This window comes from Salmo salar, chromosome 16 (genome assembly GCF_965601325.2).
Source record: "Salmo salar chromosome 16, fSalSal1, whole genome shotgun sequence".
Taxonomy (NCBI): Eukaryota; Metazoa; Chordata; class Actinopteri; order Salmoniformes; family Salmonidae; genus Salmo; species Salmo salar.
The window spans coordinates 8,087,128-8,231,306 of record NC_138306.1 but is presented as its reverse complement, the minus strand read 5'-3'; the positions used below and the strand labels follow the sequence as shown (position 1 = coordinate 8,231,306).

Sequence of the window (144,179 nt, the reverse complement as noted above, 5' to 3'; positions counted from 1 at the left end):
TATCTATTCTACCCTGCCTTTCTAAGGTCTTCAAAAGCCAAGTCAACAGATTACCGACCATTTCAAATCCCACCGCACCTTCTCCGCTATGCAATCTGGTTTCAGAGCTGGTCATGGGTGCACCTCAGCCACGCTCAACGTCCTAAACGATATCGTAACCGCCATCGATAAGAAAAAATACTGTGCTGCCGTATTCATTGACCTGGCCAAGGCATTCGATTCTGTCAATCACCAAATGATTGCCTCGCCTGGTTCACCAACTACTTCTCTGATAGAGTTCAATGTGTCAAATCGGATGGCCTGTTGTCCGGGCCTCTGGTAGTCTCTATGGGGGTGCCACAGGGTTCAATTCTTGGGCCAACTCTTGCCCTTCTTGGACACTGTGTTAACAACCCTCCAGACGAGCTTCAATGCCATACAACTCTCCTTCCGTGGCCTCCAACTGCTCTTAAATACAAGTAAAACTAAATGCATGCTCTTCAACCGATCGCTGTCTGCACCTGCCCGCCCGTCCAGCATCACTACTCTGGACGGTTCTGACTTAGAATATGTGGACAACTACAAATACCTAGGTGTCTGGTTAGACTGTAAACTCTCCTTCCAGACTTACATCAAACATCTCCAATCCAAAGTTAAATCTGGAATTGGCTTCCTATTTCGCAACAAAGCATCCTTCACTCATGCTGCCAAACATACCCTCGTAAAAATGACCATCCTACTGGTCCTCGACTTCGGCGATGTCATTTTCAAAATAGCCTCCAATACCCTACTCAATAAACTAGATGCAGTCTATCACAGTGCCATCTGTTTTGTCACCAAAGCCCCATATACTACCCACCACTGCGACCTGTACGCTCTCGTTGGCTGGCCCTCGCTTCATACTCATCGCCAAACCCACTGGCTCCAGGTCATCTACAAGATCCTGCTAGGTAAAGTCCCCCCTTATCTCCGCTCACTTGTCACCATAGCAGCACCCACTCTGGTCACCCCCAAAGCCAATTCATCCTTTGGCCGTCTCTCCTTCCAGTTCTCTGCTGCCGATGACTGAAACGAACTACAAAAATCTCTGAAACGGGAAACACTTATCTCCCTCACTAGCTTTAAGCACCAGCGGTCAGAGCAGCTCACAGATCACTGCACCTGTACATAGCCCATCTATAATTTAGCCCAAACAACTACCTCTTCCCCTACTGCATTTATTTATTTTGCTCCTTTGCACCCCATTATTTCTATTTCTACTTTGCACTTTCTTCCACTACAAATCTACCATTCCAGTGTTTTACTTACTATATTGTATTTACTTTGCCACCATGGCCTTTTTTGCCTTTACCTCTCTTATCTCACCTCATTTGCTCACATTGTATATAGCCTTATTTTTCTACTGTATTATTGACTGTATGTTTGTTTTACTCCATGTGTAACTCTGTGTTGTTGTATGTGTCGAACTGCTTTGCTTTATCTTGGCCAGGTCGCAATTGTAAATGAGAACTTGTTCTCAACTTGCCTACCTGGTTAAAGAAAGGTGAAAAAAATAAATAATAATATATATATATATATTTATAATATAATATATATATAATGTGTATATATATATACTGCTCAAAAAAATAAAGGGAACACTTAAACAACACAATGTAACTCCAAGTCAATCACACTTCTGTGAAATCAAACTGTCCACTTAGGAAGCAACACTGATTGACAATAAATTTCACATGCTGTTGTGCAAATGGAATAGACAACAGGTGGAAATTATAGGCAATAAGCAAGACACCCCCAATAAAGGAGTGGTTCTGCAGGTGGAGACCACAAACCACTTCTCAGTTCCTATGCTTCCTGGCTGATGTTTTGGTCACTTTTGAATGCTGGCGGTGCTTTCACTCTAGTGGTAGCATGAGACGGAGTCTACAACCCACACAAGTGGCTCAGGTAGTGCAGCTCATCCAGGATGGCACATCAATGCGAGCTGTGGCAAGAAGGTTTGCTGTGTCTGTCAGCGTAGTGTCCAGAGAATGGAGGCGCTACCAGGAGACAGGCCAGTACATCAGGAGACGTGGAGGAGGCCGTAGGAGGGCAACAACCCAGCAGCAGGACCGCTACCTCCGCCTTTGTGCAAGGAGGAGCAGGAGGAGCACTGCCAAAGCCCTGCAAAATGACCTCCAGCAGGCCACAAATGTGCATGTGTCTGCTCAAACGGTCAGAAACAGACTCCATGAGGGTGGTATGAGGGCCCGACGTCCACAGGTGGGGGTTGTGCTTACAGCCCAACACCGTGCAGGACGTCTGGCATTTGCCAGAGAACACCAAGATTGGCAAATTCGCCACTGGCGCCCTGTGCTCTTCACAGATGTAAGCAGGTTCACACTGAGCATGTGACAGTCATGACAGAGTCTGGAGACGCCGTGGAGAACGTTCTGCTGCCTGCAACATCCTCCAGCATGACCGGTTTGGCGGTGGGTCAGTCATGGTGTGGGGTGGCATTTCTTTGGGGGACCGCACAGCCCTCCATGTGCTCGCCAGAGGTAGCCTGACTGCCATTAGGTACCGAGATGAGATCCTCAGACCCCTTGTGAGACCATATGCTGGTGCGGTTGGCCCTGGGTTCCTCCTAATGCAAGACAATGCTAGACCTCATGTGGCTGGAGTGTGTCAGCAGTTCCAGCAAGAGGAAGGCATTGATGCTATGGACTGGCCCACCCATTCCCCAGACCTGAATCCAATTGAGCACATCTGGGACATCATGTCTCGCTCCATCCACCAACGTCACGTTGCACCACAGACTGTCCAGGAGTTGGCGGATGCTTTAGTCCAGGTCTGGGAGGAGATCCCTCAGGAGACCATCCGCAACCTCATCAGGAGCATGCCCAGGCGTTGTAGGGAGGTCATACAGACACGTGGAGGCCACACACACTACTGAGCCTCATTTTGACTTGTTTTAAGGACATTACATCAAAGTTGGATCAGCCTGTAGTGTGGTTTTCCACTTTAATTTTGAGTGTGACTCCAAATCCAGACCTCCATTGGTTGATCATTTGGATTTCCATTGATTATTTTTGTGTGATTTTGTTGTCAGCACATTCAACTATGTAAAGAAAAATTGTATTTAATAAGATAATTTCTTTCATTCAGATCTAGGATGTGTTGTTTAAGTGTTCCCTTTATTTTTTTGAGCAGTGTATATTATTTTTTTTAAAACAACATTCTAACACCAATGTTTGCGCTCTACTCAAAGCTGCGTCCGTTTCTGACATGCTGTGTGGCAACATCTCTGAAACATGAGTCTGCAATGTAGCTTCAGATTTAGTCCTAATCTGCAGACTACTGTGTATGTACTATATATATGTCACAGCTGTCTTCAGGAAGGGACCAAAATGCAGCAGAGTTAGTGTTCAGCATCATTTAATTCAAAAAAAGATCACTGGAACACTACAAACCAAGAAAATACCGACAGCTCAACAGTACTGACAGCATAACACACTGAACAGAAACAATTACCCACAACCCCAAAGAAAAACACACACTCCTATATAGGCCTCCCAATCAAAGGCAACTCAACACACCTGCCTTCAATTGGGAGTCCTAATCACCAACAACCATTCATACACACACAAAACCCCTGCCACATCCTGACCAAAACTAATCCAATTGCTCCCTCTGCTGGTCAGGATGTGACAGTACCCCCCCCCCCCCCTCAAGGTGCAGACCCCGTAATGCACCTTACAAAAAGAAAACACAACAAAAAATCCCCAATACCCCAACAAAACCAATAAACAATAACCCCTAAACAATAAGGGAGGGAAGGGAGGGTGGCTGCCGTCAACGACGGCACTGTGCTACACCCTCCCTCCCCAACCCACCTATCCTGGAGGTGGCTCAGGTGCAGGATGTGGACCTCGCTCAACCTTCGGCGTCGCCCACTTCGGTGGCGCCGATAGCTGCGCCGGGCCACTCGGGCTGGGCCGGAGGACAGGCGGGCCACTCGGGCTGGGCCGGAGGACAGGCGGGCCACTCGGGCTGGGCCGGAGGACAGGCGGGCCACTCGGGCTGGGCCGGAGGACAGGCGGGCCACTCGGGCTGGGCCGGAGGACAGGCGGGCCACTCGGGCTGGGCCGGAGGACAGGCGGGCCACTCTGGCAGACCCGGAGGACAGGCGGGCCACTCTGGCAGACCCGGAGGACAGGCGGGCCACTCTGGCAGACCCGGGCAGTCGGGCCACTCTTGACTGGCGGGCAGCTCTGGTGACTCTTGACTGGCGAGGCTGGGCTGACGCACTAGACGCCTGATGCGTGGGGCTGGTACTGGACGTGCCAGCCTGGAGACACACACCTCCACGCTAGTGCGCACAGCGGGAAACACCGGACCGTAGAGGCGCACAGGCGGTCTGGAGCGCAGGGTTGGCATCACCCCTTCAGGCTCGATGCCTACTTCGCCCTGGCACATGCGGGGCGCTGGTATTGTGCCTACCGGCCTGAAAATCCCAGGCCTCACCACAGCCCCAAAGCACGGGACCTGTCCAGTCTGCCCTACAAGGGTACGGGGAGCTGGCCTGGGGCTCCAATCTCGCCCCGCCAAATAGCCTTTGTGCCCCCCCCTAAAAAATTATTGGGTCTGCCTCCCGGGTTTACTAAACTCTTCCATAGCCCTGGAAATGCTCCTCCTTAACTCTGCCCATGTCCATCCTTCCTCCTCGTTCCTCTGCTGCTTGGTCCTGGTTTGGTGGGTAATTCTGTCACAGCTGTCTTCAGAAAGGGACCAAAATGCAGCAGAGTTAGTGTTCAGCATCATTTAATTCAAAAAAAGATCACTGGAACACTACAAACCAAGAAAATACCGACAGCTCAACAGTACTGACAGCATAACACACTGAACAGAAACAATTACCCACAACCCCAAAGAAAAACACACACTCCTATATAGGACTCCCAATCAAAGGCAACTCAACACACCTGCCTTCAATTGGGAGTCCTAATCACCAACAACCATTCACACACACAAAACCCCTGCCACATCCTGACCAAAACTAATCCAATTGCTCCCTCTGCTGGTCAGGATGTGACAATATATATATATATATATATATATATATTAGTAAAATAAACAAACTTGAACTGAATCATTATTTTAGAATTTCACATTTATTTATCTTGATTATTAACAGCTGAGTAAAAGGGCCACTTCGACATCTGAAGTAAACAACAAGCATTAAGAAAATACATGTTTTCTTAGATACAATATGCAGCATCTAAGATAAAACTCCTTGTCATTCTCAATTTTATTTTACCACAGCAAAGACCAGTCTTGATAGTTTGTCAATTTTTTTAATTTTTATTTAATTATATATATATATATATATATATATATATATATATATATATATATATATATATATACACACACACACACATCCTAACAATTAGAATAGAGGAGTTCTGTTTCTTAATTCTGACCATCATCTGTGTATTAACCGTGTCATTTGCTGAACGTTTTGGGACTTTGCTCCATGTGTTCCGGTGTTGGCTATGCTCGCATTAAGGTAGTGATATCCGAGCATAATGACCAGAATGAAAACGCCTGCAGATATTTGGGCTCATTTTTCTCCCATTGCTTTTAATTAATTTTCAGAAGACCCACGGAGCCCAAGCTGAGAGTGGAAAGGAAACTATAAGGGATTTTTGCATAGTAGACAAATAACATGTAAACTTTTTGGGGGAGGAAAGTTAAACAGTTCACGTCACAATGAAATGTCAACACAGTTACTGCAAACAGAATGATTTTTGTCTTGGTTAATGTTTTAGACATACGGTGAATGCAGTTTATTAACAAATGTGTTGTTACTAGTGCATTTTGTCCCTTTTCTTACCCACTCCGAAGCCACCACTCATCTGGAAAGCGTTGTCCCGGAAACACACAAGCTCCTTTTTAGACCGGGCAGAGGTCACTATTTGGGGAGAAGGTGCTTTATTTTCTGCAGAAAAAGAGAAAGAAAAATACAATTCTAACAGAACTACATAATATATTGGCATATCACATATCAATATTTCTCAGGATAAAGTATTTTTGCCTTGATGCTCCTTGACTGAAGAGAAATATATTGAAACATATCACATTCACTACGTGAACAAATGTATGTGGACACCTGCTCATTGAACATCTCATTCCAAAATCATGGGTATCAATATGGAGTTGGTGCTATTACAGCCTCCACTTTTCTGGGAAGGCTTGCCACTAGATGTTGGAACATTGCTGCACAGACTTGCTTCCATTCAGCCACAAGAGCATTTGTGAGGTCGGGTACTGATGTTGGGTGATTAGGCCTGGCTCGCAGTCGGCGTTACAATTCGTCCCAAAGGTGATTGATGGGGTTGAGATCAGGGCTCTGTGCAGGCCAGTCAAGTTCTTCCACACCGATCTTGACAAACCATTTCTATACGGACCTCACTTTGTGCACAGGGGCATTGTCATGTTGAAACAGAAAAGGGCCTTTCCCAAACTGTTGCCACAAAGTTGGAATCACAGAATCGTATAGAATGTCATTGTATGCTGTAGCGTTAAGATTTCCCTTCACTGGAACTAAGGGGCCTTGCCCGAACCATGAAGAACCACCCCAGACTATTATTCCTCCTCCACCAAACTTTACAGTTGGCACTATGCTTTGGGGCAGGTAGCATTCTCCTGGCATCCGCCAAACCCAGATTCTTAATTCAGACTGCCAGATGGTGAAGTGTAATTTATCACTCCAGAGAACGTGTTTCCACTGCTCCAGAGTCCAATGGCGGCGAGTTTTACCCCTCCAGCCTTTTACCCCTCCAGCCAACGCTTGACGTTGCGCTTGGTGATCTTAAACTTGTGTGTGGCTGCTCGGCCATGGAAACCCATCTCATGATGAACAGTTTTTGTGCTAATATTGCTTCCAGAGGCAGTTTGGAACTCGGTAGGGAGTGTCGCAACTGAGGAAAGATGATTTTTACGAGCTACATGCTTCAGCAATCAGTGGTCCAGTTCTGTGAGCTTGTGTGGCCTACCACTTCATGGCTGAGCCAATGTTGCTCCTAGACGTTTCCACTTCACAATAACAGCACTTACAGTTGACCGGGGCAGCTCTAGGAGGGCCGAAATTTGACAAACTGACTTGTTGGAAAGGTTTGATCCTATGACAGTGCCACGATGTTAGTCACTGAGCTCGTCAGTAAAGTCATTCTACTGCCAATGTTTGGAGATTGCAAGGCTGTGTGCTCAATTTTATACACTTGTCAGCAATGGGTGTGGCTGAAATAGCTGAATCTACTAATTTGAAGGGGTGTCCACATACTTTTGTGTATATATACATTTATACATTACTATAAGACAGGAAGGTCAGTCAATCTGGAAAATGTCAAGAACTTTGGACGTTTCTTCAAGTGCAGTTTCAAAAACCATTAAGCATTATGATGAAACTGGCTCTCATGAGGACCGCCACAGGAAAGGAAGACCCAGAGTTGCCTTTGCTACAGAGGATAAGTTCATTAGAGTTACCAGCCTCAGAAATTGCACCCTAAATAAATGCTTCACAGAGTTCATGTAAAAGACACATCTCAACATCAACTGTTCAGAGGAGACTGAGTGAATCAGGCCTTCATGGTCGAATTGCTGCAAAGAAACCACTACTAAAGGACATCAATAAGAAGAAGAGACTTGCTAGGGCCAAGAAACATGAGAAATTGACATTAGACTGGTGGAAAATATGTTCTTTGGTCTGATGAGTCCAAATTAGAGATTTTTGGTTCCAACCGCCGTGTCTTTGTGAGACGCAGAGTAGGTGACCGGATGATCTCTGCATGTGTGGTTCCTACTATGAAGCATGGAGGAGGAGGTGTGATGTGTGGGGGTGCTTTTCTGGTGACGACGGTCTGTGATTTATTTAGGATTTAAGGCACACATAACCAGCATGGCTACCACAGCATTCTGTATTCTGCAGCATTCTGGTTTGCTCTTAGAGGGACTATCATTTGTTTTTCAATAGGACAGTGACCTAACACACCTCCAGGCTGTGTAAGGGCAATTTGACCAAGGAGGAGAGTGATGGAGTGTTGCATCAGATGACCTGGTCTCTACAATCACCCAACCTCATGTCACATTCTGACCAGTAAAGGGGTTATTTGTTATTGTAGTTTGGTCAGGACGTGGCAGGGGGGTATTTGTTTTATGTGGTTCGGGGTTTGTTAGTATATGTGTTTATGTAGAGGTGTGTTTGGTTAGAGTATTCCGGGGTTTTTGGGTTATGTTCTATATTTCGTATTTCTATGCTCTGTCTATGTTGTGTATTTCTTTGTTGGCCTGGTATGGCTCTCAATCAGGAACAGCTGTACATCGTTGTTGCTGATTGAGAGTCATACTTAGGTAGCCTGTTTTCACCTGTCCCTTTGTGGGAAGTTGTTGTTGCATAGCTGTGTGTATAGCCTGCAATCCTGTTCGTTCGATCGTTTTCTTGTTTTTGTTTGTTCAGTGTTAAATAAAGTCACTATGAGCACTCAACCCGCTGCGCCTTGGTCCACTACGTACGACGACCGTTACACCTCAACCCAATTGAGATGGTTTGAGATGAGTTGGACCGCAGAGTGAAGGAAAAGCAGTTAACAAGTGTTCAGCATATGTGGGAACTCCTTCAAGACTGTTGGAAAATCATTCCAGGTGAAGCTGGTTGAGAGAATGCCAAGAGTGTGCAAAGCTGTCATCAAGGCAAAGGGTGGCTAATTTGAAGAATCTCAAATATAAAAAATATTTTGATTTCTTTAACATGTTTTTGGTTACTACATGTTACATATGTGTTATTTCATAGTTTATATGTCTTCACTATTATTCTACAATGTAGAAAATAGTACAAATAAAGAAAAAACATTGAATGAGTAGTAGGTGTCCAAACTTTTGACTGGTACTGAATAAACAGTGCCTTCGGAAAGTATTCAGACCCCTTGACTTCTTCCCCATTTTGTCACGTTACCGCCTCATTCTAAAATGGATTAAAACAATTATAAATCCTCAGCAATCTACACACAATAAGCAATAATGACTTCAATGGTTTTTCTAAATGTTTTCAAATTTTGTTAAAATCTAAAAACGGATATCTTTTATACATAAGTATTCAGACCCTTTGCTATGCGACTCAAAATTGAGCTCAGTTGCTTCATGTTTCCTTTGATCATCCTTGAGATGTTAATACAACTTGATTGGAGTCCACCTGTGGTTAATAAAATTGATTGAACATGATTTGAAAAGCACACACCTGCCTATATAAGGCAGTGTATGTCAGAGCAAAAACCAAGCCATGAGGTCGAAGGAATTGGCGCTCCGAGACAGGATTGTGTCGAGGCACAGATCTGGGGAAGGATACCAAAAAATGTCTGCAGCATTGAAGGTCCCCAAGAACACAGTGGCCTCCATCATTCTGAGAAATCGGGGGAGAAGGGCCTTTTTCAGGGAGGTCACCAAGAATCCGATGGTCACGATGACAGAGCTCTAGAGTTCCTCTGTGGAGATGGGAGAACCTTCCCGAAGGACAACCATATTTGCAGCACTCCACCAATCAGACATTTATGGTAGAGTTTCCAGACGGAAGCCTCTGCTCAGTAAAAGGCAAATGACAGCCCGCTTGGAGTTTGCCAAGAGGCACCTAAAGACTCTCAGACCATGAACAACAAGATTCTCTGGTCTGATGAAACCAAGACTGAACTCTTTGGCCTGAATGCCAAGCGTCACTTCTGGAGTAAACCTGACACCATCCCTACAGTGAAGCATGTTTGTGGCAGCATCATGCAGTGGGGATGTTTTTCAGCTGCAGGGACTGGGAGACTAGTCAGGATTGAGGGAAAGATGAACGGAGCGTAGTACAGAGAGATCCTTGTTGAAAACCTGCTCCAGAGTGCTCAGGACCTCAGACTGGGGTGAAGGTTCACCTTCCAACAGGACAACGACCCAACGCACAGGCAAGACAACGCAGGAGTGGCTTCGTGACTAGTCTTTGAATGTCCTTGTGTTATTCAGCCAAAGCCCGGACTTGAACCCGATCAAAATTCTCTGGAGAGACCTGAAAATAGCTGTGAAACTACGCTCCCCATCCAACCTGACAGAGCTTGAGGGGATCTGGAGAGAATGGGAGATACTCCCAAAATACAGGTGTGCCAAGCTTGTAGCATCTTAACCAAGAAGACTCAAGGCTGTAATCGCTGCCAAAGGATACTTATGTAAATGTGATATTTCATTATTTTTTTTATACATTTGCACAACTTTCTATTATCCTGTTTTTGCTTTGTCATTATGGGGTATTGTGTGTAGATTGATGAGGGGGGAAAACTATTTAATCAATTTTAGAATAAGTCTGTAACCTACTTTCTGTATGCACTGTCTATAATATACAGTATATCAACTACTTTGTATATCCTACCACACAAATTAAATGTATGGACAGCAGCTCATGTACAGTACAATCCACTAAACTTCACTCTTTCTGAGTGTTCTCCCCTGGGTAACAGTCAGCTGTAGTCTATTGCATTTCCCCTGGGGATCAGCACTAAGCTCTCCAAACACAAGGACAAAGGGAGTGTGTCTGTGGGCATGACGTGTTCCACGTGTACCTGCCTCAGGGCCACAGCTCAACAGACGAGCCCCTCATAGGGAGCTCAACAGGAGGTGACGACGGGTGGTGGGGGGGGGGGGGGGGGGGGCTGGAGCACAGCACACATTACAGGTACTTACCAGCTCAAAATACCTACACGGCTACTGTCCCTTATAGAGTATCATGAAGTAGGCGTTGGTATAGGGGATCTGTATGTCTAGTCAATTAATGACTGACCATTTTATGATTAATTGTTGAGAAAATATATCTCCCTCACCAACGAGTTTATCTTTACACATTTGTTGTCGACGTCTCGGTCAGAGACTCTTTTAAGACTCCCTTTTTATAATTAAACCATGCTAAATATAAGAGTATCTGTGAGAGTACCACAGAGTATATATAAGAGTACCACAGCTTATTTCCATCTCAATGGTTTGATTTTATTTAAAGATATTCTCAGGTACTTTTGTATACGTTTTAGCGAGTAATTCTGAAACTAGTGCTCACGAGCCAAAAGTGGTCCCCGAAAATTGCATACTACATCACATACAGCATGTGCAGATATGTGCACCACATCATTGCTCTTTCTCTCTCTCTCGCTCTGCTGTGTGTGCATGATGTGCCTCTTGCTAGATGTTACTCAAATGCCGAGGGCCTGAAGCTCATTGGTTGAACTCAAATTGTTAGGGGGCTGGACCACGAAGGGGAAAATGTAAGGAAAATGGCGCAGCACAGATTCCAGAAAAACTGTCGCTTTCAAACAGGGGATTTTGTGCCTAATTTAGGTAAGGCAGTATTTCTTCTCATAGATGATGCATGTTTATACAACGGGTGGATCTAATCCTGAATGCTGATTGGTTAAAACTGCATTCCAGCTGGTGTCTATTCCACATGTTACCAATGTTAAAATGCCTATTTACTCTGTTCCATCTGACTGCGCAATCCACTGTCTCATCAGCCCAGCCAGGCACTTTATAAACTTGATCTCCACTACAAAAAGCATCTAGACATTATCTCATATTCTTTTAGACTAACATTTAGTTTTCAACAGGGGAGATTTGTATAAACTTTGCTGTCTGTCTCTCCGACATTTGCAACATTGTTTCAATATTCAAATTCGATCTCCAGCTATCCCATTGTAATGTATGTGTCGGGATGAGACAGACATACTGGCAGGCAGCGTTTCTTACCCAGTCGAATCAGCTGGCATCAATTGAAAAAAGGTCAAACGAAACGAAGCGCAGCTAGTTTGCAGTCTTTCCAGCTTCAGTTTGAAGTGATTGTGTTAGCAGTGTTGTTGGACAACTCCTCTGAATAACAGTGTCCTGACGAGTGAGCACATTTTCAATGCCAGGCGAAATCACACCTCATTTGCTCATCATTATGGACGTATCCAAATAAATTTCACTAGAAAACAGCTTAAACAAATGTAAATGCAGCTACTTTGCTGTTTTTCTGGCTAGCTAGTAAGCAAGGGATAAGAACGTTGCCAGCCAGTATGGCAATGGAACATTTAAAGCGAACGACTGGGTTCCGTCCATAGATACAGAACAAAAGGACTGAACGACTGGGTCGTGTCTCTAGCTACCGAACCGATAGAATGAACGACCAGTCGGCATGGGTAGCAATCCTAGATTTGTGTCAAGTTCTATATCTAGTGGAAGGATGAAACAGTATGAATAAATTCATCAAAATAATTTTTTTAATGAAAATATATCAATCATTATTTGAATATGTTGGTAAACCGTTGTATAAAAGTGATAATGCCCTTGAAGCCGGGATTTGGAAGATATATTGGCAATGTTTGCTGGCCCTCGACTTCGTCTCGAGCCTAACACCCGTGCCAATATATCCTCCAAACAAAATATTATCTGGCATTATCACTTAAATTAACTACACATTGACACATCCAGCCCAAAGCGGGAGGTTTAAAAAATACTTAGTAGTCGCCAAAGTTCCCAGAGCATGTCTTTAATGTACCATTGTAACACAATCAACCACAGGGATTATTTTGTGTTTGTTTGGAGAACCTATTGAGAAATTGTGTGTAGAAATGTCTGTTAATAAAATATATTTGTATTTATTTGTTTGTTCCAAATCAAAAACAGAGGCCAAAACAAATCTTGTCTTTATTGACACACATGTTGGTCATTTAGTTGCTATTTTCAACAGTCATGCTATTAAAAAGTAAGGAAATAAATAAATGGCCACACATTCCATCGACCACTGTGACCAAACAAATAGTTTTCAGTCGTTTTACTCCCATTTAGCTTTGAATGGGAACAACATTTAGGCAGTAGATACGCAACTTAAGTGGTTTCCTCTTCACAAGTAGTGAAAATATTTTGTGGGGCTGAAATTTCACTTTATGGCAACACCCCAGCGAGCAGTGGGTATCGCATTGCAATAGGTTATTAAGTATTGACATAAACTTTACTGTCATGGCAAAGTAAGTGAACCCCTGACTTTAAAACTTGACTTTGATGTAGTCTACACTCCTTCAGAGGAAAAGGAAATATTTCAATTTTGTTGATGCTTCAAACTGGCAGACTACCCCTGATTTCTACGTATTTTCAACAGAGAGCTTTCAGTCTATGGGACTACTGCTTTCCTTAGTAGGTGAGGTGCCAAGAGCTGCTACAATTTGTTCATGAAATAACTTTTTGATTATGTGCTAATTAAATGCAGTTTATCTAATTGGATTTTGAAAGATTTGCCCGGCTTACACATACATAATTAAATTTACTCTAGACAATTTGATAAGTGTTGTTTGATTAGAGAGAGAGAGCCTTTCTCTTACTTCCCCACCCGATCCTAGTCCTACAGCGATGTGTCTTTAGTATGCAGCGAGTCGCTGCCATCGTGGATATCATTTCTAAATCATCATCAGAATCTAATTTCATTTCATTAGGAAGGAACACTTGGCTTCTTTTTAGATTCCTGCAGCCTGTTTAATCTGGTCATCTGCTTGTGGCCTCCCTGTCAGTAGCATCTTTGTCACTCAAACTCCTGAGCTAAAGCCTGTTTGACAGAAGGCCCAGTCATTCTTCTCTGAAATGTTTTTTTCTGCCCATTTCCTGTCGAGGAGCAATGCTCAGCGCTCTGTCCCCTTCCCGACCCCACTCCGAGCTTCCAGATCGACCCGGGGCATTAAGATGGGCACGTTATCCCCACTCTGCACACACACACACCGCAAAGCAACAGATGCATACATACAACGCATGCAGACGCACATACAACCAATACTCACACAACGCATGCACAATGCACAAACACTCAGAGCCATAAAACACACACACACAGAAAACACACAGACATACCTCTTATATTATCATAACCTACTATTCATCAGGTTTATTACAGTAGTTTGTTTGGAACGTGTGCTGTCCAGGCCTCTCATTTTACCCTAAGCTACAGTGATTGAGGTGAGATAAGAAGAAGAAGTGCTTATTGGCAATTGGTTTTCATTATACAGGGCTTGTGTCTTGCTAGATAAGTCCAATGCACACGTGTGCCTGCACACACACACACACACACACACACACACACACACACACACACACACACACACACACACACACACACACACACACACACACACACACACACACACACACACACACACACACACACACACACACACACACACACACACACACACCTCGGTTAGTATTTGATCTCAATAATTGAATCGGTCACCATGTTTTTTACTCTTACTTTTCAGTGACTTAGTTTTCTGTCTTTAGTGACATTTGAATGGAATAAGTTGCAAATTGAATGTGCAATAAGACAAATATTCCGGCTAACTAAAAATAAGGACTGGACAAGAAAAATCTTAAGTTTGTTTGAGAGGACAAATATTTCTAAATTACGCTACAGCTGTATATAAACCTTCAGAATCTATTTACAAATTAACAAATGTGAATTACGTATGAAACAGTGCTAAACACAGAGCATGTGTAACGTGATGTACAGTGGTGCGTTTTATATAACCAACAACTAGTAAAACAAGACATGGCATTTTGGAAGGTAATAGCTGGGCTGAATAGCTGGTTTGTGGTTAATTGCATTTCAAATAAAAAAATTAACTGAAATTCCAATTCCAATTCAAAAATCTTACTCAGTAAAATGCATTAAGGAAAATTGGAATTGGAAGTTCAGTTTATTCCCTGAATTGAAATGGAACGGACCCCAACTTTACCTGAAGTAAATACTTAAAAACTCACTTGGTTGCCCCATGGCCCATGGTGTTTCTCTGAGCTTGATTGTGTTCTTTGTGAGGCGGGGTGGTTGAAGTTTCGCTGGCTAACGACCCAGGGGCCTGGCCTGGACCCTCTCTGTACCCTGCTACAGCCTGTAAAGACACGCATGCGTGCACGTGCGCACGCACACACACGCTGTTCAAATAAGGTCAAACATGATATTTCTCACGCAACTGGCTCCAACATTTTCAACAACTAACTATGCTCTCATGTTCTCAAGGCAGAAAGGCAGTGTGTAATTGAAGAAAGGGAAAAGGGGGTGATTATATTTAGCTAGTGATCATAATTCCAACTGCCTCATATTTTGCACAGGGAGACCTGCAAATTTCAACTTCAAAGAGCTGAGAAGCATCAATATAATTCTGTGCTCTACCCAAACCACACTGCACTGACACTGGTATTTCTACAAATGAAATAAAGAAATTGCCGTGAGTCGATCAAATTGAAAGTGTCGTTACACTGGAACAAGAAAAAAGGCCTTAAACTTACTCAGCGTACTCAGCGAAAGTCAATCAGTCGTAGGAGGAAAGTAGAGAGTCAAAATAAAGGGGCTTAATTCACCACAAGCTGCACTCGGCCTCTGTTCAGTATGTCTGGGTCAGACTCTGGGAGGAAATGTTCCCTGCAGACAAACAAAGGTTTCAATACTCTCCAATAACGTGGTAGTTTCTCTCCTTCACTTCAACACAAATTACCTTGGATATATCACAGCATAAACATCAGATCACTGGCATTCTTGGCTCTCAAGTAACTGCTATCTTAATCCCAAATGTGTCTTATTTAATCTTTTATACCCCCCGCATCCATTGCGTTTGTTACTGGTCCTTCGACCAGTATGGTTTTTGCGAAAATGATGGATATTTTCAACAAATACATATGTACTGTTCAGAATGTCAAGCATCCCCACTTCTGTAACCCAACTACATAACTGTCTGTATACTTTCCTAAATTAGGCTATTATTTATGTGTAAAGAAGTATTTACATTTTTTAGACTGTCCTTGGGACATTACTTGCTAGAACAATTAGATTCTAGAACATTACCTCAGCTTTTATAATGGGCCAAAGAAGTAATACCCATGCAATATCCATTTCATTCCCATCACCTGCATATAACCTACACTAATAGAATCTTACCTACTCAACTTTATTGTAATTCTTCTGTATGTTGGATACGAGTTGCAGCTATTTACAATGTCATGTATGAATCAGGTCCAGAGAACCTAACCTCTCAGGGTGTCTGCTGTCAGAGTGCAAAGCCTGGGTGTGGAGCCACTGGTAAGTGCGTTCTTGGTCCAACCGCGTATGGTCCACTCTCCCTGATGCTTCATGGTTCAACTGCTTTTGGTCCACTCTGCCTGTTCCCCCTGGGGCTAGTTCTGCCTGGCGAGCTGCACTTAACAGTAAATCTAAAATAAACGTCAAGCAAGATTATTTTTGTTCATCTCTCTCTCTTTCATTTAAACATCCCTGATGACAAGTTACAAGACAATTGTGAGGCATAATTGACATAGGAAAGAGCGAGGTTGTATTAACAAATGCACACCAACACCAGGCCTATGTCACCCTATTCCCTATATAGTGCACTACTTTTGACCAGAACCGTATGGGTAATACATTGCATAGGGTGACATTTGGGACCGGCCCAAGGACAAATAAATAAATGGAGCCTGGATTATGTCAACGTTTGACAAGTCGGCCGCTAGGTTTTCCCCCTGAGCTGGAGGAGAGAGAGATCAGTGCTTAGCTAAAGCTTACATCGTTTATGTTGGGGCTTAAAGAAGCTATTTGTTTGGAGGGCTCTGGGGGCATTACTATAATACACTTTCAGTTGTAGAATGACGCAACAGCCAGGAGAGTTTGGGGTTCCCTTGAGGGTTTGTATGTGTGTGTGTTTGCGTATGTGTGCGTTCTTGTGAAATTAAATTAATTTGAGCAAAGTATCAAACAGAAAAAGTCGACAAATCCGAGAGGTAGGTCGATGATTTACGAATAACAATGAAAATCCCATAATAAGGGCCATAATTCAAAGTAAACATTTACACCCTGTCCACGGCCTGCCGACACACTGCCGACAGTAATGCGGCCTAAGATGGGCGTGAATTGATAATTCATTTTGACAGCTTGGTGCTGGATCTAAAGACGCATTTATTTAACTCATTTTCATGCTTTTCACCCAGCAGTAAAAGGGGAGAAAAGGTTTATAGTTTACAGTTGTCATGGGTTAATTGAGAACCCAATAAAAACGTCCAGTGATGGATGCTTCCCCCGAGGCGGTAAGGCCAGGAAATGGTCATTCACACTTCCTAGTGCAGAAAGTGAAAGTGGCACATGTTTTAGCTAAACGTAAACTATATGTTTTACATACGTTTTAATACCGCCTTGTCCGACTGTTTATATATAAATATATATTTTAGTAATGCCTTAAAACTCAAGGAAAGGGCATTACAACAATACAGAATAAATGTGATCAGACCAACACACCCAGAAGTGTGTCTATGGCATGATGTTGTTAGGACCAGGACGCACGATGGCCCAAAGGGAAGTAGGGAGGTTAGTGTTAAATTACAGTCCAGACATATAGCTTGCCCTCCTTCCACCTTACCCTCGCCCCATCCCACTTTCATCCCCAGCTTCACCCCAGCCCTGTAGCACTCATTCCACCTTCCCCTCTTCCTCACCCTCAGACCCCTGTCCAGTACTCCTTCCACCTTCCCATCTTCCTCACCCCCTGCCCAGACATACTATCACTCCTTCCATCTTCCCCTCGCTCCTCTTCTTCACCCTCTTCCTCACCCCCACCCTCACACCCATTCAGCCCCCTGTCCTGCTGCCCTCCTACCTTCCCCTCACCCCCATGTTACTAACCCCCTGTCCTGTTCCCCTGCTCCAGGACATCAGGAAGCCTAGAGGAGTTACGCCTGTTAAGTGGGGCTCTTAAGCACATTATCCAATCTCCAGGTCTTTCTATCGAGGCAGGGGGCAGGACGGAGGCAGGAGGGATTCCTGGCTGTCATGATATCAGAGAGAGAATCAGCTCAGGGTGGTGCAGGGGGGGCCTGGGACAATCTGGATGGGTGGGGGGGTCATGGCCTGCAGCTACCAGGTCGTAAAGGAGAGGAACGTCGTAGGCGCAAGTTACCCCCCTCACCCGCAACTCACGGGGCAAAAACATCAAGGTCATGCACAGTGTATGTAGGGAATAACAAGGTAGTTAGATGCACGTAAGTAAGTTATGGCGTAAATAACTAAATGTTGTGATGTGATTAATACAAGTGTTGTTTGATTTGGATAGTTACTTACATTCAACTCGTGCAAAGCTACAGCTCTGAATAACTTGGAACAGTCAACGTTGTGAGTAATTGTATGAGAAAGCATCATTGGTATTCTGAGGCTTGCCGAGGGGGATAAAGATAAATCAATACTAAAGAATACTTGCAACATTAGAGGATCAATAAATCTTTTCAAATCAGACAGCTAAACTAGCCTCATAGGATCTTCATAGATTTCACCAGAACCTAATATGAGCGTCTCTCTCCCTCCCCCTCTCTCACTCCCTCTCTCTCCAGCATGGCCTCCTGCCCTGCCCTGCGGTGGAAATGCCCCTGTGGGGAGTCCACCGCCAAACTTAAAGAGGAGAGGAGAAGTAGGGAGGGAGGGAGGGAGGGAGAGGTCAGCTTTTATCATAGGGGCCTGTCTCCTACTTTCCTTCGCCCAGGGGTCAAGCCTTCACCTCCAGAGAGCAAACCACACACGGTCACCCAGCGGTCAACAGGCAGGCGACGCGGGCCACAGACACACACAGGCCACAGACACTATCATAATACTTCTTTATGAACGAACGGGAGGAGGCTGGGCTGGCCGGCACCAGGCCTGCTCCAATTCACGCAGATCAAAGTCTCTCTACATAATACACAGGAAAGCCATGGTATGACTTTCTTTGATATGAAGATATTTAGTGCGTGCTTTATGTTCATGCTATAATTCAAACAATTTATTCAAATGGTGTACTGTACTGACTCGCCATTAGCTACATGCTTGCACTATTTCCATTCAAAGTATAACTTCGCAAATGTAGTATTTTACGCTTGTCATTTTTACATATTTTCCCAATATGATCCTATTTTGGATTTAACATTTCAACTAAAAAAATGCTTTACCATTTCCTACCAAATAAAATCAGGATGTTATATCCTTCCATATAACAACAGCATTTTCCCCCTCGTCCATGTTGTTAGTTCCCAGCAGTTCTGGGTAAGTCAAGCATGTAGGAGCCGTTTACGTATTGTGTTGTTTACATATTCAGAATGATATGTGATTCGTGAAACTAAAACACTGATGCTTGTCACTTAAGTCTATGTTATTAATCCATATCAAACCATATAAAATCTACAATGAAAACAGAGAGTGAAAACAAATAGGCCGCTTCTTCCACATAATTGTTAAATTTGAGAGCATGACATGAGAACTTAAATCACTGAGGTAACAGTCAGGTACACACCCAATAATGTTAAATATGACATCTTTACTGCATCATTTCTGTATATTTTGAAGCGCAGATTAATTATTTCCAGATTCCTTCCCCGTGATGCTAAATTCTCTATCAAGTGTGTCAAAACTTTGGATAGGCACCAAGCCTAATGCACACTTCCAGTCCATCCAAACAACCATATTTCAGCATCTTTCCCAGTATTTTCCCTCCTCCCTGGTCTTGACTATTCATCAAAACGGCCCTTGCTTTGCAGAGCGTGGACTTAGTGTGTGTCTGAAATGGCACCCTGCTCCCTACAAAGTGCACCATTTTTTACCAGGAACCTAAAGGACATAGGGTGCCATTATAAAGGCAGCCTTGGACTTGTCACCCCCCCCCCCCCTCCCCCTCCTGCTCACCCCCTCTCCTCCCTCCCCACCATCATTGGGTTTCTGATCTTACAGAGGGGAACCCTGTTAAAAGCGTAACCCAAACCCGCTGGGATTCTGGATTGAAGCGGCTCCCGCTGCCTTTTTACAGGCAGGTTGGCATTTATTGTCATGAATCTTACCCTGGAGGCAGCCCTGCAGAGTGGTCACTAGCTGGCACAGCCACAAAGTCAGAAAATCTGATTTTAAACCTAACCCTAAGCTTAACCTTAACTTGAACCACACTGCTAACCATAATGCCTAAGCCTAACCTTAAAATTAAGACCAAAAAGCGAAATTTTTGATTTACATACATTTTTACAATATAGCCAATTTCGAATTTGCAGCTGGCCCATCTAGTGGAAATCGCTCAGTTCTGCCTCGAGAGCAAGACAAATTACAATACATGTCAACCTGCTTTTTGCAGAGGTCTGGGCTAGACTGCTGGGTGGGTGGCTGGTGTGGAGGCTTGCTGGCAGGCCGGGGTCTGGTTCTAGGTCTGGGGGGATTCTGGGTCTCTCTCCATCGGCGGGCTGGCTTTGGCTGGGCTGCCTCCCCTCTCCTCTGCTTCCCCTGGTGCTGACCTGTGAAAGGCACCCCCTCGGATCCATCCCCATCCCCAGCTAGCGCCACAGGCTCAGTCAGCCAGCCCAGCCAGCGCTCCCCGGCAGGGGCTAACGTTTCAGGCTTCGAGTCAAGCCCCTTCTGGAGGTGATTAGCCCCAAACCCATGACAGATTCTTTCCTAGATATCCGACGCGGCGTGTTTATTTTATCCGGTCTCTTTGTGTGGATGTGCTGGACATTAGTAACCCACTTGAAATGGGTATCGGCTTACATACCCGGAGAGAGGGTAGCAGGGCAGGGAAGCAGCCGCAAAGAGTTTTCATGAAAAGAGGAGAAAATATTTCCCCTCTCTCTTTTTGGACCTATCTGTATTGTTAGTCTATTGGACTGGTGGGGGAGTCTATTGAGTCTAGTCCCCCCCCCCCCCACTAGTTTCTCTGTTTCTTCTACCAGCACCTTTCAATCTCAACCCACCTACCTCAACCTCCCAACCCAGACTAGCCACCCCCCACAACTTAGATACCCCTCCACCAGCTCCTTACTAACCAACCAACCCAAACCAGGAGACTACTACCCCCCACAACCCTATTCATATAAGACAAGAGGCCTGCAGTTTGTTCAGTCTGGAACCCCTCAGTGGCCTACCTCCCCAGCACTTAACTCAATTTCACACTTCAGGTCATCAACAAAGCCCTGCTGAAACACAATCATCTTGTTTATCATTTGTAATCCAAAACAACATCATGTCCCACTATTTACCAAGTTCATGTGCCTTTAATTTCGTTGTCGGCCCATAATCTCTAATTGTTTCTATTTATTGCACACCGCAGTGGTACTTACTTCCTCCAGATAGTAGTAAGTCAGAGTTGTGGACTTGAGTCATTTGACTTGGACTCAAGTCACAAATCTGATGACTTGAGACTCGATTTAGGAAGAAAAAAAACTTCAGACTTGACTTGGAGCCTCAAGACTTTGACTTGAGACTTGTTGACTTGAAATGATCTGGCCATTTCATAGCAGAGTGACCATTCAGGACACACAGAGAGCCTAACACACTGCATGTTCTACTGGGGCAGATGACAGTTGACACAGACCCATGTTGCACACACAGAGAGAGAGAGCGATCGAGAGCGAGCGAGCGAGAGATGACTTCATCTAGAGCTTTGGTACTGTGGAGTCATGCTCTAACAATCCTGATCAAAGAGCAGCCTCTGTCTGTCTAGTCTACATGAACATGGCAGGACTACTGACCGCTGTTCTGGACCAGACCTGGGGGTGAGGTCACGTATCACTGCATGTAGCCACGGTAATTGACACACGGTAATGGAAACCGTCTCATGGACGACGGCTCGGAAAGAGCGTCTGGTTGGTTGGAAGGGAAAGCCACAAGTTGGTTTGATTAATGCTGTTTCTTGTAAGGCATCTCAGGCTGGGCCCAATAGGAGGTGACGGGGCTAGACCTCTTACCTCCGCTGTCTGTTACGGCTGATTAACATACACAGGGAGGAAAGGCTCAATGCTGCTAGTGTGGCAATATAGTTAAAAAAATAAAGAGATGAGATGGAGTGACAGAGAGGAGAAAGGAGAGCCTAGACAAGGTGGGTTCTTTGGGGTTTTGTTTCAGTTATAGTTGCTTAAGTCAGTTGAATATCTGTAAATAGTAAATAAGGTCAAAAAAAATTACCAGGGTTCAAATAATATTTGTTTTCTATCAAACGTGTTTGATTTCTGCACTCACCCAGTACTCTGCCGCTGCATCTTGGACTTCATCTCTGAGCCCGTCAGTGAACCCCCTGGGGTGACAATGACACATGCTCAATCTATCTAAAACATCAGCACTACAACACTCACACATTGACAGTGACAAACAGCGTTTGTCCCATGAGGGTACAGCATACACGACAGAGTTGGGTTCAATGTCCAAATTTTACAGAAATGTACAGGAAATAAACTCTGGAAAAAAAGAAACATCCCTTTTTCAGGACCCTGTCTTTCAAAGATAATTCGTAAACATCCAAAAATCTTCACAGATATTCATTGTAAAGAGTTTAAACACTCTTTCCCATGCTTGTTCAATGAACCATAAACAATTAATGAACATGCACATGTGGAACGGTCGTTAATACATTAACAGCTGACAGACGGTAGGCAATTAAGGTCACAGTTATGAAAACTTAGGACACGAAAGAGGCCTTTCTACTGACTCTGAAAGACACCAAAAGAAAGATGCCCAGGGTCCCTGCTCATCTGCATGAACGTGCCTTAGACATGCTGCAAGGAGGCACGAGGACTGCAAATGTGGCCAGGGCTATAAATTGCAATGTCCGTACTGTGAGACGCCTAAGACAGCGCTGCAGGGAGACAGGATGGACAGCTGATTGTCCTCGCAGTGGCAGACCACGTGTAACAACACCTGCACAGGATCGGTACATCCGAACATCACACCTGCAGGACAGGTGCAGGATGGCAACAACAACTGCCGGAGTTACACAAGGAACGCACAATCCCTCCATCAGTGCTCAGACTGTCCGCAATAGGCTGAGAGGCTGGACTGAGGGCTTGTAGGCCTGTTGTAAGGCAGGTTCTCACCAGACACCACCGTCGCTGGACCAGACAGGACTGGCAAAAAGTGCTCTTCACTGACGAGTTGCGGTTTTGTCTCACCAGGGGTGATGGTCGGATTCGCGTTTATTGTCGAAGGAATGATCGTTACACCGAGGCCTGTACTCTGGAGCGGGATCGATTTGGAGGTGGAGGACCCGTCATGGTCTGGGGCGGTGTGTCACAGCATCATCGGACTGAGTTTGTTGTCATTGCAGGCAATCTCAATGCTGTGCGTTACAGGGAAGACATCCTCCTCCCTCATGTGGTACCCTTCCTGCAGGCTCATCCTGACATGACCTTCCAGCATGACAATGCCACCAGCCATACTGCTTGTTCTGTGCATGATTTCCTGCAAGACAGGAATGTCAGTGTTCTACCATGGCTAGCGAAGAGCACGGATCTCATTCCCATTGAGCACGTCTGGGACCTGTTGGATCGGAGGGTGACGGCTAGGGCCATTCCCCAAGAAATGTCCAGGAATTGCAGGTGCCTTGGTGGAAGAGTGGGGTAACATCTCACGGCAAGAACTGGCAAATCTGGTGCAGTCCATGAGGAGGAGATGCACTGCAGTACTTAATGCAGCTGGTGGCCACACCAGGTACTGACTGTTACTTTTGATTTTGACCCCCCTTTTGTTCAGGGACACATTATTCCATTTCTGTTAATCATATGTCTGTGCAACTTGTTTAGTTTATGTCTGTTGTTGAATCTTGTTATGTTCATGCAAATATTTACGCATGTTAGGTTTTCTGAAAATAAATGCAGTTGACAGTGAGAGGACGTTTCTTTTTTTGCTGAGTTTATGTCCCTCCTTTGTGATTCTACTTATCACTCCCTACTTACCAGAATCTTCTCTGATCTCTCAGAAAGACCACTGGGCCCTGACACAGAGGCGGGAGATTTAGTCCTGAAATAAATCAATCAACACCTCATCAACTGTGATCTTATGTGGAAACAATAGCATTTATGAAAGCACTGTGATTGACGATTGTTGCATCAATGTTGGCTCTGTGAGAACTACCTAAAATGAAACTTGTCGGCCATGCTGGCTCAGTTTCCTACCTGCTAATGCTGTCAGAGAAAACGGTATGCATCCACAGAAGCACAGGAGGGCTTGCCTGCTGGGTGGCTTCTGGTAGGTGTAGAGGGCGCGGAAATACAGTAAACACAGTCAGAAGACAGAAGGTTGTGATCATGTAGCGTATTTAACAAGTGTTTAACAGGTGTTCTAAATGTTTTGCAACGCCAACAGGAGCTGTGCGAACACCTAGAACACTACCCTCCAAAAGTTTGGTATTCTAAATAATTTAGTCTAAATGTGGAAAGCCATTATACATTATTGCACATTGAAATTCAGCATTTCTAAAATCCCCCATTTTCATTCCCTAAAGACCCTAATGTCAAAATCACATCTTAAGTAGCTTAATGACATTTTAAAAACCTCTCCCTCCTCTCTGTAGAAGTGGTAAATTGTTTAAATAGTTTATCCACCCCTTTGATGTGCACGTTAGCTAGCGTTAAAGTCAGCCTGGAGGTGGCGGCAGCTGCAACGTATCTGCTAGCGGAGTGGCTAGCTACCGTAATGTAAAGTCCTGCCTGCAAGACTCGTCCAAAGTAAAGAGCCAGGGAGAGGTAATGAAGGAAAGAAAAAAGGGCCTCGGCCCAGATGAAAAATGACATCTGCTGATGCAAAGGAAGTTTGAGGCCTCCTAAAAGTAATTGTGTTTTTCAAGGTAATAAATTAGAGGATTAATCAGTGAGAGTTGTGGCGGGTCCTGGAGGACTAGAAGACGAGGGAGAAAAGGAGGGAGGGGGGTTTTCTATGATCTTTCCCGGGCGGTGCTGTGTGTTACCTTTGGTGCAGGCAGCTGGTCTGGGAATGAAGGAGAGTGAAGGAGAGTTTTGGGAGGCGAGTCGTCAGATAAAGGGGTGATCATCCAGTCTCTCTCTAGGGTCGTCCGTTTACAACCCAGAGGAGAGGAAATTGAATCATCTTTAGTGTGAAACAACAACGACAATAACAGACAGGACTACAGTACAAAGCATTGATGTTTTTCAATTCCCTCCACGGGTTTGTTGGTGAAGTGCTCCGTGAGGTGAGGTCAGGTTGACATGGGGTTGAAGTTCAGATCAGTCAGCCCAGAGAGATTCAGTCAATAACGTTTGGACCTACTGCCTACCTCATCAAAGACAAATTCATCCACATCCACCTCTTCGAAGGCCTCGTGATCCCCTGGGTGGAAGCACTGAGCCTGGGCCAGAGCAGCAGCTAGCCTCTTCCTCAGAGCGAAGCCCCTCCAAACTGCCTGGAGGAATGAAGGTACCAGAGGAAGAGCCATGAATCACGGACAAAGCTAAATATTGTGTGTTATCCCATTAGGAAAATAAAACATGTTAACCTCTGTTTAATTGCAGAGTGATCTGTTGTTTGAACTCTGTGTGACTTTGGTGCTAGGAGACAAATGGAATGCCAGCGACGGTTCTAAATCCTCACAATTCCCAAAGCGATGCTTTCACAAAGTGAGCGGTACTAGAATCTGGAATCCTCAGCGCTCCCACTACTGCAAAACTCTGGAATCTGATGAATCATTTTATCCCCCCAACTCCAGGCTCCTCAAGGGCCCATCAAGTACAGAGAGAGAGAGGAGGCGAAGAGGGTAGAGCAAGACGAGAGGGGATGTTTCAGAAGAAATCTACTAATTCTCTCACAGGATAACCTAAGTAAGCCTTAATATCGCACAAGGCCTGGAAATTAACATTAGCATTGCATACAATCTATGTTTATTATTAATAAAAAAAATAACATTCTCCACGAAACATGTTACTGGACATCTATGACAAAAGAGAAATTGCATTTCTATAAAAGCTGATCAACTGAAAAAACGGTATATATTTGTGGGATCGATCAAAGCAAGACAATGATTTCTGAGTAGATAGTCTTGTATTTCCATAGACACTGTTGAAAAACCTGTCAGCGAGCCCAGTCTAATAGTTCTGTTGAAGTGTTCTAAGAAGTCACTCGCAGCCCAGTTTCCTGTGACCCTGGCTTACCTGGATGGCAGTCGCAGCGTAACCTGGCTCCAGACGGCTCTGCACTGACCCAGTATGGCTGGGTCCTACGTCAACTCTTCCTCCTTCTCCACCTCGGCACTCTTCTGGAGCTGGACACAGCTGGATCTTCTGACGTCACCAATTTCTCAATAAATATGTGAGTTCCACATGACACCCTATTCCCTAAATAGTGTGCTACTTTTGACCAGACATTAATGGGCTCTGGTCTAAAGTAATGCAATACATAGGGAATAGGGTGCCATTTTGGACGCAGCCCATTAATCTATTTCTGTTTAAGATTCACCTGCAGAGAGACTAGAGAAATCCAGCCTGTCTATAACAAGCTCATATCAAAGATACATTCTCTACTGGCTGAGATGAGATAGAGTGAATACGATGTTTAACATCAATCAAATGGGGGAAGTTCCAATGACAAATGCTCATTGGCAGAAACAAATAAAGTCGAGGAACAACAAAATAATTTGAAAAAGAACTATGAAAGAATTCAACAGCAACAACAAATCATAAATCACTTCAATTTTTAATGTCCAGCTTGCTTTGAGGATTGGGGGTGGCTTGAGGACTTCTGGGCTTGGCGAGAGTCATTTTTTATTTTTCCTCAGCGGAGGTAGAAATGGTATTGCTAGTGTTGTTCACACTGTTAGGGGCTGGATTCAAATCTTTCCTAGTGGACACACTCCTTGGACTGCTTTTGGACCTGAGTGCTGGTGGCTGAGCCTGCTTCTCACCAGTCTTGTCCTCCCTATTGTCATTGGCTGGGCTGATGATGGCAAGGGGAACCACATGTGGTCTTGTTTTCAGGTTGCGCCCTGTCTGTAACACTCGCGACACCACCATGTCTCACAATATCCTCCACGTAAGACTTTTCAGCAGGGGGCCCGCTAACCCTTGTCACCTTGTTTGTCAGTGACGATGGTGTCTACGTATTCGTGAGCATATCTGTGCTCCTCAGCCAGCTGCAGAGCTTCATCATGGTGCTGGAGGGAGAGCCTTTGAGCATCCAGTGGAGAGAGCGCACCTCTGCAAACATATACACATGTTCATGTGAAGATCACAAAAGTAGATTGTGTTTTTTTTATGTTGTTCTCAGTTGTGTAACATACATTCTGTCCTCTCTCATATATTACGCCTACTGCAGTACATAAGCAATGGCTAACATAGATACATAATTCATGAATACCTTCAAGAATAACAGTATTTGATTACCTAATAGAGTATATGCATTGAGAAAGTGTCTGACTTCTGGGCTATAAGGGACTTGCCTCCACAGAGGGTGTGTTGGGGTCAGTTCTGTAATCCCATATAATGTCTCTTTCATAGAGGGGATTACGTTGGTACAAAGCCACCTCAATGGAAACTTAATAAGTCTATTAGCAACGCTTGGTTCCGCTCCCCCCCCCCCCTATCAATCTGAGACACTTACTGCAGCCAGAGCAACTGGGGTACGCCACACAACACAGTCTGTCCACATTGCCCTAAGACCTAGGTAGTACAGGGCTGCGCTGGAATCAAGCCTGGCCTTCATAATGCCACTGCTATTCAATTAGATTGAGGGGGGAACCAAAAGAAGGGGACCTAACAGATAGTGACCCCTCGATCTAACCCTCCTCATACCAGTTCACTGCAGGATCAAAGGGAAATTGAGGCCTATTAAAAGGTAAGGAAAACAATGTGCATAGTCAAAGGGGGAAATATATAGGTATAGCAAGTTCCATTTAGGGTTGGATAAATAATGGGTTAACTAATTTAATTCTGTTATTAAACAATTAACGTCATATTGTCTTGGCAGGGTGAAATAGGACCTGTGGAGAGCAGTTACATGAGGGGAACAGTGTGCCAAGGCAAATACGTGCTGCCCTGGGACTACTAGTACTGCAGCCCAAGCACATGATGGAACTGAAATTATCCATTTTAATGGAAATATACTGGGATTCTTTCACAAAGGTACTTCGACCCCATTTACACAATGTGAAATGAGGATGGTAATGTACCATTGCAGCAATATATTTGCGTTTAATAAATATGTCAATATATTGGATGGAAACATATAGAGAAAGTAAGGACATTTTACACAAAATACCTTTCATTTCTATCCAGAGTGTTGTAAAACTTTACACAGCATGGTAAATCCCAGGATCTCTACACCACCTTACCAGCTTTACTAGACAGGCCTGAGCCACAGCCTCTCTAGACCTTGTCTCGGCCTGAGTAGAGACTTGTGCCAGAGGTTAACTAGTCGTGGTGGTCCCTGCCCTACTCCCAGAAAGGCTCATTGTCCACCGCCCGGGGGGGAGTGCAGGGAGCATGGGCAGGGGTGAAGGGAGGGGAGCACTGTGGTCCCCCCCAAGCCATGGGAGTCCTTGGTCTGACCCATACCAGTAGACACCACTGCGTTTCATCTTTTGTGAAACATAATTATGGTGAGGTCAGGAAGGTAAGGGCTGACCGCTGGTCTATGTTGGTGTTCTCTCTGTCTAGGGGTGTCCGTCCGCAAAGGCTAGTGTTTTTAAATAATTTACAAAAACAGATGAACATTGTCTTTATTTTTTAAATGTATTTATTTTTTATTTTTAGGGGGTAGATCAGCTTTAATATTGCAGATAGATTGTAGCTTCCATCAATGTAATTGTCTGCATAATTTCCAATCCCCCATATATTTTGTTGTAAATATATATATATATATATGCACACACAGACACACACACACACACACACACACACAGACACAGTGCCTTCAGGAAGTATTCATACCCCTTGACTTTTTCCACATTTTGTTACAGCCTTATTCTAAAATGGATTAAATACAAAAAATCCTCATCAATCTAAACACAATACCACATAATGACAAAGCAAAAACAGGTTTTTAGTAAAACAGAAATAAAACAAGTATTCAGACCCTTTGCTAGGAGACTCAAAATTGAGCTCAGGTGCATCCTGTTTCCATTGATCATCCTTGAAATGTTTCTACAACTTGATTGGAGTCCACCTGTGGTAATTGCAATTGATTGGACATGATTTGGAAAGGCACACACCTATCTATATAAGGTCCCACAATTGACAGTAGATGTCAGAGCAAAAACCAAGCCATGAGGTCGAAAGAATTGTCCGTGGAGCTCCGAGACAGGATTGTGTCAAGGCACAGAACTGGGCAAGGGTACCAAAACATTTCTGCAGCATTGAAGGTCCCCAAGAACACAGTGGCCTCCATCATTCTTAAAAGGAAGAAGTTTGGAACCACCAAGACTCTTCCTAGAGCTGGCCGACCAGCCAAACTGAGCAATCGGGGTAGAAATGCCTTGGTCAGAGCAGGGGCGAAAATCTGATATCAACTTTGGAGGGGACAATTACATGACATTTTCTCAAGAGCAATTCCTGAGGGGGACACCAAAAGTAGTGCTGTAACACATAGCCTACATTGTAATATGGTAAATGTATATTGAGGAACCAAAGAAATAAGGTGTTTTCCGTACTCCTAACTACCGGTACCCAAAACTACACAACTAATGACAACAGCAATACCATTGCCTTTAACAAATCTTAGTTCAGTCACCAGTTTAAGTTGAGAGTGGGGGTATCCATGGCATTTTCCAATTATGTTCCTATTTTACAAGTCAAAAAAATTGAGAACCTTTCATAATGTTGCCAAACAAAGACTCAACAAACTTACCTGAGACTCCCTGTCTCTGCCAGTCTGTCCCTGCATATCTGTCCCCAACTCTGCTGTCTGTGTGCCATCTATTGCCTGCTCTGCCTAATGACATCATTGTGAAACATTTCCATTTCCATTAGAATTTCATTTCTTTCTTATGAACATTTTATCAACTAGTCTTTGAGATATTAGGCTACTAGGGTTCTTACTATGCGTTTTGGTGTATTGAAAAATACTCTAATGTCCGTCTTTTATTTTTCTGCCATTTTTCTACCTGGCTGGCTGGCTGGCTACACACACAGTGTGTAGGTTATTTCCAGTAGGATATGGGCTTCTATCATCTTCAATCATTCTATTTGGGCTTCGATCTAAAAGGTAGCTAGCAAATGTGAAACGGATTAAAATGACAAGAGTTGACAGCTGTATGAGTTCACCATTTACACAACATTTGCTGCAACCTTTTGTAATTTTAATAGTTTGTTTCATATTGGCTGGCTTCCAACAATAGCTGAATTTGCAAAGCTAGAGAGCACCAATTCAGTTTCAGTGGTGTTTGCTATAATCTTTGCTACCCGGGTTAAATAAAGGTGAAATAAAATAAATAAATAAAAGTTCACTTGTGACAATTTAGCTTTTGCAACGAGACCATTGAATATATTTTTAAGACAATGGTAGAAGAGAGTGTAGTTCTGTTCAGTTTGGATTTCAGTTTATTGCTAACCTTATCACAGGGACTTTGAAGCACTAACTTACATCTTCTGCATGCTGATTCCATCTTTGACGATGCCACATAAATGGAATAGGTACTAGCTAGCTTAATAGTTAATATTTGCGCGCTAGCTCTGCATATTCAGCTAGTGTGTGTGCGCGATTGACTGGATTAACCTCACGTCAGTTACGTGCATTGAGTGCCTTTCAGACAGTAGATACGACCTCTGTTACCTAGCAAGCTAAGGAACTGGCAGTGGATCAAACCATTGTGAGGCAAAGGGTGGGGGGGGTTGCAATCTTTTGAAACTTAATAACACGCTATTAAGTGTCTATAATCAGCACAATTGATTTCATTGCATATTATTAATATTATTTAAATTACATAGTTATGTTTCAGTGATATATTGGGGGGGACAAATCATATTTTTCCCAAGATGGGGGGGTCGTGTCCCCCCCATCCCCCCCGGGATTTCCGCCCCTGAGTCAGAGAGGTGACCAAGAACCCGATGGTCACTGACAAAGCTCCAGAGTTCCTCTGTGGAGATGGGAGAACCTTCCAGAAGGACAACCATCTCTGCAGTACTTCACCATTCAGGCCTTTATGTTAGTGTGGCCAGACGGAAACCACACGACAGCCCGCTTGAAATTTGCCAAAAGGCACCTAAAGACTCTCAGACCTTGAGAAACAAGATTCTCTGGTCTGATGAAACCAAGTCTGAACTCTTTGGCCTGAATGCCAAGTGTCAATTCTTGTGTAAACCTGGCACCATTCCTACGGGGAAGCATGGTGGTGACAGCATTATGCTGTGGAGATGTGTTTCAGTGATAGGAAGACTAGTCAGGATTGAGACAAAGATTAACGGAGCAAACTAAAGAGTGATCATTGATGAAAACCTACTCCAGAGCGCTCAGAACCTCCTGGGGCGAAGATTCACCTTCAACAGGACAACGACCCTAAGCACACAGCCAAGACAACGCAGGAGTGGCTTCGGGACAAGTCTCTGAATGTCCTTGAGTGGCCCAGCCAGATCCCGGACTTGAACCCGATCAAACATATCTGGAGAGACCTGAAAATAGCTGTGCAGCCATGCTCCCCATCCAACCTGACATAGCTTGAGAGGATCTGCAGAGAAGAATGGGAGAAACACCCCAAATACAGGTGTGCCAAGCTTGTAGCGTCATACCCAAGAAGACTAGAGGCTGTAATTGGTGCCAAAGGTGCTTCTATAAAGTACTGAGTAAAGGGTCTGAACATTTATGTAAATGTACATTTCTAAAATCCTGGTTTTGCTTTGTCATTATGGGGTATTGTGTGTTGATTGATGAGGAAAAAAACTATTTAATTAATTTTAGAATAAGGCTGTAACCTACCAAAATGTGAAAAAAGTCAAGTGGCCTGAATACAGTACCATACAGTACCAGTCAAAAGTTTGGATACACCTACTCATCAAGGTTTTTCTTTATTTTTACTATTTTCTACATTAAATAATAATAGTGAAGACATCAAAACTATAAAATAACACATACAGAATCAGGTAGTAACCAAACATTTTATATTTGAGATTCTCCAAAGTAACCACCCTTTGCCTTGATGACAGCTTTGCACACTTGGCATTCTCTCAACCAGCTTTTCCTTCTTGAAGGAGTTCCCACATATGCTGAGCACTTGTTGGCTGAAATGTTCCGCATTGACTGACCTTCATGTCTTAAAGTAATGATGGACTGTCGTTTCTATTTGCTTATTTGATCTGTTCTTGCCATAATATGTTCTTGGTATTTTACCAAATAGGGCTAACTTTTGTATACCACCCCTACCTTGTCACAACACAACTGATTGGCTCAAATGCATTAAGAAGGAAAGAAATTCCACAAATGAACTTTTAACAAGGCACACCTGTTAATTGAAATGCATTCCAGGTGACTACCTCATGAAGCTGGTTGAGAGAATGCCAAGAGTGTGCAAAGCTGTCATCGAGGCAAAGGGTGGTCACTTTGAAGAGTCTCAAACATAAAATATATTTAGATTTGTTTAACACTTTTTTGGTTACTACATGATTCCATATGTGTTGTTTTGATGTCTTCACTATTATGTAGAAAATAGTCAAAATAAAGTAAAACCCTTGAAGGAGTAGGTGTGTCCAAACTTTTTACTGGTACTGTATATACATATATTTTTTATTTAAATGTTTAATCTTTAGAGCTGAAGTGTGAAGGAGTTCGTCTGCATCACAAATGACACCCTATTTTCTATGTAGTGCACTACTTTGACTCATTCATAGAGGAGATGTATGTAGGGTCACATTTGGGACTCAGCCTTAAGCTGAAACAGCTGATGGTGGACTGTGAGCGGGATGGCTGTTACACTGAAAGTCCATATCTGAGAAAAGTAACAGTGGCCTTAGGCTAAGGATGTTCAAGCCTAGGAATCCCCTAAACCTGCCAGAAGAAAAAAGTGGTCTAACAAGCAAACTGCATGGCCAAATGTGGTCAGTCGATCTATGCCAATGTGAAACTGTAAAAAGAAACATTAGGAAACGCTTACACTATTACAGACTGACAGTTTACAAATGCAGCAAATTGATAAAGTATGATTCGGCTTATATTTGTTCGCTGTGATAATCTGAATTATGCATAATTATACTGGCGTCTGTAAGTATCAGTCATTATAAAATGTTTAAATGTAAAATTGAGTTGAAAAATGGTGTTTCTAAAAAGAAAACGACTGAAAAGAACCCCCTGAACCCCCATGTGCTACAGAAATGACTCTAGTACTAGGTCACAGGCTGTGCAGTGCATAGTCACGGAAATGGGGTTTTGATGAGCCCCACTTCACCGCTCTCATACAAACAAGGATTAGATTCCAGCCCTACAGGCTCGTCGTCTGGCTGACCGGACCCCCTTGTAACGAAGTAAAAACCATAATAAAGCTTTGATTATCACATGAGCTCATTGAAGTGGGCAAAAGTCATGACACACATAATGACTCCCATGAATGACACTAGCTAAATGTTCTTGGGTGGAAAACAACATGCTTTGTATTTACGTGCCACTGGTTATGTGTGTTTAATGAACAAGATTCAAATTTAAAGAACTCAGGAAATGAGTTTCAAAGATGTCAGAAAGCTGAGAAATGTTACCTGCTTGGCTCATTTAAATAAATGTCTTACTATATATGTATCTATAGCAGAGCCCAGAGCGGTGTACATGCAGCTACTTCTCTCTCTAACTAGGGAACAGACTAATGTTCCATCTTGGCACTAGCTAGACTCTCTCCAGGTGCGTCCGGAACCTCCATCCCATCCGTCTCTCTCTCTATCGGGTTCGAACCTAACCTAACCTGGCTTCGTATATATTTCATTTAGTAAAGACTTCCTAGAAAAAAAATCAGGCTCTTAAAGAAGTCTGGTTAATCAGGCTGAGTGCTTTCCTCTTCCCCTGGATGAGGGCTGCTGGAAGTTTAATCCTTAGCGATCTCCTTTTGGTGCTTTAGTTTAGCCGGTGTTATCACTGGACCTGGATGAAAGGGCGGGGGGGAGAGTCGGAAAATACAGGGGGCTAACTCCACTGTTGGCATTGGAGGTTAGGTACAGTTCATTGGGAATATTTAGACTCCACTGTGGCTAACGTTGGGGCACCCCTGGTAAAAGCAACCCATATGTCTGGGTGGTTGTTGATTGCAAAAATGTACGTAGACAGAATGCATAATGTGTCATAATATGTCTAGAGCACTAGTTGATCAGAAGAAGAAAACATTTGTTTGGAAAAGAAGATTCAGGTATTCCTATACAGTCGAGGAAAAGGCAATGACAAATAGGCGTGTTAATCATGGTTCTTAAGTGTTTGCTCAGTGGCATGTTTTTAAAAGAGTAGTAGACAATTCGTATTATTAAATCCTGTCATAACAGTTCTTGAGAGATCCTGGCATCATCTAACACCTTAACATTTAAAAATATTTGCCATTTCACGCTTCATAAAAGTTATACATGAATTGTCAGTCATAAACTGCTAAGACCACAAATGACAGGAAGATCCGGTGTTCAGATGGAATGTTTAATCTACCTTAGGTCGAAATGTATAGGTCATTTCCTACTGAGTAGACATATGCAGCGTTTACCGTGAACGCAGTCTCTGCTAACGCAGGAACATTGCCTTTAAATTTCAATCACGCTACAACGCTGAACTTCAGCAATACAGAAGTCACCACAGCCAACATCCTCCCTCCGCATTGGGCTCACGTTCTGCGACATGAGGGATAATATGAAATATGGCAGTGGCTTGGCTTTCCCTTGATATGTAACTTTACTTCTCACATCTGCCCCAGCAGTGATATTCCAGAACAGAGAAGCTAGAGAAGTTGGTGTTCGTCTCTCTCCGCTACCATTTTAAAGCCATTTTTAAACTAATCCTTGCTATTTTGATGACAGTGGATGCTTGTAGCCGTTATGACTGAGCGTCAAAGTACAGTGTTACTGTATACGTTTATGTTTGTACCACAGGAGCATGCAACCATGGGGCCCAGGGCTTGTTGCCCATACGTATTCTGTGTTTATCACTGGGCTTGCCCTACCTCCAGCTCGTCTCTTGATGAAAGGGATTCCCAGTGAGGTGGACCTCTATGAGGACTGGACATCCCTCCAGGCTCTCACACATGTTCTGCACCTCTACAACACACAGACAGGCAGAGCAACACAGGCCTGAGCTTCAGGTTTTACAACACACAGAGGTAGTGCAGCGTCCTGGGCTTTAAGCCAAGCCCTACACTTACGGTTTTCACTGCCTATATCTCACTATCTCTGGTGTCTGATCTTGTTGCAGAGACTGTATCTTTAAATACCGCCTGGATCCCCTGACATTTACTGGATGGAGGTGCATTGCATTTCTCAGATGTGTGACATTCATACTGTAGACAAATGCATTACCATAGATTCACACTTAAACCAATTACATAAAGGCACACAGGAGAATGATATAAATAGAAACCATTTATACATACCAGCAAACAACAGTAGGGGTGAGTGGGATAAGTTGAAGCATGTTACATTCAGTATGTTACATATATATTCACGTACACAAAAGTGGACAGCCCTTCAAATTAGTGGATTCGGCTATTCAGCTACACCCGTTGCTGACAGGTGTATAAAATCGAGCACACAGCCATGCGATCTCCATAGACAAACATTGGCAGTAGAATGGCCTTACTGAAGAGCTCAGTGACATTCAACATGGCACCGTCATAAGATGCCACCTTTCCAACAAGTCATTTTGTCCAATTTCTGCCCTGCTAGAGCTGCCCCGGTCAATGTCTCAGCTGCGAAGGGGTAAGCCACAGAAGCTCACAGAACGGGACCACCAAGTGTTAAAGCGTGTAAAAATTGTCTGTCCTCGTTTGCAACACTCACTACCGAGTTCCAAACTGCCTCTGGAAGCAACATGTAACACTTTGACGTCGTGGGTGTGGAGTCAGGCGCAGTAGACAGAAAAATGTTTGGTACAATAGATTTAGTAAGTACCACAAAAGAGAAAATATGCCCAAACACAACAGGGCGAAACAAAACCCAAAGTCTAACAACACGATCCACTACACAAACACAGTGAAAACACGTAACAAGCCCGCACACAGAACAGGTGGAGAGGCGGGCTTAAATAACACCACTAATTACCTAATAGAACACAGGTGCAACTAATAAAGACATAACTAACAGAAAAACGAAAAGGGGATCGATGGCAGCTACTAGGCCGGTGACGACGACCGCCGAGCACCACCCGAACAGGGAGAGGAACCACCCTCGGCAGTAGTCGTGACACAATGTAAGTAGAAAAACTGTTCGGCGGGAGCTTCATGAAATTGGTTTCTATTGCAGAGCAGTCACACGCAAGCCTAAGATCACCATGCACAATGGCAAGCGACGGCTGAAGTGGTGTTAAGCTTGCCACCATTAATTTGCTTCAGTTTTCTTTTACCTAACTTGCTTACCACTTAAAATACCACCTCTCCAGAAACAAGTCTCTTACCGTTGCCGCTTGCTATAGACCACATTCTGCCCCCAGCAGTGCCCTGGACACCATATGTGAATTGATTGCCCCCCATCTATCTTCAGAGCTGGTGCTGCTAGGTGACCTAAACTGGGACATGCTTAAGACCCCGGCCATCCTACAATCTAAGCTTGATGCCCTCAATCTCACAGAAATTATCAATGAACCTACCAGGTACCACCCCAAATCCGTAAACACGGGCACCCTATTAGATATCATCCTTACCAATTTGCCCTCCAAATACACCTCTGCTGTTTTCAATCAAGATCTCAGCGATCACTGCCTCATTGCCTGCATCCGTAATGGGTCTGCAGTCAAACAACCACCCCTCATCTTTGTCAAACGCTCCCTAAAACACTTCAGCGAGCAGGCCTTTCTAATCGACCTGGCCCGGGTATCCTGGAAGGATATTGACCTCATCCCATCAGTAGAGGATGCCTGGTTATTCTTTAAAAGTGCCTTCCTCACCATCTTAACTAAGCATGCCCAATTCAAAAATTTGAACCAGGAACAGATATAGCCCTTGGTTCACTCCAGACCTGACTGCCCTTGACCAGCACAAAAACATCCTGTGGCGTACTGCATTAGCATCGAATAGCCCCCGTGATATGCAACTTTTCAGGGAAGTTAGGAACCAATATACACAGGCAGTTAGGAAAGCTAAGGCTAGCTTTTTAAAACAGAAATTTGCATCCTGTAGCACAAACTCAAAAAAGTTCTGGGACACTGTAAAGTCCATGGAAAAATAATAGCACCCCCTCCCAGCTGCCCGCTGCACTGACTCTAGGAAACACTGTCACCACCAATAAATCCACCAATAAGCATTTTTCTACGGCTGGCCATGCTTTCCACCTGGCTACCTTTATCCCGGTCAACTGCCCTGCACCCTCCACAGCAACTCGCCCAAGCCTCTACCATTTCTCCTTCACCCAAATCAAGATAGCTGATGTTCTGAAACAGCTGCAAAATCTGGACCCCAACAAATCAGCCGGGCTTGAAAATCTGAACCGTCTCTTTCTAAAATGATCTGTCGAAATTGTTGCAACCCTTATTACAAGCCTGTTCAACCTCTCTTTCGTATCGTCTGAGATTCCCAAAGACTGGAAAGCTGCCGCGAACATCCCCCTCTTCAAAGGGGGAGACACTCTAAACCCAAACTGCTACAGACCTAAATCTATCCTACCCTGCCTTTCTAAGGTCTTCGAAAGCCAAGTTAACAAACAGATTACCGACCATTTTGAATCCCACCGTACCTTCTCCGCTTTGCAATCTGGTTTCAGAGCTGGTCATGGGTGCGCCTCAGCCACGCTCATGGTCCAAAACGATATCATAACCGCCATCAATAAGAGACATTACCGTGCAGCCGTATTCATCGACCTGGCCAAGGCTTTCGACTCTGTCAATCACCACATTCTTATCGGCAGACTCCACAGCCTTTGTTTCTCAAATGACTGCCTTGCCTGGTTCACCAACTACTTTTCTGATAGAGTTCAGTGTGTCAAATCGGAGGGCCTGTTGTCCGGACCTCTGGCAGTCTCTATGGCAGACTCTAGGCAGACTAGGTAAACAAGTCTGCCTAGTCTCCAGCTAGGATGGAGCCCTAGGACCATGCCTCAGGACTACCTGGCATGATGACTCCTTGCTGTCCCCAGTCCACCTGGCCATGCTGCTGCTCCAGTTTCAACTGTTCTGCCTGCGGCTATGGAACCCTGACCTGTTCACCGGACGTGCTTGTTGCACCCTCGACAACTACTATGATTATTATTATTTGACCATGCTGGTCATTTATGAACATTTTAACATCTTGACCATGTTCTGTTATAATATCCACCCGGCACAGCCAGAAGAGGATTGGCCACCCCTCATAGCCTGGTTCCTCTCTAGGTTTCTTCCTAGAAAGGAATACATTTGATTTGATTTATGGGGGTGCCACAGGGTTCAATTCTCGGGCCGACTCTCTTCTCTGTATACATCAATGATGTCGCTCTTGCTGCTGGTGATTCTTTGATCCACCTCTACGCAGACGACACCATTCTGTATACTTCTGGCCCTTCTTTGGATACAGTGTTAACTAACCTCCAGACGAGCTCAATGCCATACAACTCTCCTTCCGTGGCCTCCAACTGCTCTTAAATGAAAGTAAAACTAAATGCATGCTCTTCAACCGATCGCTGCCCGCACCTGCCCGCCTGTCCAGCATTACTATTCTGGACGGTTCTGACTTAGAATATGTGGACAACTACAAATACCTAGGTGTCTGGCTAAACTGTAAACTCTCCTTCCAGACTCACATTAAGCATCTCCAATCCAAAATTAAATCTAGAATCGGGTTCCTATTTCGCAACAAAGCATCCTTCACTCATGCTGCCAAACATACCCTCGTAAAACTGACCATCCTACCGATCCTCGACTTCAGCGATGTCATTTACAAAATATCCTCCAATACCCTACTCAATCAACTGGATGCAGTCTATCACAGTGCCATCCGTTTTGTCACCAAAGCCCCATATACTACCCACCACTGCGACCTGTACGCTCTCGTTGGCTGGCCCTCGCTTCATACTCGTCGCCAAACCCACTGGCTCCAGGTTATCTACAAGACCCTGCTAGGTAAAGTCCCCCCTTATCTCAGCTCACTGGTCACCATAGCAGCACCCACCTGTAGCACGCTATCCAGCAGGTATATCTCTCTGGTCACCCCCAAAGCCAATTCCTCCTTTGGCCGTCTCTCCTTCCATTTTTCTGCTGCCAATGACTGGAACGAACTACAAAAATCTCAGAAACTGGAAACACTTATCTCCCTCACTAGCTTTAAGCACCAGCTGTCAGAGCAGCTCACAGATCACTGCACCTGTACATAGCTCATCTATAATTTAGCCCAAACAACTACCTCGTCCCCTACATTATTTATTTATTGTGACTTTTGCACCCCAATATTTATATTTCTACTTTGTACTTTCTTCCACTACAAATCTACCATTCCAGTGTTTTGCTATATTCTATTTACTTTGCCACCATGGGCTTTTTTGCCTTTACCTCCCTTAGCTCACCTCATTTGCTCACATTGTATATAGACTTATTTTTCTACTGTATTATTGACTGTATGTTTGTTTTACGCCGTGTAATTCTGTGTTGTTGTATGTGTCGAACTGCTTTGCTTTATCTTGGCCAGGTCGCAATTGTAAATGAGAACTTGTTCTCAACTAGCCTACCTGGTTAAATAAAGGTGAAATAAAACTCACGGCCGCTACTAGCACTGCTGACAGGCACTACTGGTGCTTTGCCACTTAAGTGCCTCCAATTCGTCAATGTCAGCCGTTTTAGTCCTGCTGTGAGTCTCAACTCATTGGTGCCGGCCATCAGCAGAAAGCTGCTGTGAGTGTTAGTAGGTCAGGAAGAACAAACTGCTACTGGGAGTCTAAAACTATCCATCCAGGCCATTTAAAATGTTTCCATATACTGTAATCCATCATGCAGGAGTAATGTCTGTAGCACTTTATTTTACACCCTGGTTGGTTTCATCTAGTACTTCCCTGGTATTTAGGCTCACATGGTCTTAACTCACTATCATTGATATGCTGACTCTGTATTTTACCTCATTGAGATTGCATCCCGTCAGGTCCGGTGTGTTGTGCAGAGCACAGTTGTCAAGGCTTTCTACACTGGACAGATATTTGTGAGACCGGTACAGGTGTAGCAGCATGTACACCTCTCTCAGTCTTGTAATACTGATCAGCTGGTTGTGGTCCAGCAATAACTTCTACAGCCTCTTTGAAGAAGAAGAAGAAGAATACTTTATTGTGCATTTAATGTAAATTGTTCTCTAAATACACACTAAGAAATAGGGTTCCTCAAGGTTTCTGTGGGAAGGGTGATGGTTCTATGAGGAACCATTATGACTCAAAGAACCCTTAGACTTTCAATGGATCTTTGCTATTCACAATAGTTTGTTCACTTTTAGTGATAATTAAAAAGTATGGGCGGAGGCTCATTCAAATATTTTGGGGTGTGGTTTGACCACAGCACTTTTTGTGCAACCGTGTGTGAGAGTCTCCTTCCAGTTCATCTAAACTGTTGTGTCATGTCATGACGTGTAAAATACGACTATGGCCAGTGATGGTGTCCTGTGAAAGGCTCATGTCTGGCCTTGTATCAATTGAGAACTGTTGTTTAAATCAGTGGTTCTCAAATATCCCCTCAGGAACTCCCAGCTGTTCTAGAATTAGCATAACTTGTTAATTAGAAAAAACAACCTGTATTGTTCTTCAAAAGGTTATTTCTAGAACCTTTGAGATTGAGAAAGGTTCTTTATTGAATCATTCTTCATGAAGGTTATATAAAAATAACATTATAAAGGGTTCTATACAGCAGTGGTTCCCAAACTTTTTTTAAGGAACTCAGTCCAGCTTTCAACTTACTCTTGAAAATTGTAATAGTAGAATGCACAAGGTGCCATTTCGAAACTGGGTAGTGCATCATCAGTTTTCCTCTTGTCATGTCAGTCATTGCATACCTTAGAGAGCTATTTGTAACTTGACAGAAATGTCCAGATCAACTAGCCCATGTCGGCTAACGATTTTTTTAGCTAGGCTTTTTAGACCATAGATTTTGTAATATTTGAGTTACTCAAATATCACATGAATACACATTAGACATAGCAAAATGTATAGAATTGAGTGAAAAAGTTTGGGAACCCCTGCAGCATCAAAATGGGTTGTAACAATAGCGGAACCCTTTTTGGTGCTATATAGAATGTTTTTTTTATAGTTATTCATAGAACTTTAGGAAAGGGTTCTTTTATAGCAACATAAAGGTTCCATTTTGAACCGTATAAGCATGGTTCTTTATAGAACCTTCAAAAAAGGGTTCTATATAGCACCCAAAAGTGATCCACTATCGTTACGAGCCAAAGAACCCTTATTTTGAACTATATAGAACAATTTGTTTTTAGTGTGTAGTAGATAATGACATGTTGATGTTTCAATTGCATATACAAAAGAGTATAAGGACAAAATGTAATTGCGTGAAGAAGGGGCTGAAGTAGAATTCCAATGAAGCGAAGATCTAATTTCAGTGAGGGGCCAAGGTTAACGTTTTAGTAACATTGAAGCCTAAACTGCCAATAAAAAAGCATTGATGGTCTTTTCAGGCAGGTAATATAAATTCATGACTTGAGGCCTGACTCCTGATCTGCTATTCACGGTAACTAAGTCACATTTCAATACATATTGAGCAGCAACAGTGGAGTGGAGACTAAGTTCAGAGGCTGCAAAAGAAGAGATATACTGCTCTCTAGTGGACAGCAGTGGTTACAACCAGAGACATCATTGCGGGTAGTTATCTTATATTTTTTACTTCAAAACATATAAAATCACTGTGTTTCACATATGTAAACTCTGGTGCTGGAGATGAATTTGAGGTATAAAGTGGCTATTTAAAGATTAAAGAGGGATCCTGAGCTCAGCTTACCGATGTGGGCGATGGAGGTTTGGGAGAGCTCCAGAATGTCCAGGTTCACAGCACCAGCTGGATGGATGTCAGACAGTTCCGACAAAGTAGAAGAACTCTAAAGTTAGCCAGATTCTCACAGTCCACAAACATAATCGAGTTGTTCTGTACAGGCATGACAATCAGAGCATGTTCAAGTTTTCAAATTCCAAAGATTTTATATTTTCACATGCTCATTTTATCACTGTGACAGACAGTATGGGGTGTTGCATGTAAATCAAATAAAAAATCAAATTTTATTGGTCACATACACATCGTTAGCAGATGTTAATGCGAGTGGAGCGAAATCCTTGTGCTTCTAGTTCCAACAATGCAGTAATATTTAACAAGTAATCTAACAATTCCAAACAACTACCTAATACACACAAATCTAAAGGGGTGAATGAGAATATGTACATAGAAGTATATGGATGAGCGATGGCCGAGAGGCATAGGCAAGGTGCAGTAGATGGTATAAAATACAGTATATACATGTGATGTGAATAATGTAAGATATGTAAACATTATTAAAGTGGCATTATTTAAAGTGGCATTGTTTAAAGTGACTAGTGATCCATGTACTAAATTGTCCAGTGATTGGGTCTCAATACAGTATATACAGTTGTGGCCAAAAGTTTTGAGAATGACACAAATATTAATTTCCACAAAGTTTGCTGCTTCAGTGTCTTTAGGTATTTTTGTCAGATGTTACTATGGAATACTGAAGTATAATTACAAGCATTTCATAAGTGTCAAAGGCTTTTATTGACAATTACATGAAGTTAATGCAAAGAGTCAATATCTGCAGTGTTGACCCTTCTTTTTCAAGACCTCTGCAATCACCCTGGCATAATGTCAATTAACTTCTGGGCCACATCCTGACTGATGGCAGCCCATTCTTGCATAATCAATGCTTGGAGTTTGTCAGAATTTGTGGGGTTTTGTTTGTCCACCCGCCTCTTGAGGATTGACCACAAGTTCTCAATGGGATTAAGGTCTGGGGAGTTTCCTGGCCATGGACCCAAAATATAAATATTTTGTTTCCCCGAGCCACTTAGATATCACTTTTGCCTTATGGCAAGTTGCTCCATCATGCTGGAAAAGGCATTGTTCATCACCAAACTGTTCCTGGATGGTTGGGAGAAGTTGCTCTCGGAGGATGTGTTGGTACCATTCTTTATTCATGGCTGTGTTCTTAGGCAAAATTGTGAGTGAGCCCACTCCCTTGGCTGAGAAGCAACCCCACACATGAATGGTCTCAGGATGCTTTACTGTTGGCATGACACAGGACTGATGGTAGCGCTCACCTTGTCTTCTCCGGACAAGCTTTTTTTCCGGATGCCCCAAACAATCGGAAAGGGGATTCCTCAGAGAAAATGACTTTACCCCAGTCCTCAGCAGTCCAATCCCTGTACCTTTTGCAGAATATCAGTCTGTCCCTGATGTTTTTCCTGGAGAGAAGTGGCTTCTTTGCTGCCCTTCTTGACACCAGGCCATCCTCCAAAAGTCTGACTGTGCGTGCAGATGCACTCACACCTGCCTGCTGCCATTCCTGAGCAAGCTCTGTACTGGTGGTGCCCCGATCCCGCAGCTGAATCAACTTTAGGAGACTGTCCTGGCACTTGCTGGACTTTCTTGGGCGCCCTGAAGCCTTCTTCACAACAATTGAACCACTCTCCTTGAAGTTCTTGATAATCCGATAAATGGTTGATTTAGGTGCAATCTTACTGGCAGTAATATCCTTGCCTGTGAAGCCCTTTTTGTGCAAAGCAATGATGACGACACGTGTTTCCTTGCAGGTAACCATGGTTGACAGAGGAAGAACAATGATTCCAAGCACCACCCTTCTTTTAAAGCTTCCAGTCTGTTATTCAAACTCAATCAGCATGACCGAGTGATCTCCAGCCTTGTCCTCGTCAACACTCACACCTGTGTTAATGAGAGAATCACTGACATGATGTCAGCTGGTCCTTTTGTGGCAGGGCTGAAATGCAGTGGAAATGTTTTGAACGTGCCATGGAGCACCATTAAATCCATTATTAAAAAATGGAAAGAAAATAGCACCACAACAAACCTGCCAAGAGAGGGCTGCCCACCAAAACTCACAGACCAGGCAAGGAGGGCATTAATCAGAGAGGCAACAAAGAGAGAAAAGATAACCCTGAAGGAGCTGCAAAGCTGAATACTTTCGCAAGGCACTGTAGATAACTAAATAAACTTCAGTTAGTCCTAAATACAGATGCTAGAATCATGACTAGAACCAGAAAATGTGATAATATTACTCCAGTGCCATCCTCTACACTGGCTTCTTGTTAAGGCTAGGGTGTATTTCAAGGTTTTACTGCTAACCTACAAAACATTGCATGGACTTGCTTCTACCTATCTCTCCGATTTGGTCCTGCCATACATGCATACATACATACATACATGTACGCTATGGTCACAAGATGCAGGCCTCCTTATTGCCCCTAGAATTTATAAGCAAACAGCTGGACGCAGGGCTTTCTCCGATAAAGCAACATTTTTATGGAATGGTCTGGCTATCCATTTGAGAGACGCTGACTCAGTCTCGCCCTTTAAATCTTTACTGAAGACTCATCTCAGTAGTAGCTATGATTGAGTGTAGTCTGGCCAAAGGGTGCGATGGTGAACAGCAAGGCACTGGAGTGACGAACCGCCCTGTTGTCTTTGCCTGGCCAGCTCCCCTCTCTCCACTGGGATTCTCTGCCTATTACAGGGGTTGAGTCACTGGCCTACTAGTGCTTTTCCATGCTGTCCCTAGGAGGGGTGCATCACGTCGTGCAAGGCTTTTTCGCTATACTCGACTTGAGTGGGTTGAGTCACTGACGTGATCTTCCTGTCCGGTTTTGCGCCCCCCCCCCCCCCCCCTCGGGCTCGTGTGGTGGAGGAAATCTCCGTGAACTATATATACTCGGCCTTGTCTCAGGATAGTAAGTTGGTGGTCTGTTGATATCCCTCTAGTGGTGTGGGGCTGTGCTTTGGCAAAGTGGGTGGGGTTATATCCTGCCTGTTTGGCCCTGTCCAGTCTCCAGTATCTATGCTGCAGTAATCTATTTGCCGGGTGGGCTAGGGTCAGTCTGTCCTATCTGGTGATATTCTCCTGTCTTATCTGGTGTCCTGTGTGAACTTAAGTATGCTCCTTCTAATTTTCCCATCTCTCTCCCCTCCCCGGGGACCTGAGCCCTAAGACCATGCCTCAGGCCTACCTGGCCTGATGACTCCTGACTGTCCATGTCCTCAGTCCACCTGGTCATGCTGCTGATCCAGTTTCTGCTGTTCTGGCTGCGGCTATTGAACCTTGACCTGTTCACCCAACGTGCTACCTTGTCCTAAACTGTTGTTTTCGACTCTCTCTCTCTCTCTCGCTCTCTCTCTCTCTACCTACCAAACATGCTGTCTTGACCTCTGAATGCTCAACTATGAAAAGCCAACTGACATTTACTCCTGAGGTGCTGACCTGTTGCATCCTCTACAACCACTGTGATGTATTATTTGACCCTGCTGGTCATCTATGAATGTTTGAACATCTTGAAGTATGATCTAGCCTAAATGGCCATGTACTCTTATAATCTCCACCCGGCACAGCTGGAAGAGCCTGGTTCCTCTCTAGGCTTCTTCCTAGGTTAATGACTTTCTAGGGAGTTTCATGGTCGGGAGGCCTCTGAGGGCAGCCTGGATAGTGATGACCACCATTCAGGGAGACTGGTGCATCTTCCTCCTCTCTTCCTCCTGCGCCTGCTCAAAAGCCCTCATCTCCTCCTCCATCTGTCTCAGGAGGCTGCTGATCAGCTCCTGGTTAGTGTGAGAGAATGGAGAGGAGAAGTTAACCAATACAAACTGAAAAGAAAGATAAGCCCAATCTGAAAACACTTCCGAACTAGTCCCTTCCCATAGCCAATGTTTCAGTGTTGGCATATAAAAAGAAATGTGACTGAATCTGGCCCACCTGCTGTTTCAGCAACTTTTGTTGAAGCTTCTCTTCTGTCTCTCTTTCTCTCATCTCTTCCATGTGTGTAGGGTGATGCTACAGACAGACAATAATATAACATAAAAACGGGAAATGGGAGAAACTGATATGAACTGTCTAACCACATTGCCTTATTCTATCCTCCTCAGCTCCTCCTCAAAGACTCTCAGTCTGCGTTTCCACCACTCTTCCTTTTCTCTCTGCTTCTCCTTCTCTCGCTCCACCTCGTATTCCACAATTCAACTCTCATCCCCTTCTTTCAACTTACGCTCCAAAGCTTTCAGTTCCAAACTGAGTTTCTTTTCAGACTCTAAATATGCATCACATTCAATATAATCTGTCTCAAAGAGAAAGACACAGGTCACAGCTCGTTTAGTTTGAATAATATAATTATAGGCCTGGTTACATTGAGGCAAGAATGCACAGGAGGTTGGTGACACCTTATTTGGGGAGAATGGGCTTGTGTTAATGGCTGGAGCCAATTAGTGAAATGGTATCTAATACATCAAACACATAGTTTCCATGTGTTTGATGCCATTCCATTGGTTCCGTTCCAGACGTTATTATGAGTTGTCCTCCCCTCAGCAGCCTCCACTGCATAACAGACAGTGTGCAGCACCCCAGTACGAGTGTGTAAGACTTTTGTGTTTGTGATACATATGCCCACTAGATGTAATTCTTGCAGCGGAGGCTTCTCAGTGGAGGAAGGAGAGGACCATCCTCCCCAGTGAAATTTCATAAAAATAAAAATAATGAAACATTTAAAAAGTTATCCTTTTTAGATCAAACTATACTAAATATATTCATATTTCACCAAATAATTGTTTAAAATACATTGTTTTGCAATGAAAGTCTACAGTAACTTCAACAGCACTGTCTGGGCTTGCACCATGGTGTAGCCGGAGGACAGCTAGCTTCCGTCCTCCTCTGGCTACATTGACTTCAATACAAAACTGTCACGACTTCCGCCGAAGTCGGTCCCTCTCCTTGTTTGGGCGGCGTTCGTCGGTCGACGTCACCGGCTGCCTAGCCATCGCCGATCCACTTTTCATTTTCCATTTGTTTTGTCTTTGTTTTCTACACACCTGGTTTCTATTCCCCAATTACATGTTCATTATTTAACCCTCTGTTTCCCCCATGTTTGTTTGTGTGTGTGTTTATATATAATGTTCAGGTTGTTACATGTTGGCTGGTATTGTTTGCCGGGTTCGTTATTACGCCCATTATTTACGAGTGACCGGTAATTTCACACACCTTTAGTATTTGTTTTATACTGGTGCTGTTTGTGGAATAAATTACCTTGTACACTCATCTCTGCTCTCCTGCGCCTGATTCCATGCACCAGTTACCCACAGCCTGACAAAAAACTAGGAGGCAGGTAGGCCTCACCCCCTTCCATAGACATACATGGTAATTATGACCACTTCCGGAGGACGTCCTGCAACAATCAAAGTTTTTGCAGTATGAACTGACATGTTGTCCATCCAATCATAGATGTAGGATCAGAGAACGAACTTAGGTTGTTGTATTGGGATTGTGCCACAGAGCATTATGGGGGTTCTACGTGTTGGGAAGCTTGGTGACATTGTTGGATAGAGATTAAAAGTGAAGAGTGGTAGTTGAGAATTTCTGGGACATTATTCGATACATTTTTTATTTTGTACTGTATATTATTGATGTACTGTATATTCTAAATTGTTTTCTGTGTGTAGAAATTTAATTTTGTGTCCAGTTAGTGCAATTTATTTAAATTTGCCTTGCTAACTTCAGTAGCTAGCTAGCTACCAGCGAGAGTGCGCAGCTTTCTCCGCCAGAATGGTAGAATGCCCTATGCTACCGTTCTACCAGTCTAAACATTAGAAATCTGACATGCTGTATGGGATGAAAACGACACAATTTTTCAGTCTGATCAACTGTAGGTTACTAATAAGAGCAGCTGCATACAGCCTATGCACCCTGTCCGTCTGGTCAGGGTAAACTAATTTGTAACGTTATGTATATATAATCCATTTGTGTGTCAGGAAAAAATGTGAATGTGATCTAAATTGGGCTGGCTAGGCTGCCTATACTTTTTTAATCCAAAATTATTACCTGGAATTAATCAATCGACATAACAGTGATGGCATAAAGCAAGCTCAGCCCTGTGAGTTCTATTGTCCATCAGTTGTTGTCTATGTGTCTGGGTAGAGGAAATCCCCCTCCTAATCTAGTCTAAATATGATTTATATTAACAAATATAAGTTAGCTGCCGTTTGACAGGTATTTTTCAGGAGTTTCTAAAAATTAGTTTTGGAAAAACTGGTCCCAATCACTGTCATACCTTATAGGGTCCAGGCCCCAGGGTGTAAAAATTGCCCCGCCGCTCTGGGACCTATGGTGCCACCAGTCTGCATGCAGTTGTCAGTTATGGTCAGGTATGTGGATGATCAGGGCTTTATTCAGGAACATTTCTTCGGCTGCTTTGATGTGTCAAGTGGGCGAGATGCGCAGTCTGTGTTTGTCTTTATGAATTTTGAGATGTCTGAGTTTAACTTCATAGAGAAACTCATTGTCAAAACCTACGATGGCACAGCTTTAATGGAATGTATCTGCTATTTGTATTTACAGCTACAGTATGTCCCCTCTTGTTCCCTGATTAAGAGGTGATGACTACTCCACTCCGCTACCATTGTCAACTTTCTCCTGACATGAACTGAAGCCACAACGTCTCATGTGCGCACTCATCCACTGGCACGTTGAATGTTTCCCTTCCAAGCACTGAGTACCCTTATCAATTTTCTCTCATTACTGTATGTAGACTCAATCACATACACAATCACATTATTACACATCAAAGATTTTACTCCTTGCTTGGACTAACTCATTCTTAGCTCTTTTGTCTGACTGTGTAGTGTCTTGTGTTATTGTTTTTTTTGTCTTCCCAGTAAAATCCTGTCCTGCACTGGTCAAGCCTCTGAACACCTCAACTCATGCCACATACCCTCATTCAATCACTGCTGTGATCCATTTCCAACATTGTGTAAATAGCCCCCTCATTCCCTTTCCCCATAATATTGTACTATAAATGCCTTTATTAAATGCTTTACATTAAAATAATTAGTCTTTGATGATTTTTGGAACACACTCTGGTCTCCGTGCGTGGGTCTCCCATCCTCCTCAATTTTTTAAGTCACCAGCCTCCACTGGCCTACACATTTTCTAAGTTACCAAACAGTACACAAGCTCTCAGTTCCAGTTACTGGCTAATAAAGAAATCAACTCACATCATCTTCATCAGCATCATGTTCATCAGCAGATGAGGAAACGTCTTCCTTCTCAGAATGATCTAATTCAACATCATCAGAGGAGTTGTTGATGCTCAGTTTGCTCCTGGTCTTCTTGATTGACATCCATGGTATTGCAGCGTCAGGAAACACAGAGGCGAAATTTTCACAAAATGTTGCTGTTATTTTTTTGTCTGTGTTTTGAACACTTTGTTAACCTGCTTAATTAACCAGGAGCGTGCAAATAATTCCATCTGCATCTAAATGGAACTGTGGTCACTATGAAAACCTAGGAAAACACTATGGAGCACCACTAACGACAAACCAGGGTGTTGCCAGATAAGATTTATTTTCTGTTATTTTATACCTCAATGTTCTCTACATTTCATTGCTAGACTACTCCGAATCATAGAGTTGGCTCTAGCTTACTACTCCACAAATTGTTATCCTTAAAAAAAATCCACACATTGACTTTGTTTCAAAGAGCTTTAGCCGACTACTTGAGTAAATTTGGTGTGGAAAGTACATTGCAGTCATGGCTGTCCTCTTGTGGACATTCAGAGCTATGATAAGCTATTGTATGGGCCTCATGTGCTGTGTGAAGTTCTCTCTCTCTCTCTCTCTCTCTCTCTCTCTCTCTCTCTCTCTCTCTCTCTTTCAATTCAATTCAGTTAAATTCAATGTACTTTATTGGTATGACGTAACAATGTACATATTGCCAAAGCTTACTTTGGAGATTTACAATATTAACATAATTAAATAATAATAATCAATATTGTCAACGAGACAACAGTAACAACAATAATCAAGGGTCAAAATAACCATACCTTGAGCAATAACAATAAGAATAAGCATAGATAACATGTACAGGTTGGTTGGTCTGTCAGACACTGTCCCTCATCTTATGGCAGGCAGACATGTAGTGCGCTGCCAACATACAGCTCTCTGCGTCCTCCCCCAGCAGGACGGGTATCCTATTCTCATCAGAGTGGTCTTTGAAACCTTGAATACGTTTTTCAGATTTGGGGAAATTACGCTCTCTAATTGTTTCATATTTTTTTACATTTTGTCAGGAAATGCAGCTCTGTCTCAGGTTCTGCTGTGGTGCAGTGGTTGCACAGTCTTTCCCCTACAGGGAGCCAGGTTTCCCTGTGTCTACCCTTCTCAATGGCAAGGCTGTGCTCACTGAGCCTGTACTTTGTCATGGTTTTTGTAAGGTTTTGATCAGTAACCATGGTCAAATAGTTTTCCATGGTGTACTGTCGATTTAGGGCCAGATAGCACTGCATTTTGCTTTGTGCTTGTGTTTCCCAATAAGTAATGTAGTTTTGTTTTGACTGTGTTGTATTTTGGTTTATTCTGATTGATTGGATGTTATGGTCCTAAGGCTTCAGTGTGTTAGTAGAACAGGTTTGTGAACTCAGCCCCAGGACCAGCTGGATGAGGTGACTCTTTTATTTGCTCTGCTCTTGGCATTGCAGGGCTTGGTAATGATATGAGAAGGGGTCACTGTATTGTAGATGTTTCTAAAACTTAATCGTTCTTTTTTTAGTGTTTATTATTAGTTGATATTGACCTAATTCTGCCCTGCATTCATTGTTTGTAGTTTTCCTCTGGATATGTAGGAGAATATCACAGAACTCTGGATGTAGGGTTTCAATTGGGTGTTTATCCCACTGGGTGAAATCTTGTTTTGCAAGTGGACCCCATACCTCCTTTCCATAAAGTGCAATTAGTTCAATGACGCATTCAATTCGTTTTAGCCAAATGTTTATAGATATTTCAATTTGAATTAGCTTTTTAATGGTGTAGAATGCTCTGCGTGCTCTCAGTTAATTCACTGCCTCATTAAGGTGTCCAGTTTAGCTTATTTTTAAACCTAAGTAATTGTAGTGTGTGAAGTACTCTATATATTTTGTATCAATTGAGAACTTTGGTCTAATTCCCTGAGATCTGGATCTTCTCTGGAAAATAATTATTTTTGTATTTTGAGGGTTTACTTCCAGGGCCCAGGTCTGGCAGTACTGCTCTAGCAGTTCCAGGCTCTGCTGTAGGCCATGTTCTGTGACAGCAGGCACAGGTCATCTGCGAAGAACAGGCATTTAACCTCTGAATTGTGGAGACTAACACCAGGGCTGAGAATGTTTCTAGAACAGTGGCCAATTCGTTGATGTAAATACTGAAGAGAGCAGGGCTCAGATTGCAACCCTGGCGAAGGCCTTGCCCCTGGTTAAAGAATTCTGTTCTTGTCTTTCCAATTTTGATGTTGCACGTATTGCCAGTATACATGGATTTAGTTATGTCATGTTTTACCCCCTACACCACGTTCAATAACTTTGTAGAACAGTCCTGTATGCCAAATGGAATCAAATGCTTTTTTGGAAGTCAATAAAGCAAGCGTACATTTTGGTATTATTTTGGTGGATATATCCATCTATCAGGGTGTGTAGGGTGTAAATATGATCAGTCATGTGATGTTTGGTATACATCCAATTTGGCTTTTACTCAAGACATTGTGCTTATTAAAGAAGTTTAGAACTCTTCATTTATAATACTACAGAAAACCTTCCCCAGGTTACCGTTCACACAAATGCCTCTGTAATTGTTTGGGTCAAATGTGTCTCCGTTCTTAAAGATTGGGGTTATGAGTTCTTGATTCCAGATGTCAGGGAAATAACCTACACTCAGGATCAAATTAAACAGTTTTAATATAGCCAATTTGAATTTTGCACTAGTGAATTTGAGTATCTCATCTAGGATGCCATCAGGTCCGAATGCTTTTTTTTAATTTGAAGGCCTGAAGTTTCTTATAGAGCTCCTGGTCAGTAATTGGGGAGTCCAATGGATTTTGATTGTCCTTTTTAGCTTTTCCTAATCCATTCAACTTGTCATGAATTTGGCATTGATCTGTGTTTGCATGAATTTGAACAGTGTTGTAGTGTTTTAAAATGGGTTGTCCATATGTCACCATTTGTTTTGCTTATTCCATTCATTTCGATTTTGCAAAAAGTTATTTTTGTTTATGGACTCCTCAATTAGTGTCAGCTGCTTGCTGTTGTACTGTTCTTTTGGGGTTCTGAGTGTACGTTTATAGAGTTTTAAAGTCTCACAGTAATTAAGGTGTAATTCACCATTATTTGGGTCTCTGTGCTTTTGGTTTGATAGTGTTCTATGTTTTTTCCATATAATTTTACAATCTGCATCAAACCAGTATTTTTTGGGTAGTTTTTTTATCAATTTCAGTTGTGCTTCTTTTGGCATTTGCCTGAATATATTGTTGATGTTTTTTACTGTTAGATTGATGCCTTGTTTACTGTGAGTGGATGTGCTATCCAGAAAGTTATCTAAGAGTGTTTGGATTTTTTGGTTACTGGTTTATTTCTGGTATTCTTCTGTGCTGTTTTTGGCCCATCTGTATGCATTTCTGATGTTGTACAGCTTACTGGGCTGTGAATGTCTTGTTGTTTCCATGTCTGTTCTTTTGAGGAACAATGTAATTTGTCTGTGATTAGACAGATGTGTTAGTGGCTTGACGGTGAATGAGCTGAGAGAGAAAGGGTCAATGTCTGTAATCATATAGTCTACTGTGCTGTGGCCAAGAGGTGAGCCATAGGTGAATCTCCCAAAAGAGTCCCCTTGTAACCTACCATTTACAAAGTTTAGACCCATGCTTCGATAGATCCCTTCCGTTGTTGTTGATGGTGCTGTCACTGTTGTTTTTATGGGGGAGATTAAGACAGTTAGAAACAGTATGGCCTGTAATAAAACTATCCCCTCGCGTGGTCTTTAGATCAGGTAGAGTTCCTGTGTGCGGATTGATGAGCACATTTCCAGGGCCCTGGAAATGGCACATGTCTTCCTCAAGGGTGAGGAATATCTCCTCAGAGTAATATGGGGATTTTGAGGGAGGGATATATATTGCGCAAAGTAACACATAAGTATATTTTTTGGGAGTGGATCAATTAGATTTTGTAGTTCGGATTTGTACCAAATTATGAGTACTCCAGAGTGTCTGCCTCTATTGACAGAGCTGTGTTTCTGTGAAGGCACAATTACCTCTTTGTAGCCTGTGGGATAATGAGTGACAATATCTGCCTTACACCAGGTCTCCTGCAGAATGATGACAGCATCTTTAAGATTTTTTTTTACTCCAGTGCTAAAGTCTTCAGTCCAAAGGTTTAGGCCCTGAATGTTCCACCTGCTAACTAATAGCGATTTCATGTTGCAAAAAGAAAGACAGTCCAAAGTTTTAGGCCCTGAATGTTCCACCTGCTAACTGATAGCGATTTCATGTTGCAAAAAGAAAGACAGTCCAAAAAACATTAACTACTAAGTTGTTCAGAGCGAGATAAACAGGATAACAGTAAACATCTGTTCTCTTTTTCTTTTTCCTTCTTCCTATTCATTCAACTTTTAGTACAATAGCTATGTGTGTGTGTGTGCGTGCGTGTGTTTAGTGCAGTTTAGTGCAGATGTATTGGAGGAGCTGTTTAATCCTACAGAGTTTTCCTGTCCTCTGAGGGCCTTTGCATCGCTGCGCTGGTCCTGCTGTTGGGCCCTGTGGAGTGGAGGGGGGCCAGGTCTGGGCCGGGGGGCTGTCTCGGGTCTGGTAGAGGTGGTGGTCTGGTATGGGGTAGTAGGCTGGGCCCGGTCCAGTCTGGCTGCGCCGATGGAGGTGGTAATTCTCTCTGGTGGTGGGTGGGGCCTGTGGGGTGCACTGGGTCTGGTGTGGCATTGAGGGTGCCTGGGGCTCCTTGGTGGAGGAGTGGTCTGGTAGGGGTCTCTGGGTGGTCCTCTGTCCAGTGCGGCATGGGTTTTTGTCTACCAAGTGCCACGTCCTTTAGAGACTTGGCAAACATCCCTAATGTTTGCTTCCTCAGGTGGGAGTGATCGTGCAGGTGCTCTGGGGTGAATGTTGGGTGGTGAGCAACGTGTACGTTCGGGAGTAGGCCACACTCTCTGGTGATGTCAGCGTTGACTTTCTGAATGGTACGGGGATGAAAGTCTTTGCAGGACAGCAGAGTGGAGATGGTGATTTGGGAGTTGGGGAACCACTTAGAGGCCCTCTCTGCTACTCTGTTGACCAGGCTGCCTACTCTCTCCTGCTCCTCTCGCAGGTTGTTGGTGCCGGTGTGTATAATAATGTGGCCTAGTGTGCCAAAGTCAGGCTTTGACAGGATGTGGAGTGCATCCTGTGTTTTTGGGCACCATCTTTTGGACACCTTGTGATGGGGGAAGAGTTTATCCTCTTGGATTAGATTCCTATTTGAGTCGATGAGGATGGCAACCTCAGTGAGTTTTACCAGAGGGACTCTGTGCTGCAGCACCCTGTTGATGACAGACAACCCCTTTGCCATCTCCTCCTTTACCTGCACTAGCTCTCTCCTCATGGTGGCCTTTACCTCCTCAAGTGCTGTGGTAAGGCTCTCTCTCAGCTCCTGGACAGAGTTCTTCAGCTGTGTCCTGCACTGGTTGATCTGGTTCTGTAGAAGTTCTGTGTCTGGACTGGTGGTGGTGTAGCTGGGGGACTGCTCCTTCAGCTCAGTAACCCATACCTCTAACAGAGACGGCCTGTCTCTCAGCAGGCTGATGGTGGTGTGGTCATGGCTCTGGAGGTCGTAGGCAGGCAGGGGGGAGGATAAACCTGTTGCGGGCCTGGGCTCCTGCTATTGGAGTGCCTGAGGTGAGGGGAGAGGTCGGGGTGCTATCCTTGTCCTTTTTGGTTTCTGGTATCTTCCCTAGGGTGGGGAAGTCCTTCACAAAAGAGCTAAAATTGATTATTTCCTTCTCTGATTTGATATCTGCAGGATTTTTTTTTTTAAAGCGTCTGAAAGTCTACTGCAGGTGCTGCTGGCGCTGCCTCAGTGGCCATGTTGCTATGGTTACCACCAGTAAATAGTTGGAGCTAATAAATTTGAATTTAGCTTGCTAGCACAAGTAAGGAGCTGTTCGTCTGCGTGACTGCCTCTCTCTCTCTCTCTCTCTCTCTCTCTCTCTCTCTCTCTCTCTCCACAGTTGATGGTACAGTAGGGGGCCAACAGCGCAGACAGCAACCTACTGTACGACTCCAACAATATACACTTTCTTCATGACATTTCTGATGACAAAGGAAAGGAACCATTCCCACATGGAGAAAGTGCAGTGCTTGTAGTCCATCTCTCTGAGAAGATTCCAGAGCGGCCCACACAGTTTTCCCACACCCATTCCCTCGGGCTCTCAGAACTTAAGAACGTTAGAACTTCTGCCACCTTGTTCAGTGATTCACTGGAGAACATTGTGTCCTCGCCTTTTTGTGTTCGGACTCGGAGGTAATTGAGTCCTACTCTCATGATTTGCCAGAATTCAAGAACAGCACCAATGGCTAAATGGCGACAGATGAGACCTATTTATTTTCCCTCAAAATACCAACACCAAATTCCGTCCCCCAAAAATAACAACACCATCTATATGTATAATGTACGTACTTTGAAAGGTCAACAAACGGCACCACTTCACAGTCCCAGCCTTTGACAGGGAGGGTTTTCAGCAGGTCCTGTTGTTGAAGTCAAACTGCCTGTCCCTCTTTTCCATCAGGTCCCCCTAAGAAGCATTGATCAAGATTAATTGCTCAAAAAGACCCCATCAGCAAGCCTTGTCCACTCTGATTAGGCACCGGCAACGTTCACCCCTTTGTCAGTGCGCAAGGTGTCCAGCGCTTTTGTCTGGGAGCACAGAACCCAGACAGAAACCAGACAAGCCCAAGCTGCAGATTTACACAACAGATTACGCCTGTCAATGGCGGCTCCGGCCCAAATGGAGCGCCGGTTTGGATAGTTTGGATAGTCACTGTGTGTTTACTCTGTCCAGGGTTTTCTGTTACTCGTCTGTAGCCATTATCTGAGCTTCTGAGTCCCAGCCGGCACTTTAAGCCTATCATTTCCATGTGGGGTTGTGGGGAGAGGGGACTGCTGGGAGAAATGAAAAACGTGACAACAAAGTTCTCATGTACTGTATCTCTGGTGCTTCTCATACTGTTAATTAGATTAGACAATGTGCGTGAGATGCAACAAATAAAAAATGCTGTCTCACAATACCTAGCCTAGGGATGTACTGTATTCATTGTAGAATAGGTAGGTGGCCTAGAGGTAAGCGAGGCAGCCCTATATAGCCAGAGTGTGGCCAGTTTGAATCCCAGTCCAGGCACTAAAAGAATGGAAACTGAACTTTCAGCTGGAGGGCTGCTGGTTTTAGATCTCCTACCCTTATGCTTTGGAGCAAGGAACTTAACATAAAACTACAGTACCTCTAGGGCAGTGCAGTGTACTGAGGCTGGCCCTGTGCTCCTATGGAAAGGAGGATGATAAGAGGCTTCTGAAAGTTACTTCTGGGTAATGGTCATTTAAAGATATTAGACTCACGTGAGAGGCAAATATTTGACAGAGATAATCCCTGACGGGAAGGCACTGGACGTACATTTTAAGCATAATCACTCTTAAATTGCATTCTTGTGCTTCAAGGCCATCACATTTGATTCACACACAACACAATCCACATCTAGGTCACTCCCTGTTGAGCCTCAAAATGAGCCCTCCCAAATCTCTAAGATTCACCTACTGTAAATCTTTAAGGGTAAAGTTCAGACATGAGATTATTATTATTATTATCCATTCATAACTTAATACTAACAACAGTGGGTTGTAAGAGATGAGACATTCCTGAAGGGGAGATTTGGGTTGGCTTTCAAAGTTATGATTATGACCTTACCATTTCAAGGGTTTGTATCATTATGGGATTATCTTCTAAAAGTCTAAACCGTGGGGGTGTGGTACTAAGATAACATATGGAATTGTTTCAAAATATTGAATTTGGCCTTTACTACTATAGAAACGCATTTATTAACACATTCATAAATAGCAAAAAGACAGTTAGAAAGTAAATCATAAGGAATAAGGTTTGGAAGTGTCTGTTCTATATCTAGGATAAATATTAAATTGAGAAATATTATCAGGAAATATTTTTTGTACACATATTTAATCCCTTATTTTTGTTGACAGAAAACTACTTCCATACTTCCGTTTGTTTGTAGGGGTTACCTTCAGATGAGTCCCGCGGTCGTAGAGCGCTGGAATTTGAGAGGTCATAATAGTTTGGACACTGCAGACATTTTCGTGAGAAGACCAACTTTCAGGATGTCTCATGGTCTGACAAAAACCGCTGCAGCTCTGCCACCTTCTACCGCAGATGCGGAAGGCCACCATAGGCAGATGTGGTAGATTGAGACTCAGCCCATGCAAAAAAACTGATATCGCTAGTTTAAACTGACGGATTGTGTATTATGTTAAATTCTCTACTAATGAGCGTGAGGTTAGAATGGGCCCCCAGGCTGCTGATTTCATTGAGGAAATATAATGTGGTGGTGATCAGAACAATGTGCAGAACAAGGTACAGTAAGGATAACAATGTTTCTGTATGACAATATTTGAAACTGTTATGATGTAGGGCCTATCTTACAGTTCAAATAAAGTGCTACCCAATGCTCTTATGGCAATGCAATGGCGCCATACAGTAGATTTCATCCCTTTAAAAACAATCGATTTCAGCCCTTCAAAGTCGAAGAAGAAAATGAAGACAAAGATGGATGGATAGATGGATGGTCTTTGTCTGAATATTCAGCAAATTCCACTGGTGCAGTGTATTGTAACTACTACAATAAAACTATAGATACATCTAAACAGTGTGAGGATCATTTCCTTTCTTTCCATTACAAATAGCTCCCTTCTGCTGTAGCTGACCTATCTGTCTCTCTGCTTCCAGGAGCTGTCCGAATCCCTCAAAGAATCCCAGGCAGCTCTGAGTCTGTACACCCTGGATCCCATGACTTGGATGAGCCCCGTGACACAGGACAGTTCCCAGTGAAAGGAGGCTTTAATATAAGTCCTACACTGTAATTAATCCTCTCTTTGTCAAAGTAATATCCATTTAAAAAAACTTGTAGGCAATTCACTAGTCCATCCCCCAAATTAGTCCCATTATCTATTTCTAAATCAACTGTATAGGAGGAGGGTGGAATGGGGTGGGGGGGAGAATGGGTTTAAGGAAAATTGTGTGTGTGCGTGTGTGTGCAGGGGCATCATGCACCCGAAAAATCTGAGGAGGCACAAAGTACATGAGAATGGCTGGGAGTGGTCCAGAGGCCTTGTCCCTAAATTGGAGAATTTAGCATTTTTTTCAAACACCCGAAACACCTTTTTTCCTGCGATCTAGAGCCAGTAGGCTGCAGTCACGTTTTTAAACTGTGATAAACATTGGAACAATAGACATACTGCGGTGAGGGGATTTAAAAGGCACAAGACTCCAATGATATCATGTGGATATCAGAATTAGGACCAGAGAGGAAGTCAATCTGTAATCTTAACCTTAACCCTAACCCATAATTCAGTGTTTTGCAATGATTCATCTAAAATGTCATTTCTTTGATGGGCGATCTATGATTTATTCATAGACATCACATGCCTTATGTTGGTACTATAGTCCACACATTGTCCACTCTATGGGATCAATCCAACCAATCACTTGGCTCAATGGAACAGAATGTAAAGTGAGGACACATGATCATAAGGGCAAGCAATAGATGGTTTGTGTCCCAATTATCTCTCCTTCCTCCCAAAGTTTGCCCTTGTTCACTTCACTTCCCTTCACTGATTTGAAAGGAAATGACTGGTATAAGAAATATGGTGGAAACTCCCACTAGGAGATATTATTGGCCTACAAAGAACTCTTTTAACATCATCTGAGGGTAGAAGGGCCAGATTCCTGGATGTACATTGTTATCTCTACTGTGACGTAAGGAGCGAGACACAACATGATTTGCAGACACGCATAATGCTCCCTCGAGAGTCAACATGTCTTCTCAAGTCCCAATATTATAATTGTTTCTGTTCAAAAAACTTTGGTGTCAAGGCTGAGCAGGCTAACGTCATCGTTCTTGTTTAACAGTTGAGTGTTCTTTTACTGTTTTATCTCAACACGTTTGAACTGCATGTGGCCTAGGGAGGCTGCGAGCTGACTGGGTGTACAAAGGGTTAGTGTTTGTTAAAGTACAGTGGGTACCAACTGTTTTGCTCCAGGGAAGAGTCGGAAGAATGGCTTTTGTATAGGCTTTTTTTCAATTCAGTTTATGACTATATTGGAAGTAAAATGTGAAGGATCACGAATGTGGTTGATGATAGATAGTACAATGTCAGAGAAAACTGACTGTCTAAGAATAACCTATTCACATTACTCATTTATCCTTGTTACTTTTCTTCTCAATGAGAATGCTACTAAGGTAAACAAAAGAGCATGTGGGTTATGAAAATTACATTGTGAAAGCCAATGCCTAAACTTTCCAATGGCTGTCGGGCATTCACACTCGTGACGGCCTCATGGAATCGGGTTCCTTTGTTAGGTTAATTAGTTATCCCATGAAGAATTCAACAGGTAAGGTTCACGGCAAACCACCAACTGTGACCGGCCCGGTGTTTACCATCCCAAGATCACAACAGATCAGTTTAGAGAAAGGTGTAGAGGTGATGTTATAAAGTCATCATATAAATGGGTAACATTTTACTTAAAGACAACAGGTATGATCCATTCTGATCTGGTTATGATACATTGTAAGACATGCCATAAGCATATAGCCTATGAGCCCTTTTTAATGTATTATCTCCAGTCTAGACCTGTCATTCAGGGCAAAAAAAATGTTTTTGCAAAATGTAGAGCCCGACATGTTTTGGGGGTGGGGGGCTTGCCTGTTTTGCGTATTATTTTGGCATTAACATATCAGTTTGCAATCAATGTAAAAAAAAAAAAGATATCATAGAGTTAATGCCGCATGCAAACATGGTCTCCAAAACGCAGGTGTTTCAGCCTAGCTCAGTGCTTTCTGTGGTGGGGCAAGCCAGCAGAAAATACTGAGCTTTGCGTCGTGATTGGCTCAGTGTTCTGACACTACGTCACCGCCAAGTCTAAGGGTAGACTTTGAAAATTCGAGCCCTTTGGGTGCTGCCATAGAGTTACATTAGAAGTGCCCATCCAAGAAGGCTCAAGGTCATTGGCCAGAGATAACATTTTGTCAAATCACGTTATATCTACAGTAGCTTGGATTGGACTGATAATGTCAACATCATACTTTCAAAACCGTAGCTAGCAGTCGTCATCATGAATCAAGTCGACAATCTACTGGCAAATCCTTTTTAATCCTTGTCATATGAAGAGAAATAATGAAGAAAATTATAGATAAAATGTATCGGTGCTCATGAGTTGGAAATCGCAAATCCAAATCAGTCAGGTTTCAAGACTGGTCATTCAACTGAGACTGCTCTTCTCTGTGTCACGGAGGCTCTCCGCACTGCTAAAGCTAACTCTCTCTCCTCTGCTCTCATCCTTCTAGACCTATCTGCTGCCTTTGATACTGTGAACCATCAGATCCTCCTCTCCACCCTCTCCGAGTTGGGCATCTCCGGTGCGGCTCACTCTTGGATTGCGTCCTACCTGACAGGTCGCTCCTACCAGGTGGCTTGGTGAGAATCCATCTCCGCACCACGTGCTCTCACCACTGGTGTCCCCCAGGGCTCAGTTCTAGGCCCTCTCCTATTCTCGCTATACACCAAGTCACTTCGCTCTGTCATATCCTCACATGGTCTCTCCTAACATTGCTACGCAGACGACACACAATTAATCTTCTCCTTTCCCCCTTCTGATAACCAGGTGGCGAATCGCATCTCTGCATGTCTGGCAGACATATCAGTGTGGATGACGGATCACCACCTCAAGCTGAACCTCGGCAAGACGGTGCTGCTCTTCCTCCCAGGGAAGGACTGCCCGTTCCATGATCTCGCCATCACGGTTGACAACTCTATTGTGTCCTCCTCCCAGTGCTAAGAGCCTTGGCGTGACCCTGGACAACACCCTGTCGTTCTCCGCTAACATCAAGGCGGTGACCCGATCCTGTAGGTTCATGCTCTACAACATTCGCAGAGTACGATCCTGCCTCACACAGGAAGCGGCGCAGGTCCTAATCCAGGCACTTGTCATCTCCCGTCTGGATTACTGCAACTCGCTGTTGGCGGGGCTCCCTGCCTGTGCCATCAAACCCCTACAACTCATCCAGAACGCCGCAGCCCGTCTGGTGTTCAAACTTCCCAAGTTCTCTCACGTCACCCCGCTCCTCCGCACACTCCACTGGCTTCCAGTTGAAGCTCGCATCTGCTACAAGACCATGGTGCTTGCCTACGGAGCTGTGAGGGGAACGGCACCTCCGTACCTTCAGGCTCTGATCAGTCCCTACACCCAAAGAAGGGCACTGCGTTCATCCACCTCTGGCCTGCTCGCCTCCCTACCTCTGAGGAAGCACAGTTCCCGCTCAGCCCAGTCAAAACTGTTCACTGCTCTGGCACCCCAATGGTGGAACAAGCTCCCTCACAACGCCAGGACAGCGGAGTCAATCACCGCCTTCCGGAGACACCTGAAACCCCACCTCTTTAAGGAATACCTGGGATAGGATTAAGTAATCCTTCTAACACCCCCACCCTCCCCCCCAAAAAAAGATATAGATGTACTATTGTAAAGTGGTTGTTCCACTGGATATCATAAGGTGAATTCACCAATTTGTAAGTCGCTCTGGATTAGAGCGTCTGCTAAATGACGTAAATGTAAATGAGTGGCAGAAAGCCACTGCTAGTGATGGGGAAAGGAAGCTTGTGACTACTTTATTTTTGAGAATCTTCAGGATTGTCAATAATATTGACCCCTACCTTTTTAAGAAAAAAAAGTATTACTTGTTAACAAAATCACTTTCATACAATGTAGATCAGTTTTTTTGTTATTTATTTTATGCAGTATAGAAGGTTGCCTGGCGGCCATGTTGGAAAACCACTGCATCAATTCTTAAGACAATAACAGTGGCTACTCCAAGCTGCATGATATAAGCTAACCTGGTGGCCCCAGGTTAGCTTATAACAGTGCCAAAAAAAGTTGATTCATCATCATGGTCAATTTCTGTGCTGTATTTGGCTGCTCTAACGAGGCAGGAAAGACAACGGGAATGTTTTTATTCAAGTTTTGGGGGAGCTATTTTTTTCCCCATAAAAATGCGCCTTAAGCATTGCATTCATCTATCATCACATTTTCAGACTAATGTAAGACTACTATTCCTAATGTGATGAGTAGATTGGATAGTCATAATTTATTAGGCTAATAATATAACTCAGTCTAATCACTGTGTATGGCTGAGCGCGTAGTGGCATAGGCCTATAGACTACAGTATTTCAGAGACGTTTCTTTTCTTTCCTTTGCACTGAAAAAAATGTGGCCTTCGATAAACACATTTAATGCAATTCTACTACACTTTATATGACTGGAGACATTAGCAGAATATTTTTTTATATGACAAATCACAGGGTTGCCTATGCCTACTCCGTTGACACTGACAAACAGATCAATAAAAATGACGTCTTGAAAGCAACCATCTAATAATATAGGCCTATGAAAAGGGGAGACACACATTTTACAATATGACATCCATCTATCCTGAAGAAGGACATTATTGTCCAAAAAAACTCCAGTGGCACTGAACCAATGACAAATTACTGAGAACTTTATCCATAAGAGAAGGAAAAATGTATGGACATTACAGCGTATGACAAAGGCCTCAATGGGATAAGACAACCTGCAGTGTTGACTATTGGTTGTTCCAGCCCAACAATAGATTATCTGTATATGACACTAAAACACCTGAATGAATTAAACACAACCAAACAATCAGGAGCCCTGGTGGTATAGGTGACCTGAAGAACTGATATTCTAAAATCAGGTGTGCTTTTAATTTGTTTATGTACTGTAGGTTCACCAGCTGACCTCTATCAAGACGCCTATGTCAATTGGATTCCCACTGTGAAGATGACACAATTCTGCAGCAGCATCAGTTTCTACTTCAACTAGTTTGTCCTTTTCCAGATATGAAAGGAGAAATCCCTCAGTTAGATAAAATGGTTGTCATATGCTGTGCCTTGGTAAATCTGAATGATTCTGTTGTTCCATTTGAGTAGAGAACACCTTCACCTTGTCGTCATGACCAAAGTGCCTCGAATGAAGGTTGTAGCAGAAATTGCATTAAACAGTAACACAGTCTCTGTGTAATTTATTGATGTACACATGTATGAATATATCAAATGTAATTAGGAAGAACATGTAAAATACTATTGTTTATTATATTGTAAACATACTGTACTATAACAATAGGCTATATTGTTGTATGGGTGAAATTAAAAGTATTTGGTGTGTCATCTCTGCTTTGCCTTGCCCCATTGAATAAAATGTATTTCTTATAGCCTAACTATTCTTTCTATCTTTTACAATTTAAACACATTTAGCATAGACAATGTAAATGTTGTGGTAGTCTTAGGCAAATCATCTTCATTATCGTAGTGGCACAGTGTGCCACTCAGGCTTTCTGTGAGAAAAGCATCTGGCATTGAACTCGGTAGTAGTTCTGTGTACGTTTTAAGATAAGGATCCCATCATCTCCTACTTCTAGACATTTCACTACCTAGGATTGGATTTGCACTAAACAATTTCATGTCCACACAAGGAATGTACAAAATCTATTCTAATCTAAAATCACCTTCCAGGAATTATGTACAGATCCTTGCGACATGGGGCCGTGCGCTATCATGCTGAAACATGAGGTGTTGGCGGCGGATGAATGGCACGCCAATGGGCCTCAGGATCTTGTCACAGTATCGCTGTGCATTCAAATTGTAATCGATAAAATGCAATTGAGTTCATGGTCCATAGCTTATGCCTGCCTATTCCATAACCCCACTGCCACCGTGGGGCAGTCTGTTCCCAATGCTGACATTAGCAAACCGCTTGCCCACATGACACATGGTCTGTGGTTTTGAGGCCGGTTGGACGTGCAGCCAAATTCTCTAAAACGATGTTGGGGGCAGCTTATGGTAGAGAAATGAACATTCAATTCTCTGGCAACAGCTCGGGTGGACATTGCTGCAGTCAGCATTGCTTTTGCTCGCTCCCTCAAAACTTGAGACATTTGTGGCATTCTGTTGTGTGACAAAACTGCATGTTTTAGAGTGGCTTTTTATTGTCCCCAGCACAAGTTGCACCTGTCTAATGATCATGCTGTTAAATCAGCTTCTTGATATGCTACACCTGCCAGGTGGATGGATTATCTTGGCAAATGAGAAATGCTCTCTAACAGGGATGTAAACAAATTTGTGCACAACATTTTAGAGAAATAAGCTTTTTGTGCATATGGAACATTTCTGGGATATTTTATTTTAGCTCATGGAACATGGGACCAACACTTTCAAATTTCAAATCAAATCAAATGTATTTTTATATAGCCCTTCGTACATCAGCTGATATTCTCAAAGTGCTGTACAGAAACCCAGCCTAAAACCCCAAACAGCAAGCAAAGCATGTGAAAGAAGCACGGTGGCTAGGAAAAACTCCCTAGGAAAAACTCCCTAGAAAGGCCAAAAACCTAGGAAGAAACCTAGAGAGGAACCAGGCTATGAGGGGTGGCCAGTCCTCTTCTGGCTGTGCAGGGTGGATATTATAACAGATGCATGTTGCGTTTATATTTACAACTCTGCTGCCAGTATAATGGTGTAAATGTACAGGGGAAAGTTTTACAGTGTGTATACTGTCACCCCCTCACCCCCTACCCTCAGATGACTCTATGTGACCATTTACGATGTCATCGTTACCTTGTTCTCAAAGATCCCTTGGGGTATTACCACTGTTTTCATTTTACTACTAGCTGACATCATAGTGGTTCTGGGGTTGTCTAATGAGTGAAGTCACCATCCTATTCCAAGAACAAAGGGTTATTTTTTCAGTCAGTACCATAACAATCTGCCTGAAACACACACACATACGTACTCACACACACACGTACTCACACGCACACACTCACACACACAAACCCAAACAATTCCAACTTCCAAGAATGGTGCGCCTTTGACATATCTGACATAACTTGTGTCTGTTTGTGTCGATGCGTGGTTATCAAATCTCGCTGTTATGAAAATATGACCCTCAGAATGACATGTAGGCTTCCTCTCAAACAGACAGACAGACAGCTGACGCTACCCTGACTCTCTTGCCTAAAGATTCACTCCTCTTATGAGCTCAAACACTAACAAAGAGTAGAGCAGTTACAGAGCTTCGGGTTAGTGGTCAATTGAGGAGTAGAATTCAAACATGATTTATACATTTTTCAATCAGCTTTTTGAATTGAGAAAGTTCTCATTTGATTGACCTTAACCATGACAATAACTAAAGCGAATGGAGTCAAATATATCCCTATCTTGGTCTCTTGTAGAGATAAACTTACATGGATACTGTGTTCTATCAAACAGCTTGTGAGCCTGCAGGACCTTCACTTGCTAAAGCAGTGGATGCTGTGAACAGAAGGCTGCCCTACATATCACACAAACTCTATTAGGAACAATCAATAAGACTGTCTGCTTAGGCTGCAGAGGGGCGGGAGAGTGTGTGTGTGTGTGTGTGTGTGTGTGTGTGTGTGTGTGTGTGTGTGTGGGGGGGGGGGGGGGCGGTGGTGCTTGTGCATACACTGCTTGGTCATTTATTCAGACAGGCAAGTCAAATTGTGGCAGAAGGGGATAGGGACACAATGCACTGTGAGCATGAGTTAAACCTTGTACCACAAACTGAGACATGAAGAAAGGAGGGGGGGGGGGGGGGCTTGTGCATACACTGCTTGGTCATTTATTCAGACAGGCAAGTCAAATTGTGGCAGAAGGGGATAGGGACACAATGCACTGTGAGCATGAGTTAAACCTTGTACCACAAACTGAGACATGAAGAAAGGAGTATAACAATAGAGAATGTTGAAATTGAAAAGATGCTTGGGAAATAAATACACACAAGCACAATCTAACTAATTCTAGTTCACTATAATCCAGTTAAACATACAGTACACAAAAAACTGCCACGATCTTGATCCCTCTCTCTCTATCTCTCTTTTTCTCTCTCACAGACACAGACACAGACACACAGACAGACACACACATACACACACACACACAGCACCCTGCCTGTTTCAGAGTGCACATGACACCTACTGTGAGAGAGAGCTATTGTATGTCCTTGAGGCACCTGACAGTGCATGGTCATCAGAGCAGGTGCTGAGGTTACATGGGGACAGGGAGGATGGGAAGGGAGGCTGGGAGGGAGCCTGGAAGGGCAGCCTTGGGTCAAGCTACCAGGCTCAACACACTGATATGTAGGATAGCCCTAGGTCTCTTTCAATGGTCGGGAGAGGTCAATGTGCCTCAGCTTTCTTTAAAAGGTTATCTAATTGGACATTTGGTACTTTGTGCCCTTAATTGCCCACATGCCAAATAGTCTCAAAGGCTGAGAGTGGTACGTAAACAGAGGCTACTCCGTTTAAGATGTTTAAAGGGAAAGGGGAAAGGAGATGCCCAGTCAGTTGCACAACTGAATACATTCAACTGAAATGTGTCTTCCGCATTTAACCCAACCCCTCTATAGGCTTATATTTAATGTGAATAGGGATTTCCATTTATTTCTTTTTTAGGGGGGATTTAAGCACAACCAGTCGCTAATTATTGATTAATAAGGTAGACTAGCTGTAATATCCATGAGGGTTTGTATTTTTATTTTAGGGATCCCCTTTAGCTGATACTCTTCCTGGGGTCCAAACACATTAAGTAGCATCACACAAAAAGCTACAAAATAAAACAGTACATCATATAACATCACTACATCACCACATATCTATAACACAAAATGTATAATACCCCCATACACAAATATTACAATGTATGTTTGTGTAGAGTGCATGTGCTATCATGTGTGTGTCTCTCTTCATAGCCGCGTTGTTCCATAAGGTGTAGATATATCTGTTTTTTAAATCTGATTTTACTGCTTGCATGAGTTACTTGATTTGGAATAGAGTTCCATGTAGTCATGGCTCTTAGTTCTGTTAATTTCCCAGAGTCTGTTCTGGACTTGGGGACTGTGAGCTATGTGCTAGTCATTTCAACAGTAGTGATGCAGTCAATCTCTCCTCTACTTTGAGCCAGAAGAGATTGACATGCATGTCATCGATGTTAGCTCTCTGTGTACATTTAAGGGCCAGGTATGCTGCTCTGTTCTGGACCCACTGTAATTTTCCTATGTCCCTCTGGATTCAGAACATGAAGTGAAATGGAACAAAAAGTACAACCTTGAATTCAGTGAAAATATACATTTAGTGTCAGACGATGATGCTACAGTAGGATATATCTGTAGGACAAACATAAATATTGTTTTTTACATGCTATAGCATATAGCCTAAATGCCTAGGTCTACACGCAATATGCATCATTGAAACAGCTTGCCCAAGTCAAATAGCCTTCCAAAATAATAAAATGTGTGTGGGACCTGTTTAGGCTGGTCATATAGACCTGTTGTAGGCTATAAACTACACTAGACTGTATGTTAAAGTGCATTCGGAAAGTATTCAGACACCTTGACTTTTTCCACATTTTGTTACATTACAGCTTTATTCTAAAATTGATTAAAGTATTTCTTTCCCGCATCAATCTACACACAGTGCCCCATGACAAATTATTTCCAATCAATTGAATTTACCACAGGTGGACTCAAATGAAAGTTGTAGAAACATCTCAAGGATGATCAATGGAAACAGCATGCACCTGAGCTCAAATTCAAGTCTTTCATTTTTTAGACATTTGCTAAAATTACTAAAAACCTTTTTTCGCTTTGTCATAATGGGGTATTGTATGTAGATTGATGAGGAAAAAAATCATTTGAGCAATTTTAGAATAAGGCTGTAACATAACAAAATGTGGAAAAAGTGAAGGGGTCTGAATACTTTCCGAATGCACTGTGTATACCCCTTCAAATTTTTGGATTTGGCTATTTCAGTCACACCCGTTGCTGACCGGTGTATAAAATTGAGCACACAGCGATGCAATCTCCATAGACAAACATTGACAGTAGAATGGCCTTGCTGAAGAGCTCAGTGACTTTCAACATGTCCCCCTCATAGGATGCCAATTTTCCAACAAGTCAGTTTGTCAAATATCTGCCCTTCTAGAGCTGCCCCAGTCAACTGTAAGTGCTGTTATTATGAAGTGGAAACATTTAGGAGCAACATCGGCTCAGCCACGAAGTGGTAGGCCACAAAAGCTCACAGAATGGACTTGCCGAGTGCCGAAGCATGTAAGCTCGTAACAATCGTTTGTCCTCGGTTGCAACACTCACTACCGAGTTCCAAACTGCCTCTGGAAGCAATGTCAGCACAAGAACTGTTTGTCTGTAACTTCATGAAATGGGTTTCTATGGCCGAGCAGCTGCACACAAGCCTAAGATCAGCATGCGCAATGCCAAGCGTCAGCTGGAGTGGTGTAAAGCTTGAGCCATTGGACTCTGGAGAAGTGGAAACGTGTTCTCTGGAGTGATGAATCACGCTTCACCAATTGGCAGTCCAACGGACAAATCTGGGTTTGGCGGATGCCAGGAGAACGCTACCTGCCCCAATGCATAGTGCCAACTGTAAAGTTTGGTGGAGGAGGATTGATGGTCTGGGGCTGTTTTTCATGGTTCGGACTAGGCCCTTCAGTCCCAGTGAAGAGAAATCTTAACACTACAGCATACAATGACATTCTAGACGATTCTGTGCTACCAACTTTGTGGCAACAGTTGGGAAAGGCCCTTTCCTGTTTCAGCATGACAATGCCCCTGTGCACAAAGAGAGGTCCATACAGAAATGGTTTGTCGAGATCGGTGTGGAAGAACTTGACTGACATGCACAGAGCCCTGACCTCAACCCCATCAAACACCTTTGGGATGAATTGGAACGCCGACTGCGAGCTGGCCTAATTGCCCAACATCAGTGTCCAACCTCACTAATGCTCTTGTGGCTGAATGGAAACAAGTCCTCGTAGCAATGTTCCAACATCTAGTGGAAAGCCTTCCCAAAAGAGTGGAGGGTGTTATAGCAGCAAAGTGGGGACCAATTCCATATTAATGCCCATGATTTTGGAATGAGATGTTCGAAGAGCAGGTGTCCACATACTTTTGGTCATGTAGTGTATATAAATTATGCAACTGATTGTACACTAGGCTCATGTGGTTAGATGGCTGCATCTTTTTCAAATGCATGGCAAGCAGCACATGCACGTGGGGTATTTAAGTTCTGAACGACGCCTGACAGACAGCCCTGACTCCCAGGCTGCGTGCCACCACACTGACAAGAGCCAATCGCATGCAAGGAACAACACAACTTTTTAGCTAACTTGTTTGCAATGAAATCTTCTTCGCAAGCTAGCTAGTTATCCATACTGATTGTTAGCTTGCAGTCAAGGTGCCTTGTAGACTTATACATATGATCTAGTGGGTGAGCTATTTTCCTTGCAGGCATATTAGCAGGCATATTAACAGTCAAAGTGCCCTATAGGCTGATTCATATATTCAAGTAGGTGAGCTCTATTCCTGGAAGGCTGATCAGATTCTATAGCAGTCTCAGAGGCTGATAAGAGTCTGCTAAGCTCTTTGCAGGCATATACTTTTACTGATAATATTCCTGCAAGGAGCTTTGCTCATGAAACAGCCTACAAGGCAGAATTCCTGAATTATTAGCCTCTGAGGCTGCTAATGAATCTGATCAATTTCTGAGGCTGAAAGCTAATCTGATCCTTCTGTTAGAAATGGAGCTCACCCACTTTGTCAATTTAAATATTAGCCAAAAAACATGAAGTGTCCTTGATAATTATACACATTTCAGTTATGCAAGTTAACAACCAACATATGTTACTAGCTAGCTTGCTATCTAGCTAACAAGACTACCTAGCTAACTAGCTAGTTAGCAGACAAGACTAGCTAGCCATGTTAGCTAAAAGCTGACATTGTTCCTTGCATGTGATTGGCTCTGGTCTTGGGGGCAGCACACAACCTGGGAGACAGTGCTCGTGGCATGCCTCATGAGCCGCACAATGGGTGGCATGTCTGGTGAGTATGCAGGCCATTGAAGAACTAGGACATGTTCAGCTTCCAGGAATTGTGTACAGAACCTTGTGACATGGGGCAGTGCATTATCATGCTGAAACATGCGGTGATGGCGGCGGATGAATGGCACGACAATGGGCCTCAGGATCTCGTCATGGTATCTCTGTGCATTCAAAGTGCCATTGATAAAATGCAATTGTGTTCATTGCCGTAGCTTATGCCTGCCCATACCATAACTCCACCGCCAACGTGGGGCACTCTGTTCACAACGTTGCCATCAGCATACCGCTCTCCCACATGACGCCATAGACGTGGTCTGCGGTTGTGAGGCCGGTTGGATGTACTGCCAAATTAACAGCGCTGGTGGCAACAGCGCTGGTGGACATTCCTGCAGTCAGCATGCCAATTGCACGCTCCCTCAAAACTTGAGACATCTGTGGCATTGCGTTGTGTGACAAAACTACGCATTTTAGAGTGGACTTTTATTGTCCCCAGCACAAGGTGCACCTGTGTAATGATCATGCGGTTTAATCAGCTTCTTGATATGCCACAACTCTCAGTTGGATGGATTATCTTGGCAAATGAGAAATGCCCACTAACAGGGATGTAAACAAATTCTGCACAAAATTTGAGTGAAATAAGCTTTTTAGACATATTTTATTTCAGCTCATGAAACATGGGATCAACACTTCATGTTGGGTTTTTTTTCAGTGTAATGTTAGGGGTTAGTAGTGGAGCATACCAAGTGCAAATAGGGGAGATTAGACATTTTAAAAACGATTATTTAGCTTATCGTGCGCATTAACGAAGGGGTTTGAATATAAGTATACCATGTTAAATCCACCTAAATATATAAAGATAAATTGAGCAAAAAATAATGGGCATTTGGATCAAATATTGACAAAGAGAGAAGCCGAGCACCCCTATTACCGCGCTGCCTGTAACCTATTGCTAAAACGCAGACGAGTCGAAGGACTTGAGTTTGTTTCGCACAGCACTACACCGGCGGTATAGGACCAGAGACGCAACACGAGTGATGATGTCTGCCCCGTGCATGTGCTTCTGTCACAATTTCATTCCTTGAGACGCTTCTTTCCGAAAAAGACCAACATCTCAATTTTACAGAAGACGAATCTATACTAAAGGTAAACATCATTTAGAAGAAATATATGTTTTGGGCTGAATAGAATGTTGTTGCATTGCGCAGGATGTGGGCAGTGAGTGTATGATGAAATACCGCACATGGATGGCACTACAGAGGAGATGCGGCTGGGGGGGAGGGATAGGAATTAATTTATGTTCATTCCTGTAACAAATTGTCTCTTGAATAAACAACATGGCGCCAGGTATTCCTCTCATCCATTACTTTTTCGACATGTAGCCTATGTATTTAATCATGCATATTTTTTTTGTATTCACATACACATGCATGTCTAGCCTTTTTAATAGCTTTATTTAGCCCTTCATAGTGGAATATGCCATACGGCGACGTATTCAATAGGAACATGGAACGATTTCTTATTTCATCATAGATGGAAATGCACATGTACATTTAATACAGTAGTCAAATGTTATTATCAAGACAATATGAATAGACGTAATCTTTCTGTATATAGGCTACAACCTAGTTTACTATTCCACCTACAACCTAAAAATGTACGTTTATTACAATTTACGTTTATTTGCTGATGAAATGAAGCCCATACTTAGTGAATGAACAAGGCTAATCTGGAAGTGGTCAAAGGAAATAATTGAATCACTTAAACCACGGGTCGGTCTAAAGGGATAGAGACTACTATATTCTGCACCATTGTGGGTTTATTTTATGCACATGGGGATTTTAAAAACTATCGGCCGAAGCATGATCACATCACAACTATTATACTAATACCTTAAGGGCTATATTCTGGGTCTTTTTTTGTTCCATTTTTCGTCTGTTGATTTTCTCTGCTCTCATGTTGAGCTGCGAGGACAATGCGTGTTTGGGTTGGTATGCAAATTGCCTCGTGCTTGGCGTTGGGGTTCAATTATTCAGAGGCGTGGGTACCATCTCGATATCAGACCTGTCATAGCAAAAGTCCATTCCATGTTTCAATAATGATGATTTCCTTGTGCGGAATTGATTATTCTAAGATATTGAGTAAATTAAAAACAGAAACACAAAGAATTGATGTTCTAATTATTTGTCCTGAACAATTGCCCAAGGCAAGTTTTCTAACATGTGCACACACCAGGTTGGACACCATCCAGACTACCATGTCTGGCTGATGAAGTATGAGGGGTGATTCTGTTCAAATCAAGTGAGGTCACAGACTGTGGATAGGAAGGAAGTTACATTAATAAAATTAGTTTTGGTTTAATTGATAAGAAGAATGGAAACTTTTGTTGTTGTTGTTGACAGACCCAGACCCGCCCCCCCCCCCCCCCCTTACGTCCTTCTTCCTCCTCTCTCTTTTTTCTCTTCTCTTCTTCTTTGAGTACATACAGTAAATATTTCTATGTGCATTGTTGTGATGTCACACACAGACTGTATCTCATTTCTTAAAAACATGAGATCTGTGTCACCATCAGAGAGTGGTGATATCACCAATACGCACACTCATTCTGCCTTTACTGGAGTTATGGATATTGTACCCTCGTATTTTTTGTTTGATTTCCTTTTGCCATATGCTGATGATGAAAAGTTCAATATTGGAGTCTAATTTTCATAAAACATGGGTCCTGTGTTAACATCTAACAGTTATTGCATCGCCATGAATCATACACCCTCATGCTGTTTCCCCGGAAGTAATGAATATTGCATTTTTTTATATTTACATTTGTACCCTAAGTCATTTTGTTTTTGGATTTCTTTCCCCTCAGGCATTTTGTGATAATGAAGAAATAAACAACTCCTTCTCAACCCTCCATCACAAACCTCCAAGACGGGTACTTTATCCAACCCCTGACCGACCACCTCTAAGCCCTTGCCTTGTAAAGACAGTACCCTGATCTCAGAATAACTACCAGAACTTCACTGTTCCCACACCCCTCCCGCTACTAACCCAAAGACATTCCACCCCTCGCCCTGGTCTGCTTTATCAAATGCCCAAAAACAGCAAGGCCGTCAAGAGAGAGCTTGACGATGATGTCAGGGAGTCCGTCAAAGACCTGCTATCCAACGAGGACACTTGTGATGATTCCTTTAAGAAGAGCTCGCTGATCGTGGGGAGCGGCAGAGGTGATGGGGAAGGGAAGGAGCTTAACCTTAACGGAGACATGGACGTGGAGGACGAAGGCTCGGATGCAGAAGATGAAGCAGCGAGGCCAGCCTGGAACAGCAAGCTGCAGTACATCCTGGCCCAGGTGGGCTTCTCTGTAGGCCTGGGCAATGTCTGGAGGTTCCCCTACCTGTGTCAAAAGAACGGAGGGGGTGAGTGGCTGTTGTTCTTATTGGTTAGGGTATAGAAGTCGCCTGCCCATGGGGTTAGGATTCGGAGAGGTTAGTCTGCCACATTTTGTGTTTGTGTGTTTGTGTGTGTTGTTCTTAAGGGTAAACCTCCTACTGATCAACATCACAGTGGTCACATAACTATTTGAGTGTCTCTGTCTCTCCTCTTTTAAAAGCAGCGTACCTAGTAACAATCACCAAATGACACAATGAACCACACTGCAATAGGCAACAATAACAGTAACCCCCCAAATAAGAGTTATTTTAACCACACATCAATAACAAAACACCTAGCACATCATCTGTGTCCACAACTACACCAGCACAGCAACAACTGAATATCAACCAAAACAACATCCATAACTGAACCAATACAGCAACAATATAATCCAAAAACAGCAGTATATAATATAGCCAGAGAAGTTATTACAGCCTCTTGCCTTTTTAACCCCAGGAGTCTAGTTCATCTCCATTATATTACAGACAGTGTAAATAAGGCGTAGTGGCCGTCATACTGAAAAGCTCTGATCACGTCTCCATGTGTCACAAGACACCTGTCATCTACATGTCATGTAGATTTCTACCTGGAGATTATCATCATCCAAAGCGTTTTAATGATGGCTAAATGAAAGCTGAATTCCTAGCAGACACTATTATATCTAGCTCTCTCAGACAGTGTGGGCAAATACACAGTAATGCCTATCCCTAGTGCATGCGTGTTTGATAAATGTTGTCGGGGTGTGAATTTTATTGGATTTCCCTGCCTATATGTGTTTGTCCGAAAGGGTGTGTGTGTGAATGCATGTCTATGCATGTGTGGATCTGTAAATGGTTTCAGATAGGTTGTCACTAGCCTCACCTTCTCTGTATTTAATTCTAACTGCATTTTGATGCAGAGCTATAAAAGCAGTTCAAAAGTTATCAAAGCCGTTTCTTAGCGGTGAGTGGGTTGAATTGTCTCCAAAACCACACCCTGAACATGCTTTTATGAATGAATCTAGCCTCAGTGACATGGCCTCAAGACCCACCAGTTCCACTAACTCAACCAAACCACCAACCCTGCCTGGTTTACAAGTGGCATCAGTGGTTGTGACGTCAAAGCGAGGCACCCTGGCACAGACTGGGCACCACCACAGGATGACTCAGTAGTTTTGTTTTTAAGGAGTGGGGAAAAGTGGGAAAGATAGGAATAACACCAGTCTCAACGTCAACAGTGAAGAGGCGACCCTGGGATGCTGGCCTTCTAGGCAGAGTTCCTCTGTCCAGTGTCTGTGTTCTTTTGCTCATCTTAATCTTTTCTTTTTATTGGCCAGTCTGAGATATGGCTTTTTCTTTGCAACTCTGCCTAGAAGGCCAGCATCCCAGGGTCGCCTCTTCACTGTTGACGTTGAGACTGTTGCTGATAATGGGCCTCTGTACGCCTATGTAGATATCCCATTAAAAAACAGCAGTTTCCAGATACAATAGTCATTTACAACATTAACAATGTCTATGCTGTAATTCTGATCAATGGACAATTGTTTTTGCTTTTCTTTCAAAAACAAGGACATTTCTAAGTGACCCCAAACTTTTGAACGGTAGTGTATATATAATAATAATAATAATAATAATAATAATAATAATAATAATTAATAATAATAAATATATATATATATACTGCTCAAAAAAATAAAGGGAACACTGAAATAACACATCATAGATCTGAATGAATGAAATAATCTTATTAAATACTTTTTTCTTTACATAGTTGAATGTGCTGACAACAAAATCACACAAAAGTAATCAATGGAAATCCAATTTATCAACCCATGGAGGTCTGGATTTGGAGTCACACTCAAAATTAAAGTGGAAAACCACACTACAGGCTGATCCAACTTTGATGTAATGTCCTTAAAACAAGTCAAAATGTGGCTCAGTAGTGTGTGTGGCCTCCACGTGCCTGTATGACCTCCCTACAACGCCTGGACATGCTCCTGATGAGGTGGTGGATGGTCTCCTGAGGGATCTCCTCCCAGACCTGGACTAAAGCATCCGCCAACTCCTGGACAGTCTGTGGTGCAACGTGGCGTTGGTGGATGGAGCGAGACATGATGTCCCAGATGTGCTCAATTGGATTCAGGTCAGGGGAACGGGCGGGCCAGTCCATAGCATCAATGCCTTCCTCTTACAGGAACTGCTGACACACTCCAGCCACATGAGGTCTTCTTTGGGGGGCTGTGCGGCCCCCCAAAGAAATGCCACCCCACACCATGACTGACCCACCGCCAAACCGGTCATGCTGGAGGATGTTGCAGGCAGCAGATTGTTCTCCATGGCGTCTCCAGACTCTGTCACGTCTGTCACATGTGCTCAGTGTGAACCTGCTTTCATCTGTGAAGAGCACAGGGCGCCAGTGGCGAATTTGCCAATGTTGGTGTTCTCTGGCAAATGCCAAACGTCCTGCACGGTGTTGGGCTGTAAGCACAACCCCCCACCTGTGGACGTCGGGCCCTCATACCACCCTCATGGAGTCTGTTTCTGACCGTTTGAGCAGACACATGCACATTTGTGGCCTGCTGGAGGTCATTTTGCAGGGCTCTAGCAGTGCTCCTCCTGCTCCTCCTTGCACAAAGGCGGAGGTAGTGGTCCTGCTGCTGGGTTGTTGCCCTCCTACGGCCTCCTCCACGTCTCCTGATGTACTGGCCTGTCTCCTGGTAGCGCCTCCATGCTCTGGACACTACGCTGACAGACACAGCAAACCTTCTTGCCACAGCTCGCATTGATGTGCCATCCTGGATGAGCTGCACTACCTGAGCCACTTGTGTGGATTGTAGACTCCGTCTCAGCACCGGTGAAAGCACCGCCAGCATTCAAAAGTGACCAAAACATCAGCCAGGAAGCATAGGAACTGAGAAGTGGTCTGTGGTCACCACCTGCAGAACCACTCCTTTATTGGGGGTGTCTTGCTAATTGCCTATAATTTCCACCTGTTGTCTATTCCATTTGCACAACAGCATGTGAAATGTATTGTCAATCAGTGTTGCTTCCTAAGTGGACAGTTTGATTTCACAGAAGTGTGATTGACTTGGAGTTACATTGTGTTGTTTAAGTGTTCCCTTTATTTTTTTGAGCAGTATATATATATATATAAAATGTCTACAGAGCCTTTTCATAAGTCCACTCAAGTTTCTTCAACTGCCTTCTGACTCTGATTTGAGCGATGTTGATTGCCTTTGCCGAATGCTCATCATCTTCAACTATCAGTGAGTCCATCTTACCAAGTCCACCAAATGCATTGTTTTCTAACCACAGCTGGATGGATCCATAACGAATTACCATGGGAATAAACATCACTGACTGACAGAAATATTGACGTAAAGTAGGCTAATGAAGGCAACAAATTGTTGCTTACTGTAACAGCCAAAGTCATCCAATTGTTATAATAGGATTTGAAGCAGTAGCTTATCCACGTGATCAACTATTTCAGCACCGTTTCGCACTGCAAGACTACTTAGTAATCATATACATTTTAAAACCGTTTTTAAAATCGAATTCAATAATATATTTGTCCTATTGTAAAGTGTAGGCTAAAGGCAAAAATAGTCAAACTTGCAATGTATTCAATGCTTAAGTACTCTAAAACCACGCTTGTGAAAAACCAAATGCCTCCAGCTGTCCATCACTACTGTAAATAAAAACACAGAATATCTAAGGGGATTTTATATAATTATAATGCAGGGTTAATAATAATAACACCAATCATTGGATAACAGATCACTATCACAATATTAACTTTCAAATGCATTCATGAATTATATTGCTTTAGCCGATATGTTGCGGTTCATCTGATGAAGGTGCACATTGGTTAGAGATAAGAGTACATGGCTATAAAGGCTAGATATCAATGATATATCAAATGATATAAACAGTGGTTATAGAGGGTGCAACTGGTCAGCACCCTAGGAGTAAATGTCAGCAAGTGTGTGTGTGTGAGAATTGAAACACACATGGTAAAGTGTGTTAATGAGTTCCGAGAGCCGATCTGTTATCCAACAATTAGTTTAATAGCCTGGCTACTGTAGGTGTGAAAATCCGCCCAACAAGCAATAGCCTACCCGCGTGTGGTCAACTATTTCAGCATCGTTTCGCACTGGTCTGAGACAAGCATGACTACTTAATAAACATATACATTTTAAAATGTTTTTTTTTATTAACCCTGCATTATAATTGTATAAAAGCCCCTTTGATATTAATTTAGAATCCTCTAAATTGAATTAGTTCTACTACTGTACAAGGACATTTTATGGATCTGCCGTTATTTTCATTTAGAGATTCCGGTAAACTCTGATGTTTCCTGGAATTGTGATACAGTGAATGATAAGTGAAATAATCTGTCTGTAAACAGTTGTTGGAAAAATTACTTGTGTCATGCACAAAGTAGATGTCCTAACCGACTTGCCAAAACTATAGTTTGTTAACAAGAAATTTGTGGACTGGTTGAAAAATTAGTTTTAATGACTCCAAAAGAAATCAGCCAAGACTTCGGAAAAAAATTGTAGACCTCCACAAGTCTGGTTCATCCTTGGGAGCAATTTCCAAATGCCTGAAGGTACCACGTTCATCTGTACAAACAATAGTACGCAAGTATAAACACCATGGGACCACGCAGCCGTCATACCGCTCAGGAAGGAGACGCGTTCTGTCTCCTAGAGATGAACGTACTTTGGTGTGAAAAGTGCAATTCAATCCCAGAACAACAGCAAAGGACCTTGTGAAGATGCTGGAGGAAACAGGTACAAAAGTATCTATATCCACAGTAAAACGAGTCCTATATCGACATAACCTGAAGGGCCGCTCAACAAGGAAGAAGCCACTGCTCCAAAACCGCCATAAAAAAGCCAGACTATGGTTTGAAACTGCACATGGGGACAAAGATCGTACTGTTTGGAGAAAATTCCTCTAGTCTGTTGAAACAAAAAAAGAACTGTTTAGTCATAATGTTTGGAGGAAAAAGAGGGAAACTTGCAAGCCGACGAACACCATCCCAACCGTGAAGCATGGGGGTGGAAACATCATGTTGTGGGGTGCTTTGCTGCAGGAGGGACTGGTGCACTTCACAAAATAGATGGCGTCATGAGGCAGGAAAATTATGTGGATATATTGAAGCAATATCTCAAGACATCAGTCAGGAAGTTAAAGCTTGGTTGCAAATGGGTCTTCCAAGTGGACAATGACCCCAAGCATACTTCCAAAGTTGTGGCAAAATGGCTTAAGGACAACAAAGTCAAGGTATTGGAGTGGCCATCACAAAGCTGCAGGGTAATGCTGCAGGGTAAATCTTGTACACTTATCATAATTAGGTTTTAGTCCAGATAGGCCAGAAAAGTTATCTAGATCTTCAATGAGATATTGCAGGGATCTAGCTTGCAGGCTTAAAACTTGAGTCATCGACATACATGGACATCTTTGTATTTAAGCCTTGGATTTGTAATCTTCTAATGTTCTTATTTGATCTGATTTTAATAGCTAGCATTTCGATGGCCGTAACGAATACATTTGGTGACAGCAGACCCCCTTTTTAATGCCTCTTGACAGTTCAAAACTCCCCGAGAAGTAGCCGCTATTTACTATTTTACACCTGGGGTTGCTATACATTACTTTTACCCATTGAATAAGAGACTCGCCGAAATTTAAAAAATCCAGGCATTTATATATAAAATCCAGTCTTACTTCATCAAAGGCCTTTTCAAAATATGCTATAAATACCAGGCCTGGCTTCTTAAATGTTTCACCATTTCTAATAGTTGTCGTATATTATCTCCAATGTATTGTCCATGTAAAAAACCTGTCTGATCAGTATTAACAATACCTGGAAAAACATTTTTAATTCTGAATGCTATGCATTTCGCTAGTATTGTTTTGTGTAAGAGGCCTCCAGTTGTCTAGCTGGACTGGATCTGTATATTTGCCATCATGGTCTTGTTTTAATAATAGTGAAATCAGACCATCCTGCTGAGTACCTGAAAGACTACCATTTCTATAGAAGTAGTTAAAACAAGCTAATAATGGAGATTACCGCTAAGCCATCAAGCCCTGGGGCTTTTTCCAGACTGAAAGGATTTAGTAGCCTCAAAGTTATTCCTGGCCTTCGCACTGATATTTTTGTGCATTTGTTAATTTTTTTTATTATTTGGAAATAATTCCTTACAGTAATCATCATTCAGAGGGTGCGGAGAAAAATCAAATATGTTTTTAAAATATTTAGCTTCCTCCTTTAAAATGTCATTCAGAGACTCATGGAGTACTCCGTCTTTAGTAACGAGTTTCTGCAAATAATTTTTGAAAGCGTTGAAGATTCAGGAATAATTAGGTACATTTTTCTCCATAATCCATCCAGTTTGATTTATTTTTGTAATAGATTACATTAGATCATTCTTGCAGAAGTTCCTCCACTTCTTTTTGTTTTTCCTCTAACTTGTTTTGTATCTCTGTAGTACCATTTTTATTGATATCTACCTGCACTATTAGTTCCTGTATTTCCCTTGTTAGTCTTGTCTCTTTAGACAAACTGAATAAAATAACATCTGAAGGTACATTTAAAAGTATCCCAATCAATAAAGGGATTTGCTTCACTTATATCGCACGTGGAAATTCTGTAAGTTATGCGAAGGCCAATTAGATGATGGCCAATTGCATTCTGTCTCCTATCAATACTTTTTAACATTTGATGCAAGTGAGAAAAAGACAAGAAAGTAGTCAAGATGACTAGCTTGATTAAGTCTGCATGTATATCTCAATGTCAGGGTTGTAGGGATTTCCTTTACGGTACATTGATGTACTTAACACTGTGTTATAGTCTCCCACCATAACGATTGGATCATATGTTACCTGTAAGTTCAATAGATTGGTATAAATATTTTTGAATAAGTATGGATCATCCTGATTTGGACTATATAGACAAGTTTGACATTAGCAAACTGCTCGCCCACACGATGCCATAAATGCTGACTGCCATCTGCCCGGTACAATTGAAACCGGGATTCATCTGTGAGCACGCAGATGACCTTCCCTGAGACCGTTTATGAAAGTTTTTGCCAATATTCTTTGGTTATGCAAACCCACAGTTTCAAATGTCTGGTGGCTGGTCTCAGATGATCCCGCAGGTGAAGAAACCAGATGTGGAGGTCCTAGGCTGGCGTGGTTACACGTGGTCTGCTGTTGTGAGGTCGGTTGGACGTACTGCCAAATTCTCGAAAACGGCATTATGTTACAGAAATTAACATTCAATTATCTGGCAACAGCTCTGGTGGACATTCCTGCAGTCAGCATGCTAATTGCACAATCTCTCAAAACTTGAGACATTTGAGGCATTGTGTTGTGTAACAAAACGGCACATTTCAGAGTGGCCTTTTACTGTCACCAGCACAAGGTGCACCTGTGTAATGATTATGCTGTTCAATCACCTTCCTGATATGCCACACCTGTCAGGTGGATGGATTATCTTGACAAAGGAGAATTGCTTACTAACAGGGATGTAAACTAATTTGTGACCGACCGTCTCGATTCGGTCTTATGTAGCAAAATTTTAAATTGTGTTTTTTTTTTTACATTGAAATAGCTCAAGCTCGTCCTCCCCAATTAAGGAACCACCAATCTCCTGTGGTCTACAACCATTCAGCATCTTAAACCTTCACCCCAACCATCTCTTTAAGAATTCACATGTGAGTCCATGTGCTAAACAGAGTGAGAAAGGTAGTGTAATAAGCATCCAAAGAATAAGACTAAAAGTGGTGAAAGTAGTAGTGTCACGACTTCTGCCGAAGTCGACGCCCCTCCTTGCTCGGGTGGTGCTCGGCAGTCGACGTCACCGGTCTTCTAGCTATCATTGATCAGTTTTTCATTTTCCATTGGTTTTGTCTTGTCTTCCTACACACCAGTTTCCAATCCAATGAATCATGTGTATTTAACCCTGTGTTTCCCCTCATGTCCTTGTCGGTGATTGTTTGTGATGTTATGTTACGTGGGCTTGTGTATCGGTGTGCGACGGGTATACTTTACCCATTTATTTTGTACTTTGGTTTTGGAGTTCTTTTTTAAAATTAAATACTCCATATTAACCAACTTGGTTTCTCCTGCGCCTGACTTCCCTGCCACCTACATACACGAATATGACAAGTAGCAAAAATACACTTTATCTAGTCCTTGGCCTATATCCTAATCTAACTTTGGTGCAGGTCATGTTGTTCTTCACATTACCGTCTCTGGTAAATACACTATATCAAATAAAATCAATGTTTATCACATGCACAGGATACAGAAAGTGCATAGTAGCAATATAACAATTTGAAAGTGTCCAGATAAATATTGTGTACATATTTTACCATTATTAGATGATTCTTACCCAGACAAATGTTGGACAATCCAGGTGTGAAAGACTCAGCTATAAACGCTGCCAAAGGTGATTCTAACATGTATTGACTCAGGGAGTTGAATACTTATCTAATCAAGATAGTGCCTTCAGAAAGTATTCATACCCATTGAATTATTTCACATTTTGTGTTACAGCCTGAATTCAAAAAATGTTTTCACCCGATTACAGCTGTGAGTCTTTCTGGATAAGTATCTAGGAGTTTTTCCCACCTGGATTGTACAATATTTGCATTATTCTTTTCCAAAATCTTCAAGCTCTGTCAAATTGGTTGTTGATCATTGCTAAACAACCATTCAAGTCTTGCTATAGACTTAAGTCAAAACTAACTCGGCCGTTAAAGAAACTCACGTAGATTTGGCCTTGTGTTTTAGGTCATTTTCCTGCTGAAAGGTGAATTAATCTTCATGTGTCAGGTGGAAAGCAGACTGAACCAGGTTTTCCTCTAGGATTTTGCCTGTGCTCATCTCCATTTCATTTTTTTTTATCCTGAAAAACTCCTGTCCTTGAAAGGTAGTAGTCATCCTATTTCCCAAGTAAAAATAGCCTTTGAATGACCAAAACATCACCCATAATATTTTTACACAAATAAAAAGCTCAAAAATTGAAGAAATTGTACCCTCTCTTATCAGGGAGCCTGAAAGAACAGAATGAGTAGGCGGGGATCTTTTATTAATGAGTTTGCCTTGACTGACAGCTCTTTGAAACACTCATGTGGTTGTTGCCAGGTAACAAGGTAAACATGCACACATGTCATTGATGACCATGTAAATAATGGGCCACATGTCATTCCGAACAGAAATAGTGTACCTCACCCTATTTCCTCAGCAAAATGCTAACATGGTCAACAGAGCTGATCGTGGACTGTTGGATCAGACAAACAGCAGCAATACACAATTGCATTTCTATTGTTTTGTAACTAATTAGTTCACTGAATACACGTCACAATAATTAGTAAAGCCTGAGTCACTTTAGAAGCTCAGACATAAGGGAATGTACTTGAAAAGAGCATACAATAAGTGATCTGGACAATTTATTGGTGCCTCTATTAGCGTTATAAATTACAATATGTATTGACCAGACATTTCATTGATCAGTTACAATAGGCAAGCATAGCCGAAATATTGATCAACATGAAATAAATGTGAGAAATAATGGTGAGACGTCATTTGACATAAAAAGATTAGAACCATAAGCCTAATAGTATAGGCACACAGCTGACCTACAGTGTGCAGGACCCATTGAGTCGTACAATTTGTAGCACTCATGTCCCATCCAAATGCTTGAAAATAACAATGAAAAAAAACAAAATGTGATATATCACGTAAAAGTGAATTACTTAGGCTTTAGAAAATGCAACCAACTACAGAGATTGATTAACATTTGTACATTTTATTCATTTAGCAGACGTTCTTATCCAGAGCGATTTAGTTAGTCCAGTCATCTTTAGATAGCTAGGTGGGACAAACATATCACAGTCATAGTAAGTACATTTTTTTAGGGGGGGGTTCTGTGGGATTATTTAAGATACTCTTTGAAGAGGTAGGGTTTCAGACGTTTTCGGAAGATGGGCAGGGACTCTGCTGTCCTAGCTTCAGAGGGAAGGGGAGGGGAGAGGGTTTTCTGGTATTCATTTGAATTATGAAATATTTGGTTGTGCACTTTTTGGAGTGTGTGCCTGAAATGCTCAATTGAAATGAATTATTATGATATACAGCATTCCTGCAGCGGTGGTTGCTTGGGAAGCTGTGCAGACAGTAGAATTTCCTAAAATGTCCATCATTAGATTGATGATAGTGGAAAGACAAAAGGAGATGGAAAGTGAAATAATAATAACCCACCATCATGACTAGCCCCAATGACACAAGATGCATGAACTGTAAGATAACACACACAATAGAATGGCAAAATTTGATTTTCAAGGGTGAATTACAAATACTACACACACACCGCAACTCCTTTTGTGGGCAACATTCCTTAACCTCTATGGGCCACCTACTCAACAGCCAGTTGAATCCTGTGGCGCGTTATTCAAATCCTTAGATATGCTATTACTTCAATTTTTCAAAAATATGACTATTTTACACCATTTTAAAGATAAGACTCTCGTTAATCTAACCACACTGTCCGATTTCAAAAAGGCTTTACAACGAAAGCAAAACATTAGATTATGTCAGCAGAGTACCCAGCCAGAAATAATCAGACACCCATTTTTCAAGCTAGCATATAATGTCACATAAACCCAAACCACAGCTAAATGTAGCACTAACCTTTGATGATCTTCATCAGATGACAACCCTAGGACATTATGTTATACAATACATGCATGTTTTGTTCAATCAAGTTCATATTTATATCAAAAACCAGCTTTTTACATTAGCATGTGACTAGCATGCGACTAGCATTCCCACCGAACACTGCCGGTGAATTTACTAAATTACTCACGATAAACGTTCACAAAAAGCATAACAATTATTTTAAGAATTATAGATACAGAACTCCTCTATGCACTCGATATGTCCGATTTTAAAATAGCTTTTCGGTGAAAGCACATTTTGCAATATTCTCAGTAGATAGCCCGGCATCACAGGGCTAGCTATTTAGACACCCAGCAGGTTTAGCACTCATCAAAGTCAGATTTACTATAAGAAAAATGTTATTACCTTTGTTGTCTTCGTCAGAATGCACTCCCAGGACTTCTACTTCAATAACAAATGTTGGTTTGGTCCAAAATAATCCATCGTTATATCCAAACAGCGGCGTTTTGTTCGTGCGTTCTAGACACTATCCTAAAGGCTAAATAAGGGTGACGAGCATGGCGCAATTCGTGACAAAAAAATTCTAAATATTCCATTACCGTACTTCGAAGCATGTCAACCGCTGTTTAAAATCAATTTTTATGCCATTTTTCTCATAAAAAAGCGATAATATTCCGACCGGGAATCTGCGTTTAGATAAACAGACAAAGGAAAAGAAACCATTCGGTCGAAGCGGGCACGCGCCTAAGCCCATAGTACTCTGAGTGGCCACTTGCCAAAAGCGATAAAGTGTTTCAGCCAGAGCCTGCCTCGATATCGTTCAACGTTTTCCCGGGCTCTGAGACCCTATGGAAGACGTAGGAAGTGTCACGTTATTGCACAGATCCTGAGTCTTCAATAAAAAGAGCCAAGATGAAACACTACTTCTCAGACAGGCCACTTCCTGCTTGAAATCTTCTCAGGTTTTGGCCTGCCATAGGAGTTCTGTTATACTCACAGACACCATTCAAACAGTTTTAGAAACTTTAGGGTGTTTTCTATCCAAAGCCAATAATTATATGCATATTCTAGTTACTGGGCAGGTGTAGTAACCAGATTAAATCGGGTACGTTTTTTATCCAGCCGTGCAAATACTGCCCCCTATCCCCAACAGGTTTGTCAGCTGTGTGCTGGCAGTTCTCAGACTCAATGTAGGGGGCTTAGGGATGGAAGAACAAAAACCATATAGTGACCATCAGGTGTGCTACAGAAAATATATAATTCACAAGTTAAACCAGCCACCGTGTCAGACTCAAACTCTAATACTTACATTATGTGGAGTAACTGCAATATTGATCCATCCTCAGTTTTTTCCTATGACAGCCATTAACCCATAAGATGATACGCCCTGTCTAAGCCGGGGGAGGGTGGGAGGCGAGGGCGTTCTAATAAGCTATATGGTATTGTTTTAAGGTCATACCAAGGATCAGTTTGCTATTTGATTTTGAATTGTAAGACCCCTTGAAGTATAAAAGATAAAACAATTTAATGAAAAATATTATTTGGCCTTACTGCTATTGGCTCATATGAATAACAGATTCAATACATGGAACAGGTAGTCCCCCCAAAAAAATATCTAAAGGAAGTTTGTTCTGAAGTGTCTATCCCTATATCTGAGAAATAAGAAAGATCAGGAAACCTGTATTAACTGCATTAAAGTCACCGTTGGCCTCGTGGTGAATTCCCTGAGTGGTTTCCTTCCTCTCCGGCAACTGAGTTAGGAAGGAGGCCTGTATCTGTTAAGCGGAGCAGCACAGGGGAACCCAAGAGAAGACTCAGACCAGGAAACAGGGATGAATGAAGCAAGATATTTTTTTGTAACACAGGGAGAGATGAAGTGCAGATCCAGGGAAGCTTGGATGAGTTGTAGGAAACCAGATGTGGAGGCTGAGGTTGGAGTGAGCTGGATTGAATTAATTAGGTAAAATATTTGAAAAGCATCTTTCCAAGTTGACATTATGGAGTATTGTGTGTAGGCCAGTGACCAGAAAATCTCAATTTAATACATTTTAAGTTCAGGCTGTAACATAAAAAAAAATGGAAAAAATCAAGGGGTGTAAATACTTTCTTTAGTCACTGTATATTAATAGAAAGGTGTGTACAACAGTAGTTATGTATATAGGATGAGCCATAGCTAGAATAAAGTATATTCATATAAAGTCTGTAAAACCGTATGTAAACATTATTAAAGTGACCAGTGTTCAATGACTGTATATACATAGGTCAAAGCAGTCTCTAAGGTGCAGGGTAAAGTACCGGGTGCTAGTTGGCTAGTAACAGTGGCTAAGGTTCAGGGAAGAGTTCTGGGCGGGGGCCGGTTAGTGGTGAGTATTTAACTCTCTGATGGCCTGGAGATAAAAGCTGTTTATCAGTCTCTCGTCCCAGCTTTGATACACCTGTACTGCCTCCTAAGATGGTAGCGGGGTGAACAGGCTGTGGCTCTGGTGGCTGAGGTCTTTGATGATCTTCTTGGCCTTCCTGTGACACCGGGTGCTGTAGATGTCCTGGAGGGCAAGCAGTGTGCCGCTGATGATGTGTTGGGCTGACCGAACAATCCCGGTTGCAGACGCTGCAATTGCCATACCAGGCGGTGATGCAGCCCGACAGGGTGCTCTCAATGATGCATCTGTAGAAGTTTGTGAGGGTCTTAGGGGCCAAGACAAACATTTTCAGCCTCCTGAGATTGAAGAGGTGCTGTTGCGCCTTCTTCACCAGACTGTCTGTGTGAAGGGACCATTTCAGGTCGTCAGTAATGTACTTGAAGCTTTTGATTCTCTCCACTGCGGCCCCGTCGATGTGGATAGGGGCATGCTTTCTCTGCTGTCTCCTGTAGTCCATGATCAGCTCCTTTGTTTTGTTTGAGAGAGAGGTTATTTTCCTGGCACCTCTCCGCCAGGGCTCTCTCCTCCTCCCTATAGGCTGTCGCATCATTGTTGGTAATCAGGCCTACCACTGTTGTGTCGTCAACAAACTGGATGATTGAGTTGGAGACGGTTAAATAAAGGTGAAAAATAATCAGTGGGGTTGGAAATATGTTGAGCCAGTATGAGAGAAGATACAGTAGGTTTCATGTGATAGATACATTTCCAACGTGCTTTGGTTCCTGGTTGACGAGTAGGCCTATCTGCCATTCCGGGCCAGCTAATCTTCGGGAAGCTGAAACCAGTGACTTTTCTTCTGTTTTCCAGACAAGAACAAACTTGGTTTTGAAACTATAGCTTATTGTCAAATGTGATATCCTTATTTCTGATTCACAATGAGTGACTTTGCAGTTCAATTAGTTAGAAGCAAAACAGTTAAAGACTTGGAGGTTTGTTTTTATTCAAGTGATCTACTGACTATACATTGTATTAATCTCTTCCAGTTACTTGTGGCAATATGGCTCTGGCAGTAAAAACATTGAAAGATTATAGTACATGCTTAATGCCAACCACCATTTCCTTTGAACAAAGGTTTTTATGTGATCTCTATCTACCATGTGTCCTCCAGTTGCAGTCTCATGTCTTCTGAGTATGTTCTGATGCCCTGAGAGTATCTTCCCAGACAGACAGACCCTGTGTTTTACAGAGCTGTTCTATTACGGGCTGTGTCTTAGTAATTCTCCCTATAAAGGAAATAAGGAATGTTATCTCTCTGATGTGGACTCAAGTAACCACAGCTCAATTTGGGTAATTTGAGACCTGAGTAAATTCCAACTTGATATACTATTTGGTGGCACCACACACCACGATGAGGGAATATTACTTGAGTCATGCTAGGACACAACGAGGCAGGAACTGGTGTGGTGTGCAGTCACTACATGGTGTTTGTGTGTGTGCGAGAGATACTGTTTCTGACCCTGGTGTGTTTCTTCTTCTTCACAGGGGCGTACCTGGTGCCCTACCTGATCCTTCTGATTGTGATTGGCATCCCCCTGTTCTTCCTGGAGCTGTCAGTGGGGCAGCGGATCCGCAGGGGCAGCATCGGGGTGTGGAACTACATCAGCCCTCGTCTGGGGGGCATCGGGTTTGCCAGCTGTGTGGTGAGTCAGCGGCACTGCCACTACCACTACCACTGTGGGCACCACACCTTAGAAAAAGGGCGAAAGCACACACACACACACACACACGAGAAGGATTGTTTTGCATGCACACACACACAGAGGCAGACAAAGGACAATAATTGAGAAAGGACAAGACAAGCTGTTTTAAAGAGTAACAGGTTAGAGCAGAGGAAATTCTGGGTATTGAATAGGGCACGACACTGGCAGCACGTGTCCACCATGACAACACGTGTTGGTTGAGCATGGTTTAATGTAGATCAGTGTTCTGTATTCAGGATCTGTGTTGTTTAACTAGGGCGTTGCCTTGGCCTTGCTCCTCTGGGGTTTAGGTTTGGGTTGCTGTCAAGTTGCTGTCAAGATGTTTTTATTGATAAAAGCATTAGAATGATAACTTTAGATGGATTTGATTGCGTTCAGGTAGTAATGATTTGGATTGTGCACAGCAAATGTGTGGTTAAAATCTCTGTGTTCAGCATTCCCTGATCGGTGATGTGGAGGTGGGGAGAGGGCATTCGTGGCGGGTGTGCCCCCTACCCAACTCTATGGTCACGTGAGGATGGAGGGCACTCGTTGAAGGTGCCGCTATATAACGCTATGGCCAGATATTTAAACGGGCAGGTTTGAGGGTGCCTCTTTTCAATCCGGGTTGCTTCACCCAGACAAAGTTGAGCCATTGGGCACGTCATACAACTCTCACACCAAGAAACAGTATGCGTCATTGAAATAGAAGCCATACAAACATACTCTACGGACCACAGGAGGTTGGTGGCACCCTAATTGGGGAGGACGGGCTCATGGTAATGGCTGGAGAGGAATAGGTGGAATGGTGTCAAATACATCGCACATGGATTCCTTGTGTTTGATGTCATTCCATTTGCTCCCTTCCAACCATTATTATGAGCTGTCCTCCCCTCAGCAGCCTTCACTGCTACAGACCCACCGGCTAGTCCATCCAATTACATTTACATTTTAGTCATTTAGCAGACGCTCTTATCCAGAGCGACTTACAGTAGTGAATGCATACATCTCATACATTTTTTCCCCCCCGTACTGGTCCCCCGTGGGAATCAAACCCACAACCCTGGCGTTGAAAACACCATGCTCTACCAACTGACCCCAACTCTACCAACTGAGCCAGTTGGTAGACAAAGTCTCATGTCAGCAACTGTCAATCATTCCATGCCATGTATTATCACCTGAATATATAAAGACTCTTAAACCAAATTGCATCTCTGCCTCTGCCTGCTCTCTAACCATAGTCCGACAGTAGATGGGCATCACCATAACCTAGTTGTAAACCTCAATCAGTTACACTCGGTGTTGAGGTAAAAGTGTTGTGAGCAGTGGGATTGAAATTGACGCCACCTGCAGTGAATAAATGAAGTGTTAATTGAATCACAGATGAATCAACACTTCGTGGTGTGGTTGTTTCTCAACTATGTTGAGTTCATTTCCATTAACTCTCTCAGATTGAAAAATACTTTGGAGGGGTCTCATTATCCTATTTCCCAGCATGCTTTTTTGCAGGTAGATTTTATAATATTTAAAAAAAATGTTATGTCTTTCTGCATGCACATTGATTGATTAATTGATCTAAGATAAATAACAGATTTTTTTTTTAATCCAATCTGTAAGTGGTTGGGCTTATTGCACCCATTACTGAGACTGTTCTTCCAGTTTAGATGGTTTAGGTAATCTTGTTTGACAAATTACCATAGCACTCATTGTGAATGCAGATTATGGGTGATAAGAAGTTTCAATATCCTCCCTATGGCTGGATTCCAATAGGAATTACAACATCCATGTCTCTGTCACAAGTTGGCATTTGCAACTCCCACAGTGTTAGGGATCCAACCCTCTGGGGGTGTTAGTTTATCAACACTTTGAAAAGTGTTAGTTTAACACTGTTTTGGTGGGTCAAATATAATTTCGAAGAAAGTGTTACATTTAACATTGTGGGTGTTAAAATTCTGATCTCAAATGTGGTACGTGTGTATTCAACACTATAACTTTTTGTTCTGCAGGTGTGCTTCTTTGTGGCGCTCTACTACAATGTGATCATTGGGTGGAGTCTCTTCTACTTCTCCCAGTCCTTCCAGCAGCCTCTGCCATGGCACGAGTGTCCCCTGGTCAAGAACAAAACCACAATGTGTAAGATACACACACTCACCTTCATCCAGCACATGCTCTTCATTACACAAGAGGCAAGAGCTATACAGGTGACTCTTCATAACTAGCATACAAGTTCATAAAAAACAGGTAATAAAGCCATAGTGCTTAGATACTTCCCAGTGGAAGCGATACAGTAAGCCATTAGCCATACTGTAGACACACCGTAATCCATTATAAAATGTGCTCTAGTCTAATCAGTAACAACCACAATTTTGTCTGTCCCTCCTCCCTCCAGTTGTGGTGCCTGAGTGTGAGAAGAGTTCGGCCACCACCTACTACTGGTACCGTGAGGCTTTGAACATCTCTGACTCCATATCTGAGAGCGGAGGCCTCAACTGGAGGATGACCATCTGTCTGCTGGCCGCCTGGTCCATAGTCTGCCTCGCCATGATCAAGGGCATCCAGTCCTCCGGGAAGGTGAGAGAGAGTGAGAGAGTAAAGGGGGGGTGGTAATGAGATGGGATATTGACTTAACAGTCTGCAAGTAAGAAAGAGTGAAAGAAAGAGAGCTTGGTGTAAGGGAGCAAGTTTGTGAGAGAGAGAGCTTGCTAGATAGTTACTGTATACCTGGTTTAGTCAGTCAAATGTGAGTCATGAGGGAAAGCTTGTTAGTTACTGTATACCTGATAGACCTTGACAGGTCTTCCTAATGATAACTGACTGGAAATGATCTGGAGCTCATGTGATCCGGGTGTGGATGTTACTGTAGCCAAGTTGACAGTAGCGTGACTAGCATCCGGATGGATTAGCCAAACAGGCTAACAGTCGACATTGATCTGCATCCGCTACCATCTTCTTTAGCAGGTCATCTTGATCCTTTATCCATGTTTTCTCTTGTCATATGACTACTATTAGCTGGCCAGTTACAAGGTCAGAGTCAAGGTCATTGGTTAAATACCTAACACTTTTTTTTTTTCTAAGGCTTTAATCCCTATCGGAAAATTCTATGATGATAACGTCACTGTTGTTTTTAGCGTTAACCCTTCATTCCGTGTCAGGCTGGAGCCAAGTCAGGAGAAACTGTGTCAGGTCGTTCTTAATCTACCCAAGGTGTGAAAAACGTAAAGTTACTTGCATAACCCCGGTTCTCTGATAATATGAGTGAGATGTATCACATGTAGGGGTTCGCTAGGACTGCCTACTCTCTCAGAAGTACCGATCAAAAGCATCTGTTGGAGACAGACAGGTAAAGTGGCAAAGGAGGGGAGACCCTCACTTCCATAAAGGAGCCAGTCTCCTACCCTCTGGTTATTCTCAAGCATGCTTCTCTTCCTTACGCTCTGAATGCGGCGCTACATCTCACTCATGTTATCAGATAACCGGGGTTATGCAAGTAACCTTAAGTTCTCTTTCAAATACTCATTTTGATGTATCACGTGGGGATATGGCCAACTCCCGTTTTGCAAAACAGGCTCTCCGAAGCCAGGGAAGTCCCAACATCAGCCACCATCAGAGGTCCCGAAGCTCTGAGAAGGTGCAGAGATAATCCATTGGGAGAAACCTTATAACAAAGTGAGGGGAAGCACAAAATCTCAGTATAATGAGACGGCCCAAAAACAGTGGAGAGGGCCCTTCCTGGCCCCTCTGAAGGCTATCACCCTTGCACTATTATAAATAAATATTATGGTCCCATGATCCGGCAGGATATTGTCGAAAAGAGAAGGGCCCATCCTCTTCTAAGGGTGGTTGCCCAATGAGCGAAGAGCATGACACCCTTGCCCGACCTCACCTATAATCCAAGTAAATGTGAACCGTACATACTGGACAACGACAGGGATGTCCTTCTAGGTAAGGCAACAGGCGAGAAGCCATAGGCTCCAAGGTGCGACAATGGGGAAAAAGTTGACCGGGTCAAAGATTGGTTAAGTATATTAACCTGAAAAATCCCTGGGCAGACTGTGGGCTTGAACATTTGCTGGTCAAGCACAGTCCACCCATACACTTAGGGACGCCAAGGGCAGTAGTAAAGCAAAAGGAGCAATATGCCGTCTCCACGCTTTTCAGTGGCTAATAGCCGCTGTGAAAGGATTTAAGCATATGTCCCACAACAAGCTAAAAGCTTAGACTGGGCTTAAGCGATGTGCCCCCCTTAGAGACTACACTACAGTTATGGATAAACTGTATCACTGTCAGGGACTTGGCAGGCCGAGAAAGCGGCAAAATGAACTTAACAAGATGAACCTTCTCTCAGTCCAAAAGATCCTGCAAGGAGCATAGGATCATGGAAAACAGAATGTAGGATAGAACAATCTGTATAGTCACACAGCTTTTCCACGAGAAAAACACACCAACTGAGTGTGCATTAGGGTCTGGCAGTCTTTTCAAGACTCACAGGCCTGTCTCTTTCCATAGTTTTTTTTTAATATACTGTATATATTTTTTTCTTTCTCACCGGCTATGTCCCGAATGCTAAATCATCTGTGTGAGGATGGAGAATTGTTTCATCGCTGGGGCATGTTCTCAATATTTTTGGGGCAGGGAAACCATTTTGTGATAGCACATTCATCAGGGACTCCCTCATAACTCGAGGGAGACAGAAATAGCATACAAGGAGTTTTACTATGACTTCAGCAGTGCATGGCCAGACAAACCAAGTCTCGGGCCCTAGGAAGGAACATTTTAACCCCCCCCCCCCCCAGCTAGCACATTTGGTTCCTTAGAAGTTGTGTGAACGTTGGTTCTGAGAATGAAGCCATACGTTTCCTGACTGGTGAAACAGAAAGGTTTTTAAATGTTCTGAGAACGGAAGTGATTTCACTTTTTATGGGAACGTTCGTTTTTTGGTTGCAGGAAGGTTCTGAGACTGTTTTACTATGGTTCCCTCAAAGTTTTCCTGGGAGGTTTTATTAACGTTCTGAGAACAGATATTATAGGTTATTTGAAGGTAATTTTATAATGTTCTGAAAATATGTTTCAATAAGACTTTTAATAACACTCCTAGCTTAGTTCAACTGTTATGAACTCGTAATTAATTTGCTTAGGCATTAATCATGCAAACACATTTCTTTTTTATTGTGGCATGGCATCAGTGAGGTTTAAACCTATGATTTTCTGCTCTCTATCCATGTAATTAGTCCACTAAGCCACCAGGATGGCGCTAGCGAGCTGTGTTCTTTTTTAAAGACTGTTCATTTTAGTCTATGCAAACAGACCCCATTTCAAAGGAAACGAGCTCTCATTAAGATCAGGTGTAGACAATTAGTGTGCGTGGCCAACACATGAACGCACTTAACAAGATAGAGGATAGAGATTAGTTTTGTCGACACTGAGAACGTAATGTATATGTTTTTAAATAACATTTTTAGAACGTTCTTTGAATGTTAATAACGTTTTCTTGTGTTTTTTTTTTTTATGGAAAGTTTAATGTACTGAGAATATGACTTTAAATAGAACCATGAGGAAACCTGTAGAAAATGTTATGCTGAAGTACTGAAACTCCCACAGAAAAACGCTGTTTGTCAACATTCTCGGAACAATTTGAGAACATGACTTTAAATAGAACCATGAGGACACCTGTAGGTAAGTACTGAAATTCCCACCTAAGAAACATGTTTCTCAGAATGTTATTTGCTAGCTGGGTATCCTACACCATTCCCAGAATGTTGTGGGAAGGTTATATGCAAAATAACCATTGGACAACCACGCTCTCACCAAGCTCCAAGAAACATATGGTTCTCAGAACGTTATGTACTAGCTGGGCCACCTTTGTATCAAGAGAAAATATTCCAGTTTTCAAGCTAATTTCCTGCAATTCTACAATTCTACACACCTCTGTTTTGGTAAAAAGCTGAGGGATGGGTCTGGAGAAATGTAACCACTCTCAAATTCATAGACAGAGCTATGGATGCAATCACTGACCATCCATGGTATCAAAATGATATATATATATATATACAGTGTTTGTTTACATGTACATAAAACAAGCTTATATTTTGAGTTCTGATGTGGTATGACAGTTGAACTAAGCTCATGAGGAATTTGCAAGTTATATTCTTCAAGAATCAATGGTAATATAAATATATCATGGTATTCCATACCAAAAATGGATGTAGCAACTAAGGATTATAGCTTTAAATGACAGTGCATTTATGTACATTTTGTTTAACATAATATTAAGTTGAATAATTGGTGGAGCACTGGATACCAATATCCCTCTGAGCCTCCCTGGCCCATGTTGTCCAGGGTTAAGAACATCAATTGTAGATTAATAATATGACATTGTGTTGTATTGCATTGTATTTTATAACACCCTTGGCCAAAATGTGTTTCATCTGTTGTTGCTATAAATATTCATAAAAATAATGTAATGGTTTGTTATTACAAAATATATATATATTTGTATATTTTGAGATCTGCCTGCGGACCCCCTGCTGTACATCCGCGGACCCCACTTTGAGAACCTCTAACGCTAGACTATAAGCCTTGCGTGATGATAGCTGCCAGGACTGGTTGTAAGCAGGGTTGTAAACTGCCAACCGGAAAATCACTGGTCATCAAGGGTCTCAAAGATTAGGAGGGAAAGCATACGGCATCATCCACCTCTCTTGGTTGTGTCAGCTTTTCCACCCCAAATGGCATGGTTACCATGTTATGGGATGGGGTCTCCCCTGGCCCTATAGGATTGTTGCTTCTACCAGGCTGCCGTAAGTCAGTCTGGATTGATACAGAAAGCAAGCTCTTAGGACAGAGCATCCAGCGTCATGACATAAGACGTCAGGCAAAAGGAAGAAGGAAACACCTGCAGCGCAGTATTCCTAATCCTGGGCAGTAGGACAGCTACATAACTGTTATGTCTTGACCCTGCTCCATGGAGAAGGGTTGTTAAGAGCAAAGATATTTCCTCAGCCGCGCGCTCCCATGAGATCAGTAGGCATAGCAGGCAGTGGCACGATTGGGTGAACCAATCGCAGTTAAAATGTGACGAGGAAAAGCCAAAGCTTTGTTTACTCAGGAGTACCAGATAACCCCCCTTTTCCCTGAGATCCAGAAAGTAAAGTAAGGAATAACTATACAGACTGATCTCTAGTTCAATGGGGAGTGTTTTCCATAACAGAGCTAAGTTGTCTTTGCCAAGTAATGGAATAAAACGCCCCTCAGAATAGTAAAATGGGCTGAGAGGGTTTCCCAATGAACCCTGGAAACCTGTCCTCCAGTAGAATGTAGAATGGGGGAGCAGAGTGGTTAGGGTTTCCCTGCTTTGTACAGAGTAGTACAGCCCTGTAGTGGGAAAACCAGAGTGGCGCATACCCTGAATGGCTTGACTGGGATTGCTCGCGCCATAGCAGTTAGAGGCAAAAGGCATGGGGTAAACGGGGCCACAGTTTGCCATCCTGCGACGCGTGTGTCAGTGAGACCGGAGGAAAGGCTGATATGCTGACTGTTACCCTTGGCTGAAAACCTGAGAAGGCTCCGGGGGGAGAGCCTGAGGGAGGGGGGGGGGGCACTGACCCTTCTCCTCCAGTTTCTCATGTGAGCATGGTCACAAAGGTGCGCTGCTGTACAAAGAATAGGGTTTTGTCTTAACGCAGCCCTGAATTCCCACAGCTACAAAACTTGGAGAGGGAAGGAGTTGCAACCGTTAAACCCGAAGAGAGAGGGTAGGGCAGAGTGCCATAGGCCTTGCACACTATTCTCCTCAGCCGCCAGGGCTGTGCCCTAGGTTGGCTGACCCTTCTTACCTTCCCTAGGAGGGATAGAGGGGTTGATCCTTGCTGCGTCTGAAGGGTAAGACTGCTTCCCTACAAGTTTGGCCTGATTCAGGGGCCAAGCCTGTGTCATGGCAGACCGCTGCGTAGCTGGGGATCTCAGTCCCCCAAGGCCAGCTTGTTGCCCTCTCCCAGCTGTGAGGCTGTGGCGAGATTTAGGAACCAACGGGCTGCCAACTTCTGCCCAGGTCTGCAGGGAGGGCAAGTTGAAGGCTTTGGCTTCCTTTTTGCGAATGTCACACTTCTGCCACACAGCTGCGACAATAGGCTCAAACAACTCCTTGGGTGTCACTGGGGCATCCAGAAGGTCCACTTTTCCCATATCTGTTAAGCAGGATATGCTCAGCCAAAGTGCCCTTTCTCCCTCCACCGCTAGGTTCATGGTACGACCACAGCCTTGGATGGCACTATGGGAGGCAAGGAAGCTCAGGTCTGTAATCATACAAATCTCCACCCAAACATCTGGGTCTAGGGTCTCTGAGTCCAGTTGCTTCCCCACCTCCTCCCAGTAGCCTGATATGCCAACAATAAAGAGGTCACATTGAGAGCTCTTATTGCTTCGGCTGATGCCTTGTACCTTTTTCTGAGAAACGGAGGCAGTTAAGCACTCTACCTTCCCAGGGAGTGAGACATTAATAACACGGCATGAGGGGCTGAGGTGGTGAGTCAGTGATGGCTACACCATGGGAGGGTTGCCAAACCCAGATTACTCCATGATGTGTATGTCCAGACTCGGGGTACCTTTAGCAAGAATCCTGCTAGTGAGGGTTTTTTCCACACGCTCTTAGCTTCCCTGAGGCAAGCTGGTACTGCAGGGAGTAGTTCCTTTATCGGGGCTGTTTGGGACTGGTGTCTCTTCCCATCGTATATGTTCCTTGCCAGCCCTGAGCTGACAAGGCTTGATGTCGAGTCTGGCCGTGGCCCACTTGCAGACATGAAGGAGGCCAAACTCCACTGAAGGAGGGGCAGCTCCACTGCACTCAGGTCTGCATGTGTGAGTGGGCGGAAGACATCAGTCCCCAATTCCTGCGCTCTCTCGTTGATCTTCGTGAGTCATCCTCGTCATCCCCTAACTCGCCTTCCCATGACACTACGTCGTCAGATAGTGTGGGGAGGGAGTCAAGGCTATCAATGACTTCACCCCTATCAATGACCTCACCCCAGTTGCGGAGAGCTGAACCTCAGCTGTCGCTGTTGGCTCTGAGGCAAGAGGGGTTATCGAGATAGAAGCACGTTTTAGCATCTTCTTCAGACCTGCTCTCGTAAGCTGTCTAGTGCTCACTGGTCCTCGAGCGCCTCCTGGCCATGTTCCCTATGTATAGAGGATGGGCATCTTTCACCCGCTATCATGGAGCCGCAAGCACAAGAACATGCTGCTGATTGTGGTGCTGATCCAGTTTCTGCAGTTCTGCCTGCGGCTATGGAATCCTAACCTGTTCACTGGTCGTGCTACCTTGTCCCAGACCTGCTGTTTTAACTCTCTCTCTTTATCTACCACACCTGCTGTCTCAACCTCTGAATGCTCGGCTATGAAAAGCCAATTGACATTTACTACTGAGATGCTGACCTGTTGCACCCTCTTTAACCACTGTGATTATTATTTGACCCTGCTGGTCATCTATGAACGTTTGAAAATATTGGAGAACAATCTAGCCTTAATGGCCTTGTACTCTTATAATCTCCACCGGGCACAGCCAGAAGAGGACAGGCCACCCCTCAGAGCCTGGTTCCTCTCTAGGTTTCTTCCTAGGCTCCAGCCTTTCTAGGGAGTTTTTCCTAGCCACCGTGCTTCTACATCCGCATTCTTGCTCGCTGTGGTTTTCAGCTCAGTTTCTGTATAAGCACTTTGTGACAACTGCCTATGTAAAAAGGGCTTTATAAATGAGTGATTGGTTGATAGGGCTCGTCCTTGGACAGGATAACAGTGGTCATTGCGAGGGACAAGGCTTGCTAGGGGGATCGAGCAACTCCTGTTGTAAGAACAGCATATAGACAGCATAGTTAGATGGCATAGTTATAAGCCCTGATGCTGGTGGCTAGCAAATAGTAGCTTGTGTAAACGGTGTACCAAGCTATATACAGTTCATTCTGAAAGTATTTAGACCCCTTGACTTTTTCCATTATTTTTTTCCCCCTCATCAATCTACACACAATACCCCATAATGATGAAGCAAAAACATGTTTTTATAAATGTTTGCTAATTTATTAAATACATATTCTTAAAATATCACATTTATGTAATTATTCAGAACCTTTACTCAGTACTTTGTTGAATTACCGTTGGCAGCAGTTACAGCCTCGAGTCTTCTTGAGTATGACGCTACAAGCTTGGCATACCTGTATTTGGGGAGTTTCTCCCATTCTTTTCTGCAGATCCTCTCAAGCTCTGTCAGGTTGTATGGGGAGTGTCGCTGCACAGCTATTTTCAGGTCTCTCCACAGATGTTCGATCGGGTTCAAGTTTGGGCTCTGGCTGGGCCACTCAAGGACATTCAGGGACTCTTGCGTTGTCTTGGCTGTTTGCTTAAGGTCGTTGTCATGTTGGAAGATGAACTTTCGCCCCAGTCTGAGGTCCTGAGGTCTCTACTTTGCTCCGTTCGTCTTTCCCTGGATCCTGACTAGTCTCCCAGTACCTGCCGCTGAAAATCACCCCCACAGCATGATGCTGCCATCACCACGCTTCACCATAGGGATGGTGGCAGATTTCCTCCATATGTGACGCTTGGCATTCTGGCCAAAGAGTTCAATCTTGGTTTCATCAGACCAGAGAATCTTGTTTCTCATGGTTTGAGAGTCTTTATGTGCCTTTTGGCAAACTCCAAGCAGCCTGTCATATGCCTTTTACTGAGGAGTGGCTTCCGTCTTGCCACTCTATCATAAAGGCCTGATTGGTGGAGTGCTGCAGAGATGGTTGTCCTTCTGGAAGGTTCTCCCATCTCCACAGAGTAACTCTGGAGCTTTGTCAGAGTGACCATTGGGTTTTTTGTCACCTCCCTGACCAAGGCCCTTCTCCTCCGATTGCTGAGTTTGGACAGGTGGCCAGCTCTAGGAAGTGTCTTGGTGGTTCCAAACTTCTTCCGTTTAACAATGATGGAGGCCACTATATTCTTGGGAACCTTCAATGCTGCATAAATGTTGCCGTACCCTTCCCCAGATCTGTGCCTTGACACAATCCTGTCTCAGAGCTCTACAGACAATTCCTTCGACCTCATGGCTTGGTTTTTGCTCTGACATGCACTATCAACTGTGGGACCTTATTATGGACAGATGTGTGCATTTCCAAATCATGTCCAATCAATTAACTTTACCACAGGTGGACTCCTATCAAGTTGTAGAAACATTTCAAGGATAAACAATGGAAACAAGATGCATCTGAGATCAATTTCGAGTGTCATAGCAAAGGGTCTGAATACTTATGTAAATAAATAAAATAACAACTTTTTAATACATTTGCAAAAATGTCTAAAAACCTGTTTTCACTTTGTCATTATGGGGTATTGTGTGTAGATTGAAACATTTTTATTTTATACATTTTAGAATAAGGCTGTAGTGTAACAAAATGTGGACAATGGGAAGGGGTCTGAATACTTTCCGAATGCATTGTAGTTAGGAGCCTTGTGCCTAACTGCTAACAATATTGATCACCATATTACGCTATAGCCATGAGGCTAGTGGAGCGTTAGTGGTAAAGGTGTGCCGTGGCTAGCTCAGTGCTGGCTGAAGGAAACTGAGTGATTGAGAATGTTCTCCCACGACCGACAGTGCCATGAAGGCTGAGAGGGTCGGTGTAGTTATTAACACAATGGGTGAACGCAGGTTAACTAGACTAGAGAAGGGAGCCAGCAATGCTACCATATTGCTGGTAGGGTATGCTAGTGAATTTAGCTTGCCTCTTAGCAAGATAGCCAAGTTAGCTTTGCAGCATGACTTAACACTGGAGCCGCCATACAGTGGCAAGAAAAAGTATGTGAACCCTTTGGAATTACCTGGATTTCTGCATACATTTGACATAACATTTGATCTGATCTTTATCTAAGTCACAACAATAGACAAACTCAGTGTGCTTAAACTAATAATACACAAATTATTGTATTTTTCTTGTCTATATTGAATAGATAATTTAAACATTCACAGTCTAGGTAGGAAAAAGTATGTGAACCCCTAGGCTAATGACTTCTCCAAAGCTAATTGGCGTCAGGAGTCAACTAACCTGGAGGCGAATCAATGAGACGAGATTGGAGATTTTGGTTAAAGCTGCCCTGCCCCATAAAAAAACACTCACAAAATTTGAGTTTGCTATTAACAAAAAGCATTGCCTGGTGTGAACCATGCCTCGAACAAAAGAGATCTCAGAAGATTTGTTGCCTTGCATAAAGCTGGAAAGAATGACAAAAGTATCTCTAAATGTCAGTCCACGGTAAGACACATTCAAATTTCAGCACTGTTGCTACTCTCCCTAGGAGTGGTCGTCCTGCAAAGATGACTGCAAGAGCACAGTGCAGAATGCTCAATGAGGTTAAGAAGAATCCTAGAGTGTCAGCTAAAGACTTATAGAAATCTCTGGAAGATGCTAACATCTCTGTTGACGAGTCTACAATATGTAAAACACAAAATAAGAATGGTGTTCATGGGAGGACACCATGGAAGAAGCCACTGCTGTCCAGAAAAACATTGCTGCACGTCTGAAGTTCGCAAAAGAGCACCTGGATGTTTCACAGCGCTACTGTCAAACTATTCTGTGGACAGATTAAACTAAAGTTGTGTTGTTTGGATGGAACACAACACTATGTGTGGAGAAAAAAAAGGCACAGCACACCAACATCAAAACCTCATTCCAACTGTAAAGTATGGTGGAGGGAGCGTCATGGTTTTGGGCTGTTTTGCTGCCTCAGGGCCTGGACAGCTTGCTATCATCGACAGAAAAAATGAATTCCCAAGTTTATCAAGACATTTTACAGGAGAATGTAAGGCTATCTGTCCGCCAATTGAAGCTCAACAGAAAGGTGACGCAACAGGACAACAACCCAAAAGACAGAAGTAAATCAACAACAGAATGGCTTGAACAGAAGAAAATACGCCTTCTGGAGTGGCCCAGTCAGTCCTGACCTCAACCCTATTGAGATGCTGTGGCATGACCTCAAGAGAGCGGTTCACACCAGACATCCCGAGAGTATTGTGGAACTGAAACAGTTTTGCAAAGAGGAATGGTCCAAAATTACTCCTATTGTGCAGGTCTGATCCGCAACTACAGAAAACGTTTGGTAAATATATATTTTTTTACCCCAAAATAATAACAATGTCCTGCTCCTTCCCTGACTTTTGTATTTTGCATTGCTCATTTGTCCGAATTTTGAAATTACAAATAGAGATGTATTTGGAGCCTTTTTCCCTTTTTTTCACACCTATTCCCAACTTAATCTGCCAAGACAATGCGCTATAGTAGGACGTTGGTACCCAGCCAGGCACTAATGTGTCAGTCTTTCCTCGCTCAATGAATGACACATGGATGAATGGGTGATAATTGTGCACATTATTTCACAATTTAATTTAAATTAGGTGTAATGATGAGTTTGTTTTATGCCTATTTACCAGCATTGGAGCACATGTTAATAATTTTATATCATTCTCTTTTACATTTTCTTTGTAAAAATAAGCTGTTACAGGACTGTTTTATTTACTATAACTCTATTACTAATCACATTTATTGTAAGGGAAACAAAATATTCTACTTGTTGCAGTAGGCCTTTAGAATAATGTAGAACATCCTTGACTCTATCCAAGTTGATGAGCGAGGGGAAACAAACGATGCCAGTCCATCAAATCTACACCTAAACTATACCTAAACTAATTTCACACATAATAAAAGATAACCTAAAGACAAGATTCATTTGAAGATAGTCTGATGAGTACAAATATTATCAATTGTCCAATTGTACATAAAGAGATTGGCGCAGCTTGGAGTTGACAGGAGCAGGGAAAGGAGCATCACTTTATCAAATGCAGGTAAAATGTTTTGATGCAGGTAAAATGTAAAAAATGTTGATGCAGGTAAAATGTTTTGATTTCTATATAGTATCATAAAGAGCATATTCTGCAGTTTCTATGACACTTACCTTCATCAAATAACTCTCAAAATGCAATAAGTGGATTTATTTTTCCAAATATTATTATTTGCAAGAATATCCGCGCTGACCATGAATTCAGCACATGACCACTCGCATAGCGGCATTGCTCTGGCTACTAAGCAAAGACTTGTAACATAATAATCTTAAAATATGCTATTCTGTTTTTGTTTAAATACACAATGTTTCTTTAGACCTGCCAAAATGAAATTATACTGTATTTCTTTGTGACGGACTTCAACTATTGTTTTTTGGTTTTTACTGATAGTCAAGAGTAACATAAACTAATGAAAATGCTATTTTGTTCTTTTGAAGTAATATTTTTTTTGTATTCTAATATTACCTAAGACCTTCATAAACAAAACCAAATGATTATTCTTCCGATAGTATATATGAAATAAATAAATTTGAACTGTTAGAATGTTGATGCGTCAATGCCTGGAAATGTCGAAATTTGGCTTAAGCTCTACGTTTTTCACTAGGACTTTGAAGGATTATACAAAACATATCCTTGACTCTATCCTGAGTGGTGCAGCGGTCCAAGGCACTGCATCTCACTGCAAGAGGCATCACTACAGTCCCTGGTTCAAATCCAGGCTGTATTACATTCGGCCGTGATTTGGAGACCCCGTGGGCGGCGCACAATTGACCCAGCGTCGTCCGGGTTTGGCCAGGTAGGCCGTCATTGTAAATAAGAATTCGTTCTTAAATGACTTGCCTAGTTAAATAAAGGTAACATTTTTTTTAAATCAACAAATAACTATTGTTATATTTTTACAAGGGTATATTTCCACAAATATTTCTTCATACAATTCATCCTTTATAATTGTTTATGCACTATCAAGCATTGGTGCTTATGTTTGCACAACTTGCGGGTTGATATTCATCTGATGCGTATAGTAATGGGGACACCCAGCAACGTTCTCAACGTTTTCTAGTGGGTACTTATAGGCTGAAAGGCCAGGCGGTTCTAGTGTCAAACAAGTCTCAATAGCTAGCAGTGACGCTAGCTACCAAAGGAGACTGAGAAGTAGAAATGTAATTTCTACTCGTAAACAAAAACCTTACAGTTACTACTCAACCTCTCGACAGGGTCTGAAGACATACACTCAGCAGCAATATCCTTCACGGTTTGATGGTGAGCAGATTAAGCAGGCAAACAGGTATACAGTCGATATGAGAAGAGCTAGAGTAGTGACACTCTTCGTGAGGAAGAGAAGCGAGAACAACCAGAGGTCCGGAGACTGGCTTCTTTTATGGAAGTGAGGGTCTCACCTGTCTGTCTCCGACAGATGCTTTTGTTAGGTACTTCCGAGAGAGTAGGTGGTCCTTGCAAACCCCCACTTGATACATCGAAACAAGTATTTGAAAGAGAACACCATTGAGAAAACCATTGGGTCCTTATCATCGCTTGTGCGTCTTAGCAAAGAAAGTTTCTACTCCTTTTAGAGTGTTGTTCCTTGAGCATTTTAGAAAATACCATTTTCACTCGCTTTAGAGTATTTCTGGTCTTATAGGAACATGGCCCTATCCTGTGCTATCTTAATTAATGCAGCATTTGATCCGGCCTTTGTCCCTCTCCCTGGTCTTATCCCAACCGCTGTCTGGTGTTTGCTTGGTTCTATTCAAGCCCCTGTCTCCACAATAAACACAGACAAAAACAGTCTCCACAACACACACAGACAAAACAAGATGGATGCCCTGGCCTCTCAAACAGACAGAAGTGCTTTAATCTTGGTTCTCTGCCATGGTGATGGCACGACAACAGGGAAACCGTCTGTAGTGTCCCAATCCCCCACGTCCTGTTCGTCTGTCGCCTAGCGTGAGGTTATGAAAATGGCCATGCACTTTCCATTCCCCTCCTGGTGAAGGGGCCAGAGTGGGAGACCCTTTGAAGCTTAATCAGGGCTTTACCACACAAAAGAATATTAATGTCGCTTTCGCCGCTTGTTCACAAAAGCCTATTCCTAGGCTGTGATCTACAGTTTCTTTTTCATTTCTGTGTGTGGGTGTGAGGGTGCAAGAGAGACCGAGGGGGAGCATGGTTGCCATGGTTATACGCGCTCTTTTACTTTGTGTGATTGTTAGGGGTGTACTCACAAAAAATGGAAAGAAAAAAACTTTAATCATGTGTATTAAATGGCTTATTAATTTTCCACTCAATCTAATTTGGGCTTGCATTCTTGATAGACAACAGTTCTGTGCAGCTACAAAAGAACACCTCAAAGTTAAAGCACTTACAGTATACATGATTAAGATTCTTTTTTTTATCATGACCTGACAAAGTATAATTTGAGTTGCATAGCAACAACTTGATGATACATAGCCATAATGATAGATGGCTCCTACTATCTGTGACTGAAATGACCTCTCCTTACATAAATTACATGCTATCTAATGGGATAAAGATACAAACTTTGATAGGTGAGGCAGATATACAATATTTAGATATGGGTGGCAGGTACAGTAGTCACTGCACCTATCTGGTGTATGTGACAAAACGTTTTTGTATTTTTGTTGTATTTATTTTTTTTGATTCTCTGAGCAGAAAGGAGCTTATTTTATATAGATAGTGACCAAGGTTGTGATTTTCCTATTTTATGAATGGTTGATACAGTGTGTAGAAGATGTTCAAGAGCAGCTCAGCTGCATACTGACATGGTTAGGGAAATGGAGCTTCAACACATACAGCAGGGGTAGGCAACTAGATTCAGCCCCGGACCAATTTTTGTCGGAGTGAATGGTCGGGAGGCCGGAAAATAATTATAATCATTTGTAGACCACAACTAAGCCCAAAAAGAGATTGCGGTGAAAAATAACAATCATTTCATACCTTGATTACATTGAGGCACGATCACATAAACGTCCTCTCACTGTCAACTGTGTTTATTTTCAGCAAACTTAACATGCGTAAATATTTGTGTGAACATAACAAGATTCAACAACTGAGACATAAACTGAACAAGTTCCACAGACATGTGCCTAACAGAAATGGAATAATGTGTCCCTGAACAAAGGGGGGGGGTCAAAATCAAAAGTAACAGTCAGTATCTGGTGTGGCCACCAGCTGCATTAAGTACTGCAGTGCATCTCCTCCTCATGGACTGCACCAGATTTGCAGGTTCTTGCTGTGAGATGTTTCTCCATTCTTCCACAGAGGCACCTGCAAGTTCCCAGACATTTCTGGGGGAATGACCCTAGCCCTCACCCTCCAATCCAACAGGTCCCAGACGTGCTCAATGGGATTGAGATCCGTGCTCTTCGCTGTCCATGGCAGAACACTGACATTCCTGTCTTGCAGGAAATCACGCACAGAACAAGCAGTATGGCTGGTGGCATTGTCATGCTGGAGGGTCATGTCAGGATGAGCCTGCAGGAAGGGTACCACATGAGGTAGGAGGATGTCTTCCCTGTAACGCACAGCATTGAGATTGCCTGCAATGCCAACAAGCTCAGTCCGATGATGCTGTGACACACCACCCCAGACCATGACGGACCCTCCACCTCCAAATTGATCCCGCTCCAGAGTACAGACCTTGGTGTAGCACTCATTCGTTCGACAATAAACTTCAATCCAAACATCACCCGTGGTGAGAAAACCGCGACCCTTCAGTGAAGAGCACTTTTTGCCAGTCCTGTCTGGTCCAGCGACGGTGGTTTAGTGCCCATAGTCGACCTTGTTGGCGGTGATGTCTGGTGAGGACTTGCCTTACAACAGGCCTACAAGCCCTCAGTCCAGCCTCTCTCAACCTATTGCGGACAGTCTGAGCACTGATGGTGGGATTGTGCATTCCTAGTGTAACTCGGGCAGTTGTTGTTGCCATCCTGTACCTGTCCCACAGGAGTGATGTTCGGTTGTACCAATCCTGTGCAGGTGTTGTTACACATGGTCTGCCACTGCGAGGACGATCTGATGTCCATACTGTCTCCCTGTAGCACAGTCTTAGGCATCTCACAGTACAGACATTGCAATTTATTGCCCTGGCCACATCTGCAGTCCTCATACCTCCTTGCAGCATGCCCAAGACACATTCACGCAGATGAGCAAGGACCCTGGACATCTTTCTTTTGGTGTTTTTCAGAGTCAGTAGAAAGGCCTTTTTAGTGTCCTAAGTTTTCATAACTGTGACCTTAATTGCCTACAGTCTGTAAGCTGTCAGTGTCTTAACGACCATTCCACAGGTGAATGTTCATTAATTGTATATGGTTCATTGAGCAAGCATGGGAAACAGTGTTTAAACCCTTTGCAATTAAGATCTGTGAAGTTATTTGGATTTTTACGAAATATCTTTGAAAGACAGGGTCCTGAAAAAAGCAGGTTTCTTTTTTTGCTAAGTTTATGTCCATTTTTGTTTTTACAGTCCTTTTTGTCCAAAAACTACCCCCCCCCCAAAAAAAAAAGTGTATATATATATATATATATATATATATATTAGAGGTCGACCGATTATGATTTTTCAACGCCGATACCGATTATTGGAGGACCAAAAAAAAAAAAAAGATTCTGATTAATCGGCCGGTTTAAAAAAAATAAAAAAATGTATTTGTAATAATGACAATTACAACAATACTGAATGAACACTTATTTTAACTTAATATAATACATCAATAAAATCAATTTAGCCTCAAATAAGTAATGAAAATTGCTCAATTTGGTTTAAATAATGCAAAAACAAAGTGTTGGAGAAGAAAGTAAAAGTACAATATGTGCCATGTAAAAAAGCTAACGTTTAAGTTCCTTGCTCAGCACATGAGAACATATGAAAGCTGGTGATTCCTTTTAACATGAGTCTCCAATATTCCCAGGTAAGAAGTTTTAGGTTGTAGTTATTATAGGAATTATAGGACTACTTCTCTCTATACCATTTGTATTTCATATACCTTTGACTATTGGATGTTCTTATTGGCACTTTAGTATTGCCAGTGTAACAGTATAGCTTCCGTCCCTTTCTTCGCCCCACCTGGGCTCGAACCAGGAACACATCGACAACAGCCAACCTCGAAGCATCGTTACCTATCGCTCCACAAAAGCCGCGACCCTTGCAGGGCAAGGGGAACAACTACTCCAAGTCTCAGAGCGAGTGACGTCACCGATTGAAACGCTATTAGCGCGCACCGCGCTAACTAGCTAGCCATTTCACATCGGTTACACCAGCCTAATCTCGGGAGTTAGGCTTGAAGTCATAAACAGCTCAATGCTTGAAGCACAGCGAAGAGCTGCTGGCAAACGCACGAAAGTGCTGTTTGAATGAATGCTTACCAGCCCGCTGCTGCCTACCATCGCTCAGTCAGACTGCTCTATCAAATATAAAATCATAGACTTAATTATAACTTAATAACACACAGAAATACGAGTCTTTGGTCATTTAATATGGTCAAATCCGGAAACTATCATTTCGAAAACAAAACGTTTATTCTTTCAGTGAAATATGGAACCGTTCCGTATTTTATCGAATGGGTGGCATCCCTAAGTCTAAATATTGCTGTTACATTGTACAACCTTCAATGTTATGTCATAATTATGTACAATTCTGGCAAATTAATTACGGTCTTTGTTAGGAATAAATGGACTTCACACAGTTCGCAACAAGCCAAGGCGGCCCAAACTGCTGCATATACCCTGACTGCTTGCACGGAACGCAAGAGAAGTGACACAATTTCCCTAGTTATAAGAAATTCATGTTAGCAGGCAATATTAACTAAATATGCAGGTTTAAAAATATATGCTTGTGTATTGATTTTAAAGAAAGGCATTGATGTTTATGGTTAGGTACACATTGGTGCAACGACAGTGCTTTTTTTGTGAATGCGCTTGTTAAATCATCACCCGTTTGGCGAAGTAGGCTGTGATTCGATGAGAAATTAACAGGCACCGCATTGTTTATATGCAACGTAGGACACGCTAGTTAAACTAGTAATATCATCAACCATGTGTGGTTAACTAGTGATTATGTTAAGATTGATCGTTTTTTATAAGATAAGTTTAATACTAGCTAGCATCTTGCTGCCCTCGCGAAACAGGTAGTTGGCCTGCCATGCAGGCTCCTCGTGGAGTGCAATGTAAGGCAGGTGGTTAGAGCGTTGGACTAGTAACCAGAAGGTTGCAAAAATGAATCCCCGAGCTGACATGGTAAAAATCTGTCGTTCTGCCCCTGAACAAGGCAGTTAAGCCACTGTTCCTAAGCCGTCATTGAAAATAAGAATGTGTTCTTAACTGACTTGCCTAGTTAAATAAAGGTATAAAAAAATATATACAAATTCCGCCACAATCGGTGTCCAAAAATACCGATTACCGATTGTAATGAAAACTTGAAATCGGCCCTAATTTTTCGGCCCTTCCGATTAAATGGTCGACCTCTAATATGTATATAAATATACAGTTGAAGTCGGAAGTTTACATACACCTTAGCCAACTACATTTAAACTCAGTTTTTCACAATTCCTGACATTTAATCCTAGTAAAAATTCCCTGTTTTAGGTCAGTTAGGATCACCACTTAATTTTAAGAATGTGAAATGTCAGAATAATAGTAGAGAGAATGATTTATTTCAGCTTTTATTTCTTTGATCACATTCCCCGTGGGTCAGAAGTTTACATACACTCAATTAGTATTTGGTAGCATTGCCTTTAAATTGTTTAACTTGGGTCAAACATTTTGGGTAGCCTTCCACAAGCTTCCCACAATAAGTTGAATTTTGGCCCATTCCTCCTGACAGAGCTGGTGTAACTGAGCCAGGTTTGTAGGCCTCTTTGCTCGCAAACACTTTTTAAGTTCTGCCCACAAATTTTCTTTAGGTTTGAGGTCAGGGCTTTGTGATGGCCACTCCAATACCTTGACTTTGTTGTCCTTAAAACCTGTTAGGGCTAGGGGGCAGCATTTGCACGTCTGGATAAAAAAATGTACCCGATTTAATCTGGTTACTAATCCTACCCAGTAACTAGAATATGCATATACTTATTATATATGGATAGAAAACACTCTAAAGTTTCTAAAACTGTTTGAATGGTGTCTGTGAGTATAACAGAACTCATTTGGCAGGCAAAACCCTGAGACATTTTCTGACAGGAAGTGGATACCTGATGTGTTGTATTGACTTTAAACCTATCCCATTGAAAAACACAGGGGCTGAGGAATATTTTGCACTTCCTATTGCTTCCACTAGATGTCACCAGCCTTTACAAAGTGTTTTGAGTCTTCTGGAGGGAGATCTGACCGAACAAGAGCCATGGAACGATGATGTCCCATTAGACACCTGGCGCGCGAGTTCATGTTGGGTACCCTCGTTCCAATACGTTATAAAAGAGTATGCATTCGTCCACCTTGAATATTATTCATGTTCTGGTTAAAAAAGGCCCTAATGATTTATGCTATACAACGTTTGACATGTTTGAACGAACGTAAATATATTTTTTCCCCTCGTTCATGACGAGAAGTCCGGCTGGCTTAGATCATGTGCTAACAAGACGGAGATTTTTGGACATAAATGATGAGCTTTTTTGAACAAAACTACATTCGTTATGGACCTGTGATACCTGGAAGTGACATCTGATGAAGAGAATCAAAGGTAATGGATTATTTACATAGTATTTTCGATTTTAGATCTCCCCAACATGACGTCTAGTCTGTATTGCAGCGCGTATTTTTCTGGGCGCAGTGCTCAGATTATTGCAAAGTGTGATTTCCCAGTAAGGTTATTTTTAAATCTGGCAAGTTGATTGCGTTCAAGAGATGTAAATCTATAATTCTTTAAATGACAATATAATATTTTACCAATGTTTTCTAATTTTAATTATTTAATTTGTGACGCTGACTTGACTGCCGGTTATTGGAGGGAAACGATTTCCTCAACATCAATGCCATAGTAAAACGCTGTTTTTGGACATAAATATGAACTTGATAGAACTAAAAATGCATGCATTGTCTAACATAATGTCCTAGGAGTGTCATCTGATGGAGATTGTAAAAGGTTAGTGCATCATTTTAGCTGGTTTTATGGTTTTGGTGACCCTGTCTTTGACTTGACAAAACATTACACACAACTCTTGTAAATGTACTGTCCTAACATACTCTAAATTTATGCTTTCGCCGTAAAACCTTTTTGAAATCGTAAAACGTGGTTAGATTAAGGAGATGTTTATCTTTCAAATGGTGTAAAATAGTTGTATTTTTGAAAAATTTGAATTTTGACATTTATTTGGATTCAAATTTGCCGCTCTTGAAATGCACCTGCTGTTGATGGAGTGCACCACGGGTGGCACGCTAGCGTCCCACCTAGCCCATAGAGGCCATTTTGCCACAATTTTGGAAGTATGCTTGGGGTCATTGTCCGTTTGGAAGACCCATTTGCGACCACGCTTTAACATCCTGACTGATGTCTTGAGATATTTGTTCAATATATCCACATAATTTTCATCTATTTTGTGAAGTGCACCAGTCCCTCCTGCAGCAAAGCACCCAAACCACATGATGCTGCCACCCTCGTGCTTCACTATTTGGATGGTGTTCTTCAGCTTGCAAGCCTCCCCCTTTTTCCTCCAAACATAACGATGGTCATTATGGCCAAACAGTTCTATTTTTGTTTCACCAGACCAGAGGACATTTCTCCAAAAAGTATGATTTTTGTCCCCATGTGCAGTTGCAAACCATAGTCTGGCTTTTTTATGGCGGTTCTGGTGCAGTGGCTTCTTCCTTGCTGAGCGGCCTTTCAGGTTATGTCAATATAGGACTCGTTTTACTGTGGATATAGATACTTTTGCACCTCTCTCCTCCAGCATCTTCACAAGGTCCTTTGCTGTTGTTCTGGGATTGATTTGCACTTTTCACACCAAAGTACGTTCATCTCTAGGAGACAGAACGTGTCTCCTTCCTGAGCGGTATGACGGCTGCGTGGTCCCATGGTGTTTATACTTGCGTACTATTGTTTGTACAGATGAATGTGGTACCTTCAGGCGTTTGGAAATTGCTCCCAAGGATGAACCAAACTTGTAGAGGTCTTCAATTGTTTTTCTGAGGTCTTGACGGATTTCCTTTGATTTTTTCCATGATGTCAAGCAAAGTCACAGAGTTTGAAGGTAGGCCTTGAAATACATCCACAGGTACACCTCCAATTGACTCAAATGATGTCAATTAGCCTATCAGAAGCTTCTAAAGCCATGTCATAATTTTCTGGAATTTTCCAAGCTGTTTAAAGGCACAGTCAACTTAGTGTATGTAAACTTCTGACCCAGCTAACCTCGATAATTACTCTAAACTACACAATTATCTTAGATACAAAGACAGCAAAGACAACTATGTTGCTAGCTAACACTACACTAATCAAATCGTTCCGTTGTAATGTATTAGTTTCTACAGTGCTGCTAGTTGGTAGAAGTTGGCTAGCTAGCAGTGTTGACTAAGTTTTGGAGAACGGCGTCACAAAGGACAAAAATAGCTGGCTAGCTAACCTCGATAATTACGCTAAACTACACAATTATCTTTGATACAAAGACAGCTATGTAGCTAGCAAAAAAATTGCTCAGATCAAACAAATCAAACCGTTGTAATGTAATGAAATGTAATATTACCTGCGGAGCGAAGTGCAGCACGACTACTCGGTAGTTATTGGGGTCATCAGGAGCATGCCCAGGCGTTGTAGGGAGGTCATACAGGCACTTGGAGGCCACACACACTACTGAGCCTCATTTTGACTTGTTTTAAGGACATTACATCAAAGTTGGATCAGCCTGTAGTGTGGTTTTCCACTTTAATTTTGAGTGTGACTCCAAATCCAGACCTCCATGGGTTGATCAATTGGATTTCCATTGATTATTTTTGTGTGATTTTGTTGTCAGCACATTCAACTATGTAAAGAAAAAAGTATTTAATAAGATTATTTCTTTCATTCAGATCTAGGATGTGTTGTTTAAGTGTTCCCTTTATTTTTTTGAGCAGTATATATATATATATATATATAAATTACTGAAAACTTTGGAGGGACAAAAAAAAAGGACTCGCGGGCCAGTTTTTGGAGAGAGAGAGAGTTGGGAGAGAGTTGAGAGAGTTGAGACAGCAGGTCCGGGACAAGATAGCACAACCGGTGAACAGATCAAGGTTCCATAGCGCAGGCAAAACAGTAGAAACTGGATCAGCAGTATGACCAGGTGGACTGGGGACGTGGACAGCCAGTAGTCGTCAGGCCAGGTAGTCCTGAGGCATGGTCATAGGGCTCAGGTAATCTGGGAGGGGAGGGAGAGGGAGAGATGGGAGAATTAGATGGAGCATGCCTAAGATCACACAGGACACCTGATAAGACAGGAGAATTGCGCCAGTGTCAGTCAGACAGACTGACCCTAGACCCCTGGCACGTAGACTATTGCAGCATACTGGAGACTGAGACGGGGGTGTCGGGGGACACTGGGCCCGTCCAAAGTTACACCCGGACAGTGCCAACTAGGCAGGATATAACCCCATCCACTTTGCCAATTACAGCCCCCACACCACAAATGGGATATCAACAGGCCACTAACTTACTAACCTGAGACAAGGCCGAGTATAGCCCACGAAGATCTCCCCAACCACACAAGCCCAAGGACAGGAAGGATGGGAGCCATTGACTCAGCCCCCATAATAGGGTCAGAAGCAAAGAATCCCAGTGGAGAGAGGGGAGCTGACCAGGCAGAGACAGCAAGGGTGGTTTGTCATTCCAGTGCCTTGCAGTTCACCTTTGCACCCCTGGGCCAGACTACACTCAAGAGATGAAGAAGAGATGAGTCTTCAGTAAAGACAGAGTTGAGACAGATTCTGTGTCTCTCACATGGATCAGCAGACCATTCCATAAAAATGGAGCTCTGTAGGAGAAAGCCCTGCCTCCAGCTGTTTGCTTAGAAATTCTAGGAACAATAAGAAGGCATGCGTCTGTACGGCAGGACCAAATCGACTAGATAGGTAGGAGCAAATCCATGTAATGCTTTGTAGGTTAGCAGTAAAACCTTGAAATCATCCCAAGCCTTAACAGGAAGCCAGTGTATTAAGGCTAGCACTGGAGTAATATGATCACATTTTTGTGTTCTAGTAAAGATTCTTGCAGTCGTATTAAGCGCTAGCTGAAATGTGTTTTGTGCCTTATCTGGGTAGCCGGAGTGTAGAGCATTGCAGTAGGTTCCATGTGGCTCAGTTGGTAGAGCATGGCACTTGCAATGTCAGGGTTGTGGGTTGATTCCCACGGGGGACAAGTACAGGTGGAAAAGTATGAAAATGTATGCACTCTACTGTCAATTGCTCTGGATAAGACCATCTAATAAAATGTAAATGTAGTCTAATCTTGAAGTGACAAAAGCGTGGATTAGCATTTTTGCATTATTTTTGGACAAAATGTTTCACATTTTTGAAATGTTAGGAAGATGGAAAAAGGCTGCTCTTGAAATATTTTTTTATATGTTAGTCTAAAGAGAAATCAGGGTCCAGAGTAACGCTGAGGTCCTTCAGTTTTATTTGAGACAACTGTACAACCGTCGAGATTCATTGTCAGATCAGACAGCAGATCTCTTTGTTTCTTGAGACCTAGAACTAGCATCTCTGTTTTGTCCGAGTCTAAAAGTAAAACATTTGCCGCCATCCACTGAAACACAGACTTCGAGGGTGTCGTCTGCATAGCAGTGAAAGTTTACATAGAATTTCCAAATGACATCACCAAGAAGTAGCATATATAGTAAAAATAATAGTGGTCCTAGAACGGAACCTTAAGGAATACTGAAACTTACCATTGATTTTTCAGAGGACAAACCATCCAAAGAGACAAATTGATATGGATCTAAACCAGGCAAGAACTTGTCTGTGTAGACCAATTATGGTATCCAATCTCTCCAGAAGAATGTGGTGATTGATGGTGGCGAAAGCGGCACTAAGGTCTATGAGCACGAGAATAGACGCAGAGCCTTGGTCTGACGCCAAACTATTAAGGATTGGACCCTTTTTAAAATTTTTGCGTAAAGTGACATACCCAAATCTAACTGCCTGTAGCTCAGGACCGGAAGCAAGGATATGCATATTATTGATACCATTTGAAAGGAAACACTTTGAAGTTTGTGGAAATGTGAAGTTAATGTAGGAGAATAACGCATTAGACCTGGTAAAAGATAACACAAACAAAAAAACATTTGGTTTTTTTCTTTATTTTTTGTTCCATCATCTTTGAAATGCAAGAGAAAGGCCATAATATAATATTGCAGTTTTAGGCACAATTTACATTTTGGCCACTAGATGGCAGCAGTGTATGTACAGACTGATCCAGTGAAGCATTGCAATATATCAGAAAATGTTGTATCAAGTCTGCCCAGAGGTGCCGAATTGGTCAATTGATACATTTTCAATTACATTACTATAGAGAATATACAAAAGTGATATGGTAATAAAAAACTTGCGTTTACACACTCCCAGGAAGGTCATACATGATGTAAAGTTAGCTTCCCTTCAGAAAAGATGCTGACACATCTAGTTTGCTGGGCGGGGTGGGTGTGGGGCCAGAAACAGCAGGGGTTCAAACTTTAGAACCCAGTTGAATATAAAAATGTATTTTATCAAACAAAACTATGCTACATTTTATCTCTGGGACCATCAGGATGACAAATCAGACAAATATTACAAAATATAAGTACATTATTTACCTTCAGAGGTGAATGTATCAAACCAGTTGCCATTATAAAAGTTTTTTGTTGTTGTGCACTCTCCTCACACAATAGCATTGTATTTTTTCACTGTAATAGCTACTGTAAATTGGAGAGTTAGATTAACAAGAATATAAGCTTTCTGCCAATATAAGACATGTCTATGTCCTCGGAAATGTTGTTGTTACTTACAACGTCATGCTAATCACATTAGCGCATGTTAGCTCAACCATCCCGGGGGAGGGACACCAATCCCGTAGAGATTTAAAAGGTATTTACCACCTTCCCCAGTGTGGTCTCTGTACTATGATGGGGTCTAAAACCAGACTGGAACATTTTCTATACATTATTTGTCTTCAGAATGGCAGTAATTTGCTGAGCAACAGCTTTTTCTAAAATGTTTGAGAGGAATGGGCGATTCGATATCGGCTGATATTCTTTTCAATTTTCCAGTTCAAGGTTTGGCTTTTTCAGGAAAGGTTTATTACTGACACTTTTAGTGAGTTTGGTACACATCTGGAGGATAGGGAGCCGTTTATTATGTTCAACATAGGAGGGCCAAGCACATGAAGTAGCTCTTTCAGTAGTTTAGTTGGAATTGGGGCCAGTAGACAGCTGGAAGGTTTAGAGGCCGTGACTATTTTTGTGAATGTTTCAAGAGATACAGGATTAAAAAACATGAGTGTTTCCACTCAATTTACTCCCCCCACCCACACCACCCTCCAATCCAAAGTTCCCTAGTATCCTCCAAGATAGTACAGTATATCACGAAGCAAGGAGGCCTCTCTCTCTGTCAGTTTAGTGGGACAGTGAGACAAAAGCTCTTGTGTGGGTCCTGGCCCAGATGCAGGTGGGCACCTATAGCAGTTCAGGAGACTACACTTAGAAAAAAAGAGTTCCAAAAGGGTTCTGCGGCTGTCCCCATAGGAGAACCCACTTTGGTTTCAGATAAAACCCTTTTTGGTTCCGGGTTGAACTCTTTTGGGTTCCATGTAGAACCCTCTGTCGAAACAGTTCTACATGACACCTAAAAGGGTTCTACCTGGAACCAAAAGGGGTTCTTCAAAGGGTTCTCCTATGGGGACAGCCAAATAACCCTTTTTGGTTCTAGATAGCACCTTTGTTTTTAAGAGTGTAGACCTCCCCCAGGAGAGGGCCTTTCTGTTGCATCACACCTACTTGCTTCTTCCTCTGTATTCTTCCACTCACTGTGGTCCGCATTCCGCAAGGCTGTGTATTTCTCTGTGTCCACAGGTCAGGAGTAGACAACAAGAGGCAGCCTCAGAGATCCATTTAGATAAAGCACAGAAGTCATCAGTGCACAGGATTTATCTCGTTATTAATCCCAAACTTTGGGTCTAAGCCAGACTTGTCAATAAATCCCTTTAGTCAAGTCTTTGAGCACAAGTCAGAGTCAGAGTATTTTTTTTAACACGAGTCAGGGTCAAGTCTCAAGTCTTTGAGGATGTTTTCGGGTCGAGTCTCAAGTCAGCCTCTCACTTTGTAATGTATGAGTTATAATAAGGTTGTTCTTATGTTGTGGTTGTTTTACAGGTAATGTACTTCAGCTCGTTGTTCCCCTACGTAGTACTGATCTGTTTCCTGGTCAGGGCTCTGCTCCTCAAGGGATCCGTGGATGGGATCCGACACATGTTCACACCCAAGGTACAGTATCCTAACCCTAATGCTTACCCAAGGTACAGTACATTGCAGGGGTTGGAACCGGTTCAGGGAACAGAACAGAAAACTGGAAAAGAACAACATTTTCAGAGGAACAGAATCAGAACCGGGAACGAAAGTGATCTATACAGTTCCAGAACAAAACCGTTATTTTAAAAGCATGGAAACTGGTTAATAACATTATTTTACGTTTCAGCATTTTTTTCCAGTCTCACAAAACTCTGTCACTCAGAAACTTAAGCCTTGTTTCCATTGGCAATTTGAAGTCAAGCCAGGTTGGGCTGGCCTTGGTGGGCTAGCTCAAATTGCATTTCCACTGCCCCCAGAAATTAGAAATGATGTAATGTTGCTAGGTTGCCAATATGTGACTGCAGCTGGCTTCGCTAATGTTGCTAGCTAGCTTGGAAGATGTTGAAGAATTTAATTCATCCTCACCATGCTGTAACTAACCCTCCCCTATACTCCTGCCAGTACCAGCCAGACTCAGAGCAATGTATTTCGATTCCTAACGTTAGCTAGCTAGCTACATGGTTAGCGTCATTGCTAGAATAACAGGCTAGCTAGCTAAATTCCTACCTTGCTTGCCATGGCATTGGTTATTAGCTAGCTAACTAAGCAAACGAGACAACAGGTTTGATATGATGTAGCTAGCTAGCTTTCGATATGACTTGGCCAGCTAATATTCCTGCTAGCTCACATTAGCTAGCTAGCTAGCTAGCTAGCTTGTTTCAACTCGGATTTGCTGGCTAACATTAGGTAGCTAGCATTCAAGGGCTGAATGTTCTCATAAAAGTTTGTGTAGTGCAAAAATGTATGAAGGATCCAGCTATGGTGGTTATTATAATGGCGCCATAGGGGATGGCTGCCGTTTTACGGGCTGCTAACCAACTGTGCTGTTTTGTTTTTTCGCATTGTTTATAACTCATTTTGTACATAATGTTTCTGCTACCATTTCTTGTGACCGAAAAGAGCGTCTGGACAGCAGAACTGCGATTACTCACCTCGAACATTACAAATCCTTTTTATTTAATGAGTCTGATGCAAAGGATATAGTGCTTTGTCAAGACAAGGCCCAAATCCACGTCATCAACATGAAGAGGAAAAGGGGGAGGAGGGTGGGGTGCCTTGTAAGAATTTGCAGACAAGTAGGTAAACCACCACTTCCCAACATGCAATCATGGGAAAACAAACTGGACGATCTACGATTAAGACTATCTGACCAATGGGACATTAAAAACTGTAATATCTTGTGTTTCACCGAGACGTGACTGAACGACGACACATAATATAGAGCTGGCTGGCTTCGCCGTACATAGGCAGGACAGAGCAGCTACGTCTGGTGTCAGAGGAAGGTTCAAAAAAATGTCAGACTCCAGTCACCCAAGTCATAGACTGTTCTCTCTGCTACTGCACGATAAGTGGTACCAGAGTGCCAAGTCTAGGACCAAAAGGTTCCTTAACAGCTTCTACCCCCAAGCCATAAGACTGCTGAACAATTAATCAAATGGCCACCCGGACTATTTTCATTGACCCCCCTCTTTGTTTTTACACTGCTGCTACTCGCTGTTTATCATCTATGCATAGTCACTTTACAAATGACCTCGACTAACCTGTACCCCCGCACATTGACTCGGTACCGGTACCCCCTGTATATAGCCCCGCCTTATCTCAGCTCACTGGTCACCATAGTAGCACCCACTCGTAGCACGCGCTCCAGCAGGTATATCTCCCTGGTCACCCCCAAAGCCAATTCCTTCTTTGGCCTCCTCTCCTTCCAGTTCTCTGCTGCCAATGACCGGAACGAACTGCAAAAATCACTGAAGCTGGAGACTCTTATCTCCCTCACTAGCTTAAAGCACCAGCTGTCAGAGCAGCTCGCAGATCACTGCACCTGTAAATAGCCCATCCAACTACCTCATCCCCATACTGTATTTATTTCTTTATCTTGCTCCTTTGCACCCCAGTATCTCTACTTACACATTCATCTTCTGCACATTCTACCATTCCAGTGTTTAATTGCTATATTGTAATTACTTCGCCACCATGGCCTATTTATTGCCTTATCCTACCTTATTTGCACATGCTGTATATAGACTTTTTCTACTGTATTATTGATTGTATGTTTGTTTATTCCATGTGTAACTAACTCTGTGTTGTATGTGTCGAACTGCTTTGCTTTATCTTGGCCAGGTCGCAGTTGTAAATGAGAACTTGTTCTCATCTAGCCTACCTGGTTAAATAAAGGTGAAATTACAAATACATTTCTGTAATTTTATTGTGTTACTTTTGGATTTTATTTCATTTAGTAAGTATTTTCTTAACTCTATTTCTTGAACTGCATTGTTGGTTAAGGACTTGTAAGTTCTTCACCTGTTGTATTCGGCGCATGCGGCAAATACAATTTGATTTATTTGTGTCTTGTCTGACTACTGCAGTACTGCTTGTCCATGTGCTAGCTAACAGCAACAAGCCTAGACGAGCTAGCTAAACGTTGTGTAAGCATCCAGCAGTGATCAACTTGGCGGTTGCATAGTAATGGCATCACCTGCCCAAATTCTAATTGAGCTGGCACCAGTTGTGAAACTGGGCTGTGCTGGCCCGGGTTTCCCTCGATCCAGCTCGAATTTGAGATTTCCATTCAAGCCACCTTGAATTTGGCCCTAACTTTAAGTGCCAGTGGAAATGTGGCTTTACTCCAGTTTCTGCCTGCCAGCTGGAAATCTTTGCCAGTGTGCATGTGTAGGCTACCTGCCCCTCCCCCTCTGAAGCATAGGCTACTGTACCCTGCTGACATTACAAGCGTGATTCATAAATTGGGGGGAGAGATTTTTAATTAGAGAAGAATAGATTCACTTTTTCAATGCTAGTTAAGGATACTATATTTATCACATTTCACATTGGATTTATTAACTACAAAAAGTTAATTCTGATGCTGCTCTGCACACACAAGCTTGTTAGCTGACTAGCTAGCTCTGGTTTAACGTTAAGCCAACTCTCGTAAGTTCAAAGACATTCAAAGTTCCTCCATAGAAGCCGCTCATTCGTATGTATAATTCTGTGGAACTAATTCTGTCAGGTGTGTGCGTTCTGGTAGCGAAGTCAGGTGCAGGAGAGCAGAGAGTTGTGAACAGGCGCACACTTTAATGAGGCAGGAGAAACCAACAGATGGACGCAACTGCGTCAAAACCTCCAGCCCATAGGCAAAAGTGCAAAACGCGCAAAACAGTCAGAATAATTTATGTTTAACAATAAACATCTTCGTGAACAACACGGTATAAACAAACCAGTCTGGCGCGTCAACAATAAACACGTAACACAAACAATTTCACACAAAGACATGAGGGGGAACAGAGGAATAAATACATGCAGTGTGATTGGGGAATGAAAACCAGGTGTGCAGGGAACAAGACAAAACAAATGGATCAATGAAAAATGGAGCGGCGATGGCTAGAAAGCCGGTGACATCGACCACCGAACGCCGCCCGAGCAAGGAGAGGAGCCGACTTCGGCGGATGTCGTGACAAATAGCAGATAAGGCATGTCACAATTTAAGTTGCATCTCACGCCCCGCACTTGTCTGTCCAATGCATGTATACAACTATCGTCACCATAATGCTGCTCCTTGGTTATACCCAAGGTACAGTACCGTACAGTCAGCACAATTCTTCTTCACATAGCCAACATACTGCACTACACTCAGTCAAGGACCCAGACTTGTTTGATCCAATGCACTAGTTTTATCCAATGCATTTGTTTGATCCAGTTATGGATCAATGTTCCGTTGTTCACTTTACTGAAATGGGAAGGAAACCAAATTGACTGAAAATGTGCCAGAAATATATATTTTTAATACTTTAGTCTTCGGTCCACGGCAACTGAGTAGCCAATGGCAATTGGAATCATTTCATTTGGCCTCTGCTGTGGTGGCATACTTCTCACCCTGGCAACAGGAGTTGCTGGGCGCTCCCTGCTTTATGTAACTGTCACATTCGTTTTGAAAGACGGACCAAGGCGCAGTGTGTGTTGTGTTCCACATATTTTAATAAACAGTGAAACTTCCGCAAAACAATAAACAAACAACGAAACGTGACCTAACTGGTGCAACAAGCACATACACAAAACAATATCCCACAAAGCAGGTGGGAACAGGGACACCTTAAGTATGATCCCCAATTAGAGACAACGAACATCAGCTGCCTCTAATTGGGAACCATACCAACAGCAGCAACATAGAAATGAAAAGACTAGAACACCCCCTAGTCACGCCCTGACCTACAACACCATAGAAAACCAAGGGCTCTCTATGGTCAGGGCGTGACAGTAACCCCCCAAAGGTGCGGACTCCGGCCGCAAAACCTGAAACCAAATGGGGAGGGTAGGGGGGTGACTAGTGTCGGTGGCGGCTCCAGTGCGTGTCGCCGCCCCCGCCCAGACCCTGGATCCGGCCATGGCGCCGGACTGGACGCCATGCCTGGACTGGGCACCGGTGCAGAGGAAGGCTCCGGCCTTGGAGCGGGACTGGATGCCGTGCCTGGACTGGGCACCGGCGCAGAGGAAGGCTCCGGCCATGGAGCTGGGTTGGACGCCGTGCCTGGACTGGGCACCGGCGCAGAGGAAGGCTCTGGCCTTGGAGCGGGACTGGACGCCGTGCCTGGACTGGGCACCGGCGCAGAGGAAGGCTCCAGCCATGGAGCTGGGTTGGACTCCGTGCCTGGACTGGGCACCGGCGCAGAGGAAGACTCCGGCCTTGGAGCGGGACTGGACGCCGTGCATGGACTGGGCACCTGCGCAGAGGAAGGCTCCTGCCATGGAGCGGGACTGGACGCCGTGCCTGGACTGGGCACCGGCGCAGAGGAAGGCTCCGGCCATGGAGCTGGGTTGGCCGCCGTGCCTGACTGGGCACCGGCGCAGAGGAAGGCTCCGGCCTTGGAGCAGGACTGGACGCCGTGCCTGGACTGGGCACCGGCGCAGAGGAAGGCTCCTGCCATGGAGCGGGACTTGACGCCGTGCCTGGACTGGGCACCGGCGCAGAGGAAGGCTCCTGCCATGGAGCGGACTGGACACCGTGCCTGGACTGGGCACCGACGCAGAGGGAGGCTCTTGCCAGGGAGCGGGACTGGACACTGTGCCTGGACTGGGCATCGGCGCAGGTTGCATCGGACTGATGACACGATCCTCAGGTCGAGTGCGTGGAGCCGGCCCAGGACGCACCGGGCTGGAGAGGCGCACTGGAGGCCTAGTGCGTGGAGCCGGTACAGGTGGCACCAGACTGTTGACACGCACTTCAGGGCGAGTGCGGGGAGCTTGCACAGGACGTACTGGACTGGGGAGGCGCACCGGAAGCCTGGTGCGTGGAGCCGGCACAGGTGGCACCGGACTGGTGACACGTACTTCAGGGCGAGTGCGGGGAGCTGGCACAGGACGTACCGGACTGGGGAGGCGCACTGGAGCCTTGATGCGTGGAGCCGGCACAGGTGGCACCGGACTGGTGACACGCACTTCAGGGCGAGTGCGGGGAGCTGGCACAGGACGTACCGGACTGGGGAGGCGCACTGGAGGCCAGATGCATGAAACCGGCACAGACTTCACCAGACTGCTGACAGGCTGTTCAGGTCGAATGTTGAGCAGAACACACTTGACCAACATCTCTCTCCTCTCTCTCTCCCCCCCAACTTCTCCATCGCCTCCCTGACGGTCTCTGGCTTTTCAGGGCGAGTGCGGGGAGCTAGCACAGATGGCACCGGACTGGTGTCATGCTCTTCAGCATGCCTGCGCTGCAGCATACTCCTCGCCAAAGTCATTCTCCGATATCCCTCATCACACTGCTCCATCGACTCCCAGGCGGGCTCTGGCTCTCTCCTTGGCTCAGTCGACCACCCCTCGTGCCCCCCCCCCAAGAAAAAAAATCTTGGGGTTTCAGTGGCCGCAGTCCCCGGCGTCGTCGCTGTCCCCCTATGCTCCTTGGCGACTCCCGCCAAGGAAGGGTCTCGTGTCCTCCCGTGATTTCTTCCCAGGTCCAAAACTCCTTTACCTCCGTCACACACTGCTTGGTCCTTGCTTGGTGGGATATTCTGTCACGTTCGTTTTGAAAGACGGACCAAGGCGCAGTGTGTGTTAAGTTCCACATCTTTTAATAAACAGTGAAACTTCCACAAAACAATAAACAAACAACGAAACGTGACCTAACTGGTGCAACAAGCACATACACAAAACAATATCCCACAAAGCAGGTGGGAACAGGGAAGGGGTCCTCAACAGGTTAAGTATGATCCCCAATTAGAGACAACGAACATCAGCTGCCTCTAATTGGGAACCATACCAAGAGCACCAACATAGAAATGAAAAGACTAGAACACCCCCTGACCTTCAACACCATAGAAAATCAAGGGCTCTCTATGGTCAGGGCGTGAAAGTAACATCCACGACGGCGTGTTCCATTCATTTCACAACAAAGTCTCATGTGTCTGCTGATTCTCACACAGCTGACATCTTTCTACTTCAAAGGCCTTTGCTGTGTCTCCTCTGTGCAGGGAGAAAGACATCAAAAACAGGGCTCATTGTGTGTTGTGTAGTGTGTGTCTTCTAACTGGGTTAAGCCTTCCACCACACACATATATTGTTGGCTATTTGAGAGCAGTAGCATGCTTGATATGTTCTCCTTGTTGTGTCCTTGTTTGATCTTCTCCAGTTTTGACAAATGGAGGTAACTCTCAATCATGATTCACATGTCCACTGATCTGTTCCACTGGTCCAAACAAGGGTTTGTCCATTACTAGAAGTTTAACAAAGACTCTTGTACAATAAATGACATAGTGTTGTCCTAAAGAGTCAAACGTTGGTCAAATTAATCCACATCCAGGAGAGATGTGTCTAGAACTATAGTTTATCTTCCTTTAGCACCTCACCTAAATGCAGTGGTGTAAAGTACTTAAGTAAAAATATCTGTACATGACTTTACTATTTCTATGTTTGACAACTTTTACTTTTACTTCACTACATTCCAAAAGAAAATAATTTACTTTTTACTCCATACATTTTCCCTCACACCCAATAGAACTCGTTACATTTTGAGTGCTTAGCAGGACAGGAAAAGGGTCCAATTCACACGCTTATCAAGACAACATCCCTGGTCATCACTACTGAATCTGATCTGGTGGACTCACTAAACACACATGCTTCATTTGTAAATTATGTCTGAGTGTTGGAGTGTGCCCCTGGCTTTCCGTAAATAAAATAAAAAATAATATGGCTCCATCTGGTTTGCTTATTATAAGGAATTTGAAATGATTTGTACTTTTACTTTAACTTTTGATACTTAAGTATATTTTAGAACCAAATACTTTTAGACTTTTACTCTAGTATTTTACTGGGTGACTTTCACTTTTACTTGAGTCATTTTCTATTAAGGTATCTTAACTTTTACCCAAGTATGACAATTTGTGTACTTTTTCCACCACTGTCTAAATGTGCATTCTTAATTTATTTCCTTCCAGTTGGAGATCATGCTGGAGGCCAAAGTGTGGCGCGAAGCAGCCACACAGGTCTTCTTCGCCCTGGGCCTGGGCTTCGGAGGGGTCATAGCCTTCTCCAGCTACAACAAACGGGATAACAACTGTCACTTCGACGCAGTGCTGGTCTCCTTCATCAACTTCTTCACCTCTGTGCTGGCCACCCTGGTGGTGTTCGCCGTGCTCGGCTTCAAGGCCAACATCATGAACGCCAAGTGTGTCGCACTGTGAGTAGTACACTATAAGCCACTCACTTTTAGAACTCCGGAATGTAGCCTAATCCCCCAAATCGTAACCCTTTGGTGATTATACTGTAAGCAAATATGCCTGTTTTGATTGTGAATCTTTTATCGATCGTACATTTCATAGAGACACACATTAAATTCAATGCAATGTATGTGGCCAATACTTGAATCATGCTGTAACCACTGAGCCATGTGATGGGGCCGATAAGATATTAGCATGGTCTTGTATGATAGAATATCCATTTTGATCTGGTCTTGTATTATTTTCAATCTCTCAGGAACACAAAGAAGATAGTTGCTTTGCTAGGGAATGAGGTCAGCCACGACTTGATCCCCCACCACATCAACTTCAGCGCTACTGTGAGTGCTGAGGACTACCAACAGATGACAGAGATCCTCCGAGGGGTGACGGAGAAGGATTACCCGCGTCTCGGCCTGGACTCCTGCAGCATCGAGGAAGAGCTCAACAAGGTGAGGGTCCATTGTCTTCCAACAGCTACATCATTCTAATGCAACGAGTTGGTCAGTGCAGACGGCCGTCACAACATCTGACATAAGGCAATGGGTGAGGGGGCTCGTAGAATGTATAATGGTAATATTGTATCCTTCATGATCATAACAATCACTTTTAGGGAGCAGTTTACTTCAAGAAAACACATAAACAGTCATAAAAACTGCTGTCAGACATGGTATCATCACAACAACTGACTTTGCACTGTCATGTCACAAACCAGGATTAGCTACGCCCAGAGCCATATATTTAGAGAGTTGGGCCAAAATGTTGAATGGACGCCATGTTTGCACCTGTGAGCATTCTATTCATCCATACATGATGAGAATTTGGAATCTTGTACATAGCATTGTTTAAAATTCAGAAAATTCTGTGAACTGCTATTGGTCAATACATTTACATTTACGTTTACATTTAAGTCATTTAGCAGACGCTCTTATCCAGAGCGACTTACAAATTGGTGCATTCACCTTATGATATCCAGTGGAACAACCACTTGACAATAGTGCATCTAAATCTTTTAAGGGGGGGGGGGGGGGTTAGAAGGATTACTTTATCCTATCCTAGGTATTCCTTAAAGAGGTGGGGTTTCAGGTGTCTCCGGAAGGTGGTGATTGACTCCGCTGTCCTGGCATCGTGAGGGAGCTTGTTCCACCATTGGGGTGCCAGAGCAGCGAACAGTTTTGACTGGGCTGAGCGGGAACTGTGTTTCATCAGAGGTAGGGGGGCCAGCAGGCCAGAGGTGGATGAACGCAGTGCCCTTGTTTGGGTGTAGGGCCTGATCAGAGCCTGAAGGTATGGAGGTGCCGTTCCCTTCACAGCTCCGTAGGCAATCACCATGGTCTTGTAGCGGATGCGAGCTTCAACTGGAAGCCAGTGGAGAGAGCGGAGGAGCGGGGTGACGTGAGAGAACTTGGGAAGGTTGAACACCAGACGGGCTGCGGCGTTCTGGATGAGTTGTAGGGGTTTAATGGCACAGGCAGGGAGCCCAGCCAACAGCGAGTTGCAGTAATCCAGACGGGAGATGACAAGTGCCTGGATTAGGACCTGCGCCGCTTCCTGTGTGAGGCAGGGTCATACTCTGCGAATGTTGTAGAGCATGAACCTACAGGATCGGGTCACCGCCTTGATGTTAGTGGAGAACGACAGGGTGTTGTCCAGGATCACGCCAAGGTTCTTAGGACTCTGGGAGGAGGACACAAGGGAGTTGTCAACCGTGATGGCGAGATCATGGAACGGGCAGTCCTTCCCCGGGAGGAAGAGCAGCTCCGTCTTGCCGAGGTTCAGCTTGAGGTGGTGATCCGTCATCCACACTGATATGTCTGACAGACATGCATAGATGCGATTCGCCGCCTGGTTATCAGAAGGGGGAAAGGAGAAGATTAATTGTGTGTCGTCTGCATAGCAATGATAGGAGAGACCATGTGAGGATATGACAGAGCCAAGTGACTTGGTGTATAGCGAGAATAGGAGAGGGCCTAGAACAGAGCCCTGGGGGACACCAGTGGTGAGAGCGCATGGTGCGGAGACAGATTCTCGCCACGCCACCTGGTAGGAGCGACCTGTCAGGTAGGACGCAATCCAAGCGTGGGCTGCGCCGGAGATGCCCAACTCGGAGAGGGTGGAGAGGAGGATCTGATGGTTCACAGTATCAAAGGCAGCAGATAGGTCTAGAAGGATGAGAGCAGAGGAGAGAGAGTTAGTTTTAGCAGTGTGGAGAGCCTCCGTGACACAGAGAATTGCAGTCTCAGTTGAATGCCCAGTCTTGAAACCTGACTGATTAGGATCAAGAAGGTCATTCTGAGAGAGATAGCAGGAGAGCTGGCCAAGGACGGCACGTTCAAGAGTTTTTGATAGAAAAGAAAGAAGGGATACTGGTCTGTAGTTGTTGACATCGGAGGGATCGAGTGTAGGTTTTTTCAGAAGGGGTGCAACTCTCGCTCTCTTGAAGACGGAAGGGACGTAGCCAGCGGTCAAGGATGAGTTGATGAGCGAGGTGAGGAAGGGGAGAAGGTCTCCGGAAATGGTCTGGAGAAGAGAGGAGGGGATAGGGTCAAGTGGGCAGGTTGTTGGGCGGCCGGCCGTCACAAGACGCGAGATTTGATCTGGAGAGAGAGGGGAGAAAGAGGTCAAAGCACAGGGTAGGGCAGTGTGAGCAGGACCAGCGGTGTCGTTTGACTTAGCAAACGAGGATCGGATATCGTCAACCTTCTTTTCAAAATGGTTGACGAAGTCATCCGCAGAGAGGGAGGAGGGGGGGGAGGGGGAGGAGGATTCAGGAGGGAGGAGATGGTAGCAAAGAGCTTCCTAGGTTAGAGGCAGATGCTTGGAATTTAGAGTGGTAGAAAGTGGCTTTAGCAGCAGAGACAGAAGAGGAGAATGTAGAGAGGAGGGAGTGAAAGGATGCCAGGTCCGCAGGGAGGCGAGTTTTCCTCCATTTCCGCTCGGCTGCCCGGAGCCCTGTTCTGTGAGCTCGTAGTGAGTCGTCGAGCCACGGAGCAGGAGGGGAGGACCGAGCCGGCCTGGAGGATAGGGGACAGAGAAAATCAAAGGATGCAGAAAGGGAGGAGAGGAAGGTTGAGGAGGCAGAATCAGGAGATAGGTTGGAGAAGGTTTGAGCAGAGGGAAGAGATGATAGGATGGAAGAGGAGAAAGTAGCGGGAGAGAGAGAGCGACGGTTGGGGCGGCGCAATACCATCCGAGTAGGGGCAGAGTGAGAAGTGTTGGATGAGAGCAAGAGGGAAAAGGATACAAGGTAGTGGTCGGAGATTTGGAGGGGAGTTGCAATGAGATTAGTGGAAGAACAGCATCTAGTAAAGATGAGGTCAAGCGTATTGCCTGCCTTGTGAGTAGGGGGGAAGGTGAGAGGGTGAGGTCAAAAGAGGAGAGGAGTGGAAAGAAGGAGGCAGAGAGGAATGAGTCAAAGGTAGACGTGGGGAGGTTAAAGTCACCCAGAACTGTGAGAGGTGAGCCATCCTCAGGAAAGGAACTTATCAAGGCGTCAAGCTCATTGATGAACTCTCCAAGGGAACCTGGAGGGCGATAAATGATAAGGATGTTAATATGTCAATATAGCCCATGGGGAGCTAACATGGCTGGCCTGGAATGTAGTGTAATGTAACTGCATCACAATGCAAAAAAAACATAATTAAATTATTGCCAGCAGCACAGTTACAGTCACTAACATTCTAGATAATATGAAAACAGCCTAACCAGCTCTGCTAGAGTGATTAAAATGGTCAGAGTGGGGTGTTCTCTCATTTATGTCTGGAAGTAGCTAGCAAACTAGCCAACTTTAGCCAGTTAGCTTGGGTGCTTGACTGCCGTTGTGAGGTCAGAAATCCTTCTAATCGGCCAGAGCGTCCAGTGTGCACTCTAAGCGCTCCGAGTGCGAAACGCTCTGAATTTACAAAACGACCCAGAGCACACGCTGACACACTGGAGGCAATTTACGAACACACCCTAAATATATGGCTCTGGCTACACCTATCCAATGAACATTCTTTGTGTCATAACAGTGCAATGTGAACTGTTACTGAATACTATGTTCCACAGACTGTGGTAGACTTGCCTCTAGATGTTGTCTACACACGTCAAGATTTGTCTTTCCAATCATGTGAAACCTTAGGGAAAATAGTCTTACTAGAAGTGGATATTAGTGACTAACATACGTAAAACCTTCTTCTTCTTCCCTGTCATCCTTCTCCTCCCTGTCCTCCTCCTCAGGCAGTGCAAGGTACAGGCCTGGCCTTCATTGCCTTCACAGAGGCCATGACCCACTTCCCGGCATCTCCCTTCTGGTCCGTCATGTTTTTCCTGATGCTGGTTAACCTGGGCCTGGGCAGCATGTTTGGTAACATCGAGGGCATCATCACACCTTTGGTCGACACCTTCAAAGTCCGCAAGGAGTTCCTCACAGGTCAGTCCAAGATGGGATGGAGGAATATATAGCTCATTATATCTCAATTCACCTTTCTGCGATTCCTCTTAGCTTATCTCATTGTTTCCTTCTCAATCTTATTGGAGAAGGTCCCTATCGTACCTTCTTCCTCAATGCATTGTGAAGGAGGACACGAGGAGAGAAGATGCAAGGAATTGAGGAAAAATAAAAGAGAGAAAGCCTGTGTTAGGGTGTGGAGGTAGACCTTTTTCCACAATGTATCCTCAGCTGAACTATATTGATGTGTATTTGCTATAGTAACAGGTATCATCTATGTGTTTGATGTATTATGGCTCTGCTTTAATTCTTTTGGATCAATAATGATTGCATAATACTAATCTAATGCACAGTAGATGCGTGGCACCAAAGAGAATTTCATAATTAGCGCAACCACATGTTGATCAATATTGTGCATGAATTTTGTTAATGAGGTTGGGTCAATCTTGAATTGCGGTGGTAAACACTTTAAAATGAAAAAACAAATGGGACAAAATACATTTTCCATTTTATTTAACTGTTATTTAAAAATTAAACAAACAGTATGTGACCCACCACCTGCACAATACTTGCAATGAAAATGACTTTCTGACAAAATTAGAAACATAAAATATCTGTAATGTAGCTAGACTCTTACCCGTATACATGGATGAACACTTCTCCCTCTCTGTCATGGATGCCTGATTGCCCTTAGTTTGAAGATGTAATCCTGAGACAGGTGTTTTATTCAACAGCCTTCTGTGTTCTCTTTTCGACTGACTCCCTGTGCATTTTCAATCATACTCTGCTTCCACCGGCATTCCACTGATTTCAAAACTCGGTCAACTTCTTCCATGACAACAACATTGTTGATCGCCGTATCTTCCCCATCACTGTCATCAAAAGACTACAATGTCTGGTTCAAGGAAAAATGTTGACCTAAATCAGGGATTTCCTCATTATCTGATTCATTTTCAGAGTCAGAGAGAGTCAGCATGGCATGATCGTCCTTCAGAAAGTAGTCCATCTCAACTTTTTCCCACTGATCCTTGTCGATGGCGCCTGTTAAATTCAGGGCAGCAATGTTGAGAGCAATAGCAACACTTTTGCAGTTCTTCATATCTTTCAAAAAAGATGTGGTAGAAAGGATTATCTACACATACTGAGCAGCTCATGTTATAGACAGAAGCATTCTACATGGCAGACCAATCCGAACTCATCTCTCGTCCAGCCCATCCACTTTCTCAGCCAATCACGGCTTGCGGGAAGGTTCCTGTATTTTTCCATTGCCAAACCAACTAGGCTCGTAATTTAACAATTGTATTTGCATTTACAGATGGTATACAAGTTTGTTATTAAGGAACTTGAAAGTTCACGTTCCAGAAGGCTTTTCTGACAAAAATCGCATTTTGATAAACAAAAAAAAGTTTACATTCCAATGCCTCTCCTGTGAAGTAGTGACGTGCGACATACACCTAGCTTCCTGAAACGGGTCACATATGTAAGTCCTTAATATTGCAAAACATCTACTTGCATGCATTGTAGGAACTACTTGAGGATAGCAAATTGTCCCGTTGGTGATGTGTAGAGGTGTAGTGACATGTTTTGGGGGTTTCGAGATATCTTTCTATTATTTGGAATGCTAGAAAACAAAGAAGGCTATTCAAATACCTTTTTTTTACTAGTATAATGTGTCCCTCAGTTTTATGTCATTGGTGTTAACACCTTGAAAATCACTGATTACAAAGATATACAAGGATCCAGTGGCAAACTGTTATTGAGGGCCGGGGTCTATATTTTGTCATACATTTGAGGATTTTTCATTTATCATTTGGTGTGTCTAAATCCAAAGTGTCACTTGGTGTTAGAACATTTTAATGAAGGGAAATAACATTGTGAGTAAAATAATTAATCATATTAATTTAGTAAATGATTTTTAAAAGTGTGATTACCTTAGATTTTAGCATTTGTGGCCTCCATTTCAGAAAATCCAAATTTATCTAAAATGTATCATCGGTGTTACCATCATTGGTGGTACTACTCCTACTGGTGGCACATTGTTATTATAATGGTACACATTTTTTAAAGTCATTAAGCTACCATATTAGTTGATGTAGAAAGGGAAGATAAAATCAAATATTTTTTTCCAAAATGCCATGCCCAAATGCCACCGTAATTCAAGTCAGACCCAGATGGCATTTCTCCCCCTTGTCCCTTTTTACTAATGTCCATGTATTCTCCCTCTTGTAACAGTGGGTGTCTGTCTGCTAGCCTTCTTCATCGGCCTGCTGTTCGTCCAACGATCTGGGAACTACTGGGTGGCCATGTTTGATGACTACTCCGCCACACTGCCCCTGCTCATAGTGGTTATCCTGGAGAATGTGGCTGTTGCTTGGGTCTACGGGACTGACAAGTATGTATATGTCAAATGATATACAGAATGTCAGTAATCTGTGGTTTTCTTGACTATAATTCCAAATTCAAAGCTGTCCATCCAAATACAATGACAAAAATTCTTTAAATTCAGTATTCAGAATTAGTTAACCATGAAAAGTGAATGAACAACACTTGACTTAAACATTACCTGCTATCACCTCTGGTATCCTGTACAGGTACTGTATGTTAAACATAATTGCCAAACTCAACACAGTCTAAAGTGTGTACCATTATGTATCCTCACCTTCTGTGGGATTCTTTCCCTGCTTCTCCCCTGTTCCTCCGCCCAGGTTCTTTGAGGACCTGAAGGACATGCTAGGCTTCACTCCGTTTCGGTTCTACTACTACATGTGGAAGTACGTGACCCCCCTGCTGCTCATCCTTCTGCTGGGCTCCAGTGTGATCCAGCTGGGAATGACCCCACCCAGCTACAGTGCCTGGCTAGAGGACATGGTGAGGTGTCTGTGGTCTCTGGTGCAGCTGTCAAATACAGTATTTTAGTTCAGTGGACCTTCGGTTCAATTAATGGGATACTCAGGCTTTTGTTATACTCCAGCACCAAAACAACAATTTAACTACACATCAAGATCTCTTTCCGCTTTTTCTATAGTCCTATATTGCCTCCTGTACTTGCCTTCTTTCCTTTATCCACACTAATTTTAAAATACCTAGATACCTGGATGGTTACTTGATAGTCCTCTGCCATTTTATTTTCACCAATCCTCTTGGATTATGAGATCAGCACAGATTTGAGGAGAGGACTTTACACTTAAAACTGATTTAAGATGCGACCTATTGTCACATGGGCCCAACATGGTTTTAGTGTTAGTATCAGTTTCAGGCCAGTGAGAAGTAATATACAGTAGTAACTTCTTGCTCTCCTTCCCCCATGTGAACGAGGCCAGTGAGGAGTCTCTGAGCTATAATGATATACACTAGTACAAGCATTAGTAATGCTATACAGTTCTAACCTCTCAATCCTTCCCTGTCTCTCCTAGGCCAGTGAGAAGTCCCTTAAATATCCCCCTTGGGGCCTGGCGGTCTGCATCTCCCTGGTGGTGATGGCCATCATGCCCGTGCCCGTGGTCTTCTTCCTCCGCTACTTCAACATCATCGACGAGAACGCTGGCGTGGTGTCCACCATCTCCTACAAAAAGGGCTGCATCATCAAGGAGAGCGTCAGGCCCGAGGAGGACGATGATGCCAGCCTCATCCACGCCAAGTCGCCCGGCAGCGAAGCGCCCTCTCCCATGCCTGGCAACAGCATCTATCGTAAGCAGAGTGGAGGGGTCCCCGATGCTGCGCCCAACGGCCGCTACGGCATCGGCTACCTGATGGCCGACATGCCAGACATGCCCGAGTCAGACTTGTAGGGCGATGTCTATGGTCCTCCCACCCTACTGGCTGGCCAACCAATCCCTCTTCGTTGCGTTTAGTCATGGGAATCATCATCTGCATATTTATATTTGTAGTGTTTCTGTATATTCTTTGTAGTTATCGTAGCTGCTCCCTTCATGTTTTCCTCGTCCCCTTTTGCCGTGAAAACGATTAAAAAGGTGTGTCCACTGTACATATGATCTCATTTTGTCTAACCCCACCCAGTCGCTCCTTGGCTCAGTCCAAATATATCCTCTCTAGCTCCCAGTCCTGGAGACCTTGTTGACTCCCCCTAGTGGACAGAACAGGACAGTATTGGGGTTGAGCAGTAAGGTGGAATCAAACTCCACCAAGCCTACTATAGTGCTAGGCAGGATGGGTGTGAATAAAATTCTGTAAATTCATTAAGTAAAGTGAAATTAAAATGGTCTTTATTGCTTCTCTATGAAAAAAAAATGAATTTGAATTTCTGTCTACTTTCTGAATTGATTGAATTTAAATGGACTTGATTCTAGGCTCTGCCAGGGAAAGTCAACAAGGGTCATAGGCTATGGACCAGTGAGGGATCCGTTTGGGACTGGATCTTCTGTCTACAGTATCTCTTGGAGATGTGAGATTACTCCCCCCCTCACCCCACTGGCTGTGTACATTATGACTTCACCACTGGCCCAGAGTACTGAGATTAATAGCAGTGTAGGCGCTTTGGATGACATACTTGTTGACAATGATGCTATACTGACCACATTTCTTTGGTGTAAGTACAATATAGTGCAAACAGCGAAAGGATGACATTGAAACTGAAACCTCCCCCAATGATTGTTCTCAAAGAAAATGTGTGCCTAAACTTCTGATGATATGTTTATAGAATACATGGTGGACATTGTATATTTAAGGTATTCTGTAAATATAATATAGAAATATTATAAATATATTTATCTGAATAGTTTGGATATCAGAACACCTTGTTTTTTGGTAAGAAGTGCTACAAATCCTTAACTCTGGTCTCTTTTTTTGTTTACTGATGTGCTGTCGGTCTATGTAAAGAGTTTGACTCCTCTTGATAACTTGTAAATACTTTTTTCCATGAAATGGCTTCAAAACACAATGTATTTTTTTCCCTTTCGAGATTAAAGATCAAACTTGGTCCATGCTTGGCACTGATGTCTATGTAGTTCAGTGTTGTCCTCATCTCAACGTTTGTCTGTCAGGGAAATGTCAACCATGAGTCAGATCAAACAACAGATACAGACAGACTCATATTATATTGAGTTAAGGCTACATCAATAGGCAGCCTATTTAACTGTGTTGCACTGCTGTCTAGTGTGCATCATTTTTTATTTATTGATTTAACCTTTATTTAACCAGGTAGGCTAGTTGAGAACAAGTTCTCATTTGCAACTGCGACCTGGCCAAGATAAAGCATCGCAGTTCGACACATACAACAACACAGAGTTACACATGGAATAAACAAAACATACAGTCAATAATACAGTAGAATAAAAAGAAAACAAAAAGTCTGTATAGAGTGAGTGCAAATGAGGTAAGATAAGGGAGTTAAGGCAATAAATAGGCCACGGTGGCGAAGTAATTACAATATAGCAATTAAACACTGGAATGGTAGATGTGCAGAAGATAAATGTGCAAGTAGAGATACTGGGGTGCAAAGGAGCAAGATAAATAAATACATACAGGGTGGGGATGAGGTAGTTTTATGGGCTGTTTACAGATGGGCTATGTACAAGTGCAGTGATCTGTGAGCTGCTCTGACAGCTGGTGCTTAAAACTAGTGAGGGAGATATGAGTCTCCAGCTTCAGTGATTTTTGCAGTTCGTTCCAGTAATTGGCAGCAGAGAACTGGAAGGAAAGGCGGCCAAAGTAGGAATTGGCTTTGGGGGTGACCAGTGAGATATACCTGCTGGAGCACGTGCTAGAGGTGGGTGCTGCTATGGTGACCAGTGAGCTGAGATAAGGCGGGGCTTTACCTAGCAGAGACTTGTAGATGACCTGGGGCCAGTGGGTTTGGCGACAAGTATGAAGCGAGGGCCAGCCAACGAGAGCGTACAGGTCACAGTGGTGGGTAGTATATGGGGCTTTGTTGACAAAACGGATGGCACTGTGATAGACTGCATCCAATTTGTTGAAAAGAGTGTTGGATGCTACTTAATAAATGACATCACCGAAGTCGAGGATCGGTAGGATGGACAGTTTTACAAGGGTATGTTTGGCAGCATGAGTGAAGGATGTTTTGTTGCGAAATAGAAAGCCGATTCTAGATTTCATTTTGGGTTGGAGATGCTTAATGTGAGTATGGAAGGTGAGTTTACAGTCTAACCAGACACCTAGGTATTTGTAGTTATCCACATATTCTAAGTCGGAGCCGTCCAGAGTAGTGATGCTGGACGGGCGGGCAGGTGCGGGCAGTGATCGGTTGAAGAGCATGCATTTAGTTTCACTTGCATTTAAGAGCAGTTGGAGGCCACGGAAGGAGAGTTGTATGGCATTGAAGCTCATCTGGAGGTTAGTTAACACATTGTCCAAAGAAGGGCTAGAAGTATACAGAATGGTGTCGTCTGCGTAGAGGTGGATCAGAGAATCACCAGCAGCAAGAGCGACATCATTGGTGTATACAGAGAAGAGAGTCAGCCTGAGAATTGAACCCTGTGGCACCCCCATAGAGACTGCCAGAGGTCTGGACAACAGGCCCTCCGATTTGACACACTGAACTCTATCAGAGAAGTATTTGGTGAACCAGGCGAGGCAATCATTTGAGAAACCAAGGTTGTTGAGTCTGCTAATAAGTATGTGGTGATTGACAGAGTCGAAAGCCTTGGCCAGGTCGATGAATACGGCTGCACAGTAATGTCTCTTATCGATGGCGGTTATGATATCATTTAGGACCTTGAGCGTGGCTGAGGTGCACCCATGACCAGCTCTGAAACCAGATTGCATAGCGGAGAAGGTACGGTGGGATTCGAAATGGTCGGTAATCTGTTCGTTAACTTGGCTTTCAAAGACCTTAGAAAGTCAGGGTAGGATAGATTTAGGTCTGTAGCAGTTTGGGTCTAGAGTGTCTCCCCCTTTGAAGAGGGGGATGACCTCGGCAGCTTTCCAATCTTTGGGAATCTCAGACGATACGAAAGAGAGGTTGAACAGGCTAGTTATAGGGGTTGCAACAATTTTGGCAGATCATTTTAGAAAGAGAGGGTCCAGATTGTCTAGCCTGGCTGATAAGGTAAGGTCTTTGTAGATCTTTTTAAGGCCTTTTTGGAGTCATGGGGTAACTGCATACATGGAATGTCTCTGGAAGTGGGCGTATCAACAGAAGTGGAAGGATCAACCGAATTGTGTGTTTGGAAAGCGAATTAGCTAATGGGCAGATGTTTTGCCACTAAAGACCGTTTTGCGTCGCTGCTGTGTTTTCTAACTTTCCGAGTGTGGTCTTGGTTGGACTCGGCAGAGATGAGAGTAAGGAATTTCAGTTAGGCTAACGTTTTTGCCATTCACTTTGAGCTGTGTCATTGGTGTAGCTACCTAAGTTCTTCATTTTTTGTATTGCCATCTAAGATTAATGTGGCTATAATCTACCAAACTAACGTTAGCTAACCTAGCCTTTTAAAATTAGCTATCATCACTGAGCGTTCTGTTTGCTGTGAACGACTAACATTATCAACTCATCTAGCTAACTTAGTAAACTTTGTTTGACACCATGTCACAGTTTTGTAAGCTGCTGACGGCCACATGGTTTTATCCCAGTGCTAATTGTATCATTGCCCCTTCTGCCAGCCCTCTATTATCAAGCCCCAAGACTATTGCAGTTTGTGGGCACACATTTAGTGGTGGGAAGTCGACTCCAAAATAATCGATTCCTTGCCCGTCGACTCCCATTTCTGGGTGTCAAGATCCGATTCTGCTTGGAATCGACTCCAAAGATTCTGTATTTTATTTTTTGCAAGGGAGGAAACTATTTTTCATAGTATACTTCGACAACACAACATCTCGCATCTTTTTATGTAGCCAGAAAGCTGCCAAAATGTTGAACGTATGTATCGTTAAGATCGTAAGAAAAGCCATGCTTGAAACATGAAACTTAACCGTTAAATTACATCTGTAAACATACAAACCCAATGTCACGACTATGAATGAACATTTACACGTTAAATTCTTACTTTACGTCTCCCTTTACTCGGTTACAGATCTTTTTTATACATATAAACTTTTGTCAGGAATGTGGCATCTGCAAAGGATATGAACCGAACATAGCTAGTTGAAGTTAGCTAGTCAGTCAAGCAACTCTTCTTGTATGGTATATTGATGATCACACAATATAATTCCCCCAAATACGGAACTACCAAAAAAGGATACAAAAAATAATAATAATAAAATAAAACAGATCTGATCCCTACACAGGCTCAAGGGGAACCTGGGAGGGTGGGTCTTCTGGTGCCAGTACCCCTTGCAAGTCTTCAGATGTAAAATCCCCAAAACTTTTCTGCCGCAGCCACAATAATGTCCAGTTTCTTTGACTTCTTTGAGACTTGTGCTATACAGTTTAACTGTGGCAATGAATGCAACAAAATCCACCTTTTTAACACACAAGGTATATTTTGTCTGGAAGCAAACATTTACTTCAGGCTGTGGTGTATCCACTACCATATATTCACTAGCATCGCTTGTTTTCTCAATTATTTGAAATCGCCTCCGCGTAGGTGATTCGATGGACCTCACTAACTTTTTCCACCTCAATTTCCTTCACCCTTACAGGGCACTCCAGGAACTCAGGACAATGATCCCCACCACAATTGCAACACTGTCGTCCTTCTACACAAAGTTCTTCAGTATACTCTGTTCGCCTGCATACACTTGAAACATGGCCAAATCCTTTGAAATTCTTACACTGCAGTGGTTTGGGGATGAACGCTCTTACAGCGTATCTTACAAATCCGAGCTTCACATGCGTAGATATTTGCTCTTTATCAAAAAACAACAGAATCGACAGACTTTCTTATTTTTCTCCATTCACCCAGCGGTTCAGACGCGGGCACCAACCACACCAGCAATTGTACAACTTTGTTCTAAGGCTGTATCCGTACCCATTGGATGCAGTGATCACAATATTGTGGCTATATCCAGGAAAGTCAAAGTTCCAAAAGCTGGGCCGAAATAGTGTATAAGAGATCATAGAAATGATTTTGCTGTGACTCTTATGTGGATGATGTAAAAAATATTTGATGGTCTGAATTGATTAATAAGGAGCATCCAGACGCTGCACTTGATGAATTTATGAAATTGCTTCTTCCAATTATTGATAAACATGCACCTGTTAAATTACGAGCCTACTTGGTTTAGCCAAGGAAAAAGGCAGGAACCTTTCCGCTAGCAGTAATTGGCTGAGATAATGGATGGGCTGGGCATGCCAAGAGATGAGTTCGGATTGGTATGCCATGTAGCATGCTTCTGTCTATAACATGAGCTGCTCAGTATACTTTCTAATGCGTCTTTTTTGAAAGATATCATGAAGAACTGCAAAAGTGTTGCTCATGCTCTCCAGTTTCTGAAAGATGATTGTGCCATGCTGACTCTCTGACTGAAAATGAATCAGACTATGAGGAAATCCCTGAATTAGGTAAAATCATTTTCATTGAACCAGACATTGTAGAGTCTTCTGAAACGGCAATCCACAGTAACTATACTGATGGTGTAACGTCCCCCCCCCCCCCCCCACAATTCACCTCCCAAATGTTGTAACAATGTGGAGGGCTCTGTTTAGCTCTGCATTGTCATGATTGGTTGAAGGTACAGTAGGTGGGGCGGTACATCCTGTATAAATTCAAACTCACTTCCTTGACAACAGCTCTGCACTGCTCCGCTAAGTGTAAGAAGTACCTGTGAATGTCCTGACTTCTGCTGAGGCCATATCACAATGAATGCTGCATGGCCAATGCAGACGTCAGATTGACCATGCACCCAGATGAACAACGCACTTCTCTCTCCAGAATGCACCCTCTCACGCCAATTTGTGCTCATTTATTGTTTCATAACTTTATTGTGTGAATTGTTTGCGTTTGGTTGTTAGTGTATATAAATTCCCCATTACATACTATATCAGTAGTACATTTACCGGAAAATCTTATAATTTCTAATCTACGATGTTTGTTACTTTGGTTACGGTAATTTATTTTAATGCATTCAATATTATTATTCCAGTTTTCATTGTCGGCGTGGACACATTGTTTGCAAAGTGCAGAACATATGTTAGAATTTATTTATTTGTATTTTTTTCCATTTACGAGTTTTGACAATATAGTCATTGTCTTTTTTTGGAGAGTTCTTGTTAATGTTGAGTTAGGATGTGCACACATAGCCAAAGTGTAAATTCAACTAAATGTGTTAATCAACCATCTAACAGCACAACTAAATTCCAATGGAAAAACAATGTCTGATTTTTGGTTTAGTTGTCACCCAAATGTCTATCATTGTGCTTTGAACCATTTTAAAGCGCAGCAAAGTTCAAATAGGAATACAGTGTCAGATATTTTGTTAATTTATACAACAGATTACTGATATATCAATGTGCTTCATCTAATAGCAGAACCAAATAACCTGGATTGCAGTTGAGATTACATTAAAAAAAAGGCATCAATGAAGTTTGAGATACTGCACAGATTATTACAGCAATTGTGAAGATTTTTTTTATTTTACTAGGCAAGTCGGTTAAGAACAAAATCATTCATATTTACAATGATGGTCTACCCCAGCCTCCCCTAACCCGGATGAAGCTTGGCCAATTGTGTGCCACCCTATGGGACTCCCGGTCACGGCCGGTTGTGATTCAGCCTGGGATCAAATCAGGGTCTGCAGTGACCCCTCTAGCACTGAGATGCAGTGCCACTCAGGAGCCACAAGATCGCCACAGACATGTAATGACTTATGCATGCTATCTTGAACACACAGGCTTTATATACATAAGAACAAATGTATAGTTACAGTAATCTCAACATGTGGCCATGGACGTTTTAAGGTTGAATGTTACATTAGTTTGCAAGATAGCCTTAATTAAAGGCTCTTTACTGTATTACAAAAGTAGGCCTAATATTGAATTGTGCTAGGTTGACAATGCAACCAAATGGCAAAATTTAAAGGAGCTGTATCTACTGCTTGGATAGTTGCATCTGAGCCACTGTCTTGATCCAATTCTTTACCTTATACTTTTGGTTTAGTTGGAGACATGAATCTAATATATCATTTTTGTAACATGTCGACAAGATAACATTTGAAGGAGATGTATCTTCTTCTTGGATAGTTCATCTGTCCAGTCTGGCATTAATTCCAGTTTGTCCACCAAAAAAATGGTTGTTGGATTCATGACTTTAATCGAAATTATGGAATAGGACTAAATCAAATCAAACTTTAAATGCACTTTAAATAAAGTTTGATTTGATTTAGTCCTATTCTTAAACCTAGATTTGTGAATCCAACATTTCTATCTCCCATTATGCAATTTGGGCTACCCATAAGTAAGAAACCTACATGCCAAGTATAGACTATATATTGTGTTTCCTATAGGTTATAGAAAACAGCAGAAGCTCTGAACAATCCATTCAAAACCCAGCTGAAAATGTGCTCTTTTAGAATTTCTTCAGCAGGTTTCCTGTGTCAAAGGTAATAAAACAAAAACACTATAATAAATACTACAGTATTGTCTGCAAAAACACTACAGTATACTACAATAATTGTCAGCAAACATGAGACCCCTTGACTTTTTCCACATTTTGTTATGTTACAGCCTTATTCTAAAATGGATTAAATAAATACAAATCCTAAGCAATATACACACACAATACCCCATAATGACAAAGCGAAAAAAGGTTTCTAGAAATGTTTGCAAATATATTAAAATAAAAACAGAAATACATTTTTTACATAAGTATTCAGATCCTTTGCTATGATACCCGAAATTGAGCTCAGGTGCATCCTGTTTCCATTGATCATCCTTGAGATGTTTCTACAACTTGATTGGAGTCCACCTGTGTTAAATTAAATTGATTGGACATGATTTGGAAAGGCACACACCTGTCTATATACTGTAAGAGCCCACAGTTGACAGTGCATGTCAGAGCAAAAATCAAGACATGAGGTCGAGACAGGATTGATCGTCGAGACAGGATTGTGTCGAGGCACAGATCTGGGGAAGGGTACCAAAAATGTCTGCAGCATTGAAGGTCCCCAAGAACACAGTGGCCTCCATCATTCTCAAATGGAAGAAGTATGGAACCACCAAGACTCAACCTAGAGCTGGCCGCCCGGTCAAACTGAGCAACCAAGAACCCAATGGTCACTCTGACAGAGCTCTAGCGTTCCTCTGTGGAGATGGGAGAACCTTCTAGAAGGACAACCATCTCTGCAGCACTCCACCAATCAGGCCGTTATGGTAGAGTGGCCAGATGGAAGCCACTCCTCAGTAAAAGGCACATGACATCCCGCTTGGAGTTTTCCAAAAGGCACCTAAAGGACTCTCTGACCATGGGAAACAAGATTCTCTGGTCTGATGAAACCAAGATTGAACTCTTTGGCCTGAATGCCAAGCGTCACGTCTGGAGGAAACCTGGCACCATCCCTACGATGAAGCATGGTTGTGGCAGGATCATGATGTGGGGATGTTTTTCAGCAGACTGGGAGACTAGTCAGGATCGAGGCAAAGATGAACGGAGCAAAGTACAGAGAGATCCTTGATGAAAACCTGATCCAGAGCTCTCAGGACCTCAGACTGGGGCAAAGATTCACATTCCAACAGGATAACAACCCTAAGCACACAGCCAAGACAACGCACAAGTGGCTTCGGGACAAGTCTCTGAATGTCCTTGAGTGGCCTAGCAAGAGCCCGGACTTGAACCTGATCGAACATCTCTTGAGAGACATGAAAATAGCTGTGCAGCAACGCTACCCGTCCAACCTGACAGAGCTTGAGAGGATCTGCAGAGAAGAATGGGAGAAACTCCCCAAATACAGGTGTGCCAAGCTTGTTGCATCATACCGAAGAAGACTTGAGACTGTAATCCCTGCCAAAGGTGCTTCAGCAAAGTACTGAGTAAAGGGTCTGAATACTTGTGTAAATGTCATATTTCATTTTTATAAATTAGCAAAAATTCCCCCAAAAATGTTTTGCTTTGTTATTATGGGGTATTGTGTGTAAATTCATGAGAATTTTTTTTTTAATACATTTTGGAATAAGGCTGTAACCTAACAAAATGTGAAAAAAGTCAAGAGGTCTGAATACCAGCCTTTCAAAGCACTTCATGGCTACCGACGTGAGTGCCACTGGACGGTAATCATTTAGGCAGGTTACCTTCGCTTCCTTGGGTACAGGGACTATGGGGGTCTGCTTGAAACATGTAGGCATTACAGACTCGGTCAGGGAGAGGTTGAAAATGTCAGTGAAGACACTTGACAGTTGGTCTGCGCATGCTTTGAGTACACGTCCTGGTGATCCGTCTGGCACAGCGGCTTTGTGAATGTTGACCTGTTTAAAGGTTTTGTTCACATCGGCTACCGAGAGCGTTATCACAGAGTCATCCAGAACAGCTGGTGCTCTCGTGCATGCTTCAGTGTTGCTTGCCTTGAAGCGAGCATAAAAGGCATTTAGCTCATCTGGTAGGCTCGCGTCACTGGGCATCTAGTGTCTGGGTTTCCCTTTGTAGTCCGTAATAGTTTTCAAGCCCTGCCACATCCGGCGAGTGTCAGAGCCGGTGTAGTAGGATTCGATCTCAATCCTGTATTGACGCTTTGCTTGTTTGATGGTTCATCTGAGGGCATAGTGGGATTTCTTATAAGCGTCCAGATTAGTCTCCCGCTCCTTGAAAGTGGCAGCTCTAGCCTTTAGCCCGATGCGGATGTCTCCTGTAATCCATGGCTTCTGGTTGGGATATGTACGTACAGTCACTGTGGAGACGACGTCATCAATGCACTTATTGATGAAGCCGATGACTGAGGTGGTGTACTCCTCAATGCCTTTCGATGAATCCTGGAACATATTCCAGTCTGTGCTAGCAAAACAGTCCTGTAGTGTAGCCTCCGCGTCATTTGACCACTTCCATATTGAGCGAGTCACTGGTACTTCCTGCTTTAGTTTTTGCTTGTAAGCAGGAATCAGTAGGATAGAATAATGGCCAGATTTGCCAAATGGAGGGCGGGGGAGAGCTTTGTATGCATCTCTGTGTGTGGAGTAAAGGAAGTCTAGGATTTTTTTCTCTGGTTGCACATGTGACATGCTGGTAGAAATTAGGTAAAATTGATTTAAGTTTGCCTACATTAAAGTCCCCAGCCACTAGGAGCGTTGCTTCTGGGTGAGTATTTTCTTCTTTGCATATGGCCTTACAGAGTTGGTTGAGAGTGTTCGTAGTGCCAACTTCGTTCTGTGGTGGTAAACAGATGGCTACGAATAATATAGATAGTGTGGTCTACAGGTTATCATAAGGTACTCTACCTCAGGAGAGCAATACCTCAAGACTTCTTTAATATTAGACATCGCGCACCAGCTGTTATTGACAAATAGACACACAACCCCACCCCTCATCTTACCAGAGGTAGCGTCTCTGTTATGCCGGTGCATGGAATATCCCGCTAGCTCTATATTGTCCATATCGTCGTTCAGGCACATCTCAGTGAAACATAAGATGTTACAGTTTTTGATGTCCCATTGGTAGGATAATCTTAATCGTAGGTCATCAATTTTATTTTCCAATGATTGCACCTTTGCAAGAAGAACGGATGGTAGTGGGAGTTTACTCACTCGCCTACGGATTCTCAGAAGGCTGCCTGATCTGTGGCCTGTTCCAGTGAAAGCAGGGTATCCTTCTCGTTGGACTCATTAAAGGAACATTTTCTTCCAGTCCGCGGTGAGTAATTTCTGTTCTGATGTCCAGAAGTTATTTTCGGTCATAAGAGATGTTAGCAGCAACATTATGTACACATTAAGTTAAAAAATAAGTTACACAAAACGCTAAAAACTAACAAAATAGCACAATTGGTTGGGAGAGTGTAAAACGTCAGCCATGTTCTTCGGTGTCATCCTCAGTGAGAAATACAGTATATCTACCACATCCATCAATAGACTTACCTGCTGTACAATTAGTCAACCAGGAGATGGAGCTACTTGCCAACCTGAGGTACCTGAGAACTCTGAGAGAACCACACACCGTACAGAGAACCATTTACCTCCCCAAAATGCAATGCTTCCATAGAAACCTTCTGCAGGATATTTGAAAAGTATGTAGGTGAGCTATTGAAAGACAAACAGAATAATCTTTGTAGAGATGAGAGAATGTCTCTTAAGGGTTAACAATGAGATCTCTGTCGATTGTCCACAAAAAAATTGACAAAGGAGGAGGAATTAGTTTACAAAACAAATGTGACTATGTGAATGAATGTCGCTGACAACTATTTAGTTATATGTTTATTTGTATCCCCATAAGCTTTTACAGAAGCAGCAGCTACTCTTCCTGTGGTCCACAAAGAAAACACAAAACATGACAAGT

The 144,179-nt window shown here is 43.1% G+C and overlaps 1 protein-coding gene across 1 annotated transcript; it reads left to right on the top strand.

The window, feature by feature from the left end:
• The first annotated feature begins 71,133 nt into the window (after positions 1-71,133).
• On the top strand, positions 71,134-133,805 carry LOC106573109 (sodium-dependent neutral amino acid transporter B(0)AT2). Its single transcript, XM_014147819.3, has 12 exons — positions 71,134-71,304; positions 73,022-73,571; positions 88,157-88,314; positions 90,360-90,486; positions 90,743-90,924; positions 116,530-116,640; positions 124,149-124,390; positions 124,687-124,879; positions 128,646-128,838; positions 131,089-131,248; positions 131,562-131,724; positions 132,270-133,805. Exons 2-12 carry the CDS (start codon positions 73,244-73,246, stop codon positions 132,642-132,644), a joined length of 2,232 nt encoding a protein of 743 aa, XP_014003294.3. The 5' UTR covers positions 71,134-71,304; positions 73,022-73,243; the 3' UTR covers positions 132,645-133,805.
• The last annotated feature ends 10,374 nt before the right edge of the window (positions 133,806-144,179 follow it).

Excerpts from the sequence above, each read along its gene's own strand:
- LOC106573109 (XM_014147819.3), top strand. The coding sequence starts at position 73,244 with ATGCCCAAAAACAGCAAGGCCGTCAAGAGAGAGCTTGACGATGATGTC. Across the intron at positions 116,641-124,148 it reads GACACATGTTCACACCCAAG|TTGGAGATCATGCTGGAGGC; the intron begins GTACAGTATCCT and ends ATTTCCTTCCAG. Across the intron at positions 131,725-132,269 it reads GTGCCTGGCTAGAGGACATG|GCCAGTGAGAAGTCCCTTAA; the intron begins GTGAGGTGTCTG and ends TGTCTCTCCTAG.